Source organism: Scleropages formosus, chromosome 24, assembly GCF_900964775.1.
Source record: "Scleropages formosus chromosome 24, fSclFor1.1, whole genome shotgun sequence".
In the NCBI taxonomy this organism is placed as follows: domain Eukaryota; kingdom Metazoa; phylum Chordata; class Actinopteri; order Osteoglossiformes; family Osteoglossidae; genus Scleropages; species Scleropages formosus.
In genome coordinates this window covers 17,151,675-17,295,853 of record NC_041829.1, presented here as the reverse complement: position 1 = coordinate 17,295,853, position 144,179 = coordinate 17,151,675, and the positions used below count along the sequence as shown (strand labels likewise).

The 144,179-nt window shown below is 45.9% G+C and overlaps 3 protein-coding genes across 10 annotated transcripts in view; 2 read left to right on the top strand and 1 right to left on the bottom strand.

The window, feature by feature from the left end:
• Positions 1-15,989: 15,989 nt before the first annotated feature.
• tmem26b (transmembrane protein 26b) lies at positions 15,990-21,476 on the bottom strand. 3 transcript variants are annotated; one of them, XM_018760888.2, is made up of 7 exons: positions 21,188-21,476; positions 20,097-20,193; positions 19,806-19,865; positions 18,962-19,170; positions 17,965-18,044; positions 16,866-16,987; positions 15,990-16,748 (listed from the first exon to the last, which is right to left on the bottom strand). In XM_018760888.2, exons 1-7 carry the CDS (start codon positions 21,379-21,381, stop codon positions 16,719-16,721), a joined length of 792 nt encoding a protein of 263 aa, XP_018616404.1. In that variant the 5' UTR covers positions 21,382-21,476; the 3' UTR covers positions 15,990-16,718. The 3 variants fall into 3 exon arrangements, with proteins under 3 accessions (XP_018616404.1, XP_018616402.1, XP_018616403.1); XM_018760886.2 differs by having other exon boundaries at positions 15,990-16,987; XM_018760887.2 differs by lacking the exon at positions 19,806-19,865 and having other exon boundaries at positions 15,990-16,987.
• Positions 21,477-45,911: 24,435 nt separating this feature from the next.
• Positions 45,912-113,247, top strand: arid5b (AT-rich interaction domain 5B). Of its 4 annotated transcripts, XM_018761151.2 has the most exons (10): positions 45,912-45,988; positions 46,399-46,653; positions 54,334-54,568; positions 70,262-70,492; positions 92,776-92,894; positions 94,125-94,326; positions 96,024-96,076; positions 97,780-97,877; positions 107,632-107,833; positions 110,109-113,247. In XM_018761151.2, exons 1-10 carry the CDS (start codon positions 45,968-45,970, stop codon positions 112,194-112,196), a joined length of 3,504 nt encoding a protein of 1,167 aa, XP_018616667.2. In that variant the 5' UTR covers positions 45,912-45,967; the 3' UTR covers positions 112,197-113,247. The 4 variants fall into 4 exon arrangements, with proteins under 4 accessions (XP_018616667.2, XP_018616668.2, XP_018616669.2 ...); XM_018761152.2 differs by lacking the exon at positions 70,262-70,492; XM_018761153.2 differs by lacking the exons at positions 45,912-45,988; positions 46,399-46,653 and adding an exon at positions 47,160-47,238.
• Positions 113,248-125,397: 12,150 nt separating this feature from the next.
• znf365 (zinc finger protein 365) overlaps positions 125,398-144,179 on the top strand; it is a 19,258-nt gene continuing 476 nt past the window's right edge. Inside the window, exons 1-5 of one of the 3 annotated variants that reach the window (XM_018760882.2) lie at positions 125,398-125,440; positions 127,362-128,080; positions 128,617-128,788; positions 130,834-130,880; positions 131,254-133,250. In XM_018760882.2, the coding sequence (XP_018616398.2) occupies positions 127,374-128,080; positions 128,617-128,788; positions 130,834-130,880; positions 131,254-131,392 (1,065 nt within the window). In that variant the 5' untranslated portion in view covers positions 125,398-125,440; positions 127,362-127,373 and the 3' untranslated portion in view covers positions 131,393-133,250. Of the gene's footprint in view, positions 125,441-127,361; positions 128,081-128,616; positions 128,789-130,833; positions 130,881-131,124; positions 133,251-144,179 lie in introns of those variants that run through there. The other 2 variants (XM_029248629.1, XM_029248628.1) reach the window with 2 other exon arrangements.

Genomic DNA, 144,179 nt, shown 5'->3' with positions numbered 1-144,179 from the left:
GATTCTTGCCTGCTGGTGTGTATCAGCACAAGTAATGCAGGATTATCTGTGGCCTCGGTTTAATGCATGGCTGCGCACATATAATCAAACAGCAGCCCTGTTACTGCGGCGTAAACCCTGGTCAGCGGTTACTAAAGCTATATGGCGAAAGAGGGCGTATCGTATCAGGAGCGAAATCCCGGCCGAAGGTCTCCGTGAAGCGTACAAACAATCAATATTCAACTAACTTAGTTTATTAAAGCGGACGTAATTTGATATGGAACAGTAAGAAGGAATATGAATATATTAGAAAAACACGTAATGCCGTTTTAGCCAATCTGCATTCAGAAAATTTGGATCTAAAGTTTCACGCTTTCTTATATTTTTGAAAATAAACGTGCAGATTATTTAAGATTACGTACAAGAACACGCATTATTACTGGACGGGACGAGAGCACATAGGGTAGTTCTAGCTGCGGATCTGGACATGGATTAGAATCTGGTTCAGTCTGCGTGGGGTTTGCGTGTTTGTGTTTTCTCGGGTTTCTTCCAGGTGCTCTGGTTTCCTCCCACAGTCCAAAGATGACACATGTTCCAGGTCAACTGGTGACTCCACGTAGCCCATATTGTGTGTGTGGGAGAGAGAGGGAGAGAGGGAGAGATTGCCCAACAATGAACAGGGGTCTTGTCCAGTGTGTACCCTACCTCACCCCTTTTGCTTCTAGGATGGACTCCTGGGCCACGACAACCTTGCACTGGCCAAGCGGTTATTGATCAAAGATGGACAATAATTGCTTAACTATTTTGTTAAGCAATTATAATTATCTCTCCAAAATTAGAGGGCACAACAAGCATGACCGATTACAGTCCAAGCAAAGTCATCAGATGTGCACAGACGTTTCTGAACAAGATACCACGGTAAACGGATCCAACCACCCTCTGCAAGCCTAGCGGGACGAGTCACACGCAGACATCGATAAAGCACAGATTGCCTCGCCATCGCAGGACTTTCGACAAAGTTTCGTTATTCGCGTCCTCTCCGTCCTCCTCCTGCACAGTCAGCAAATTAGATGCGTCACCACTTGGTATCTGAGGAACTTCCAATTCCCCTTGTAACAAAATTTATGTTTCCTTTTAATGAAACAAGATAGGTTATTATGGGAAAAGCACTTCGGGGTCGTTCGAACGCTGGACAATAATGGTGTCTAACCGCGTTCATTAACTGCAGCAATGAGTCACCGCAGTCGCTCTTGAGGAAGACCGGACTTGTTCTACAAAGTGCGGCACCAGGCTAATTGAACAGGTACATCTCTGGTCACATAACTATAGATCTTCCCAGCACCACAAAATGAGGAAGACAGACACAGTCCAGGGGGAATAATTAAGCTTTTTCTAGCATCCTTTTCAATAGTGTTATCACATCAGACAGTTCCTTCCTTGAATTTCGGTGACGATGGGCCTCGAAAGATGGTCCCTGGGGTATGAAAACATTTCTCACGTGATGTACAATTTCCACACCTTCATCTTATGTGCCCCCCTAAAATTTATCCGTGAAACTTAAAGGCACCGGTTCTTAACCTTTTCTAGGCAACGGACTCCTTTACGAGTCTGTAAAAAGGTAAGGACCCCCGACCTGGAAAAATATGCATCAAGAAATTCGATTCACACACACACACTGTCTGAAACTGCTTGTCCCAAGCAGGGTCACGGTGAACCGGAGCCTAACCCAGCAACACAGGGCACAAGGCTGGAGGGGGAGGGGGGACACCCAGGACGGGACCCCGGTCCGTCGCAAGACACCCCAAGCAAGACTCGAACCCCAGACCCACCAGAGAGCAGGACCCCGTCCAACCCACTGCATCACCACACCCCCATCAATTCAATCTTATGGAGCGCTCTTCTCACGCAGTGACACGGAGCACTTGAACACAGGCATAAGGCAAAGAAACTATTCAACAAAAACATTGCACTCACTTCATTGCGCTGAAAATTCTTTTACTTTCACATGCAATTATGTAACAGATCCTAACAGTATGGTAACATTTTTCATTTTATTTTCAACCTCACTTTAGTTAGCCTCTCTTTATTTTCAAGGCAGACCTGCAATTCGGAAACCACCCGAAGCCCATCTATGGACCAGCAAGGGGTTCGCGTACCCCAGGTTGGGAAGCCCTGCGCTACGGCGACATCCGACAATGATCCTCCTTTCCAAGGATGTTGAAGAGTTTACTTTTCGTATCGTTGGACCCCACGGATAACATGTTGCGTAACACCAGCAGAATACATTTAGGATTTTGTCAGAACGAGCCTATCAAACTATAAGAGAAACTACTTCTTATTGGACAAGTCAGCATTTATCAGCAAAGAGATAAACCTGCAGACATTCGCGCCCAGGCCTGATCGCTATTGATTTGTGGAATCGGTTGCCTTTTTCTGCATCTCAGCACTCAGCTGATTCATTGCGAAAGCACATGGTGTCATTTCCCATCCAAATGCACCCCAACCAGACCCCTTCGCTCGCCTGGTTCTGCTCTGTCAGTGGTCCCGCGCATGAAAAGTAAAATGCGGAGGTTCTCGGTTCTGGCTGCATTGCGCTGGAACGAACTCCCTCTCTCACTCAGAACTGCTGAAACTCTGTCCGCATTCAAGAACGGTCTGAAAACTCACCTTTTCCGGACTCGCTTTGCTCAAGATCTCTCCAGCTCATGTATGGTGTAAATGTTCATGCACTATAACTTTATGATTATCCCCAGATAAGCCTTTACACAGCCGCTACTCCTGCATTGTATGGGAATGTTTGTGTACTTTATATAAAAAAAAAAAAAAAATGTAGGAAGGTTATCAGGATTAGTTTATCCTGAGTTTTATGCATCTACTCAAGCGATGAGCATCAGTGCATCAGTTTGAAAGATTTACGTAAGAATCACGTCTGCAAATATGTCTTTCTCCTAATGCAATGCACACGTTGTATTTTCTCTGAGACGTACATCACTTTGGAGAAAAGCGTCTGCTAAATGAATAAACGTGACGTAAATGTAAATAACGTCTCGAATGAATCGACTGTGAGCCGAGGCACGAAGAAAAGTCGGAGATCTTTGGATCTGCAGCTTCATGACTCAGTTGCTGCAGGTATGAACCGACGGTTTTCCTCTCAGGTACCTGGTGGCCCACGCTCAGCTTTTCTGGAGAGTCTGATGTGGAGAGCGCAGGGACCATCCGTAAAGAGTAGCCTCCCAAAAACTGTATGAACAAACACTGTACTAAAATACACTCTGGAAACCATGTGCGCGTTAACCTTTCCGGATCTTTTATAGCGCCATCTCGTGTCTGCTGTGATCAGCGACATCCAGCAACGCCTGCGCGCGACCATTCTGACGTACTTTACATTATTTAATGTGTTGTTCATTGATTTAGTTATTTATCAGTTGATCTGACACTTTTCTCCAAAGCAGTTTGCAGTGTTTGTATGATTTGCGTATTTGTACAGCTGTGTGATTTTTACTGCGAATTCACCGTAAGTACCTTGCTCAAGGGTTCTGCAGTAGGAGGTGGGATTCTAACCCATTTCCTCCGAGTGCAAAGCAGCAGTTCCGACTGCCATGCTACCTCTGGGCACTATATATTTTAGAATACAGGATATTATCATCCTGCCATTCAGAGGACGGTAAATGTTCGTCAATACACAGCTTTCAGTGGCTCCTGTCGCCTGGGTATTGGATCTAAGACTGCACAACGCCACTCGATTTAACTGATCACCTTCGCTGACCTCTTAATCCAAGATGGCAAGCGGTAGGTGAGGTAAGGCAGTTCTGCACACGGTTGGGACAAACATCCTCTGGAGACGCGCCCAAGATTATCATGACTGGAAGAGCAGCAGAGCGGAGCTTAACCGGAAAACGAACGACATCGGTGGTTTCTGCAGATGGGCAAACCCTTCCCCTCCCTCCAGAAACCTGGAGAATTTTACACGTCGATGCATTCGGCATGTTGAGACGCCTTAAAGAAAGACCTATCAAGTCAACGTTTTTGGTTGGATGTGTCATTATGACGTGATTGACATGTATTTCAAAACAATCTATGTACAGGTATTAAATTACGCATCATATTTAGGACAGTCAAGCCAGAATGTCCATAAATAAAATAAGAAAATATCAGTAGCATCAATACCAGCCTCAACGGAATTTGTTCTTGAGTTGCAACAATATTCCAGCAAAACACCACCTAGATGTTATGTCATAAGCAGTGAGTGCACCCACCTTTTGGCTTTTTCTGCTGCTTAAGTATTTAATGTCTGCGGCGGAAAGAAGAGCGCTGCAGGACACATGAATGGGACGCTGTCGACATTCAGCTCCTGTCCAGGGAGACCTTCAAATGGCAGTTGCTTTGGGATCAGTTGCTCTGTGAGTTTGGCGTTAGGTCTTCGGGTCCGTGCCAAGGTCCTTCCCCCGTGGAGCTCCTCCCGGTGAGAGGCTGGGAAAGGGGAGGTTGGACTGTCCAGCCCCATCACAAGAAATGGACAGGATGATCAATGGCAGGAAGATGAGCCACAGGATCACACTGCACCGCTTCGCCGAGTTAAAAGGTGTCGCTGACGCGACGTCTGAGCCGACGCGAAATATCATACCCTGTCAAATGCAATTTTTTAACATCCAATCTCAATTTCCTGACATGCCCCCCCCCCCAACTTCAGCAATGGGTAAAATTATCCGCATCGATCCATGCGGAGTATGAAAAATTGTGTGCCGCACACCTACAGTTTTTATGGACTCTAAAAGGGAAATGTGCCCAAAATCCTCTCATTTCCCTGACCCTTTTTTAAGGAAAATTCCAGAATCTTTTCTCCCTCCCCCGCACACCTCCTGTGTCTATGCCGCAGTGTTCCTGAGATAAATACCACGATCACCGGCATGAAGTAAGGCTTAGTGCCACCGCCAGCTCTGTCTGAACAGGCTGCCTGTAATAAGGGGCGACGCTATAAGCAGCGGTTCGTCCTCAGAGGGTCTTTGGGAAGCGACGGACCCCCCGCGGGGTTCTCGGCTTTGCTTCTGCTGCCGTCACCAGGAGAGCCGGAGCAGCGCCACCGTGAATAACATCTCCGAAAATGACAGGGGCCGCTGCGTTATTCTTCAGGCCGTGACGCCTTCCCTCTCAGTGATCTGCAGCGCAGACAAGTATTTCGAGTCCCTGTAACGTCGCCCTCCTGGAAGAGGATAATCTCATTAGGTGTCCACCTTCCTTCAGCCTTAATACAGCTGAGACACGTCCCTTTCCCCAGCGCCAATCTAAGCTCCTACCGCCTCCGAGTGTGTGACATCTGCGCGTCAGCCTCGCGCGGGTCTCTGAAATCGCAGCCTTGCGTCGTGTGCCTGAGATCCTCGCGTCCATCGCTTGTGTTCATTACTGTCGTATTAATGGGTAATATAAACGAATATAAATTATCGTCTGCCGAGGTTTTACCTGGGCAGAAACTTCGAATGGTGCGGCGAGGAGTGCCGGTGCCGCTGTGCTCCTCGGCCGTAGGTTCACGTATGGGATCCAATCCCTCCGTGTGGATTTTGGGGATGTTCCCGTGGGTTTCCTTCATCTAAAGACATGTTTCGGGTGAACAGGTGATTCTAAATTACCTACATTGTGTGTGTGTGATTATTTTGTGATGCACTGGTGTCCCACATTATTACTACATTATATTTATTCAGTTATTAACATTTTCCTCCTAATAGACTTACAATGTTAAGCCACTTACAGTTATTTATCTGTTTATACAGCTGGGTAATTTTACCGGAGTAATTCAGGGTAAGTACCTTGCTCAATGGTACTACAGTCGGAGGTGGGAATCAAACCTGGGACCTTTGAATCCAAAAGCAACAGCTCAAACCACTACGATCTCAGCTACCCCATGCAATGCATTATGCCCCATGGCTTCAGGATAGGACTCAGACCACCACGACCCTGCATTGGACAAGAATTTATTGGCAAAGGATTTATCATTAAATATTTTCTACGCAGCTTTTTTAATCTTAGTCACTGTTTATTTGAAATACTTTAAAATCGATTTTTTTAAAAATGGGTCTTTTATTGTTATTCTTAGGATGCTGAGAGAACGACGTCTGTGTTTTTCACGTGACTTTGGCCTCATTCGTCCTTCGCGGTGACTCCAGCGCTGTGCGACTCTGTCTCCGTGCTCACGGCTCAAGAGTCGCTTGGACTCGGCCTTTTCCGCAAATCGACCGCGTGCGGGACGTCACTTCCAACGCGTTCCACGCGGTCGTAATCCACATCTGTGTGTAAGTGGACATGTCTGTACATTTATTTTTCAAAGAGCCACTGACTCCCTACCCCATAAGTGCGCAATTTTGTACAGAAGTTTATGATCAATATTATTTAGTTAGGACTTGCATGCAAAATGTTTTTCTTACACTTATTTATTGTGTTAAAGGGTACCGGAGTGCTGACAGCTAGTAGCACGGCGATTGGACTCAAAGGTTGCAGGTTTGAATCCCACCTCCAGCTGTAGTACCCTTGAGCAAGGTATGTAGCCTAAATTGCTCCAGTAAAAATGACCCAGCTGTATAAATGGATAAACAGTTGTAGAGAGTTGTAAACCGCTTTGAAAAAGCATCAGCTCAATAGATAAATGTAATGTAAATGATAGGAAAGGGATGTGAACCAACACCCTGTGGTTACAAAGTAACACCTTCAGTCGCTACACTAGCTGCAGGTGAACAAGCCACATTTACAGAGTAATGGTTCAGAGTAAACGACAGCAAAATGAGCTGCTCATGCCGTACAAAAGAAGACTGAAACTTTTCAGCTGCCTTCTTTTGTGAAAATAAGCAGTGTTGCAGAGTAGGGAAGTGGGCTGTCAGTTTTCTACCGGCAGTTTGTCAGTTCGCGCGTCGCTCGGCTCAGATCTCCGCAGTGGGGGGGGGCTGCACTTTGGCACCGGTCGAGTTCACGCTGGGAGGAAGGGGTTGGTGCGGAGACGTGGGTGGGGGGGGGGGGGTTCTATATTCAGCTCCTGTCAGTGATGGATAAAGATGTTTATTGACACCCACCATACATCGGAATCTCACAATGTTCTGGTTTTACCCTTCTGTGAGAAAAACGGGGCGAGGTGAAGAGACGGAAGAAAGGCCGATGTAAAATTTTTCGGTAGGAATATGATGTGCGGGTTTTGAACATGTTGCGAAATGAGTAAATGTTTGGAGCAGAACAGGTGTGGGAGGAACATCACGCTGCATTAATTCATTTACCTGATGCATTTCTCCAAAGTGATTTACAATGTTGGTCTGCCTACAATTACTTATGCAGCAGGGTAATTTTACTCATGCAATTTCAGGGTAAGTACCTTGCTCAAGGGTTCAGCTGGAGGGGAAACTCAAACCTGCAACCTATAGGTGCATCGGCAGCAGCTCTGACCACCACACCACCAGCCGTCTTTTACATGACATGTGAACATATCAGGTTGTACATGCCACGAAAAGGATCCAAAAATTGTACGAAGCACGATGAAGTGGGGTAGGAAGTGTAGCGGTTGGAGCCATTGTGTCGGAGTTGAAGGACTCGGGTTTGAATCCCTGCTCCTGCTGTTGTACCCTTGATCCAGGCACTTAGCCTGAATTACTCCAATGAACGTAGCTGTTGTGGAAATGGTTAAATTACAGTCGGTTGCATAACACTGCAAATCACCTTGGAGAAAAGTGCTGGCTAGATAAATAATACAAATGCGACCAAGGTTTCAATAAGAGGTTTATAATTTTTTTTGTTTATTTGAACCAGTTTCCATATGCTGTATCTGCAGATTGTTTTATTTGTCATAGTTATTGTCTGCAGCTGTTTTTTTTCCTTCTGAAATGTAATTGCCCTGGCAGTCAAGGAGGAAAATCCGGAGGTGTTAGGAAGAAATCTGACTTCTCTTATTATGCATTTCAGGGCACGCTGGACCCAACCACTTGGAGCCTCTACCTGGTTCTCAGATAATGGAAAACATAATGGATCCATAACTCCATTTATCACAATTCCGCATTGTTAAACTTCCCGTTACGCGGAACCGTGACCCCAGCGCGGCACTCGAAGCTGCTGTGAAAATGTCTCCGTTAGAAACAGTTTTGTTCTTCCCATCACAAGCACTAAATTCCCTATAATAATGCTGTAAAATGAAGTCATCATCATTTCTCTCAGGGAATCACTGTCGCGCTCTTTCTCATTCTCGAGCTTCCCTGTCAATGGGCAAACGCTGGAAATCTTTCAGGCCCGGCGTACCTGCCACCAAGCGCAAACATCTCTTCCACACACACACACAACAAGTTGACGTGTGTACATTCCATCCAGGTGAGTCCCGGATGCCCAACCTGCGCATGACGTCTAAATTGTGTAAAATATAGATGAAAATTCCTGTCTTATCATAATTATCTGTTGTTTGATTTTTTTACCCAGAGAGTGTATTGACCATCAGTTTATACATGCCGGAATGCGAAAGAAGAGTCAAAATCTTATCAGGAACATTCCGGATCTCGCTGTGGGTCACCCTTACAGAGGAAGGTCCGAATTTCAGCCGCTGCAACGGTAATCCGTACCAGTGTAACCCGCGTTTTTTTTTTGCTTTGCCTCCGTGATCTTTTCCACCCAGCTTTTTCATCTCCATGAGGATATTACAGCGTGTAATTGTGTTTTGGAAATGAAGTGTGAGATGACGTGGCCGATCGCTGCGTCCTCCCAACCTCGCTTTTCATTTAACCGGCAGCAGAAAAGTGTTATGAAACTTGAAATAATTGCAAATGACCGGAGGTTGTTCAGCTTAACTGCTGCTGCTTCCTCTCCCTGTGTTTTGGATATTGTCTCTATTTTACCATAAACTTGTTATGGGACTTAATCCTTCACAATGTACCTGAATTGAGAATGTCGCTAGAGTGGCCCTAAATGGTTTCCATGACAACATTGCATAAGTATGGATTATTTTTCGCTTATGTAACTCACCAATCCTAGACTTACATGCGAAAATCCGGTATTTTCGCATGACAAACTTGAGATCAGAAGTCATCCGTTATTAATGATGCACATTTTTTACTTGATGGCCACGTATCCTTTGAGCTGGCCGCCCTTGCGAAAATGATTCATTTCGTTTCAGCGTGAATTTGTGCTTTTTTTGAACAAGAGCGCCGAGCGATGGGAAGTGGCTTTGAAGTGAGGTTCATGAATGACATAGTGTGCCTTAATATTCTTTCATTTTAAGCACCATGTGATGATTTGTGCACATGAAGGACTTCATGAATGGCTCGGGAATACGCTCTCTCGCTGGCCTGAAAGAGGGATTGGAGGGATCATTTCATCTACGGTGATCACTTCCACAAAGATGTTATTTATAAATCGCTCCTTTTATTTATAACTTGTGCCTGCTCTATAAACGCACCCTAACCCCACGCATATGCACACTAGTTATCTTACACTGTTTTCACACAGGGGGGTGCGGCAGCGCAGCGGGTTTGGCCAGGTCCTGCTCTCTAGTGGGTCCGGGGTTCAAGTCCTGCTTGGGGTGCCTTGTGATGGACTGGCGTCCTGTCCTGGGTGTGTCCCCTCCCCCTCCGGCCTTACGCTCTGTGTTGCCGGGTTAGGCTCCGGCTCGCCGTGACCCTGCTCAGCACGAGCACCTTCCGAGGGTGTGTGTGTGTGTGTGTGTGTGTGCGCGCGTATGTACATACACAGAACGACATGTGATGCAATTGACGGAACATCCAACAATCGGTAATTACAGAGGCTTGTGGAAAAATCTTTCCTCTCGCAGGCTACTTTCCCTGCACATGTCTGTTTCCATCCCATAATGTTGGCGTGTACACTGTATTTACTGTAACATTACAGTGTACGGTCGGTTCAGCCTCCAGATGTGGTCGAGCGCCGCCTAGTGGACGGACACCATCATTGCGGCTTGAGATTCAGAGGCTCGGAAAACTGCACTCAAAGTACATGACTGGACTATTAATGCTTCTCTGGGGCACAGCTATAATTCCCTGGAAAATTTCTTATGCAACTTCAAAGATAAACGATGGCACGGGAGCTGACTCCTCTCCCAAACCCGTTGGTTGCGCAGGGGTTCGAGCTGCTGCCTTTGAACCCAAAGGCTGCAGGTTTGACTCCCAATTGCACTGCCCTTGAGCAAGGCATTTGCCCTAAAGTGCTCCAGCAAAATTACCCAGCTGTAAAAACGGGTGGATAATCGCAGGTAGCTTGAGAGCATAAGTCCCTTTGGAGAAAAGCGTCAGCGAAATGAATGAAAGTGAAGTACATGTGAGTGAAGACAATGGCGCGTGAGTGTGCATCAGTAGTGCTGCGAGCGCTGATCTGCTCATGTGATGCAGGCTGAGGATGAGACATAAGATAAAGGCTGTATGGAGACGCTCTCAAAAGAGTAAAAGGGGACCGTAGTTGAGGCTTAGTGCTCCGCAGGGGGGCCCACCGGTAAGAAGTGTCTCCAGCATTGACGTCAGTCCCCTGTGCACAGCCAGGCCTCGGAAAGAGGGAGGGAACGCAATAGAAATGCGATTTTTTTTTTTAAAAAGCATACTAAAAAAAACACCAGGTGTTGCTTCTCTTCAAAATCTCTCATTTTCACTTTAACTTTAAGCCGCATTGTTGTCTCGGCGCGCTTAAATTCGTCATTATCGGCTTAGAAAATCAGTTCCTCTGATTCACAGTCTTGTCGTTCTCCCATTGAATAAAAGGGATATGAGGCTCGCAAGCAGCAGGAAACAGGAAAGACTGTTTTCAGCAGCGTACCCTAGTGGAAATAGCACTCCGATAAGAATTAAAACATGAAAAGCATCTTATGCAGCTAATTAACATGAAATGTTTGCCCTTGAGGCTCCGTGGGAAACGTGCACATGCACTCAAATAAACTGTGGGCCAAATTCAGTTGTTCTTCGCTGAAGGAATAACCACTAATTTGTAAAATTCGCCTGCGCTTGGGAAAGAGCAGTTAAAGGATCGGACGAATTATAACGGAATTACAGCTAAATCCTGTGACACCCGCTTTGGAAAACTTTGAGTTCCTTTCCTTTTTTCGCCCCGGAAGTGCTGAGGAAAACCTATATTAAGAGAGACAGTACTGTGCATAAGGCTGGTGGAGGATGGGACACACCCAGGGCGACATGCCAGTCCATCACAAGGCACCCCAAGCAGGACTCGAACCGCCCTGGGTGTGTAACCCTTCTAACATGTTGAACCCCCCGTGCCAAGTGCTTGTTGACAATGGATGGTTACTGAGCTTCGTAGGAAGTTTATTAATTAAGAGCATTATTTTTTAGAGTCACTCTCACTTTACAGCTTTTTTCCCCAAGTGCCTATAACTTCTGCACGGTACAGTATTGTGATCATTTTACTCTTATCTTCATATTTTGGCACATAATATAACTTCAGAGATAATTCAGAGTTAATCAGATTTTTTTTATTGTTTGTTGTAGGCTGAACGCAAGGAAAATCTTTTTCTTTTTATCCTCATAGTGTTTGATTAAAGCAGTGTTGTATTATTTTGTTGGTGTAGTTATCATTCTATGATCCCAAAATTTTGGTAAACCAGCAATCGCTCATTTCGAATATACATTTGCATTTCTGAGAGATTAAAACTGCCTCTGTTTCTTTGCGCTTAATCTGAGAAACGGAATGAAAAGCGAGGAGATAAATTGTGCAGACAATTTAAGGAGAGCCTCTGCAGAATAGGACACGGGGGCTTTAAAATGCCAAATTACCAACACAGTGAGCAGCAGTTCAAGCGTTTCCGAAATAAATAGAAGTTCAAATCTGAGATTTGAGCATAGCGTTAATCTGTCAAAACAGAAATCATTCCCTCTAAGTATTTTACAGTTTAATGATCCCACTTCACTAGCTTTGCACTTTGGGTTTAAACTTTGGCTTCACTGGAAAAAAAAACGAAATCAATAGACCATCATTACTGGTGCGCTGTAATACAGAGTCGAGTGTTTTCAAATGAACAGGCAATACGTTTGACCTTCAGACTGGAGAGATCAATTTATGACAAATCCGGCTTCTACCGCACTCCAGGGCTCTGGAAACATTTCTCTGGACAAATAGCTTCTGGAGGAAAGGTGTGAACATAAACACTCAAAGGTCAGCAGGAAGCCAGCTGATGTTTACATTTATTTGTCCACCTGACACTTTTCTCCAAAGCAACTTACAGTGTTCATCTACTTACAATTATTTATCTGTTTATACAGCTGGGTAATTTTACTGGAGCAATTTAGGGGGTGGGGTATCAGGGATGGGGGGGCACAGTGGTGCAGTGGGTTGGACCAGGTCCTGCTCTCTGGTGGGTATGGGGTTAGAGTCCTGCTTGGGGTGCCCTGCAATGGACTGGCATCCTGTCCAGGGGTTGTCCCCTCCCCCTCCAGTCTTTTGCCCTGTGTTGCCAGGTTAGGCTCTGGCTCCCTGCGACCCTGCATGGGACAAGCAGTTTCAGACATTGTGAATTTAGGATTTGGACCTTGCTCAAGGGTCCTACTGCTGGAGGTGGGAATCAAACTTGCAACCTTTGGGTCCAAAGGCAGCAGCTCTCCACCTGAAAGAGGGAACTTGGATTTATTCGGTGAGCTGATGCTTTCCTCCAAAGTGACTTGGAATGTGAAACTATTTATCCATTTTTACAACTGGCCAGAGCAACACATGGTAAGTACCTCACTCAAGGTAGGAGTCAAACTGGGTCAAAAGGTAGCTGTAACCTCTGTGCAACCAGCTGCCACTGAGGATCTATAGGGATGCTCTCAGTAAAGATCTCCTCCCTCCTGATCTGCCCTGTCCATGTTCGTCTCCTTGTTAAAATACACGAGAAAGGACACGAAGATGTAAAATATAGGGTCTGGATCCTTATGTTTTTAGCTTTAGGCTCCAGACCGTGGCGACCCTGCGGTGGAGCAGCATTCATCAAGCAATTGATATTGATTGATGGATGAAAATGCATAATATTGCTTTTCGTGGGCACATTTCTACATTGTCATATTTCATTTAGAAGTCGGAAGGAGCACAGTTAATTAGAGCGCGACGCAGATGCACGGACCATCTGATTTTGAGCAAACAATGAATGCATGTAATCGTGTTTCTTACACGGAACGGCCAAAGACGTTCCGTCAGACAAAGCACATTCCCAGACACTAATGGGGATGGACAACGCACCCTAAGGGGCTCAATGTTTTATTTATCACTGTAAATGTCTCTCGAAGGAATGCAGTGTGACAGAGATATTAACTGTTTATTTGATGGCGTCTGTATAATTGCTTTTCTGCAATGACTCATCCATATACAATGTAACCAAACGACAAACACGTTCCACATGGACCCATATGAAATGTTATCTTACCAAGGTCGTATGTGGAATTTCCACTGATATGCATTACAGGGTGAATTTCTACATATGGCACACACTAGCGGGTGGCACGGTGGTCCAGGGAGTAGCACTGCTGTCCTGCAGCACCTGGGTGGTGCGAGAGAATGTGGGTTTGATCCCTGCTCAGTCTGTGTGGAGTTCGCATGTTCTCCCTGTGTCTGTGTGGGTTTCCTCTGGGTGCTCTGGTTTCCTCCCACAGTCCAAAGACATGCTGTTCAGTTTCACCCATAGTGTGTGTGTTCCACTAATACATGGATGAGTGACCTAGTGTATCTAGCAGTGTAAGTCACCATGGTGAATAAGGTGTGTGAGCTGATAACCCTACATAGAGTTCAGTGGAAGTCGCTTTGGAGAAAAGTGTCTGCTTACTAAGTAAATGTACTAAAAATAGCCATTTTATCACATTGTTCCAGAGTAAATTTTGTTGTAATAAGTGAATAAATTGAACGGCAGTGAAGCTGGACAGTGCTGTGCGTGGAATGCCGTCGCAGCAGCTGATGTGCCTAGAAAAAGTTAACAGGCAGCGATATTTGAAAGACAAAACAAATCATCGGCGAAATCGGTTAAGTTCTCCGCAAAACCTAAATAAGAACCCGCTCTTTTGTTTGGAAGAGTTTTGTTCTCTGGAGCCTCCGAATCGAGATCACTTCCACATGTGTTTACAGTAAGAAAGGCAAGGAGATTAAATTTAGGGCTGTTTTCCTTTATGATTCATTTTTGTCATCGTGGCACCTTCCATCAGCACATCCAAAGAAAGCACTAGATACGGACTAGATCATTTTATGTTGTTTTTTTTTTTCCCCTTTATTTTTTAACCAAAGTTTGTCTCAGAAATTGTTACTTCAATAGGCCTCAAGGTATTAAAGACATTTTCAGTTGTAAAAATTAAACAGCCTGCAGACAGTAGGTGGTGTAGCAGTTAGAGCTGCTGCCTTTAGACCCAAAGGTTGTAGGTTTGAATCCTGCCCCCAGCTGTAGTACCCTTAAGCAATGTACTTATCGTGAGTTACTCCAGTAAAATTACCCAGTTGTATAAATAATTGTATGTAGATTAACACTGTAGATCGCTTTGAAGAAAAGCGTCAGATAAATGTGAACTCATTGTGCTCAGTCTTAACCTTCTGAGACCCGGTCATTGATTTTTGTCCACTCTAGAGGACACATATTGTCTTTGGTAGTTCAGTCTACCAAACTGTACGTTCAAGGGCGAGTTCCGATGCTCCTTACAGAGGAAATCCTTGGCTTTTCAATAACACAAATGTTTGGGGTTTGACCTTGAAGAACTTTCTAGAAATCCCAGACAAACATCTCAAACCCCTTTTCCTGTTGGGTCACAGGAGGTTAAGGCATCACCGCTGTCGTCTTCTTGACACACGCACTGCCTGGAAAAAAAAGCCCTTTGAATGATAACCCTTCTGACATGTTGAACCGCAGAGCCCTGCTTGCTAAGACAACGACACACGACTGAAGTGTCTGCGATGTCTCCCTGCAGCGTGAGCCAATGACTCGAAACAATGACATGCATTCCAAGCTTTTTAACGTCGGGAACCGCGATTCCGGTCCCCTTTCTGGAACCGCATCGCATGATGAGGGCATCATCCATCAACGCATCTCACGGCTGCTCAACACAAAGTATTTCTATGTCTCGCGACGATTTTTCATTTCATTTCGACACGAAGAGACGTTATAATGAGCTGCTGCAATGCAGATGAAAGCTGACTTGACAAGACGTTATATTTAGTTAATCGCACGTGCAAAGGTCACCTTGAACATCTGCCACGGTACGACTAAAACCCCCGACAGAAGCAAATTTTTCGCAGTAAAAGCTAGGTGTCGTTTTACCGAAGCGTGAGAATGCGTTCTTCGGTGCTGAAGGTATTAAAGCCGCAAACTCGAATCTCAGAACTCAAAGGTAATAAGAGAAGAGCTGCGTGTCGAGTCTCCGTGAGACATGCAGGTGTGTAACAGATGCTCTCGTCTGCTTTTCTGTTGTTTCTATTGTAGAGGTCGAACCGTCAAAGTTGTCGTTCGGCGGTGTGTTTCTGGGTTGCGTGGAGCGAAGGCCTGGTGCCTCGCAGCTTCTGGGTCGAAGGCTTGGATGTGGGTTTCAATCTGGCTTAGTGCGTGTGGCGTTTGCGTGGATTTCCTCCCGCAGTCTGAAAGTGTGTTTCAGGTGAGCTGGTGACGCGTGAGCAAACGAGTGTGTGTGATCGCCATGTGGTGGACTGGCGTCCCGCCCAGGGTGTACCCTGCTGCCTCGCACCCTATGCTTACATTTATCTGATGCTTTTCTCCAAAGTGACTTACAGTGTTAACGTTACAATTATTTACCCATTTATACAGCGGGGAGTTGGGGGCACGGTGGTGCAGTGGGTTTGGCTGGGTCCTGCTCTCCGGTGGGTCTGGAGTTCAAGTCCCGCTTGGGGTGTCTTGTGGCAGACTGGCATCCCATCCTGGGTATGTCCCCTCCTCCTCAAGCCTTGCGCCCTGTGTTGCCGGGTAAGGCTCCGGCTTGCCGCGACCCCACTTGGGACAAGTGGCTTCAGCGAATGTGTGTGTGTGTAATTGCACTGGAGCAATTTAGTGTAAGTACCTTGCTCAAGGGTACTACAGCCAGAGATGGGGATCGGACCTGTCACCTTCGGATCCAAAGGCAGTAGATCTAGCCACTATGCTACTGACTGTCCCATGTGCCCCTGGATTGGACAAGGCATTACTGTTGATGGATGGATGCTGCAAAGAGCTGTCAGTGCAGCCATAGATGCTCTTTTACCACTGTGTGTCAACGCACCGCGCCAAGTCGAGTATCGAACCCCCGCCGGTTGTACCATGCATGCGGACAGAAAGAGACCCTTGTGAGCATCTCACTGTGCCGCCCTTGTGTGTCGACAGCTGTTGGCCAGTGGGAGCTCTTGAGCGCAGTCACGCGTCCTTCACAGGGAACCAGGCGCCGCAGCCAAGACGTCGAGACGCACGCTAATAGATGCGGGTGCAGAGGAGAAAGCCGTGTGTCTTCGAAGACACCTGCAAACGCTGCTACAGTCTGAACTCGCATAGAAAAATGTAAGAAAGGAAAAACGCAACTAACAAGAATGAGACGTGAAACTAAAATAAACCAACGATTGCGTTGAAATCTCTTTGACGATGTTTCCCGCAAATGTCGGGCGAACTAGACGAAAACGCCGCACTGTCAAGGTACGGAGTAAAACGAATGTTACATTGCACTCATTTTAACAGTAACTTGGCCCTGCTGATGTATTTCTCGATCTTAAGTTTCCACGCCGATGGATCTTCACGTGTCACTGTAACCATGTTTTCCGTGGTTCGGCGCGCCGTTGTCGCGGTCGGAATCTCATTCGCCCGCTCTGCTTGATGTGTAGTCCTGGATTATGACAAACAAGCGGTAGACATTGAGTACGACCACCAGGAAGTTCTTGATGGTGAAAAAGACCAGCATCTGGTGGACGACCCTGAAGTGGCCCATGACTGTGAGGCGCACCAGCAGGAAGGGGCCGTCCTGGATGAAGAGACTCTCCACGATGTTCCACAGGTCCGTCCGGTGACTCCTGAGGAACGAGCTGCCTGCCGTCTCCTGGGAATTTTCGGGCTTTGAGCTCAACACTGGACAGCGCACACACCACACACAAACACGTACACGTGACATCTTGTAACTCCAGACAGTTTGGAGCATAACTTCACAAGATCATAACACAACATTGCTTATACACCCATACATGGCAGCATTTCCAGTCTTACCATAATTAATCAACGATATGGATAGCTCTAATCCAACCCTAACCCAACCCTAACCCTGACCCTACACTAACCAGTCACTTCTTCGGTCACCGCAACCCGCAGCAGGACAAGTGGAAGGAAACTTGACCGACATCCTTCGGTATTTAATTCCACTTCGGTGAAATTACTATAAATTACCAAATGCTTTCTCTTGGCCGAAACATGGAAATATTCTAAACTAAAGCAAGACGAAACCTTTCATAATTTCTGCTAAAGGCTGAAGAGCGAGCTGCACGTCAGCGCTAGTATACTTGTGTACCACACAGTACAAGAGAAGGGTACACATTACTTAGGGTTAGGGGATGCTGAGGCCTGGCTGCCCGCCTTGTTACCTAACCAGACACCACACACTGCGACTGAGTCACACTCTATCTGTTCTTCTGCTTGGCAGATGGTCAAGCTCACCGTATTGGATTTAGCCCCATATGCTTCAAGCTTCTTGTTAGCGATACAAATAACTGAGCCAATATCACAACGGGACGCGAATGCGGATAAGTATGGAGCGTCTATGCTCCTAACATTAAAGATCTGAATTTCTGGTTTATTAAAACTCTGGCAGAGGGGAAATGTACTCCACTCTAGCATCAGCAATCATCCCAGCGTGGGGGAAACGTTAATATATAGATGAGAACAAACACAGAGACTGGGGCCTATGAAAACGAAAAGCTTTTTTTTTCAAAGAATGTAAGGCTTTATTAATAAGGGGGTTTATTCCGCATACTGTGTGGCATGTAAATTTTATGCTGTTGCTTCCAGCCTGTAATCAGATTCATGTTTCGCAATCAAACGAGATGGAGTTTTACCTGAGAGGTGGAGAGGGAACTGCAGCATGCTCCACGTCCACACGGCCAGAATGATATACACCAGCTGGGGATTGTTCTCCCTGCCAGAACATAAGAGTAGTGTTAAAGGAAGTGTTAATGATGGCTGTGGACCAGAGGAGAACAAATGGAAGATGTATGAGATACAAGGTAACAATGCCTTTGTGGAAATGCCAAGGGTGGCCTGAGCAAACATTTCTTTTTTCATACATCCCACAGAAATGATTCATGATTTGGAAATATGGACAGCTGGTACCCTAGTGGTTAAAGCTACTGCCTTTAGACACAAAGGTTGCAGGTCTGATTCCCACTTCCAGCCGTAGTACCCTTGAGCAAGATAATTACCTTAATTTCCTCCAGTAAAAATTACCCAGTGGTATAAATGGGTAAATTGTATGTATCTTAACATTGTAGAGGACATGGAAAAAAATGTCAGCTAAACGAATAAATGCAAATAAGGAGCATCTGGGCACATTAGACGAGTGGAAAGTGTACCATGGTTGCGTTGGTGTTAGAGGGAACACCATAGTCATGTGTTTTATTGTCATGTTCTAGGTTATGTCATTATCTCTTGCAGAACCAAAATTACGGTATTTTTCTTGTTTTGTTACAATCCAGTGTGTCGGTTAAGAATATACCGCATCGCTCAGTTTAATCTCCGTGTCCCCAAACAGGCCGGGTTGGGTCAAAACCCCGCGCGCTCTCTGCCCTATTCTGTCCAAACATTGGTTGCTTTTAACCAAACATCCTCCCTTTTTTAGGTTTTCAAGGGTTACTAATTACAGGCTTGCTGATTTCGTGGATGAAAAAAAATCGTAAGTGCAGGAATGTCGGGAGGTTGCTTGTTCCGGAAAAGCTGTTCCAGTTCCAGCGCTGCTTTGCTAATAACGGCTAATTGTTGCAGGGTTACCCCAAATAAAAAATGTGAGGTTTGTGGATTTTCGGACATTCTGAAAAGCGTACTCGGTCGGAGCCTCACTTGACGTCAGAGAGCGTCTCGCTGGTGAACTCGAGAATGTCGGCAGCCGTGCCAACGAAGATGAGCAGGAGCTGGGAGAGCTCGTCCCGGGTGACACCGACCCCGATGGGCAGCAGCCACTTGCCCACAATGAGGAGGATGAGCAGGATTTGATGCAGCGCCAGTATCCAGTCATTGGCGCACACAGCGGACAGGGTGCTGAGCGAGTCCTGCGGTTGAACATGGGAACGGCGCTCAGCTTCTCTCGAGCCGTGACCTCAACGCGCGTGAACGCGCAAATAAATCGACTCTCTCGAAGACGCGCGGTACCAGCGAAAAGTCTGAGCTCGCTTGGCGGAAACTAGTTCGCATTCAACGGTCATTCCATTTACGTCGGAAGAGCAGCCCAGGACACCTGCGTTTCCCTTTGCTTTTGCTCTTCCCTCCGGCGTGTCCCATCCAGGTGCCGCTCAGGTGTACTCGCACATTGTACTGGTACTCTACTCAAAATTACGGCTTCCACTCTGAGGCCCAATCAGCTGCATATTTCGGACCCTCGGCATATAGAAAGTACGGTTGGAAGAACGCAGTGTGCTGCTAAAACCGAAAAGTTACATTTACAAGCCTTTCTTAGCTCATATCGCCTGCATTCGAGGCAAATGACAATATAATGTAATCATTTTTAAATGTATTTACCAGTTTATGTAACTTGACACACCTTACTTGCAATTCTCTTCTACGTCACCCGTAAGATTCTTACAAGAAATATTTCACTAAAAAAAAAAATACACCGATACACAACTGTCTGGCAAAACAGTCATAAATGAAACAATTTTTCATCCTAAAACAGCAATAGATGACTTACCCTTAACTTGCCAGTGGTGTCATTTGCCAAGGTGTGAAGCAAAACATCCAGTTTTTGACACTAAAATCATACAGTACATTTATTAACAAAGGATAATGAATGTAACCGTAGTCCTTTGTGGCAAAGGAACGACACGTAAATTGAAGTCGGCACCATTTTCTGAGACAGATGTCCGAAAGTACCGCAGTTTGAAAACACGTTCAAAACATGGATTCTCTGCCTTCCTGACTAAGGTGTTAGAAATGTGGCAAAAAAGAAAAAAGTTCACAGAAAATACTTTAATGGGCGTACCTCAGGAGTCGCTGACCTGTTGCTCTGATGGTGCAGCTCCAGAATCCATATGGATGGAACAATGCTTACCAGGAACAACAGGATAGCTGGAGAAAACCTAATAATAATAATAATAATAATAATAACAGATGTGTCTGAAACCGCTTCTCCTGAGCAGAGTCATGGTGAACCGGAGCTCAACACGGCAACACAGGGCGCAAGGCCGGAGGGGGAGGGGACACACCCAGGACGGGACGCCAGTCCATCTCAAGGCACCCCGAGCGGGACTCGAACCCCAGACCCACCATGCCACCATGCCCCTCGGAAGGTCACCAAGAAAGTGCAATTATTTTGCAACAAGATCGGAGCCGATTTGATAACAATAAGGCAGGGGAAAGGCGGTCCGGCTCTACTGCGTTTACATGACTAAGAGGCAGTTTACTCATAGTTTACCATGTGCCCTGTGTACGACATGCTGCTGAATTATATTCCAATGAGTGCTGCAGCTCTGCGCCCCTTCCTAATAATAATAATAATAATAATTAAGACAGTATGATTCATAAATACAGATAGCAATATTGATAAAGGCTACGGTGATAAGTAAAAAAGTAAAACCATAAGTAAAGTAAAATAAGTAAAAACACAGACAGCAGTACTACTAAGGTTAATAATAATAATAATAATAAATGTAAGGAAAGCTGAGTAAGTTAATAGTAATATCACTGATCAGTTATAAGATATTAATAAGGAAGAAAAGGCCATTGAGGCAGAGCCACAAATACTGAGCAACACGGGAGGTGTATAATTAACAACAAACACACACACACACTTTCTGAACCGCTTGTCCTATGCCGGGTCGCGGAGCCTACCCGGCAACACAGGGCATAAGGCCGGAGGGGGAGGGGACACACCCAGGACAGTACGCCAGGCCGTCGCAAGGCACCCCACGCGGGACTCGAACCCAAGACACACAGGAAAGAAGGACCCGGTCCAACCCACTGCGCTACCGCACCCCCGACACACTAAGTAATGAAACTTAACTGTCATCATGTTCCAGACTCTAAAAGGGGAAGGAAAGAGGAGTTTCCTCCTCTCTCGTCTTTCTTTCTTACCACTTGTAGTCGCTGCCCTTCCTCCTCTTCATCGTGAGGATCATCTCGAGCACGAGCGGCACGTACAGGACGGTCAGGAACCAGTAGAGCGCGTCGCGCTTCACCGAGGTCACTCTCCACACCGCGATCAGCGACACGAGTATGAAGAGGCACCTGGTGACGAGCGCGCACGCGAAGTTCACCAGCACCTTCATGCTGAAGCGCGTGAGTCGCGCGCGGCCCTTAGCTTAGTTAGTTTCCTCGGCTCGAGGAGCGCCTCTCGAGCGCGCGTACTCGCAGTGCCCGACCGTCCGGCGTCTCTCGTCTCGCTCGGTGCTTTTCAAGGGTCCAGCTGTCACGCGCCCCGCCCCCCCCTCCACCGTTTATCTCTGGCAGAGTGTAAAACGTGCGGTGCGAACTGTGTGTGCGCGCGCTTCTTTGTGACCGATGGATGCAGCGGTTCAGGCTCGGACCCGGGACAGCGAGCGCATCGCCGTTACCTGGGCAACGGTGAGGTCATCAGCGCCCCACGTGCGCGCGAGAGTCATAACCCCTCGCTAAAAATGTTTACAGCTCAACACTTTGAACTCTGAAAGTCTGGGTCATTTTTTCTTCATTTTTTCTTAACCCCTCAATAATGATCAGCGCTCCTGCGTTTGGGCCAGAAGATCACGGGTCCGATCCCACCTCCAGCTGTAACATCCTTGTGCAAGATACTTACCCTGAAACTGCTCCAGTAAAAATCACCCACCTGTATAAACAGGTAAATAACTGTCAATTGCTTTGGATGAATATAGGGGGTGCGGTGGCGCAGTGGGTTGGACCACATTCCTGCTCTCCGGTGGGTCTGGGGTTTGAGTCCCGCTTGGGGTGCCTTGCGATGGACTGGCGTCCTGTCCTGGGTGTGTCCCCTACGCCCTGTGTTACCGGGTAGGCTCTGGTTCCCCGCAACCCCCTGTGGGACAAGTGGTTCTGGAAATGTGTGTCTTTGGATGAAAGTGTCCAATAAATGAGTCAGTATGACCCATAAGGAAATATAGTGCTGTATAAATTCTTAGTAATAATAATGAGTGCAACTCTTAATACTAAGCCAACAAGGGCAAAGGTGTCTTCTGAAAAGTTTAAGAACTCACTTTTCCTATTTCACAAGAAGTCAGTGAAACACGGTACACACATTCTGGGATACGGGCTATAAATTCTCCTGTGCCAAACCATTAGTCCAGTTTAACACCTTTATCATTATTACCCTCTAAGTAAATACAAATGTTTGCTAGTTGGTTTAGAAGGTGTAATTTTAAAGAAAGTGCATTGTGGCAATTTGCTGAGTTATTTAGTTATTTAGTCAACATCTGTTCTGCCTGATAAGGGTGACAGTCCTACGGATGAGCTTTTCCGCAAAGGTGGAAAGAGTGCGATAAGAGTTACAAAGAAAATGTTGAAGAAAAGTGCAGTTAAGAGGGAAATAAGCACGTCTACAAGTATTTGTATGTCGTTTAAAGTGCAGGACTGTTTCCTCCTTAATGCTCCTCTCGGGAAACCAGTAACAAATTAAAGAAACTTCTCTCTTCTCCATCTGAGAACATTAAATATTAGAACAAAAAACTACATTTTTAATTAATTTAGTAAAATGCCGATGTCTTTTTTTTATTCCAATTTGACACCGTGGACACCGTGTGTTCATGCCCAGTTCAATACAACATGGTTCCATGATGTAACACAATAAAAAGTGGTGAATACTTTCTAGAGACACATATATTTCTGAAAACATCTTCTTCAAAAGCCTTAGAAGATCTATGGTTATACTGTGCCTGCAGGTGTTAAAATAAATGCTTGGGTTTTATACATAATCACAGCAGCTTTTTATAAATCATAATTTAAACTTTGTGAAAACATGCAGAAGTCAGAGAATAACACCTTAACCTGTTCAAACGATATGTACTCATATTTTTATTAATTTTACGCTTATTAGAGTTTCAGGTATATTTTTATAGGGCCATTTCTATATCATTATTATATATTAATATGATTATTCTATAATCATCATCTGTATAATTCATGAGTTGAGAAAATTACTGTGATCATTACATTAATTCCTGTTGAAACAATACTTTTGAGACTCATTAAATGGGTGCGAGAACAGACACAGTCGCTGTTTGTAGACACCTAAATTAATGAAGGCAAATATACAGGAGGAGAATATTCAGAATCCCAATTTGTCTCCACGCAGCCAACAAAAAACACTCAAAGTGTTGCTGCAGAATCATCTGTTCTTCCCAAGAAATAATCACTGCAGTTACATGAAAGGCTGTTTCTCCCTGGAAGACGCCTTTGTGGGAGAACAAATAGATCTAGAGTCAAAATATGATTTTCTTCTCACGTCTTTATGAAATCAGAGTTAAAGTCAGATGAACATGATTAAGAAGAATCAAACCGCCAATAGACTTCTGAAGTTTCAGTGAGATCTGCGCTGGAGAATGAAAATTTGGGATCTGAATTTCCTTCCAGGGGAACCAAACTGTCAGTAAACTTTAGTAGTTTAATGAAGTCTTGAGAATGCAACTTATGGATTTGAGGTCAGACAGAATAATTTTACTAGGTTTCCGAAAGCATCCCATCTAATTGCCTCCAGTCAGAGTACACTGATACTCCCCACAGGCAGAAAATATCATTTTTAACATCTTCACATCTTTCATTTAAGCCCAATGTGTTATTGATCTTACTCTGTTTCACAATTAAAGGCGGTACGATGGTACGGCGGGTAGTACAGCTTCTGGGCTCTGTGTACTTTGCATGTTCTTCTCATGTTCGCATCGGCTTACTCTGGGTGCTCTGGTTTCCTCCCACGATCCAAAAGTGTCTATCAGTTAGTTACTCTACATTGCCTCATAGTGCGTATATGGATGTGTGTGTTTGATTGTCCAGCAATAGACTGGCATCCTTTCTGGTGTCTACCCTGCCTCACGCCCTAAGACTCCAGGATAGGCTCTGGACCACCACGACCCTGCGCTGGACAAGCGGTTACCGATAAAGGACGGACATTTCCGAATTAGAAGCCGGAAGAGCGTCTCTTCTCTCAGGCAGCGAGGAGCTTCTGCGTCTGCACTCAAATAAGAGTTCCGACCAAAGAACACGAAGTGACAGCACACATCCTTCTTGCTCATGATTCCCACGTGGAGCTGAGCGCTTGACGCCACCTGTCCCGCTTCTCTGCACACGTGACGACGTGAGAGTCGCCGTCCCGTGTCGCACAAGAGCGGTCAGGCAGCTCGCTGTGTGACAGGACACCTGAAGGGCCCCGGTGGTCAGGTGCTCCTCGCTGGATGTGCCTGCCAGTTTCCTGCTTTGTTTGTAACCGCATGTTGGGGGAGGGGTTATTTCAGCGAACTTTGGCATGGGATTCCAAGCGCCGAATATTCCAGTACCTTCTAGGATCTGATGCTTTCTAGAATCTCCTGATGACTGGAAAGTACTAAGCTAAAACATAGGATAAGTACTTAACTCAAGGGTACTACAGCTGAAGGTGGGATTTGAACCTATAACCTCAAGATCCAAAGGCCGCAGCTCCAACTACTTACGTGACCAGCTGCCCCTTTTGCACCCTCTTTCGAGTTTGTGAAATTGCAAAACACATTTTGCTGAGGAAACTGGAAGCATGGACACCCATGTGAAAACAGACATCGGTAAGACTGGTAAAATAGATGTCAATAAATACTGACGCTATAATCTCGTCATAGTTTTTCTCATCACCCTCTGCGCTGTACAACTCCAGATGAGGCAAAGGCCTCACTTAATAATGTGTTCAATAATTTGCTCGAAATTGCTCATTTTGCTGTAAGAAAGCGATGCATGGAAACCCGTTGTTTTCCAGACATTTGGTCCGCTGGGCTTTTACGTCGTCTTTTATCGCACCGTAATCTGGTATTTAATTGGTGCTGATTATGGGAAGTCTCCCCTTACAGAGGAAACCAGATATGCTTCATGGGCAGGGCAGTGACCTTTGAAGACACACAGCCTCTTCCTGTCTTTGTTCCAAACCGTGCGTCTCTCTGCCACACACTAGACGCACTTCCACACGGCATCCTTGAATTAAAAGGAAACGGTGCTACTGAAAAAAAGCTGTGCAAATGTCCTATTTTAACCGGCGAGATCCATTCATTCTAGCGTGTTCTGTCCGTCCGCCAAGGTCCGAGCCGATTTTAGACAAATAAACCCACGCTCGCATCAATGTTTCATAAACCACACGCACACACACAGAATCTGAAACCGCTTGTCCCAAGCAGGGTCGTAGCAAGGCGGAGCCTAACCCAGCAACACAGGACATAAGGCTGGAGGGGGGAGGGTACACACCCAGGACAGGACGCCGGTCCATCGCAAGGCACCCCAAGCGGGACTCGAACCCCAGACCCACCAGAAGGCAGGACCACGTGGTCAAACCCACTACACCACCGCACCCCCCCCCCCATTTCATAAACCCTGTAAAGTGATTATTTTCAGGCTTTTTATGCTGCCAGGCTTAGAGGACATTCTTTCCGAATATGATACTCACAGCAGCACAAAATAAATAAATGTAAAATGAACATAATAAACGAAGGATGGCCATTAATTGAAAATGCATCAGATTGACGTGGATTTACGGATCCGTGAATGAGGTGCCGATTTCCATAAATCCTCCAGGAGCGGGTCCGAACCCAACATCTCGGGCACAGCCAACGGCTCTGCTTGTATATCGATATACAAGGGAGCGAATTTCTCCTTTCGGTGACACTAAGCCTTGCGGTGAATTATTTCTGGCCCATTTTAAATTTCCTAGCCCCATTAAAAAATATAAATAAATAAAATAAAACACAAGCAGAACGCAGAAAGTGGACTGCGAGACGCTTTTGCTGAGCCAGTCTGATTCATCATTTAGACGCCAGCATGTGCTGAGAGGTGCTCCGCAAACGGGAGAGGAATAATGATTATTGGTATTTTTAATCTGAGGGGCTATTAATATTTCAGGCTCCGCCCGTTCGGCGTTCTTTTGTGCGCTTTAAAATAACCAATCACGCCTTGGCATTTAATAGCACACATAGAGCTCATCTTTAGCCATTTTGCAGTAAACTGGAAAAGCGGCCGTGGACCGATAATGATATTTTGCAGGGAGAGCGCCGCTGTATGTCATGGATCAGAGGCAGTATCTAGGTCAAGCGCTGCGGCAACGCTTATAATGGGCCCCAAATGTCAGGTTGCATAAAAATAACTGTTTTATATTTGTTTCAATGAGAGCCTACATCAGCACTTATTCTTCTAAAATAACCGAAACAATTTCAGAGCCCTTTCATTTTTTTTTTTTTTTTTGGAATATAAATGTGTGAATGTAATACAAACGATGCAGAGCTGAGCAAAAATGCACTTTTTTTGTTTGTTTTTTTTTTTTTTTTCCCCCCCGAGAACATAAACCCATAAATAAAATGCAAATTAGCCCGAAAGAAAAAAGCTGCGGTTAATCTCCCGGAAATGATTTTTTTTCCAACGGGATTCGCTTCGCATCGCGCAGCACAGTGAGGATATCGAACGATGGTGATGATGACAAGGTTGGAATTACATCACCGGTCAACACACCTGAGCAGATCCCATCTCAAGGAGCGACACTAAGAAGGAAAAAAACGATGCTTTTGTGCAAAAATGCGCCACCTTAGCAATATTTACATTTGCGATAGCAGGTAGTTCCGTGTCACGTTCGTTGGCCCTAATGGCGTGGAACCAGTGGAGAGCAGGTGGAACGGCAAGGATGTGATTTACATTTATTTATTCAGCAGATGCTTTTCTCCAAATCTACTTCCAATGAACTCTATGTAGTGTTATGAGCCCACACACCTTATTCACCGCGGTGACTTACACTGCTAGATACACTACTTACAATGGGTCACTCATCCAGTGTAAGATTTACGGCACGCCTTCGCATCATCAGCTCTCGAACCCGTTGTCTCGGCCCTCGAGCGGTCCGGCTTCGCTCCGCAACTGAGCTAAGGCGGTCGACCCTGGAGATCAAGCACGTACACACACACACACACACACACACACACACACACACACACACACACACACACACACACACACACACACGCGTGCGCACACATCCCTCGTCCAGCTGCTGGCGTTGTGCGTAAGGGCCCGTTGACGTGGAAGGAAGGGGAACGCGGACCACGGTAATCACGGCGCTATCACAGAGGCAATCAGTAAACCCCACCAGGCGTTTGTGAGTCAGTTGAAGCGCAGACACACAAACAGCAATCAAAGTGCGTTTTTATTTATACGACACCACATCAGGAGTAACTACGTTTTCTGCGTTTCAGGAACCGCGATGGGAGAGAATAATTCGCGGTGCGTTTTCTGACACGATGTCTAGTTAGCTGTCATTATGCTAATCCTGGTTCACCCGACTTGCTTTTTCTTTCTTTAAAAGTATAAACAAGGTATATTTACAAAAGCTCCCTCCAAATTAACTGTGGCAGGAATTAAGCGCCATTACGTGTAGTGACACTAAAAGAGTCTAGAACCTGTTGCAACCCTCTACAGTGGGACATCAGCAATATCATCTAAAGATGTCTAATTAGTTTTTCACGCAAGGAAAAGTGGTTTATGGGGGCACGGTGGCGCAGCGGGTTTGGCCGGGTCCTGCTCTCCGGTGGGTCTGGGGTTCGGATCCCGCTTGGGGTGCCTTGCGACGGACTGGCGTCTCGTCCCGGGTTGTGTCCCCTCCCCCCTCCGGCCTTACGCCCTGTGTTGCCGGGTTAGGCTCCGGTTCGACGAGCGGTTTCAGATTGTGTGTGTGTGGCGGTGCAAATATGCGGTGAAATTTGTTGCCTCTGGGGCATCAGATAAAGAGGGGAACCTGGGTCATCGACGTCAACGTGATCACAGCCCAGTACTGTGAACTCCGTGTGTGGTGCCCATCCCCTCGCTGCGGGCCACACGCTCCTGCTGCAGTTCTGCATCCACCCACAAGTGTGCGCTGCCTCATTTCTCAACCCTAACCCCAGCGTTGGCTCCGTCTCCGAGGTGCCAAGACAAGAGTCATTTTTCAATGCCATTCAAACTGCATTTTTACTGCAGTGTAGGTGCCAGTAATACACTGAGCTGTTCCCATAACTTCTTTCACACTGGAGCTGGAGCTCCATAAACCGAGAGCTGCAGCACTGATTGGAATATAATTCAGCAGCATGTCGTACACAGGGCACATGGTAAACTATGAGTAAACTGCCTCTTAGTCATGTAAACGCAGTAGAGCCGGACCGCCTTTCCCCTGCCTTATTGTTATCAAATCGGCTCCGATCTTGTTGCAAAATAATTGCACTTTCTCGGTGACCTTCCGAGGGGCATGGTGGCATGGTGGGTCTGGGGTTCGAGTCCCGCTCGGGGTGCCTTGAGATGGACTGGCGTTCCGTCCTGGGTGTGTCCCCTCCCCCTCCGGCCTTGCGCCCTGTGTTGCCAGATTAGGCTCTGGTTTGCCGTGACTCCGCTTGGGACAAGTGGCTTCAGACAGTGTGTGTGGTGGCCTTCCAGGAGCACACCCCCGAGCCCCCCTGTATTTCCACTCACCTTGACCTCCGGTCCCTGCTTTATTGCCCTGAGTTATAACACTGCAGGGTTAAGGGGAGCTGATGGCAAAATCCACCTTTTAATCAAAAACCAAAACTGGGAAAATATCACACACACACACACACACACACACACACACACACATTTTCAGAACCGCTTATCCCTTACGGGGTCACGGGGAACCGGAGCCCACCCGGCAACACGGGGCGTAAGGCCGGAGGGGGAAGGGGACACACCCAGGACGGGATGCCAGTCCGCCACAAGGCACCCCAAGTGGAACTTGAACCCTAGACCCACCGGAGAGCAGGACCGCGGCCCAATCCACTGCGCCACCGCACCCCCCCGGGAAAATATCAGAGGTGCATTTTTGTTGCGACTGCATTTATCTGGATTTCCCACGTGAATGAAAAATGAAGAGCATTTGCCCGAATGAGGGATTGTTTCATAGGTCGAACGCCCAGCGAGCGAACGCACAGCAGCTGAAGCTCCCAGACTCTGCACAGCGCCGCTTATATAAGCACAGATGTAGAATTTACCTAGCGAGCAAACTGATGATGCGCAATATCACGGCGCGCGGCGAAAATCTCGTGGCGTCAGCAAAAACGCAGCGCGTTCATTCAACGTTCGCAGGCGACGCTCACGAAGGCCTGTCCAAGGCATCGACGGCCGAACAGAAATGGAGGGAAAAGCGAGAGGCTCGTGCAAAGTGACATCGACGCCCCGTGCGTGAACAACACGGCTGAAAGAGCGCGGCGAGAGATCCGGAGAAACATAAATGAGCAGATGGGGACCTTACATTTGTATCGTCCTGCCTGACATGTTTCAGAAACTCCTCTATATTCTCCCAATTAAAAAAAAAAAAAGAAAAAAAAAATATGTTCAGCGCTCAGACACATTTTTCAAATTTTCATATTCACTGTCGAAGGCATTATATACAGCGGTGTGTAATCTGTGTTTATGGCTACATGCAAGGGAACTTGTAGAGGAATTTGTCCTCTGCGCCAGGCATCCTGTTAGTGTCATTAACCTTTTACAACTAACATCTGCGGTTTAATCCTCAGGCAGTACAGCGGCGCAGCGGGCGGGTTGGTATTTCACATCTCTTGGGCTGTGATCTTGGCCGTAGGTTCAGATCTGTTTTAGTCTGTATGGAGTTCGCATGTTCTTCTTGAGTTTCCTTCAGGTGCTCTGGTTTCCTCCCACCATCCAGAGACATGTATTTGAGGTGAGCTGGTGACACTAAATTAGCTGTGGTGTGTGTAATTGCCCTGTGACAGATCGGTGTCCTAACCAGGGCGTACCCTCTCTCACGCCCTGCGCTACTGGGATAGGCTCAGAACCACCAGGACCCAGCACTGGACAAGCAGTCATTTGATAACAGGTGGATATTTAAGTTTATTGAATTCCGTTCAGTTTGCTGATAATGCTGAACATTGAGTGAAACTTTTTCCATGGGTTGTAAAATACCCTTTTTTTGTTTCTTAATTTGAAAAAAGAAACTTGAGATTTAGACTCAGCTGAGTCAGGGTGCGCTCGCAGGTTGGAGAACGTACCTGAAGTTGCTGGAGCTAATTATAATTGGGCTGAACATCTCCAAATGTGTTTTCAGCTCAACAAAGAGCAGAGCAGCTGCACAGTCAGGTCTTTTTAATTTCATTAGATGTGTACTGCGCAATCTGATCCTGGGCAAGTGCAGAATGTGCCACATCCTCTTGCTTTTGCATTGCCCAGTGTCACACCAATGTTGTTTTCCATAACTTACATTTATTTATCTATCAGACACTTTCCTGCAAAGCAACATCCAATGAACTCTGTGTAGTGTTATCAGCTCACACACCTTATTTACCACAGCCACTTACACTGCTAGATACACTGCATCACTCATCCATACATCAGTGGAACACACACACTCTCTCCCTGTCATTCACACACTATGGGGGAACCTGCACAGCATTTCTTTGGACTGTGGGAGGAAACCAGAGCACCCTGAGGAAACCCACACAGACACAGGGAGACTATGCAAACCCCACACAGACTGAGTGGGGATCAAACCCACATCCTCTCGCACCACCCAGGAGCACTGAGACAGCAGCGCTACTTGCTGTGCCACCATGCCGTCCTGGAAGCTTAACAGGAATCGTGCTTTATCCATGTCGACGGAACTGCAACTGTTTTTTCTAGCTATAAAATATATATATAAAATGTGACCTCCTCGCAACAAGACGCCTAAAGCACTAAGAGTGCCACGTACACCTTAAGCAGAGCAGAAACAAAATGCCCAGTTAAAGAAAATAAAGGCCTTGTTTGTAACCGAAGGCCACAAACCAACACACTGTGTTGGGTATAATAGTTTGCGTTCGTTAAGTGTGAGCACGGCGGCACGGTGGTGCAGCGGGTAGTGCTGCTTCCTCTGAGTGTGTGGGAAGTGCGCAAGAATGTGGATTTGATCCTTGGTTTGTGTGGAGTGTGTACATTCTCCCTTTGTCCGCATGGGTTTCTTCTGGGCGCTCTGGTTTCCTCCCACAGCCCAAAGAGGTGCGGTTCAGGTGGATTGGTGATTTGAAATGACCTGTAGCGTGTGAGTAGCTACCCTGGGATGGGATGGCGTCTCATCCAGGGTGTACCCACCCCCTGGGATAGGCTCCAACTCACCACAATCCTGCACAGGATAAGTGTTTATTGAAATTGGATGGACGAGCAAAAGACCTTTTGACCTCTGGCTTTTCATTAACATTCACACTAAATGCGAAGATGCTGTGACGCGGTCCTGCCGCTGCCGACCGCTGTTCTCCTGCAAGAAAAGTTCCCAAATAAGATCCGAGCTCGTGAACGTTCCCAGGATCTCATCAGCTGAGGCCCCGTACGGCGAACTCCGAAATGAACTCATCTCGTGGAATTCTCTGTATACCACCCGGTACGGTTCACGTTCCATGAGTGGATTGCAAATCAAAGGTTTTCCAAGAATTCCGACATTTTGGAAAGAAGCGGCTTGTGCGACCGGAGCTTTTGTTTGAACGCAAACTCTTGAGGAGCATCTTCTCCCTCACACGCAGCCTTTGGTTTGCAGACCTTCGTACGAGAAATAAATCAGTGCACAAAGACAAATAAAACGCATTTGCTTATAGCCTCCTTGTCAGATCTTAGAGGCCAGATAAACACCCTCCCCCCCAACTTTGAGCTTCCGCATTCAGGGGTGACGTCTGAACCGCGAACCACACGTGTTACACATTATCAGTGAAAAATTGGAGTCAGATACAAAACACATTGTATATAGAGCGGTGGCATGTATTCAACATTTTTACACTATTATACATGTAATATCATCATGACAATGTTTACATGGTTGTATTTAATTGAATAATTTTGTTCTCTCTCCTTTTTTTCTGCACTGAAGTACTGAACCTACTCTGGTTCGTTTGTATGCGAGACACTGTTACAGTGTGGAATTAATTGATCTATATCTTTAAAATGATGTTGACTACACGATTACACAACTGGTCATTTTCGTAATTGCAGAATTTATCTATGCGGAGGCCTCATGGGGAGGATTTCAACGGGCGGCACGCTCGCTCTCGTTCGCTTTTTAAGCCTAACTAATTGGCCGTGCTTCCCGGTGACATCGGTGACACTGGTGTTAGGTGGTGAAAAGCAATGCCGTTAGGAATATTTCCGGCGTCTCACGTTTAAGAATAGCCACCTGCATTTTTTGGTTGTGCTGCTGGTGTCATCGGTGATCAGGTATAACCTGCGATGACAAGGCGCTCTTTTCCGCCCCGGCTCTCTGTAAGCGACATCATCAGGGTAACGTAGTGGAAGCGAAACTGGAGACACATGGCCTCGTTTTACAGCCCCGTCTTATACGAGAGCATCGTGCGTCCGGGCGCCGCAGCACCGCTGCATCGTGATCGCGACCGCTCTTTTCCCACTAGGCCGACTTTCTCGAGACGCAGTTTTAGGTTATGAAAAGCAAATAAGCAAACAGATAAAAAAAAATGAATAAACAAACAAATATAGCTGAACCAAACAAACTAGCCGGATTGCTCGTGAATGTGATTTATCAACATCCGTTGCGTTTTGGCCTGGGACAAAATCTCTGCATAAATCAATATAAAAATACATGCAGTGTCACTATAAATGTTTTGTATGTTTCTCAGTTCATGTGTGTGGAGTTGTGAAGCGAAGCAGGACTTTTAACTAGTCGGTAAGCACATCGCGTAGTGAATGAAGATGTTTTCATAATGTTTACAGTGAGCATTTCTCATGTCGTTAACTGTCTTAAAATACTCCAGCGCTATGGCAACGCAGCGCGAGCGGCGAGGCTAAACAGCTGAGTTGCCATATAAAGCGATGTATTATTAAAGCTGGACGATTTGCCGCGGCTCAGACTTTGAACAGCCCTGCAAGCGCGGCGAACGTAATCTGGCGCGGACAACAACAGCAACAACGAGAAAAAAAAAAAAAAAAAAAAAAAGAAAAAAAAATCCTGGGAACTGTTGGCCTCCTTTGTGCAGTCTTTGCCCGATTTTCCCAGTACGGTAGATGTGTGGAACCCCGAGCAAATAAAGAGGAGGAAACGCACAAGCGCTGCACACACTTATCTCTACACTTCCATCGTGGGATGGAATAGGCCCCGTCCGTCCCCTTTCTTTGACTCTTCGCTTTTCCCGTCACACATGCACTGGAGCTCTCAACTCTCTCATTTCTCCCCATCCCTTCCTTTCCCTCATTACTTCTTGCCTTCCTTTTTGTTATATTTTTATACCTAATCCATTCGGAGATATTTTACAACAGGGACGTACTGTACGCTGAAGGACTAATTTGAGGAGCTTCTGAAAAATTTGCCAGCCATATTTACCCATGATTTATATTGAGCGGTACCCCCCCCCCCCCCCCATCCAAAAAAAAGAAAAAAAACAGAAAAAAAAATGATAGTTTTATTCCGCGCAGCGCAGGCTGACCTGGATTATCACGTGGGGCCCCGGAGGGACACGGAGCGCCCTCTGCTGGAAGAGCTGCGTCATCTCAGCCGCCCGCCCCTCAATTTACAGTAGGGTTGTAAAGGCACCAATGAAATGATACAATTTAGCCTGGGAGGCTATTAAGTAGCACTTTCACTGGCTGGAATCGCAATAAAGTCTTTGTACATTTCTCTACTGGCTCGTAGTACCTTTAAATAAAATTTCTGATTTTAATAAGTAACTCATTTTAAGCAAGCTTGCCAATAGCCCTTCTGTCAGGCACATCATATTTTTTTACATTTATTTAGCAGGCACTTTTTTCCAAAGCAACTTCCAATGAACTCTGTCTAGTGTTATGAGCCCACATACCTTATTCACCACGGTGACTTACACTGCTAGATGCACTACTTACACTGGGTCACTCATCCATAAATCAGTGGAACACACTCTCTGTCGCTCACACACTACGGGTGAAGCTCAACAGCATGTCTTTGGAGTGTGGGAGGAAACCAGAGCACCCAGAGGAAACCCACACAGGTATAAGGAGAACATGCAAATGTCACACAGACTGAGCAGGGATCAAACCCACATCCTCCTACACCACCCACACCCTGTGAGATAGCAACGCTACTCACTGTACCACCACGCCACCTACCTTTTCAGTAACGACTACAAGCTGTGTGTTGCTCTTACACCATCCTTTCAAAGTGAGAAGAAAAAAACAATAAAAAAGAACTAAATGTAAAACTGGAATACTGTATATTCTGTTTCATAATAATTCGGGGTACCTTATCATTTCAGTCATGCAAAAAAAAGTAATGTAAATGTAATTAAAAACTAAATATTAAAAGCATCCCAGGACCCCCAGTGCTTGAAATAATCCAATAAACTGCATCTAAAAGTAAATTTTGTCAAAAACTGGGAGTTTCAACATAGTTTTTGGAAACATCTGGAATCTCCAATCTTTGGAGATTAACTAGGAATAGGAATGTGCGACTGTTCAGAAGATACAGTATTTCAGGCTGCTGTACCTGTAAACACTGCCTTAAGCTCTGATTACGTGGAAAAGTAGCCGTGAGGTCAATTTGTGTCGCGCTGAGTAACTGTTTAGTTAATTGATTTAATGTGCGGCTTTTGAAACCGGGTGGGGGGGAGGGGGGGAGGTTGGCCCCTTGGTGTGATTTTCAGCCGAAATCAAGAGTGGCCCCTGGTCATTTCCATTGCACATCTTTGCAGGTTAATTGTATTTTCCGAAATACTGTAAACCTCAGAGGAAACCTGGGGCAAGTCGTAGAGCGCCGAACGTTGGAATTTGACAGTATTCACACCGAAAATACCTGCCGCCTACAATGAGGCTTTTACTACCCTGCGACACTGGCGATTTTGAACACAATTGTCGAGTGGTGTATATATATAGCAGGAAGAGAATTTGAGAGCAGTACACGTCGCGGTCTGAACACGTGTAGCGGTGATTTATTATTAGCCTTTGCTGCGAGGCCTTGTTCGCGTTCCTGTTTTTCTTATTTTTTTTTTTTTAATTTTTATTTTTTCCAGCACCGCTTCAGCCACAGAGGACTTGTAACATTCTTTAAGATCGCCTCATAATTAAGGCCGCCGAAGTGCATATCAGTGAAACATACCGGCGCAGAACTAACTGTAAACATATGGCCCTTTCAAACAAATATGTTCCTGGGCGCCTCAGTGGCCATTTGTGATTTTCTTTTCTTTTATTACAGACGGAGAAATTCAGACGGAGGCCAGGGTACGGAACAAAGCCTGAGAGGCTTCAAACATGCAAAATGAATCAGATGCTGGAGGCACCTGGCTTTCATTAGTCATGTGCGTACTATGGTGAATCAATATACAAGCTGCACATGACTGCACATTAAATATTAAACAATGTTATCGCAGTTTGGATGGAAGATAAGCTCAGCTTTCAGCTATAAAAAAAAGGGAGGGGAAAAAAAATGTATGTCATCCAAAGAATATTTTAATTTATGTTTGAAATTATTTAAGGATATAAACACTTGGTCTGACCTAGTCCAGATGTTAGATCTTTATTTTATTTATTTATTTATTTTTTATTTTTTTTTTCTTGTGAGTGGGAAAAGTTATAGGGGTTATCCAAAACTCCTGACTGGTAAAACAGTCTCTTGGCTTTCCGCACATTCCTAAATTACCATGTAATTTAAAACCTTGTTTTCGTTGCAAAACACTGGAATGCCCCGTTCGATTCACTGTGGTTAAAGTCATGTTATAGAACACAAAAATAATGTTTGCATTGTTGAATAACAGAGTATCTTTAGTAAAAGAAGGGCCGGCTAAGGAGCTAAAAGGAGCAGAAACGGCCTCTTTGTTGCAGACCTTTCACGTTTTATGCCGGGTATCACTTAAACAGGACACATTTTTTTTCTTTAGTTCTTTTCTTTTTTCTTTTTTTTTTTAACTCAAACAGACGCAAATAACAAAGATCACTCTGCTGTGTTTACAACGGGCCCGTGGAATTTCAGCGGCTGTCACCGAAGCCAGGCCGATATTAATATGACTTGTGCTAAGAAACCGGACACATTACGATGAACCACTTCATTTAAAAAGACAACAACAACAAAAAAAAAATACAGAAAACACACAGAGCCCACAGTTGAACCCATTATCACCCGTGATTGTTCATAATAATTTCCACCCCTTGTAGGCACCCTTAATGCTGCTTTCATAATGAAATTCGCAAAGACGTCGGGGGTTCGCGGCATAAATCATTAATTCCCGCAGAAGCCGCAGTAAATCAACTTTACAACGCGCCTTCCTTTACCCATTTGTTGAAATCATTTTGCTCGGCATAAATGTTTTAAAGCTAATCTTATCAGCCGAGATACGCCGGTGCATTTACTCGTGTTGTGCTTTCGAACTGAAAGGAGTGTCAAAGTTCACTCTTTATTGACAGAGCAGCGCTTTGCTGCAGATAGAGCAACAATTCCGGCTTTGTGCGCCACGTGACACAATATACGCGGGAATGTTCTGCACTTCACACGTGTAGTCGTCCTTCCGCGGCTCCTGCTTTCCTTTTGTTAATGTGCCGTACTTACGCGCCTTTGTTCTCGCGAGTCGCCGCGTTCAATAATGCCTGTCTTTTCAGGTCGGGGTGCCCAAGGTCACCCTTCACTCCCGGCCGGGTTGTGAGGTGTCATTCATTGTGTCGTAATAAGATAATCTTTCACGACGTCTGACCAATGGTAAAGACGTGTGGTATTAATAGATTCCTGGAGCAGACAGTGGCCCTCCTCGGTGCATCTTAAAGGTACATTATCTGGTTGGCTTTGGGAGAGGGAAGAGATGAGACGAGATGGAAGGGATGAGGATGATAAGGATGATGGTGATGAGGGTGATGATGATCATCATCATCAGCTCCCTGAAACGAGATCACGGGCATTTGGATTTTGTGCCGTTGCATGTAAGATGTAGAGGGGAACTTGGAAATAGAATCCAGCGGCTGAGACGTTTGAATGCGAGCTGTGTTACGCAAGACTCGATTATGGAATCGCTACGCCGCGGACCCGTGCGGTAGGGGCCGGGCCTCGCGGGAGGCGGGGACGGGGGCGGGGGCGGGAGGAGAGGCAGGTTGCCGGTCGCCAGCTATGAGAGACGTGGCGCTCCTCCAGTCACGGGCAGCTAGCTGTCCCGCACGGCACGGCGTGACCCAACGCCGAGTAGGGGGGATAATCCGAGGGCGCTGCGGACAGCTGCATGTGATCCAGAGTGAGGAATTAGGAAATTGCTCCGTCTCGAGGGGAAGCCAGGCCCTATGCGGGGTACGAGAAATGTGACATTTGGACTATGTGTGCACGTTCCCAAAGAACTGAGATCAGTTCTCCAAGTGGCCCAAAAGCTAAAAAAGTGACGCGGTGCAGGAATTTGTTTCGATTAGTTTGCATGTTCTCCCCGAGTCTGCGTGGGTTTCCTCCGAGTGCTCTGGTTTCCTCCCACACTCCAAAGACATGCTGTTCAGGTTCACCCATAGTGTGTGAGAAAGAGTGGGAGAGTGTGTTCCACTGATGTATGTATGAGTGACCCAGTATAAGTAGTGTATCTAGCAGTGTAAATCACCACGGTGAAAAAGGTGTGTGGGCTGAAAAAATTACATAGAGTTCGTTGGAAGTCGCTTTGGATAAAAGCGTCTGCTAAATATGTAAATGTAAATGAACAGCACACCGACTATGGCACTGTTCAAGTATTATTAGTTCTTCATTTAACTGACACAGCTCTTCGAAGCACCACGCAATGTCAGGTGTGCACGCCGAGCCGCCTACGAGTGCCTCTGCACCGATACACTGATTTACTGTATCGATTCAGTTAGTACCTTGCTCAAGGGTACTACAGCAGGAGATGGGGTACACGCCCCTTGGACTGCATGGTAGCAGCCCTAACCTCTACGCCACCTGTAATATTGTACCAGGAACCAGGTCAAAAAACACCAATGGAAACATTTCACTGAATAATTTCAATTAGAAAAGTTACCGGCGAATCATAATACCTCCTAAATATTTCAGAGTAGAAAGTACCTGACTATTATTATCTTTGTCATCTGTGATTTCAATGTACGTTCATAACACTAAATAGACGAGCTGCGTATTCTCTCATCGCTCATCACTGCTAATAAATATAATAAAGAAGAACATCACAGTGAAGCGAAATGTGCAAGAAAATTAAGCTGAAATGTGAAGCGTCAACCGTGTCAGCAGCACACAAGCTATTAAAGTCAAATATGATTTTCTTTTTGTGCATCACGAAAAAAGAAAAAAATGACTGGAAATGAATTTTTAATAATCTGAGATTATGCGTTTATCTGGCAGCCAGTACAGCTGGTTCAATGAGGATCATTTAGATGTTTGGGGAGATGAGTCACCCATTTCTTTAATTTTCTCCATTAGTTTAAAACGTCACCCTGTTGCTATGGGCGCTTACTTTTTATTTTAGTTAAGGGTGGACACAGCAGTGTATTAATGCTGCAATAAAACATTTTATTATTGGAATAAGCGGGATGTTTGTGTGTGCTTTTATTAAAGTTACAGAGCCTCCTCTGTCACAAGAAATATTTGCTCTCGATGCGGCACAGCAATGGCAATATCTCAGATGGGAAGGACTTGAAATGGAATAGCTGGAAATATGATAGGGGTGTGTAATATAATTGAACCCGAAATTTAAACCACCTTGAGTAACGAGTTCTGACGCCGACGGTTGGCGACTCTCTTTTCGGCCCGTTTTCTCCAGCTCGACGTGGCGCTTAACCCCTTACTTTGCGTAATAATGTTGATGTTTAAATAATTCACAAGCTGTTGCTGCGTGTGCCCGGCTGACAGCTCGAACATAGATTGTGTAACAACCCGAAGGATGTATTTTTAATAACGATGCTTAAAGCGGGCCTGAATTGAATTTTCTGAAAGCGGGATTTTAAATAATGAATCGCTATAGCGGCGGACGCATTGCGATGGCTTTTTCGCCTAATAGGCCTGCTGTTAATACACAGCCATTATTTTTTTTGCCCGCCTTTGGTTTAGATGTAGAGTGACTCTCCGCGCCGCTCTGTCGAGAAACGTTTCCAGCTGGCTGCTCGTCTTTAAATAAAATAACATATGCGCCCATCGGCGCGCACAATCAAGCAAAATGAGCCGGCCGACATTTTTCGGAGTCGTCGCCGTCCCCCTTCGACGCGGGCGGCCTACGCAAAAAAAAAACGTATAGAAAAGTCATTGTCTCGATATTTGTTTGAAGAATCGCTTGCGGAGCGGCGCGTTACGTATTGTTCTGAACAATAAACAAGGCAGGCATTCACAATGTCCAATTTCCAAAAGGAGCTTGCAAGGGATGCAAACACCATATTATTACAGTAAACTGCCTCCTATAGTTTGCGGTAATTTGCGAGCGTACTGGCCTGGGGCTCGTGTGAGTATAAGAGAGAATACGCTGTAATGTGGACCGAATGAGTACTGACAGGGAAAACGGACCGTTTGGCAGGAACAGCCAGACGAGAGCGAGAGTTTGTTTCATCCAGGCTGGAGTTTCAGACGGAACTTGGATCGCTCGCCACAGCGGCATGTCTGCATGGACTTTTTTTTTTTTTTTTTTTACAGTGTTTATACTCTGTTTCTAATCCAGCAATATTATCAGATTAAGATCGTGGAGGGGGGGACTCTTCCCTTTGAGAAGGACTTAATTTGGTCTGTTGAGCTTCTCATTAAGTAAAGCCTTTCGATTAGCTTTTCTACAAGCCTTCTTAATCCCCTTCTTCAGTATTTCTTAAAAAAAAAAAGACATCTCCTACCTCATAACCAGTGTTTGTGATGTAATTATATGTTTATAGTGGCTGAGAGCATCTGGGCTGTGATCCACCGGGGTTGGGGGTGGGAGGGGGGGTCCGTTTGACCGGTGCTGATTCTGAGACCATCCCGAAAGCACTCCTTAATCAACGCTGATGAACTTTGCAGGGAGCATCGTTTGAAAAGGCGCGCACGAAGGGGGCTTGGGGGGGTCCTTTGTCGCAGACCCTCATGAGCCGTGGAAGCCTGTAGAGCCGAGTTGAATGCTTCCCGAGTCTGTTGCGGTCGGCTATTTATGGACCCCTTTTGAGAAGAGCCGAGAGTTTCTCAAGAGCGATACTGATTCTGTCGGCCTCATGGCATTCCCACAGGAAGCCTTTTGAAAGAACTGAATAAAATATGGTGACTAAATGCATGTTTGCAGCTATGAAGGGTCACTGTCAGCGAGAAAGTTTACTGTCTTGAGAAAGGCCCTGTGTTTGCGACCCGAAACCCAGACGAGCTGCAATATTCATACGCAACATAAAATTTCCCTGGGATAACAGCTCTGCAAAAGCTTATTTAGTCATATTTTTACATAAACACATATTAAAGCGTAAAATGAATATTTCTCTTAACTGGGTCTTTTGTATTTCGTATTCTGGCATTAGTTCTGTACGGCAGCTCTCGGCGAACACGAATAAATTATATTTATTTTACCCCCAACCTATGTTTAAAAATGTTTACCCGTGGTAAAATATGTAGGCCGTGTACACAGGAGCACATGACCAACCGGTGTATTTTCTGGATCTTGCCCAGAAACATTAAACGAAAAAAGATGAGTGAATCACTGCCGCCTGTAATTCACTAAAAATGTCACGTTAGATAATCTCTCAAATGTACAGTGTGCCGTGCATGTATGACCAACACGTGTGCGCTCATGTTCAGTGAACAGTCTGCAGTGGAACAAACCACTCATCTATCTTGCGGGAGGGAGACAGCCGCTCTTATCCCCAGTCCCGTATCAACATGCACACCGAGTGTAATCCTATGCTGAAAATCAGCTTTTATTTTTAAATTGATTTTGAATACCTTTCTGCCAAATGTTCGTTTATGCCCAACTGCATGCATATAACTTTAAATGTGTTTAACGGCATCGCCCAACTCTTTCGGAAAAAGCCACGTGGGGGTGTCATAATAATGGGCCCCGTTCTTGCGGTTGGACCGAGACATTCATGGCTGGAGCCTTGGAAAGTAAAAAACAAAATCTTAAAATCCATTTTTCTTGCCCCACTCGTAAGTAAAAAAAAAAAAAAGAAGACGAAATGCAAAAGACAATAAAACGGGCATGTGCAATAAGGATCCTGTTTGTTTGAAAGTAACTTCATACTCTAATTCCCCTCAAATGCTTCATTTTATATGACACCCCATTACCATATTTTAATATGTGCTGCAGTGAAAGGCAATCCACTCTCAGCAGATCAGAAAAACACACTGAGGAAACCAGAGTTAGGAATAACTAATAACTGATGCCATTTTCTGGGCTGCATCACAGCTGCATGTAATGACAAATATGTATTTTAATCACAGAAGAGAAAATCTCAGTCTCTTGCTCAATAAATCTGCAGCAAAATCCTTCTAATAAGGATTAATAGGAATAATGCATTGATTTGGATGACAGGGCACACAGAAAATACATTTGTACAATATTCCAACTCAGCACTAAACATTAACTGACGCTTATGTCCTTGCCATCCACCTGGGAATCGCTGTGGACTGAAATGTTTTATTTCTTGGTATCGGACCGCACTTTCTAAGAACGCATTTAGCATTACTTCTGTTAATTTTTGACTATCCAAGTGCAAAAACATGTCATACTCAATGTGCTCCACGGGCAGCACTGTAGAGCTCCCTAATGACTTGTCATTAATTTATATATTATCAGCAAAGAGAGAAGAATGCTGACACTGTATTTGTGCTCCTGCTCTGCGAATTACTTACGGTGGAGTGAAGATGGTCAGTAGGCCCAGGAGCAGGACGGCATGATTAAAGCAGCATCGCTCAGAATTCAGAACAGGTTCTTAAAGATTCAAAACATGTATAAATAAAATGTCTGTTCTGTGCGGAATGGAAATCAGAACTGGCTGCGAGAATAATCATTACAAAATGTATCATTCATAGTCAAATCTCTTTCATGCTAATTATAAAGATGACACTTTAATGAGCAGCATTATTTGGATAGGAGGCATTAATATGAGGAATCAATTTGCTGTTAATTGTGAAATCACAGCAAAAGAAAAATATTTAACTATTCAGCCATTGCACAGAGCTGTTTACGCACTCATGGGTTTCACACACACACACACACACACACACATACACATGCCACACGCAAGCACAGGCAGTCTCTCTCTCTCTCTCACACACACACACGCGCAGAGAGAATTCAATTTTTTCCTAAGCTTTCAAACTGCAAATGCTTCCAGCAGCTGAGGACGGGCGAAAGATTAGGCTATCAATCTGCTATACTCACATTGTCACCAACAACAAGAAATCCATGCTGCACAGCAGATGCTGAAACACACAATCTGTAAACCAAATTATTCTCAGTGCCATTATCATCATTTATTATTACTCTGACGTTTTAAGCAAACAGGACTAAAGGCAATATTTGCGTGCTGATTGAATAGCTGCACTGAAACACCCTTTGATTGGAATATGCTGCTGGTTATAAGCATATGAAAAAAAGCAGTGGCAGGAAAAATGCCACTGATTAATGCTACTGATATGTAAATATGTGCTATACTCTCATTGGACACGTGATACATAAAGTGTGTGCTTTACATATGCGCACATTTCACATGCATTATGTATTTATATGTTTTTAGATATATAATATAACATTACGTATTATATTTATTTATACAGTATACTGTACATATACATATGTATATACATATAAGGACAATATGTGTATGTATATATAGATATAGCCCTTTCTCTTTTACACATATATAGAACAATAGTTGCAGGTACAGTATTCACTTGCATATACTATTAGATAGATAGATAGATAGATAGATAGATAGATAGATAGATAGATAGATAGATAGATGACTGGGTGGAGTGATGGATGGATGCGTGGATGGATGGATATTAGCAGGGTCAGTCTTTTCATCCCGTGGTGTCAGTGTGTCACTGTGTGATGTTTTACATCTCTGCACAGTGATTGATGGCCCTTTGAATAAACTCCTCTCGCTGCATCAAACACAACATGGCTTTCAAAAAAAAAAAAAAGAAACTATGATTAAGCAGGATGTATTTACTACCAGACAGCTACACGAAGAAAACACTTAATGGCGTGGTGGTAAAAAATCTGAACTGAAATAAATGAATAGTGTAAAATAATTTCGCCCTGTGCAATAAGTGCGAGACTGAGGCGGTTGCATTTGATTTGGGGGAAAAAAAAAACGTGTTTCATTTTGATTGCACGAAACTGAAGGAAACAAACGCTCATTATTGTCATGCAAAACGGAATTCAATTGAATGTGGAGCAGGGAACATTTTTATTGTTTTTTTTTTTTTAAATTCCTGTTCTCGACCTGCTGCCTCGCGCTATGAGACCAGAAACACTGAGGTACCATTCAACTGCCGCTCTCGAAAAAACCAACATCCTCCCAACCCCACTGCGTGACATTATGCAAATAATAATAAAAAAACATCAACCTAGAACTGTAAAACGTCAAAGTACTTCCGCGCGACCCGCGCTGCGGGAACCAGGGGCGCGCGCGCGCACTCGCGCGCGAGCGGGAGGACTACTAAGCGCGAGACCGGCGGGGAGAGGAGCAAATCGATGCGCGAACAAACAAGCAAATAAATAAATATACTTAATGCGCAGCGCAAACGACCACGTTATCTGGTTTCCGGTCTCCGTGTAATTAAAACGTTCTAATTAAAATGTGCTCGCGCCGCACCTATGCCGATGCACGAGCGCCGATCAGTGCAGCGGTCTGCTGTTCTTCTGTTGTGTTTTTGTGTTTTTTTTTTTTTTTTTTTTTCTTCCTCTTTTGTTTAGAGCGGATTGCTGCGGATTCGCATTTCGGTCGCGGATACGGCTCCACTTTTATTTCTTTTGTCCTCGCGCTTTCATTTCCTTGTTAACGCCCCGTCAACTCAATTGCAACATATTAGTCACATTCTCCGGCGAGCACGCTCCGTCTTGTCGGGCCCCCGCCCCCTCCCGTCCCCTCCCCACCCCACCCCACCCAAAATCCCCCTCCATCTATATATAGTTTAATGACATTCTTCTCTTTTGAAGGCAGCTCGCCTTTTTCTCCGATCAGACGGCGCTGTCATCGATTTTACGGCGAGCACAGAAAACACGATTGTGCAATATTTCCCCCCCTTCCAGAATATATATCATCAATTTTTCTGCGAAGCGCGTTTAGCGGAGCCCTCGTGATCGCAATATTATATGAGGGGAACGACGATGCGTAAAAAGATATTAAAATCACTCGGACACTAAATGCCGCACTTGTCATGTATAAAGCCGCTCCAACTTTCGCGTTTCCACCAGTCCAGGTTGCAGGTGACCTTTTTTTTCCGTTAGAGTTGGAAAAAGGAACAGCTCAGGACTTGGGCTAAAGTTACACCGTTATGAAACACAATGGAGTCCCTTAATTCAACGCACAGTCCTTTCATTTATTTCCACGGCTTTTGTTGCGCGCTTCCCTTTTCTATAGTCTATTGTGCCAATATGTTTTAATATGTTTTCTTGCCTACCTGCAAAATGCTCAAGCGCCGGTATGTAGAAAAACACACACACACACACACACACACGTCATACATACACCCAAGCAACATTGCTTTACTATTCCGGGTATTTTAATAAACTTTTATCTGCAAGTTGCCTAAAAATTGCCCAGCTGCTGCCAAGAATAAACAGACATAAATAATGAATGAAATGAAACTGATCAACTGATGCGTGTTCGAGAACCGATTACACAAAAAAGTAATCTTCAAAAAACAGAATTTAATCAGTATCAAAACACAATTAAAATGTTTGTACATACACGGATCTATATATGTGCCCAGGGATCGTATGTGATGCAATATCACATTACGCATTTTCCTCACTGTCTATTGTTTCCACACCTCATGATAGCCGTTTATATATTTACTGCGGCGCCTCTCCAACGCTCAACTGCTGAATCTATTTATATAATAAAGCCTGTCACCAGTATTTACCTAGAAGGCTTTATTAAACTGTTCTTCATCAGTGAAGCAGTGCACCAAAAAAAAAAAAAAAAATCAAAACATTTCTTTTTTCAGGCCCCATTAGTGCATTCTTGGAGGAAACGTTTAAGAGATAAAATACTGTTGAAAAGTCAGACAGTAATGAAATACAGAGCATGCATTCGAGAAATAGGAAGAAGAGCGCCCCTGAATGTTTGCAGGTCTGCAGGAAATGTTCTTTATATTACACATAGAGACTGCCTCGGCGCAGGTCCTGGCAGATGTGTATCTCGCATGACGCGCACATTAAAGGAATTCGCGTAGAAATTTGGCTGATTAAATAAGCAAATACGCGTGATGGTGTTTAAAAGTTTGTGTTTTTATGCTGACACCCAAACGCGGGGGATTAACAACTCGCTTGAATTTTCAAAGAGGTTCATAACGGGGTAGGCACGACCGTGAAACGCCCGTCCGATCGAAGTTTCGAAATAAATATGAGCGTTTTGCGTTTAAAGCCGCACAAAAATGGTGCGAGGTAAAATCTCACGCCCGGAGAAAATATTGGGTTGCAGTGACGGTGCGGATTTTGGCGTCGCTTTGACGCTGCGGCGGTTTCATATTGGCGGTCCGCGGGGGGTTGCGAGGAGGGATGAGTCGCCCTTCCAGGACCGCGAGCAGTCCATTGAAGCCAACAAGTTTGGAGAGAATGTTGAGTTGAATCAATTCAGAGCGTCGAGATGGAGCCCAACTCACCCCAGGTACCGACCATCACCCCGTCCTGCGCTGCCGCTCCTCATCCCCCCGCTCCCGCAACCCTCTCCTCCTCACCCCAAACTCTGCCTGGCATGCCTCTTCCTTTACCATCCCTCAATTGTTCCAATCAATCTCCTAAACTTTTCATAGAAAACTTTATACGCTTAAATATTTCATATATCCATATCTCATTTTGTCTTAATCTTTGGTGTTGCACCTCTGCGTTTGTGATCACACACTTTCATGGGGTTGATTTATTTATTATTTAATCATGTCATTCCGTGTACGCGTGGCTGATGTGTGTGTGTGTGTGTGTGTGTGTGTGTTTTCTTATTTATTTATTTTTTTATTCAAGTTATTGAATGGGAAGTGTGCTTTTGAGTTATTGATTATTACTTTTGTGCTCTTCCCGCAGTGGGTCGGCTCACCTTGCGGGTTGCACGGACCGTACGTTTTCTACAAGGCTTTCAGGTTTCACCTTGAAGGCAAGCCGAGGATCTTGTCCCTGGGAGACTTTTTCTTTGTACGATGCAAGCCGGAGGATCCCATTTGCATCGCGGAGCTCCAGCTGTTGTGGGAAGAAAGGACGACCAAGCAACTTTTATCCAGCTCCAAACTTTATTTCCTCCCAGAAGACACTCCCCAGGGAAGAACTGTCAATCACGGAGAGGTGATTACGAACATTAACATTGTTTCTTTTCTCTGTGTAACGTTGTAGCGGCTGTGGTCGCGCGGCGCTCTGCGCGTTTCCAGCGATGTGTCAGTGAAACGTGATCTTATGTTATGTATTCGCTCTGTGTTTTATTGGCACTCGTGACAAGTCCAGCCAGTGTTACTGCGCACGGGACTGCATATTCATCTTCGTATTTACTTATCATGGCACGCTAGCATGTGTCGCCCCTGCTCGCTCGCTCGCTCACTGTGTGTGGAGCTGCCGGTGGAAATGTTACGAGGAGCGCCTTAATTTGAGTGTAAAAAACGTACTTTCGTTTCATTTTAATAATAATAGCGCTGGTGGAGCGGCACAATATTGAATAATCGTCGCTGCCGGGGGTGCCGGTCATGTGTTTAATGGGAAATGTTCGCGGAAACAGCCGCATTGTCGTCATTATAAACTACTTGCTGTATTTTTTCTTCTTCATATTTCATATGTGCGCTTAGCGAAAATAGGGCGGAAATTACGAAATGGAGGTAAAGAGAGATGAAAAGAAGAGTGGCGGCGGGGCTGTCGTGTTGAATAGGTGATAAGTGACAGGTAGTAGTGCAATAATGAATTATTATTATTATTATTATTATTATTATTATTGTGATGAATTGTAACACCGGGGTGTGTTTTCACGGAGGCGAGCAGCCGAGCGCAGACGCGCTACTACTACTAACGGAGAGGACAAAAACACACTCCGACTCGTCGTTTAACGCACGGAACGCGGCGCGTTGTGCTCGATATCGCGGAAATTAAGCAATCCGCGGAGCGCGAGACAATGCGCGTGCCGCGAGCGGACATTTTCTCCGCGCGCGGCGATTGATTAATAACGAGGAGAGACGATAAGGCCTTAAAGGGAACGAGTGACATTTATGAAGGTTATTATGTCTCGCCGGCGCACTCGCTCGCGCGGTTTTATTTCATTCGCGCTCTCTGCCCGCACCGTGCAGGTTCGTCTGAATTCGATCCGTGCCGGAGGAGAGAGGTTTTTCTGGCGGCTCGTGAGAGTTTTGTCTCGTGACGACGTGTCGTATGTCCGTCTCGATAAGTTTATTTCTGTTCCGCCTTTTCTTCTATAACCCCACACTTGATGGGTTATTTTCATGCTGGACCGCCGGCCGGGATGTTTGCGCACAGATCAGATGCCAGTGTGACGTTACGTGCCGTATGAGTGCGGTACGGGGAGGGGGGGGGGGGTAAACCTGTCATATCTTGTACTCTGTTATAACATAATTGTAAGGAAAACAATCTCTCCCGTGTTGAACTTTTTTATTGTAGACTACTAAGCCCCCCCCCCAACCCCAGTGGTGCAGAGTATCAAATTTCCTCTTCATAATAAGCAACAGGTTTTGTGTGCGGCTTTCGGTGAAATGTCAAGGTTTTGCTGCGGATCGACTGTGAATATTGAGTACACGGACTGCGTGTTATCGCTCTCTCTTTCTCTCTCTCTCTCTCTCTCTCTCTCTCTCTCTCTCTCTTTTACCCCTGTTTACACCGTGTAACGAGCCAGAAATATCTAACTTAACCCCTTATTTACTCATATTCACTACATATTTACTCAGTTGATCCCTCACCCCCCGCCCCGTTTATTTTCTCTATTCTCTTTCACACTCTGTCCTTCTTTCATTTCTCTCTCTCTCTCTCTCTCTCTCTCTCTCTCTCCCTTTCATTCCCTTTCATTCTATCTCTAACTTGTTATCTCCAAGCCCCTCCCGTCTTCCGCACACCAGCAATGCGAATAATTGCTTACTGAAAATTAATGTGTGTGTAATCATGGAGCTGGAATAGAGATACAATAATGTGCCCTAGGACAACAAATGTCTTTATTCTCTATATTTATCTAGCATAATAAGGGATGAAGGCTGTCAACTGATTTTTTTTTTTATGGATGACTTTTTCAATGAAATTCAGATCAGTTTTTTTTTTCTTTGCTCTTATTATGTTCTGTTGCATTTTCTATAGAACATAAATGGTGGAATTATTGGCAAAGATCATTTTCCATACGTTCTCACCTTTAGTGGCGCCCAGTAATATTGATACCGACTTAATGCGTGTGGATGTGTGCAGTGCTCATCAGAGCTTAAACCTGCCCATTGAAAATGAGGGACATATGGTAAATCTGAATAACAATGAGAGTGAGTGTCAACCTGCCGCCAGTGGTAATGTGAAACTCAGCATGGCACTGCCACTCAAGTGAAGATGCACTCAGCAAATTGTACAGTTAAATTACATTTGCATTTCTCCTGAATAATCCACATTCCCCTCACATGCAGTAATAATCCTTCAAGTTCATAAACAGCTTACATAATAATTCTTTGGAATGCGTCCTCCTTGTTATGTTGCAAGTATTATTTACTGTTCGCATTATCATGGCCTTCATAGAGTGTGGAAGCTGCACACCACTCTTTCTTTGAGCGTTCACCCCCCGCCCCCTTTATCTCGAGCGTGTTTCCAATAAACAGCCATGATGGCTGTGATAAATGAAAGTAAGTATGCGTTAAGATCCTCTTTGTCTGTACAACCAGGTGATGTAATTTCCCCTCTGGCTGGAGGTGGTCATTCATTTGCAGAATAGCAGTGGTGTAGAAACAGCAGCCCGCTCGCGCTCATCTCGGCCTGGCAGCCGGCCTACAGAATTTAACACTTAGTGCTTGAACCTAGAGAGGGCAACATTACACTCCGCTTTCGACATGTGCTGTTTTTACTTTGTTGAACTGGCTGTACGGTGTGTAATTCTCATGGGTTCATGGCTGCCAAAACAATCTCAGGCATTTAGCTATTTACTCACTGACACAGGAAAGCGGCACTCCTTCCCTTTTATTTCTTTATGCTGATCTCCAGTGGCATTCTGTTTTATTCCAGCAGTACGAACCAAGTTTTCACGTTACTATTCAAATAAGAACACTCCCCTGAGACCGAGCTATTCGTTTTTGTCCGCACTAGAGGACACATATTTTTAACTGCACATGCAACAATGCTGACTCCTAGAGCACCTTAAAGAGGACATTCTGTGCTTTTAAATAGTCACATGTTTCAGGGTGGGGCTTCAAGAAATCCTAGGAAAAAGTATATATATATATTATATATAAATACATATAAGGGGCAGCTGGTAGTGCGGTGGTTAGAACTGCTGCCCTTAGATCCAAAATTTGCAGGTTGATCCCTACCTCTGGCTGCAATACCCTTGAGCAAGTTACTTATCCTAAATTACTCCAGTAAAATTACCCAGCTGTCCAAATGGGTACGTAATTGTAAGTTGCATTGGAGAAAAGTGTCAGCTGAATATGAGATGTATATACCTTTATTTAAGTGTGTGTATATATATATTATATACGTAGCATTAGCTCTCAGGATGATATTTATTCAAAAGTGCAACTGACTGAAGTTCAGGTAGTGTCCTGAAATTCACAACCTGTGATTATTTTTAAAAAAAAAGTATTTGACAGTGGAGGGGGGTGCGGTGGCGCAGTGGGTTGGACCGCAGTTCTGCTCTCCGGTGGGTCTGGGGTTCAAGTCCCGCTTGGGGTGCCTTGCGGCGGACTGGCGTCCCGTCCTGGGTGTGTCCCCTTCCCCCTCTGGCCTTACGCCCTGTGTTGCCGGGTAGGCTCCGGTTCCCCGTGACCCCGTATGGGACAAGCGGTTCTGAAAATGTGTGTGTGTGTGTGTGTGTATTTGACAGTATTTAGTAGAAGGTATTCAAAAGTGCAGCATTAAAAGAAAGTGAGAATTCTGGGAATACAAGGTGTTCACTGAACAGCTTAAAATAAGGGAAAAAATATATGGGGAAGGGAGGAGGGGGGTGATTCACAAACAGAACTGTCTGTGTATTTCTGTCTTTTGCAGACTACACTGCTAAACATATACTGCTCCAGTGTGTATTTTATGTTTGGCATGTGGTTTTTCTAAAGACCAGTGGCTTTTGTTGTAGCACATTTGGCCACAAGATGAGTGTTTGAACACATTTTCCTTTTAAAAACCTCTGTAAAGTGAGGCAAACAGCTCATCTTGAACCGACTTACTTCACCCTTTTCGCTGTTAACTCGGCCCATTTGTTAAACCACTTTTCTTTTGGCAAACAGGCTTCAGCAAAGCTCTGGGACTTCAGGATTTGGTTTGAATATTGTGTCGAACTAAAACAGGTTGCTGTATTATAAATAGATCCCATATCAGATGCCCTCAAGCTCAGTGCAGTTCCTTTATTTGTATTAGTTAGTGTAGCTACATGTAAGTATTATACATTAACAAAAGCCACTGAAGGATATGGATGGAGGCACATGGGTTTTTTTTTTCTGTTCTTCTTTTTTTTGTATTCCAAAAAAAAAACCGGGTGGGTTAAAAACAACAAGTGGGTCCTTATATCAGGTTGGTTGTTGCTCTCTGCAATTGTTCCGAATTACAAAGCAGTATGACTTGGGACTTGTGACTCTTGAAGAGGAAAAGCATGGCAGACATCCAGAAACATCTCTGGTGCCTGGCAAATGTCCATGTTTGTGTTTGAATGCCTGGGATATATTTATAGTTTAAATTAGATCATCTTTTCCTTTTTTCTTTCAAAGACACAACATTCTTTAAAGCAGCATCATAACCCACATTGAAACGTGGCTATTCAGTGGTGCAGTTATGGAAATTAGCACTCGAGTGAAATATATATATCTTTATCTTTCTCTATAAGTGTCACACATGAACTGCATGACTCCAGCTATGCGAGAATTCTAGGGAGGGGGGATTTAACTGCTCCCCAAATAAACAAATGAGTGTGAAAATTGCCCTGAGCAGCTGTCGGTATTGTTGGAATGGATATAAATTATTTACAGATTTTTGTCTGTTACTCACATTGAAACAATTTCATACCTTTTTGTACTTGTCAAATGCCCTTAATATCAGAACAAATAAATAGATAACAAAAAGAATACGTCGAGCTGACTTAATATTTAAACCACGATGTGTTTTTTCCTGTTAAATTAAATTAGATTTGCAGTAGCGAAAGTATTGCTCAATAAATGTGTTGTGTGCATATATATATATATATATTGTATATATGTACTGTACATAGACACACATAAGAACATATGTAAATATGTATGTGGTATATACGTATCTGTAGAGTGTGTGTACCCATAGAAAATGACAATGCAAATGTGTTTTAGATTTATAAGGGTGATTATGTTCCTCCAGTTCCCCTGTATAGATTAATTTTCTTCTCATTCATTTTTCGTGCCTAATGTGGCCCAGTCATTAACTCGCTCTATGATGTGGGACTATTATTGGAAGGAAAATTACTTGTACAACTTTAAGTTTGGCAAACGACTTCCTCTGGATCCTCTGGGCACATTTTTCATGTTGCCAGGTCAATAGCTCAATCGACATGCAAGCAGGTGTACAAATGTGCCGCGACCTAGGGAATTCTTGCCCCGACCCTCAGAAGCGGTGGAGTGAAGCATTCACAGCGTGACACTGTTAAGAAGGAGCTGCTTTCTTTGCTCGATGCCATGGCTTTGCTGCATGGTACCTTCCGGTGTGTGTTCCATAGCCGCTCAAACAGCAGTAATTTCACCAGCTGAATTGTCCAGTAGAAACATAGTTTGTGAGATGTTTCAGTCCAACGCATAAACAGTAGATCTGAGCATATAATCATCAGGATTAACAATGTTCCACCTACTTACTGGTATAGGACCATAAAAGCCAATGTTTCTGTGGGGACTGTTTATTCATTTAGTTGACACTTTTCTCCAAAGCAACTTACAATTATTTGCCCATTTATAGAGCTGAGCAATTTTACTAGAGGATTTTTTAAGGTATGTACCTTGCTCAAGGGAAGTACAACAGGAGGTAGGATTCGAACCTGCATTTTAAGTCCACAGGGTACACCGCTAACCACAACATTACCAGCTGTCCACTGTACCACAATGACCTGTAGATAAACACAGTAGCAGGCAGAGTATTTGTTAGCACTTCCTCCTTGTTCTTGAAGGACTCGGGTTTGAATCTCCACTCCTACCATAGTACCCTTGATCAAGGGCCTTACCGTGAGTTTCTCCCGAAGAAACTGCTGTATAAATAGGTATGTGGCTTAACTCTGTAAGTCACTTTGGAGAAGTCAGCTACAAAAATACTTGTGTGATGAACATTGGTTCATATGATATGGTGGAAAGAAACAAACTGCACTTAAGAATCGCGCGTCTGCAACTATGTGTCTCTTTCTGCTAATGTAATGAACACGTATTTTCTATGAGATTTACGTAACTTTGGTGAAAAGCGTCTGCTGAATGAATGAAGATGAATGTAAATGTAAATTAATGATGATAATAATAAGCTGCTGAGCTTTGGGGTAATGGCTTTTCTGGGAGTCGTGGATGTTCGACTTCACTGCCATTGTCCTCACAAAAGTTGTTATACTTCAAAATCAATAGTGCACTTGTTTTCATAATGCACAATCATATATTTTCCAGCTGTTTAGAGTGCTTATATTTAGAGATAGCTTTCTTTGATGCCAGTACAGCCCTTCAAGACTGACTCCAGGGTCTTTTTTATATGATACATCTGTGTGTTTGTAAATAGAGGCCTGTCACTTATTGATTCTTTAATTGTAGAGGTAGAGTTTAGATATCATACCAGCGTCTTCGTTGCAGACAGAAATGACATATGTTATATCTTTGAAGTTTGAGCTGTATTCTATTCCAATGGGGCAATAAATTAGTACATTTAGAGCTCTCTTTCAGTGCTAAACCAAATAGGCAGTGTAATAACATGCTGATCATTACCAAACTACAAAAATGCGGTACTTGAAAGCAAAGCAGGAAAGAATGTACATTTACAGTTAACTGCAAATTTATAGGACTCCTTTTACCCTGGAGCTGTCAGAAAAATGAAAGATTTATATGACGTGCTATGAAACTCAGGCAGTTTTAGTTTCTGCCAGCAGTTCACAGAAACCTACCTATGAAAATTTGCAGTGAAGTCTTATATACAAGAAGTACAAGAGCTTTTCAGACCATCAGACGTTTTGTTTATATTAGTTTGTGCTGGGTTACTGTAACCAAACATGGTAATAAGGAAGTGACAGCATCCGCTAGAATTTCAGTGTTACTAAACGAGGAACATGGGAGGCAGTTGAAAACTGCAATGATTCCTCTCAAAATACCAACACATCTGTTTTCCAGATTTCCCGACTAACTCAACAAAGTTTGGCCGCACTATGCCAAATAACAAAGCTGAGCTTTTTGATTAGTCTAGAAAATGGATTTGGAAATATAGTTTAGTGTTGTCACTCAGATTCCAACCGCGGTTGTGTTTTGTGCTGTAGTCCGAGCCAGCAGTCGCATAACCAAAATCAAAGAGTGGGACTTTATTCCGTGTTCATTATTTCTCCTGAATTTTAGCCGGCCGGAATGGATGAGATTCATTACGCATTGTTGTGAAGAGTGGCGGATGGGTGCTGTGGTGTGGCGTGATCTCGTCTCCACGCGGTCGCAATTACGCACCATGAATCGGGAAACCTTTCAGAGTTTGGAATCCAGATCACTTTGACGTTGCTGGTAAAATCCGTAGCAGTTCCGCCACCCCACGGTACCCTCATCCGCTCACCGGGAGAATTCACAGAGTCACGCATCTGCCGTTGGCCTGATAGCACGTTGTGTCCCCCCGCAGGACGAAATCGTCGCCGTCTCCGAGAAAGTCATCGTCAAGTTGGAGAACCTGATCAAATGGATGGTGTCAGACTCCTCCACATGGACACGTGGCCTCAAGGCCGTGCCGCTGAAGCCGGCGGTGCTACGGGAGCTGGGCAAGAATGGCCAGAGGGAGGCACTACACAAGTACCGCGAGTCAACGCTCAACAGCGGCCTCAACTTCAAGGATGTGTTAAAGGAGAAGGCCGAACTCGGTAAACTCGTTTTGGATTCATATCTGTCATCCTCTGTGTTTGCTCCTGGAGTGTGCGAGTATGTTTCAGGATGTCTGCTGATTTCTGCATGACCTTTTTTGGTTTGATTGCGATAAGAAAAAGGGGAAAAAAGACGAAGAAAAAAATTTCTCATGCAACTCGTGTGAGTGATTCCATGTCGTGCATGGACTTTCTGCATTGAGAAAGGGCTTGAGAGAAATGATTTGGTGACGATGATGATGATGATGATGATGAACAAAGAACCAAAACCTTTCATAATGCACAAAGGCATCACTCATTTGCTTATTTTCATATGTTCACTTTTACTTTCATTATGTTAATGGAGCACTGCGCATACATTTAAGGAGGAAGTAGAACTGGCACACCGCAAGAGTGAAGATCCTTGCATAACTTGTCCATGTAAAAAAGGGGAAACTCGTGTTTATGGTTATGTTCTTCTTACAGTGCTTGACGTGCAGTTCAGAACCGAGCAGAACGTATGTCTGCGCTGCCGACGTGCCTCAGCTCTTTGCAAAGACCTTCGCAGTTTGGTTTAAAAGCTGCGCTGTACATTTACGAGGTCTTAAATGTGTCATGTACCGCTGCATTGCCGTGCAACAGATACACACTGAAACCCGGGGAAAATGAATATGATGTTTTATGTAGTTTTTGAGGGAACATGAATGCAATATGGGGGAAATGGAGCATTCCATTACATGCAAAATATTTAATTTCGTGGCTTATTTATCGTAGAGCTGCAGACAACCTTCTCCTGACCTGATAGTTCTGTAATACGTGGGGTTGTTTTTATTAACTTTACTCATGAAGTTGCCAGAGTGTGTGTGTGTGTGTGTGTGTGTCTGCGCGCGCTTTGTTTTAGCCACTGCAGCCAAATGTTAAATTGCCCTTGAATCGGCTGTTGTATTAGATTCTTATACTGAGATTAGATGGAAGAATCAATAAAGGACTCTTTGTCACCGAAGCCAACAGCTGCATCTGTGAATCAATAGTGGCCAGAGAAGTGTGTTAATGGAATTATTTACTGTCACACTTGTACCTTATTATTTGTGGCCATTGTGTATAGGTTTTGTAATGTTAATAAGTTGCTCTTAAATGACTATATGTTCGCCTATTTGTGTTCGGGAGATGCAGTCAGAATGCAGTTACTCAAAACGACTGCGAATTTGCTCTACGAGCTACATGTTCTGGCAGAGCACCAGCGGCCGTTTTTAAACTTAAATTTGCTCTTCTTTGTTGCTTAGTGGAAAGAAAAGGATCGTTCAGTCGGGCGGTTTGCTTTCAGTAGCAGAAAGCATACTTTAAAAAATCAGCATTGCCGACAGAAATGAATCATTAATTGCACCGCTAGATAAAATAGACGCGGTAACTTTGTTCTGACATTGGCTCACTGGTATTTGTACAAAATTCTATTTATTATTAAGAGATTGATGAAATAATAATACGTTCAAGTTCCGCAGACTAATTTGCCATATAATTTAAGATGTAAAACCACAAAATTAATTATAGAAAATATAATAGGAAATTAAAAGAATGGCAGCTTTTTTTCCAGATGTCTTGACAAACTTTTTTTTTTGTTGTTGTTAAAGTAGCTGTTTAAAACCGATGGGAAAATTGGTTTCCCGAATGAAACATGAGACTTCTTATTGCTGATGTAATTGGAATTTGGTGTAACTGAGGCAGTGAAATGAGGAGTGATTGTTCACCTGAAAGGGAGGGGTGTGTTTTGCTAATGTATCGGGAGGCGGCGGGTATGCGCACACACACACATGGACCGCAGCCGGAGAGGAGCAGGGTCACGGCGGCGCCTCTGATGGTCACCAGAAATGGTTTCTTCAGACTCACGGAGCATCGTAGTGTTCGGAGGGCTCCGTTGTTCGTAGGTCAAAGAAAGTTTGTGTAAGTTATAAGTAACAGTAGCACCTAAGTTAAGTTATAGTAGCGCATAATAATGCGGGGAAATTGCTGTGGGAAACCATCGAACCCAGGACCTTTGTCACGTTAAAGGTTAAGGCAAATCCAGAGATGCTGTTTTACATTAGCCTCCATTTTCAGGTCTTATGAACTGGAAATCCGAACAGTCTCATTGTTATTTATTACATTAATATTTTTCTCCAAAGGTGTTTGCAGCAGTAGGCTACTTAGTTATATTTACCCATTTATACAGTTTTTACTGGGGCAATTCAGGATGATTACCTCAATCAAGGGTACTGCAGCACGAGGTGGGATTCAAACCTTCGTCCCTTCAGCGAATGGGACGAGCTATGATGTGCTATGAAAACTAACCGCTACGCCACCTGCTGGTCTTCGTTGAGTATCTGACCCTGTACCTCTGTATAGTAACAAGTCCAGGGATGGCCTCTCTGGCCCTGGGCCACCGCAACCTTTTTTAACAGAGAAGCACTGAAATTGCGTTATAATTTAAATCTTTTCTCAGCAGAGACAGCCCCACTATAAAGACTCTGCCACAGTTGAGTCAGGTCACCACGGGGAGGCAGGCAGGATAGCAATATTACACATGTCTAGGCTATTATTTAAAGATATGCCAATTGAGCAAGTATTTTCAGAGGGCATACAGCCATTACTGTAGCTCTTCGAATTCCCTCCAAAGAAGCACTGTTATAGTGTTTCAAACATATTAAGTAACTCTTTTAAAGAGTTTTAAACATTTGACTTTAGTGACACTGGTTGCAATTTTATTACACTTATGTAATGTTTGAAGTAAAATGCGCTTTGACTTGTGTAACTTGTTATACCGAATTCTTTGGCTAAGTTCAGTTTCGGTCTCCATAACAACACGAGCATTTACATTTGAGTGTTTCTCTCCTTTGTTTGCCAAGTTAATCAGTACCACTAGCTGGAGTGAATGATACTAGTGTTCCTTTGTAAACTTGATATACAAAAGTAGACCGCATTTGTTTTGATAAAACTCAACTTTATTTTCTCTAATTTAGCTGCGTAAAGCTGAAGAATGCTGTTGATGTGCCTTTAATTAAAGGAGGAAAGACCTAAACACACTTTTTCCTTTGACACCTTCTCATTCCGAGGTCTGAGCGAATGACAGATTGAAATATATTCGTAAGACTGAGGCTGGAATATTTGCGTCCGTCCAAGTTTGGTTTGGTTCAAGTTACAGTAATAGCAGTGGAAACGTTACTGTAATAATAGATGGAAATTATTATTATTATTTTTATTATTACATTATTTACCTACATTGTGGAAGATTTTATCCGAAGGAACTTGCATTGTTTATGCTTTCACATTTCACCCATTTATGTTTTCAGATATTTCCTAAAGCAATTCATTCGACAACGGCAGGACTCACTGCGGTGGAAAAAAACAACCCTTGGGCCACAAGTGTAGCTCCTTAATCCTTATTCCAGCTGAATGTATAATGTTTTGGGCTCGAATGTGAAGACCGTGTACACGCGCAAATCCAGTATGAAGTGAACTGATATTTTTGGACCTTTCAAAGGTATTGTGATTAGTTTGGAGAACTTCAAGTACTCTTAGGGTATTCATTTGTCCTACAACAGTGTACAGCATTACATTTACTCATTTCGCTGAGACCTTTCTCTAAAGCAAGTTACAAGGTTAATCTGCCTACAATAATTTACCCATTTATACCCCTGGGTAATCTTACTGGAACAATGTTAGGGTAAGTACCTTGCTCAAGGGTACTACAGCTGGAAGTGAGACCGGAACCTGCGACCTTTGGGTCCAAAGGCAGTACCTCTAGCCACTTCCATCTGTCCCTGTAGGTTATGTCGGGAGGCAGAGAAGAAGTAATGGAATTAACACAAGAATGACACGGCTCACTTACAGTATCTGATGACTCTTACTAACAGGGAGCAATTACTTTAATTTCTCAAGCAACTATTCCCTGTCATGGTCAATACTTCAGAACCTCCTTTGGAATCAAGCAATTGCACGCTTTAATCCTCCAAGTCTGCCAGAGCCTCCAAGAATGGAGTCTCACTGAATGCCAGCTCTTCCCACACTGTCACTCAGCGACTCATTGCTGTTGCTTAGCGGCGTGTTTTCGGTGATTTTTGTCTTAATAGGGACCCTTTAAGCTAACAGATGCAGCTGCAAAAGGCTGCGGTCTCGTTGAAGGTCCCAGGAGGGGGATGCTGACGTCTCGTTTCAGGTATCCGAGGTAAGCAGCGCTTGGCGAACGAAGCTCTGCTTGGATTACGATGCAGGCCAAGTTTTAAACAAATGTATATAACTAGATTGGCTGCTTAGGGCTTCAGCTCGAATCACTAAGAGACGTGTCTCGAGGATATGTTTTTTCCCGGCGCTTTTCGTTTATAGGAAGCCTAATTTTGCCGAGGTGTTTTCGCCAACTTCGCATTTTTTTATTCACCACAGAAATGCAGTTTATAGTTTTGCCGCTCCTCGTGCTCTTTCCCTTTGTAGTTCATCGCAGCGATGATCTTCCTCCCAACGTGAGCTGAGCGTTGCGGCTGTGAAGTACAGCTGGCTGTCAGCGCTTGAGCAAGTCTTTAAAAAAGACACACTGTGGCTGAAACCGGCACTACGGTCGCTTCACTGAATTGCAGCGTCGTCTCATTTATGGAATGGAATGGAATGGAATGGAATGGAGGTCAAGTGCTCAGGTGGGGAGTTGATGCCGTCCCCAAGTTATTGAAAAGCTCCCTGTTTTTGAGCAGTTAAACGATGACAATGTAATCGCAGCTGACTGCTTGATCAGAGACAATATTCTGTCCATCCACCATTACAGCACTGGCATATGCATAATGGGTTCATAAATGAAACATGCGACAGATTTTAACCGCAACTGTACCACTGTACTTCTTCCGAATGTTGATAAAACATCCTGGAAGAACCCATGACGTGTAGTATAGTTATTAACTCAGAGCTGAATGAAAGTCTAAGGAGAAAGCCTGGAAGGAATGACTGTAAAACATATTTAGTGATACCACTTGACCATCTGTCACACAGATATGTATAAATATATATAATATATATATATACACATCGCTCCTTCCTAGGGTGCAAAAAAGATCTTTCAATAGCCTCCCTTTGTTCTTGCAGGAAGGTTTCAACCATATCCTCCAAAGACAGCGGTATCAGTGATACAGACATGAACTTAGTAATAGTGATCTACAGGCGTCCAGTTACACTGAATGCAGTTTTCCTCTTTGAGTGTATATGTTGTGGGTTTGTACGTGTTGAATGATTGTGTATGTATAAAGATGTATAAAGATTATAGCTGACTCAATATACGCACTCACTAAGTTTAACTGTACAGTCAATGAGTGAGGGGGTGCTGTGGCACAGTGGGTTTGACCAAGTCCTGCTCTCTGGTGGGTCTGGGGTTCAAGTCCCACTTGGGGTGTCTTGTGGTGGACTGGCGTCCCATCCTGGGTGTGTCCCCTCCCTCTCCAGCCTTGTGCCCTGTGTTGCTGGGTTAGGCTTCGGCTCGCTGTGACCCCGCTCGGGGCGAGCGGTTTCCGATTGTGTGAGAATGAGTGATTTTCCTTCTCAGCCCACACTGAGACAGACCTGCCCCATCACACCACCTCTTAACATTGTGAGAGCTGGAAAAAAGTTTTTCATATAATCTTTTGTAATACGTATCTGTGAAGGTGGATGAAAATTCTTTAAAATTGAAAAGAAAAACTCAAGATATATGTACATCTTCAGTTTATTTTTTTATTAAGCACCCTTCTCACACGGGTTACCCTAAAACAACATCACGTAATGACCCAATACGAGTTACATTTACATTTATTCATTTAGGAGACGCTTTTCTCCGAAGCGACGTTCATCTCATAGGAAATACAGTGTGTGCGTTACATCAACAGAAAGAGAGACATAGATGCAGAATAAAAGACTTAGATGCAGTTAATAGCAGCATTGTGATTTTTGTGCTATGCTGATGTGGTAGATTTTTTTTTAAATTCAGAATAAAAACCGAAGCTCTATATCTATTAAATTAATTTAGTCGCTATCGATAACCACTTATCGCAATTCAGGGTCGCGGTGGTTCAGAACCTTTGGGTGCGGGGCTGAGCAGAGTAATCCCTGGACGGGACACCAGTTCATCACAGCTATTCAGTTCAGTTTAATTTAAATATTTCATTTATAGCACCATTCTCAAGATGGTAACCCTACAGTGACATTGCGTAATGATGTAGCGATAATAAAATCTCAACACTGTACCTCCTGTTATAATATCGTGCATTGTAGAAATTTGAAAAATATTTTTGCGAATGCTTATTAGGAAGGAGAAAGGGACAGAGGAAGCGGTTTGCCGAGAGGCAGCGTAATTGTTCTAATCAGCGGGTGTGAGTTGTGACCTCAGGGCAGCGCTGAGCAGCTCACCCAGCTGGGGGTTCGCATTCCTAACTGTATTGAGCCCACCTTGGCTTGAAAGGGGCTTTCTGGGAAGGCGCTAAGTCGTGACACGGCGCTGGAGTCCACGCAACACGCGCTCCGTTAAAGCGCGCGGAGGCCGGTGCGATTTGTGGCGGGCGAACCGTTTCCTTGCAGCGGCCTTGCACGAGGGCCGGCTCGTCCGCTGCCGCCACGTTCGGCCCAGGGCCGCCGCGGGGTTTTCGGGGGTTTGGAAGCGGACAGCGTTTGGGTCGCACGGGTCAATCGAGCTTTGGGTCACGCGCCCGCCCCCTCGCCGACCTTTCCGCGCGCGTCACGTAACGGCATAAAAATGGCGCTGGCCTCGCCGTTCCAGGGCGAAAGCGCGGTGCAATTTCACCGCCGTACTTTGTTTTTTCCCGGTGACCTGAATTGTGGCTTCCAGCAAATGGTTGTGCTGACAGAGGCAAGTCGAGTAATGGGAAAGCTAAAACAGACGACATGTTAGCACTCAGGGCCCAGGCAATTTATTCCGGGCCCGTTACAAATGTTCCGTGTTGCAGCATGTGATAGTGTTTAAAAAAAAAAATCATGTCTCCTACTCCAGGCAAATCTGACAAAGCGTGTTTGCAGGCCAGACGACCCCGTAAATGCATTTATTTATACTGCCTTTAATAAAAAAAAAAAAAGTTAACCACGGCTTTAGCTCAGGCACGTGGTCACCCCGGTCGACGCGGCTAACGGGACAGCGGGAGTGACCTTCGCCGGGAGCATCGCCGCTCTGGCCGTGGCGGGACTGCAAGGGAAGCCACGTACATGTGTAGGAATGCACTTCCTGTAAAGTAACTCAGAAGTCAAAACATTTTGAAATAATTAAACAAATGTTTAATTTAACGTTGCGCTCTACCAGGCTCGGCTTCCGGCATCCAACGGTTTCGCGTGCGCTTGAAGCAATTTTGGACGGGGCCTTTTTTTTTGTTTCTTTTTTTTTTTTTAATAGTCGTCACGTCTTGATTATTTGCAGACCTGCTGGAAATTTACATGAGCCCTTTTGTCTATTATAACATGCTGATCTGCTCATATCATCGGTTCCCTTATGACTGAAGCCTGGCCAAGTGCCAAGAATTCTGCCTCTCCGACCAGCGCGTTGTTAGCAGGAGTGGAAGAGGCTTTTTTAGGTGCAAAGAATGTGGCCGTTTCCAACATGCGGGGGAAGCGAGGGGACGTTCGAGTTGTAGTAAAGCTCCGCTCACGGAAAACGACTGGCTCTTCCCCGTGTTTTTCTCTGCCTTTTTCTTTTCCATGCGCCCTGGTATAATAGCCGCCCTGGTAGATGGTTGAACAATGTGCGTGTTTCCAAATAGTGACCTTTGAGGAAATGAAAAGTTTTATTGTCTCTCCATTATTGGGCCTGAAACAACAGAAGACTTATTAATGTGACTTTGTGCTACGGTTAAAAAAAAAAACCCAACCGCCAGCAGCCTGGTAAAGAAAAGGTCTCTCAAGAGTTAAACTCAAATATTTCCATTAATCTGCTTCATTACAGTTTCCTAGTTTTTCTTCTCTTTTTTGAGAAAACAGAACCCTTTTTTTAAGGGAAATTCAATTAAATGTTAATGTCATGTTGTGTCCTTCTTAAAGTAACCCCGCCTCCTCTTGGCAACCGTGGTAGCATTGTTAATTTTAACCTCGGGGCACTCAGTGTGTTTGCGAAAATACAATGTGGCCTTTTTATGGTTCCTGGTGCCAAGCCTCATCTCGTCAGGATGACTAATGTGTTATCATTGCCAGCCAATCGCCTTGCATTCAAGACCGGCGATCGTTGCACAACTCAGAAGCCTCCCTTAAATATTAAACATCTTTGGAACTTACATACATCTCTGAGACTAATTAATCTGTCATTTGGCACCGGCTATTTAATGACATTCTGCTTGCTAATCTATTTTATTTAAGTCATAGGAAACTGCATGCTGGAAGAATGTTGTGTGTGCGGGTATTTAATTATTCACTAATCAAATTCATCTCAGCCACAGCCCTATCTCAATATCCAGAAGAGGTGGTGTTTCATTATTCAGTTCGCTGCTTGGGGAAGGAGAGGTGGTATTTGTTTATATATTTATTTCTCAAATTGCTTGATATTATTTCAAATGTTCGAAGACGGCGGGATTTTGCGGACGCGTTTTTTGTTTTTTACGTGACGTCAGATGGGCAAAAACGCCACGGGGGCCGGGAGGTGGCGTGGAGTTTCCCGTTGGTTGTCGACTGAGCTGGGAGCTGCGGAGATCTTCCAAGTCAAGATGTTTGCCGTGTCCACCGACCGGTTGCTCCTGTGACCAACGAGCTGGGGTGAACCTCCCGTGCTTGTCTTTTCACAGTGGCTTCCACAAACCGTAGCGAACATTAATAAACCACACCGGGTTCCGCACATATCCTGCCCATCTATCACAGGCTCGATATACTCTGTGTAACTCATGAATATTAGAGTAAGCAGCATTAGAGGACTTGTTTTAAATTTTCCCAGCACTTTGATATTCTCTCAATAAAAAGGTAAAATATGCATATGTGTGGATTAGTATTTCCTGACAATAAGCACAGGGAGAACCAGTGTGCCTCGAAAATGATAAAAATTCTGTAATATGCATTTGTGCTCTTTGTGACAAGCCCTGGAATTATGAATGATTTATTCTTTGGACAGTAATTGAAAAGGCCTGTCTAAGAGTGACTGCAAATAAAGAAATGGGCACAATAGTGCATTGATAATATACTATCTTGTTATCCTGGCTGTCATCTAATCCCCCTTTGTGTCAGAGTCTAAATGCTCTTTAATTGGTTTCATTGAATAATGCCATTATTCTCTGCCATTCTTCCTGTCCTCTGGAAATTCTAATCATTTCACCCACTCAGATGCTAAAAAAAAAAGGGGGGGGGGGGGGGGGGCTTCCATTGTTTAAAGGAGCTTTGCAAGAATTTCATTTTAATTTTTACTCAGCGCTCGAAAGTTACTCGCCGTTGACGCAAATGCGCCCTCGGCCCCAGCCCTTGCATGACATCAGCATCGTTGCCAACGCGCGTTTGGTGTGTTTCCTGCAGCGGTGGAAAACACACACTCGTGCGCCGAGCTTCTTGACGTTTCTGTGACAAAGGCGGCAGGTGTGTGTGTGCGCGTGTGCGTGTGTGTGTGTCGTGTTTAGTGTTCACATGCTACTCCCGTTCACTGTTTTATTTTCATATGGAGCAAAGGTTGGGAACAGCTGGGCTTCTGTCATGTTCCCTTGTACTTTTTGGTGTGGATGATGAAGAAACTTTTTTTTTTTTAAACTCTGACCCTGTGGGTATGGGTTCTGTACCCTGGTGTGCTGCGCATAAAAGGCACTATTAGCCTATTGTTTATTCTAAGCCTTCCTGAAGATGTCGTGATTGAGATGCTTGTGTAATGACAGGCATGGCCAGTGGAATCCATAGAATGATAACTCCTTATCGTAGAACAAAGAGTTCTGACTCCTTCAGGGAAAAGAATTTCTCAAATAGCTTTTCCTCTCCCTCTATCTGGGAAGTGGCACAGTTGGGGAGGGGGTGGGGCGTTGCAGATATTAAATTATGTTTTGCATTATAATGCTTTCAACAGTGTATTTCTTTCTGCAAGGTTAAACAAAAATACATATAATTCTCCTGACCCACTTTCATATCCTTTCAGCTGCTTTGGTCTCATCCTGTACTACACTCACCCTGAATGTTCATTCTGCATCTCATCAAAAATGCATTTTTAAAAAAAATAACCTATTCATTTTTTTCTCGTTATAAGGGATGCAGCCGGCACGTTGCCTTAATTCAGTGGTGTTGAATAAGGTTTTTGTGTGTGAGGTTTTTTTTTTTTTTTTTTTGTAACATGGGCTTGGCTTTAAAATGCCAAACCTGAAGCTTCAGATGTGCTGAACTGTAAATAAAGGTCAGAGAATTGCTCCTCCAGGTACTTAAACTGGTCTTCATCCAGGGAAGAAAGAGCTTTACTCGTATTATTCGTTTCTCGGCGCATGCCGTTAACGGATTACCCAGCGGTACTTTGTTTTCCCGCCGTTACCGTCAAACAAGGCAATGGATTTCAATTCGGAGGAATCCGCACAGGAATAGCACGAATCTCGTATTCGGCCCGGAGAGCACATTTCAGCTGTTCTGTGTCAACTCTTTATAAACTAATTTAGCTTCTAATTTTACCCCGCTACTCCATTAGTTTAAAACAATAATGGTTTTCTGTTACAGATATTTACTGCCTCATTTGGTGGACAAGACTGTATGTATACATCACTCCAAATATGCTCGGACCAGCAGAGTCCAATATACCGGCAGAGTTTTTTAACAACAATCACTTCAGGCCAAGGAACAGGCTGGCATGACAAATTTTGTATAATTCTGTCATGTATTACAGAGGCTATTAAATGCAGACTCTGCAATCTAGCAATCAATAACGCAGACAGTTAACACTGGGACGGTGCCAGCAATATAAAAATCTCTGCTTTTCGCTGGTTGCTAGGGAGCTGCTTTGAAGGGCTTAGAGAAATGAAGTAGCGCTAGGTAACATAAATCATCAAAGAAGTGTTTTAAATTGACATCGGGGTGTATTTTGGAGAATGCGTCTTAATGCGTTTCGGTTACATAGATGCCGTGAAAGGAATAGCAATGCTAATGCCGTAAATGGGCGATGGCAAGCTGCCTGTTCCAGTATCGAGTAAATCCTTTAATGTTGTTTATTTGTTTATTTATTTATTTCTCAGCGTCCCTGAAACACAATTGCAGAAACGTAACCGGCAGGCAAAGAGTTGCGCGGCGAGCTGTTTTAGCAATTAGGTTCAGGAACGTAGTTTTGGAGCATTTTTCCAGACATTAGCTGTAGTTTGCATAAAAAAGTTTCCTGTGGGTTTTTTTTTTTTTTTCAACCTTTGTAAAAAGAAATAAATAAATAAGAAATATGCATATGCGCATATACAAACAGATATATTATGCGTATATGTACATGTATATTGGGGGGGGCGGTGGCGCGGTGGTTTGGACTGGGTCCTGCTCTCTGGTAGGTCTGGGTTCGAGTCCCGCTTGGGGTGCCTTGCGACGGACTGGCGTCCCGTCCTGGGTGTGTCCCCTCCCCCTCCAGCCTTATGCCCTGTGTTGCTGGGTTATAGGCTCCTGTTCACCGCGACCCCACTCAGGGCAAGTGGTTTCGGTGGGTGGGTGGAGTTTTCAGACATGCTGTAAATGAAATACTTGTCACGTTTTAATGGCTTCAAATGAACTGGCCTGAACTGGAGAGGAATTTCCTTGGGCCCTTAATACTAGACACGGGCCTCCTCCAGACAGCTCAAAGCAACGGAAATAAGCAGCACTGAGAAGGTATCAAGTACATCTTAATGAAAAAGGATTTATGCCGTAATATGAAATAGCTGCTTAATATGGGCCGCCCTTACTACGTCTCCCCATATTTTATTGACGGCCCATGTTTCTTTAATAAGAACAAATATGCCTACCTGCTAAATGACACTTTCTTTTGTCGACAGTGGCGCGTGTTATGGATTTTCATCATTAGTACCGGTACTTGTATGAAAAAAACTTGTCAGCGCAGCTTAAACAGGGAATATCTCTTACACTCATAATGAATAGACTTTGAGTTCATTTTGTTTACCTTCAGATGTTTCGCCCTTGTTTTTGATCGTCCATTAGCTAAAGCTGCTCATTGTCTCGCACGGATCACACTGGCCATTTCTGCCTGGAAGGTTCTGGAAGCGAGCGCTAATGAGCTCCTTAGCACGACGGATAATCCGGCCGCGCTCTGTGCAACTGCGAAAGTAAATCTGCTGCCCGGCGAGTAATTCCAGTCAACGATAAATTGCATCAGAATATTTACTCTTTTTTATCCGGCCTCAAAGAGAGAACGCCTTCAAATACCCGTGAGCGGAGGTTACACGTGTTGACAAAAATGCGAGGCTTGTTTCAACATAATCTGCTCAGATCTTGCAAAACGCAGAGCGCAAATGTCGTTTTTGCGCCGCGTGCCTTGAACGCTTCCCGCGAAAAATCGCTAATTCAAAGCGAGCCGATGGGCGGACGAGACGATCCGAATTCTCAGCGAACGGCGTTAGCGGGATCCGACGTTTCGCGAAACAAACGGCCGAGGCCTCGCTTTGAGGTATTTCGCAATATATTGTCATAATTATGTAATTCGTTGCTGTAAGTGATAACGTCTCATCTTCAATTTCTGTTTCGAAACAAGAAGGCAGGGGAGAGAGGTGTTGCTAGCTTCTATTTTTCATATTTCAGGGAGCTAAATTTAATTGTGACCCAGGAGCTATAAAAGGCAAGTGCTTATAAAGAACGAGAGAGGAGGTGGCTATTAAATATGTCGAGGCAGGGTCAACGAGGGCAAAAGGTGCTCTGTTGGGATGGCCTTGTTTTACCGGGCAGGGCAGCGTGGGAGTGTATTTCCTTGGCATGCGATCGTCTTTCTTGGAGCGCACGGATGATTTTGGTAGCCCTCATGCGTGCGGCGTGTGCATTTGTGGCGTCGCACCACCAGCTGTACAGTCTGAGATACGTCTGGTCTTTGATGACCGGTCGAGCCTCCGGGGGAGATCCCTCGGTGCGATCGGGTGAGACGGTGCTTTATGGTGCACCTTTGTTTACGGGCTGCATCTCTTATCGGTGCGTAGCGTGACGTTTGCATTGTTTTGTCTCGAACGCTTCTCAGGTATGCGCATGTAACCGCCGTCAGCCTGCGAAACGCCGAACTGCGAATTCGGCGTCCTGTTATAGCTGGGAGAAGGCGTCGATGGCCAGCGATTTGGGAGGACCTGAAGCAAAGGCGAGGAGACTGTAGGGACGCGCTTTGCGACCGGTCGACGCGTACCTGTGTTCTTCACAAAGGCCGGTCTCATGGGGAAAACTGCATAATGCGACTTTCCCGGGGCTCTAATGACAGTGCAGCCCCATCCAATTAAACTGCATACATTAGAATCCCTTTACTTACAAATGGAAGATTTTATTAGGGAAATGACTGGTCAACGCTATTCTAGTCTTTGCCCGAAAGCACCACTAATCCAGGACAAAGGTGGAGGATTCTGCTGGGTTCGGTTGTTCGTAGTTAGATGTGTGCAGTTTACGTTTGCTCGTTTAGTTTTTCGTTTTTCTCCGAAGCGACTCGCGTGGGCCGGCTGTTTTCCGAGGTGACCTGCAACGCTAGATACAGGACACTTCCTACAGTTGTTCACCCCTTCATACAGCAGAGCAAAATGCTACACACAGAGCCACGCACTACGTGCAATTTCGAGCCACCAATTTACCTGAAACTCATCTCTTTGAACTGTGGGAGGAAACCAGAGCACCTAGAGGAAACCCATGTGAGCACGGGGAGACCGCGCAAGCCTGAACAGCAGACTGAACATGCAAACTCCTCATTCTAAGCTACGCACGAACACACAGCCGAGGAGCGACGAGGCACCAATGTTTGCCACAGTTTTTTTATATTCAAACACACACACATATAGACCCTGAGTCTGTGCCTATTATATATGTACTGTATTTAGATGCATTACATTTTGTACCTAATGAGGTGTGTCGTGTGACTACCGTGAATAGAGATGATATTTTTACTTAGTATAACAAGTTATATGAGTGTCAGCTAAAATAAACATTGAACTGTGCGACATATTTATATACAGTCTCTATATGTATATATACTGTGTTAATCATATGATAAATCAGTGTCTGTGAGTGTGTAGAAATACAGTTCACACATAGAAATACAGTGTGACTGAAACATTCTGAGGAATTGTTGTAAACATATTACGTGTAAACATATTCTGCATCAGGGAACATTATACTTAGCTCCAGGATTTCATTAATAAGGGCAAATCACTCGTATGATTTTTATTCTACAGTTGGAAGGCACAGGAGCTGCATATTCCCTGATCATTAACTGATTGTTTTTCTGGTCATGTACAGTTGACTGTGCAAAAGTTTTAGGCACTTGGTTGGGGAAAAAAGGCTGTAAAGTGAGAATGCTTCCAAAAAATAATGCTCTTAATTAATCAACTTACTACGAAGCTCAGTAAAACAGTGAAACATCTAAGTGCCTAAGACTTTTGCACAGCACCATATGTCAAGACATGGGGTGGGGGACCCTGCGTTGTCCGTAACACTCATCGACTGTCAGAGGAGGACCTTGAGCTTCTCTGCTTTCCCTCTTATCTTCAAGGCTCTCTGTATATCTGTGTGAATGAGTACGAATGCAAGAGTTGGGGAGTGTGAGAGCGAGAGGAAGACGGGAGACATGGACGGAATTTAGAGGAGGGTATTACACATGCAAACGCCCAATTAAAGGATGAGCAAAATCAATGGGACATTTTCAGCATCGCTGTTTTCATCTAGAGTTGTTAAAAAAAGGAGAGATGGGTTATTGAAGTTCATTTCAAATCCCGTTCTTGGTTCAGTCATGGGGCTGAAATACATAATTATCCGCATTATGTAACATGATTTTTATATCTTCTTCTCAGAAGAGGTAATGAAGATAATTCGATGGTGTATAAAAAGATATTGAAATCCAATTTCAGGGAAGAAGAAGTGTTTTCCATAGGGCTACGATGGTGAATAACCGGTGAAAAATGTTCTTGTGTAATCACAACCTGAACGGAAAACAGCTGTTCAAATTAACAAGGGGTTAGTGTACTTTAGCGCAACCTGTTTCAATACATTTTTAAATGTCTTTATATTTACATTTTTACATTTGCATTTATTTAGCAGGCGCTTTTCACCAAAGCGACTTCCAATGAACTCTATGTAGTGTTACCAGCCCATACACCTTATTCACCGCGGTGACTTACACTGCTAGATACACTATTTTCGATGGGTCACTCATCCATACATCATTATATATATACAGTATGTATATATATATATATACATATATAATTTAGCGTATTTATTTCAGATAATCCGGGTCCTCTTTCTGCTGGGTACAGTCGTATTGTGCGAGCAGAGGCTACTTCAGTGATTCAGTGTAAGACAGAGAAAGCCATATTTTATGCCCTCATCTATGTGTGCTAAATTACATGGCCTGCTTCCCAGATATTTTTGCTTTGCCAAACCTAGCAGAGAGCTGTCATGTGACAGCAGCTGTTTAGTCTCAAGTAATAGATCCACAATGAAAATTAAAAGTGGCCCATTAGATTTTCATTCCATCATCTGTTACGCAACCCTGATAAAAATGGGTGCGAATTTACACTGCAGCGGAATTTTTTTTCTTTTTTTTTTTTTTCCTAACTCCAAAACTGCTGCTTTCTCCCTGGCCAGGCGAGGACAGCGAGGAGCGGAGAGTCCTGGTCCTGAGCTACCCGCAGTACTGCCGCTACCGCTCAGTGATTGCCCGGCTGCGCGAGCGGCCCTCCTCCCTCCTGACGGACCATGTGGTGCTGGCGCTGGGGGGCGTGGCCTCCCTGGGCAGCGACACCCGCATCCTGTACTGCCGCGACACCTTCGAGCACCCCACGCTCATTGAGAACGAGAGCATCTGCGACGAGTTCGGTAGGCCTCTTCCACGGAAACGAGGGTGACTCACCCTCCGCGAGTTCGCTTTCTGCCTCTCTTTTCCTTTGCCAGCGTTCGTCGGATTCCTAACGCGCTCCGCGGCCCAGGAAGGGTTAAGAACGTCTTGTTTAAACGCAGAAGAACCTGGGAAAATTTCTTTTTTGCAGCTGCCCGTTATAATAATGTTTCAGTGACACTGTGGCTTTCCATCCGTTCATCGCCGCTTTACTGCAGCGCTCTGGAATGCTGCGGAGTGCCTTGTGCTACTAGGGTAAAACAACAGTTATGTGGGTATCGTATAAAAGAACGAGGGCTTCTCGGGGGAAATGAGAGTGTTTTGGCTGCCTCTCCGACCCTCTGCATCTCCACAGGCTTGCGATATGGACTCGTTCCGGCCAGACCGAACGAGTCACCGCTGACCTAACCTCATTTAGGCTTTTTTATGGGAACCGCCATATTACCGATGTAATTGCTTCGTATAATCAATGGGTTTTGACCCTAATGAACATTTGGAGCACCACCGGCACACGGCGCTTACAGCTCAGGCACGTTTAAGTAAAGAGTCGTCGTTAATGCGCAGTTAGCGTTTACGTCGCCGATGATTTTAGAGTTTTAGTCCGACGCTAAACAGCCAGCGCTGCAGAAGTGCATCGTGGGAGGGGGCCGGACGCATCTACGTGCGGCCAGGATGGATGCAGGGAATGAGTATTAGTGAGTGCAGCAGAGAAATCCGGTCTGTTCGACCAGGAGACGTTATTCTAAATCACGATTACGTGAAAGTGGCCTACAAAACTGAAGGTTGCACGGCACTGGCCCTCCCTGTATTGCGCTTACGAAACATTTCCCCGTTTTCTGTGTTTTTCTCATACATTTAGCACAGAACGACCTTCCGCAATATCGGTGGTACAGTTATTAGGCTACGTGTTTCTTAATGGCCGGGGCTGAGCTACGAACTCAAGATTCTGTATAAGCGTTACCATATGTCGTATTTATTACGCGGATATTTTATTTTGGACGTAAATCAAAGCTGATACGAAAATGTTCACGCTCGGAATGGAGGCTACTTAGCAGGAAATACATTTTCAACCCCACAATTTTTCTAACCGTACAACAGCGGTTTGAGGCCTCGAGCAGTTGTGAAGGAGCGAGGCCGCGTTGAACGGTAGCCGATAAATAAAGTCCCCCCCCCCAACAGGGGAAACGCTTCCTTATACTTTACAGGGTATTTACCGTAAAGCAAATTACGAACTTTTCTGATTGCAAATGTTTTAATTAATCCCAAACCCCTTAATATCGCACCGATTTTTTCATATTAAATCGAGGTGCCGCAGGATGAATTTAATTGTTTCTTTTCTGCACTTATTTTGTGTAAGGAATAGGGACTCGTGAATTTATGTCCAATCCGCACGTTATTGGGCTGTGTGCCAGGTCGGCGAGGACTGATAAACACTCGCCATAAATGGCAGGAGCGAACACTGTTTACCATGATTGGAGTAGGAGAGTGTGACCTTTGTACATTGCGGTCCTCTTTAAAGGAGCCCCAGCCTTTGCCGAACACCCCCGCCCCCGCCCCCCCGCCGCACTTTTCACGTTGAAACAGAGCGGCGCGTAAACGCTGATGGATTATCGGAACACATCGGAGCGTGAAGCACGCAGTCACGCGCACACAAACACGCGCATACACACATACCTCTCACGAATCAGAACTTGGGTACGAAGTGATGTATTATAAGTGTAATCAAAGCGCTGGTTAATTATTGAACCAAATAAGTGAGTTGATTGTTAGCTGATTGCTGTGCCATTTTCTCACTTTGAATCGCTCCCCCGTTCCTTCTCCACACAAGCTCCGAATCCTAAACGGCCCTATTTTAAGCCGTTGCATTTTTCATATCGATATCAACGCAACGGTATTAGAATAAAATATTTACCTCTCGCCGCTTTGAACGGAAGCAGGGCCTTTGTGTACGGCCCCGTCCGAGGTCCCCGAGTCCTTCGGGTGGCTAATTTGGAAGTTTTTACGCTCCTCGTGCATATTTTTCCCTCTGCCTTTGTGTGCCTTTATCTATTTATTCTGTGGCCTTGAGAAATCCATGCGCGAAACTCCAGTGCAGACGGGGATATGCAAAAATAATTACGAACAACCCACTTCAATTAGCATGTCTAGGTTTTTAATGTTTTACAAACTAAACACTTTATATTCCATCCAGAGCCGCTCTCTGTGACAGGAATGCCTTTTGTATTATTATATTATGTTTTGTGCATAACAAGGAAGGGTGCATTAATGATATTCTCTCGGTTAATGGAAAAGATGTGCGAGACAAAAGGAGACATTGTTATCTTTCATCAAGAGGCCGTCTGCTCGAGCCTTTATTCTCGAGTGTTAATAATGTAAACCTTTATACGTCACGTTATACCGCCATTGCGTTTAGCTGGGTTTGCCTCTGGGGCTCGAATCGCCCGGGTTTGCGGCGAAGTCCCCGCAAATTTCACTTCCAGGCTCATCACCGGAATGTGCGCGCATGAGGAACGTCGCAGTGAAAATGGGTCATTTATTTTTCCGTGCAAAGACGCGCTCGGCGCGCCTGCTGCAGATCTCGGCAATGCCACCAGCGTGCGCGTCCGCGTAATTGCTGAGGATGTGTTTTAAGAAGCAGGAAAAAAGGGGCCTTGTATGCTTAATCGAGTATTTCGGGCGCGGAGACTCGGGACGAGGGGAAACGTTCGGCACAATATCGGTATTTCCGGGCGGTTCCGAAAATATGCGGTGCCGTTTAGAGGAGGACGCCGCGATGCCGTTACGGCACTTGGAAGCTATAAGGAAGTGGGCGACTCGGTCTGCTGAGAACATGTGGTTCGTGGAACATTTGAATAATTAAATACAGCGAAAAGGCCCATCACTCAGCACCCGATCGTGCGCTCCCGGAATGCTGTGAAATAGCGGGCCCTCTGACATTAGCCCCTCTTGAAGGACTCGAAGAGAAAAAGAATAAACTTTTTACCCAGTTCCCGAGGAATCTGGAGCACCGAAGGACGGGCCGGCGCTTTGACGAAGACGCTATTTCGGAAACGGATTTCGGTATTTCGGATTTCTGCACATTCGCTGCAGATTCCTTCGGTGCTATTTATAGCGCACATTTTCTGTTGACCACATGGGATACAAACTTGTCCTAGTTCCCACTTTGAAAAAAGGAAATTGAATACTAGCGGTTTGTTTGTTTGAGACGGAACTGCTTGCGTTACACTAAACACAAGCGTTTAGTGAAGTGGGAACATTTCCGAGATTCTTCGGAGACCTTTCTTGCGTTTGGCTCGGCCAGATTGAACGCAGGTTATTAACGATGTCCAGATGTCCCGGGCAGATCTGGTTCCGCGGCCTCGCGGACGTCGCCGAACGGAGCGGCGTAGGTAAACGGCGTAACGTGATTAGTTCCTCCTGGGCGCAGAGGGAAGGCGGCAACCGGAGCGGTTCAGGAATCGTATTCGGCGACCAGTCGCTGTGCCGTCGGAGCGGAGCGGACCGAACCGGCAGATCTCGGCCCTCCTGCAATCTGTGTCAAAGCTTGTCCAAAACCGAGACCGCACTCCCTCTTTTTTACATAGCGTTTCGGGCATTTCGTGGGCTCATTTGCGACGTTTGCATGTTCGCAATCTGGATCGTATTACTTAAGGTCATACATTTTTAATTACCATATGCCTCGTCCATGCAAATCTACGATAAAGGATTCAAGGGGAAAAAAAAATGAAAGGCTGACATTAGTTGTTATTTATTTATTTCTGCTAGCGGTCTTTCAACGGAACTTCTCCCATAAATTCACGTCGCGGCATGAGTACTTTTTAAAATCTGAACAGTATTTTATCCCTGAGTCATATTTGCATAATTGTCTGGTGAGATATTATTCCCATAATTCGTAATGAATAACATGCGAGTTGCCCAAATGCGCACTACAGTGGCCTCGGCCAGTAAACAGCCTTGGGAAATATACTTCACCGAGCTAAGTGTGGCGGATATTCTAATAAAACTGCGCGCACATGTAATTTGCGGTTAGTCAAGTGGGCCTGCGAGCTCCGTGTTTTTATCAGTCGCACTTAATTCTTTCCCGCTTTGCTGAAATTTCTTAAATTGCCGATTATTTCAAGGTATTTGTTTTCACGTGTAAATGATTCCCAGTTGCCCGGAGTCCCCTTCCGAAATCAATCAGTGTGACATTTAAGACCCTGCTGCCCTTAGCACGTGTGATGGACAGTAATACGTGATGCGGGAACCCTCGTAAAGACAAAAGTTTGACTCAGGGATCCGGTTCGGCGTCGCCGTCTCCATTTCAATTGGATTTTCTCGTGTGCCTTGAGAAATTATAGACCCCCGTTGACCTTCCCTTGAATGCTTGTCTTTTCCCTCCTCCGTTTAATCCTTAAGTACCGAGCGCTTACATTCCTCTAATCCCCCAGGTTCCCTTTTTATTTGTTTTAAATATAAATTTGCTGCATATTTATTCGGCGTGCGTGAAACTCAGGCCGACGTGGCCCAGGATTCGAGAGCTGCTTCCCAGAGCGGGCGTCCGTGTAATAGTTTCCAGTGACCGTTTGTAGTGCATGACGGCAAATTAAAACCAAATTGCCATTATTCCCATATTGGCGCGCGGAGGCCGTGCCGTTCCGCGCTCCGGCAGCGGTGTGTTACGTGAAACGCTTTACCCGAGTGCAAAGAACCTGCTGGGTGGACGGCTCTGTGTGGTTAAGTTCATATGAGAGGGATGATGTAATCGCTGTTACCCAACAACACTGTGCGAAACGACCAGGAGTGAAAGGAATCTTCCCTGGATTGTGCGGCGTAATAGAATCGAACGCCACAATACGGACACCGGCATTTTTTAAATTAATAAATAAATAAATAAATAAATAAATAAATCAAACTTCCAGCTGATCCTCTTTGACTCCGAAAGCTGTCACGTGCACCGTGTACCGTGCGCTTACTATGTTTCCGGAACCTATACGTTGGTGCTTTTTTTTGATCTTTATTTTTTTGTTTGGTTTTTTCAAATCGTTCTCACTGTAGCTTATATAAAATAATTAGAACACAAATGTCTTTGTTGGAACAGATTATCTGTTATGGTTTGACGTTCGAGGTTGCACTGTTATTTTTAGCAGTCTCCTCTGTGATTTGGACTAATTACATTCCTGGCTCTCTTTAGTCAAAGAGCTCATTCTTGGCAATAAATCCTCAGGAGATGGAAAGTCGGCGCCTCTTGTTCAAAAGTATTGCTTTGCTTTCGAGCGGGAATGCTGCGTGTCAACTCTTGCATGGTCCCCACCCCCCTACCCCCCGCCCCCTTGTTATTGAGTAACTTTAGACAAGAACCTATGATGCACACTGATTTGGAATGCCGTGCTGAGAAAGGAAATATTAAGCTTGATTTCCAGCCCCTTGTATCCCCAGCAGACTACTTACTGGGGAACATAAATAATTCATAGGGAAAAAAATGGAACCTTCCTTTCTGGGCCCCAGAATAATTGTTATACTGGGTGAGCTAGAATTTCTGCTGCCCAGGTCCGGGTCTGAAATAAAATGTCACTTTAAAGGCTGATATAATATTTGATTATCGGTTCCAAATCTCGTCCCGGTCTCGGCTGGGTTCGCGCACCGGCCGACTTCCCCGACTCGCCCCGGGCCGCGCGAGCGGAGTCGTCCTGCTGGGGGTTCATCGGAGCCTCGGACGTCCGCGCGCCTCCCACCGCAAACGCTTAATGAGTCAGCGTATGCGGATGAGACGGAACGCGCAGAAAATTGTGACAATTGCGTTAAAGCAAACATGTTTTCCAGAGTTTCCGCATGCAGCTTCGGGATAACATCGCTTCCCTCCATTAGAGGCCGGAGTCCTCATATTTTCATTATTTATTCGTTTGCTTCATTTTTGTGTGATTACCCATGCGAGTGAGGCCCTTTGGAATGCGAGACGTTGGGTCGAGCCTGGTTACTCATTCCAGCTCCCTGAAGATGCTTTATGACCAGAGATTTGTGGTATTTCAACATATCACGACAACACTTTGCTATGGGCGATATGAGAGCATTATAAAGATCATAATTCAATTTAGATAGCAGTAATTTAAGGAACCGATCACTCCTGCTGACTCACGAAATTAGACATTTGACAAAATGCTAAGAGAGCGGTGATGGTATTTAACGTTTTACCGCGTTACACTGAGTTAACGTGCGTGTGTGTGTGAGCGAGCGAGAGAGAGAGGTGGAAGAGAAATTGCGGAAGTCGAATTCAACAGCACGAATCATGCAAAGTATTTTAATAGTCACAAAAACCGTAAAATAGGATCATAAAGATAAGCGATGATACAGGCCGAGTAGTTTAAATGCAGAAATTTAATGTAATCAATGGCATAAAGGCAGATATTGTTAGTTCCACCCATTGTTTTACTTTGATGCTGCTGGCTTTGTCAAGGTCACTGTGTGTCTGCGTCTCCGCGTGTGTGTGTGTATTTCTGTTTTCACGGGTTATATAATTTCCTTGACACTTTACTGGCACAGTGATGACACTTTTCAAACGACATAATAGACAAAGACCTGTTTTAGCTCAGCGATTTTAACAGATGAGTCATTAAAGCCACACGCTTTTTTGCAAGCCTTCCTTGAGCGGCAGCTCAGCAGTACTCTATGTGAATGTTTTCGTTATTATTATTATCATTATTATTATTACTACTACTACTACTAGTGTTGGAGCACGGTGATGATTCATTTGTTCTTGTCCCTTTGGGAGCTCTGCTGTCGAGTGTTTTCGAAAGGGAATGGGGCATGAAGGCCAAATTTAGGAGTTCAGAGGTCAAAGCTCTGTTTGCCGGGCGTTTCATTCTGTCCCGGGTTCAAAGCCGCCGGCGCCAAGTCTGCGATTGTGATGTGCATTAATGAGTAGCTGTGACACTTAACAGAGATCACAAGTGTGTCACATGGTCCGCTGTGCTTCTGAAGAACCAACCCGAAGGCACCGCCGCTGCCGAACATACAGTACAGCACCGAGGGATTTTTATAGCTTTTACATTTATAGGGGCACTGCATATTTTTTATTGCGATCATTAACTTAAATCAAACGGTTTATGCGTCTCGAGATTTGTTTTGTTTTCTTTTTAGTGGTGACCCGCTTCTGCGGAAATAGGCTTTAAGGCTCAAGAGAAATCCTCGCTTCCAGCCAGTGCTGCAAAATATCCTCGCAACTTTGCGCAACGCTGCAATAAGGCTGCGTTTAAATAATGGGAAATCAAAGGTTGCCGAAACTTTATCAGATTGTTGTGGGTAACCAGCTCCGAATTTGAAAAGAAAAAAAAAAGAAACCAAGTGCAACTCTTCCAGTACTTTGAGTTAAGGTTGTAACAATGCTTTGAATCGTGGTATTTTCCTGCTATTTTGTTTAAAACCCCATTAAAACAACGAAGGAGGAACTTTTCTGTTTAAAAAAAAGCTTGCGTAGCTGGGATAACGTGGACCGTGTCCTGTATTCTGTCGCCGTTGTCATCGTCCTTCGAGTTACTTCACCTGAATCATGTTTCCTATTATACGGATTGCTGTGATTAAAAAGTTCTGCCCTCCCCAGCGGGGCAGGATCTCAGTGACACCGAACACTACGGTGCAACTCGATATACGACCCAGCCTTGTCGTGAAACCATTAGTGCTGCTCAGTGTGTGTGAGAAAAATAACAGCGCTTTTTACTGCGGGTGCGTCGCAAATAGCTGGTGTGCAGCTCATTATAATATCATGATGTTTATTATAAGGAATAATGCAGTCAGATCGTAGTGTAAGGAATAATAAAAAAGCTCACGGAATATGAATGCACTTCCCGTCTCACATTTATAATCGTTGCTGTCTACACTACATTAGTGTGTGTGTGTGTGTGTGTGTGTGTGTGTGTGTGTCCCCACCTTTTTTTTTCCCCCCGATATGTCACTTGTGTTCTTATTTCATTTCTGGGCCGTTTCAGGTGCAGCTCAACGTGGGAATCCCAAGTGGGCTGGAATTTCTGCAGGTAGCCGCTCACATTACGCGAGGTGCAAATTTATTGCAAGGGAATTGGCCTCTCGTCCCGAAAGAAAGTCCAGTGATTAAAACTCCGGGACGCTGCGTTGATTCGGAGGCGCAAAGTGACCAAGATCTCGCTGTTACTGTATACCGCATACGAAGCTACGTGTTTTTCGGCTTTTTTTTTCTTCCCCCTCCCAGAGCTGTCACCAGCAAGTTTACTCTGACTTCATGGAAGTGCGTGGTCCTCTATCAGCTAAGAGCGCATTTTCCCGCCAGCTACTCCATAAAGCAATATGAGTTATTGTAAACACATACTTTGAAACAGGGACTTCATTTTGGTAGTTCCTCTCAGTTTATGGGATAGGCTGACAGTGCCAGTAAATGCCGTTTTACAAGCATGCTCGACAAACTTTATGTGGCGGACCATCCGAAGAGAGGAAAAACAGTCTGGGAACTGGAGAATTTCTCATCATCCCGCCTCTTTTTCTCGAGGCGGCTCATTTGCTGCGGGTGGTGGGGGGGGGTTGCCGCCGGAGGAGGAGGCCCGCTGCACGTTCGACGCCGGATCGGCGACGGTTCTCCGCCGGAGCCCGGGAACGCGCCCTCGCCCGCCTCCTCTGTCATTCTGGCCTTGCGTTTTTATTTCCCGCGAGCGGCACCGTCCGTGTCCGTCTTGTCAGGTTGATGGATGACGGGGCGCCAACGGGAACCCGAGGCCCTTAAGTCCGTTTCCCGCTGTTAGGCGTGGACCGCGGACGTCCTCCCGCATTGTCCGCACGACGGAACTGGCGACGCGCGAGTCCCGCCCGGACCGTGACGCGTTCGCCGCCCCCGCCCGTCCGAGTGGCCCCCGTCCGGCCGACCCCCCACCCGGCGTTATCGCAGACCGCGCTCCATCCTCTCCCACCAAAATGTTTACCCTTCCCTTGAGATGTACACTTTCCTACGCACTTATCTCGCTGCGTACCTAAACACGCTGGCTGTACACATGTACAAATCTGGAACTGTATTGTAAGATAAATGTACATAAATACAGTCTATCTCTGTAAATATTTTATAAAGTGCTCTAAGGCCAGCACTCGCAGTGGTAATAATGGCGCAGCGGTACACGTGTTGCGTTGTTGTTACTTTCCGTTCTCGTTAAATTAAAAAAAAAAAGCGTAAGTACGGTTACCACTGCGAGCGTTTGGCCTTATAACCCTTTATTTGATTTTTTTTCTGGAGCCTTCCGCACAGGTTGTAGCAGTTCCTCTCACATTTCTGGTGAGCGCATATTTAACTTTCCGTTGTAAATATTTTATGTAATTTTAATATAATTGATTTGATGTTTCTATTAATATTTGGGGGAAAATTGCCTTTTCAGGGGATGTGGGGAAAAAAGGTACCGGAAAAGACTTCGTGAGCTCCTCTCATTGAACGCGAGAATTCGTGACACTTCTCTCCGGGGGGGGTATGCCATAAAGCATGCCTTTGTTATCATACATGACATTAGTGTTATGTTAGTTGAATGTTAAGATCTAGCTGTCAGAGCCATTGTTTGTTTTCTACAGGGGTTTTGCGGTCCCTTTGCGCTTTTTTAGCAGACCATACTGACATAGCAAGAATCCCGGGAATGAATTTGCTTTGTTTTATGTTTTGCTGTAATTAAATGTCATTACACTGAGTGGTTTGGGCTGCTTTGAAATTAAAAAGCCTCTGCTCTAAATTGCATGATAATGACTCTACATTTTGGTGTATAAACACGATATGTTATTTCATATTACGCACGTTCCGTGCAACAGGATGAGAGACGTAAAGGCCGCCGTTAGACTCTAGACGCTCGTGTCTATTGTGCCGTTTATGTAGAAATAATAGAATCCTGTCGCGACGAGCTGCACGCTTGCAGTATTAATGGCCCTCCGGTTTGGTTAAACAATTCGTTAGTGCGTTGTGCCTCCCCCTGTCGTCGTCCGTGGAGGAATACCGAGGCCGGCGAAATATCATTTTTGGGGATGTGAATGTACATTGTAAGTAAACAAAGTGTGCTGTATCAGCAAGGTCACCGAGGAAGAGTCGCAGCGCCATCGGAGCCTTTGGAAAGCTGCTGTTCCAAATTACAGCGGCAGCTTGGCTCACTGGTGCCGTTTCTTCTATTCCGAACCCATTTTTGGTGTCCGTTTGTAGTCGTTTTTTTATTATTTTTTTTTTTTCTCCTTCTGGGTCCTGGCTGTGCTTTTTGCTATTTCCACCGAGAGAAACCTGCAGTAATCTTGTAAGAGAAGCAGTGAGACAAAAAGCCCGCGGGCGACACGCTGTAGGTTTGCCGGAAAACCTCGGGTCCTACAGAGTGACATCATTGTTTGATTGTCTGTCTGCTGCAGAGAAATGAAAACAGAAGCGGTAAATATGTATTCGTGCGCAGGTACTCGTTGACAAAGTATAGCCTCGGTACGCAGCGCTTCACAAGGAGTCGCTAGTTAGTTCTCAGCATTTCGCCGGCATTTGCCTGTTTGCTCAAGCAATGAGTTTGCGCACCGAGAAAGTCACCTTGTTACGTCTTTGTCGCAATCTGTTGTGTTACAGCTCAGCGTTTTTCGCTCATTTTAAAGGGCGGCGGCGAGACCTCGTGACATTTTCGCTCGGTAGTCGAGGTGCTTTCAAGAATACGTGTTACGGGAAGAGATGAAGGCCTCTTTCTGCAAGGTGGCTAGTGCAAAAAATCCCCGTAGTGTTAAAATCTAAAAAAAAAAAATTAAAAATTCACTGGGTTCCTTTAATTGAAATAGGAATGCATCCCTCAGTTCGGGAGCTGTGGGCTTGTGGTTGGGTTATTATAGAGCAAAGAGGGTTTTGATTGCCATTGCAATAAATTGTTTCATTGCTCGTGGTTCTGGTTTGTGAAACTGCATGAAACAGAAGTAAAAAAAATTGGATTAAATTTACTAGAAATGATAAAAAGAGCTCACCGTTGCATTTTTACTGCTTGCAGAACTTAGTAGCGGTCAGTAGCGGTGAAAGCCGCTGCTTTTGGACCCAAAGGTTGCGGGTTCGAATCCCACCTCCGGCTGTAGCAGTAAGGTTCTTACCCCGAATTGCTCCGGCAAAATTACCCAGTTGTATAAATGAGTGAATAATTGTAAGTCGCTTTGGACAAAGATGCCAGCTAAATGATTACATCTAACATTTTATTCATAATTACATGCAATAATTGTGTAAATTACCGCAGCATTTTGCTTCACGACTATTTACAGGCGTATTTTGTGTCTTTACAATTCACACTGGTGTACTTTGCTTTAGAAATACGTAGAAACATTCGGGAATGTATTCGTCTCACAGTGACGCTCTTCTGACCTTCTCCGAGAGTAGAGTTTCTTCCCTCCTAAAATATCAGAATAAAGGGGTGTGGATGAAGGATGATGAAGGATGATGAAGGAGGCGGCGCTGAATTATTTCACCTGCTTCAGTTGCTTGTTGCTGACTTGCTGATTTATGAAACATACATACAATGGGAAATATGCTTCTTATTCGCCGTATATATACTTTCAAAGCTCAAAGAAAGGGACGCTCTCGGTACGGAGGCGGCTTCACCAGGGAGCTATTTCAAGGTTTTATTCAAACATATGCAAACGCACAAATGGCTACCCCAGTCCCCCCCCACCCCCCACCCGGCAAAGGCTATGAATTTCAGTTGAGGCACTTTGCGTAAAAAAACAAATGGAGGCCGTCTCCAGTGATGCTTTCATCTCCGGAGGCCATTCCTGGCAGCGGGGTCTTGAGCGGTTCACTTCATTGACCCAGGCTAGAACTTGCTGATTCAGATTTTGCCAGTGATATGCAAATGAGCTTATTGTGAGAAGTGGAGGTAGCTGTGAGTTTGGAGAGGGGCTCGTCGGGGAGGGAGGAGTGGAGGGGGTCTGGAATTGGAAGGCTTGGAGGGCTCGGGGGCTTGGGGGGGGGGGGGGGGTAAGGTTGCTCGGCTGTTATCAGGACTCCCAGGGGTGGAAACGGGTGTGTAATCTGTGGCCATCTGATTGTATGCGGTGCTGTGGTATCGGGCTGAACCAGGGTAGGAAGCTCCCACTCTACCTGTAGACTACAGTTTCCGGGCCTGAGCATCGCAGGCAGCAAAGCGCGCAGTTAAAGGTGGGCTGTGTTTGGGGGGCGGGGGGTGTAGGGAACGCGTTCGAGGCGCGCTTCAGACGCCGCCGCCTCACGAGAACGGCAACGATTTCGGATTTCCGTTTGAGGGCGCGTTAAAAAACAGAATGGGTAATAACCCTAACCCCTCCAGAATCATTGATAACAAAATATTTCGGTTTATCTTAACAAGACAAGGCACAGCTGAAAGTTATAAATGCCTCCTTCTCCTCCTCCTCCTCCTCCTGAGAGACTTGTCAAATGGCACACAAAAGAAATGTTAAAAAAGGGAAGCACAGGAGCTCTTTGGAAATGTTCTCCATGCGGCGAGAAAGACATATCAGCGCAGTCAGGCAGTGCGGTGATGTCATCATTTCTGAGGCTCCAGCAAATTGCATATTTTCGCTCACGATGGCGGTCTCTGGTTTTGTCTGTGGATTTAGCCCAAGAAATAATGGGCCACGTCACTCTGTGTTCCCGTAGTAGATACAATACATTTACGTTTACATTTATTTACGTAGCAGATGAAATCTGTAATCCCGGTGCTGTGTGGGGGGGGTGCAGGACGCGTAGGGGTTACAGCTGAAATCACTGCTCTCACTGTACTTTTCTTGACCAGGGTGTTTACTGTGAATTAGCGCTGTAAAAAAAAACCCATCTGTATAAACTGTAAGTAGTTTAATATGAAAACCTCACATTGCATGTTGCCTTGGTGATAAGCATCTGCTAAATAAATTAATAATAATAATAATAATAATTAATAATAATAATAAATGGGAAAATCTCAAGGATTTGGGGAGGATTTTGGGAGCGCCCAAGTTAAATGAAGTTTCCTGCGTTAGCGCACATGCAGCACGAGCTGCCCGTTGTCATGGGGACGTTGTGTTACGGGGTCTGCTGTTCTCTGCGCGGTGGTGATTAGCGGCTGGCCCTAGGCCACGGTTCCGAAATCGCACATGCAGATAGCGGCACGGCGCCCTCGCCTCGTCGCGGAGGCCCTCCGCAATCCGACTCGCAAATTTTCTTTGAAGTCCTAATGGGTTTTTTTGAAAAAGTTTCCAGTTCGTTGTCTGTGGGCCATATACTTCTCCGCCTGCCGGAATCCGAACCCCTCTCCCTCCGGTTTGCGTTCACGGCGCTCAGTCTTTGGGTCTCATTCAATGGACAGTGATCAGTGGTGAAACGTGTCCTGCGACCGGTGCTGTCAGAACGCCTCTGGGTCCGTTCTGGTAAACAAACACATTGAACCGCGTCACCTTTTGTTGTCCTGAGTTCTCAGTGTCGTACTTTTTTGTTTCTCATATCCCTTAGTTTTACCGTGAAATGGTTATTTAATGAGAATCAGTGTTTCCCATGTGACATAATAGGTGCGTAAAGGCCAATTCCGTATGTTACTTTAGAGGAAATCGTGTGTGTAGTAGAAACACGCAAGTAGTGCAGGTGTGAAAATAAGTGAAACCCAAGTTGAACCGGTTACACCGAGTAGGTAAGTGGAGACGGGGGTGTAAATCACAGTCATTTATTCATTTGTTTAGTTTTTATATGTTCAGTGTTTTACGTAAGAATAATGAGGATCCCTATAGGCTTGACACACTTTGCAGCACTAGTGTGTTACAGTGAAGGGACACTTGGTGGAAGCATGACGATGAAATGAGTCCCCTGTCATCCCAGCTCTTTGGCCGCAGGTCCCAGACATGTGTGTCACTTTGCTTTCCATCTCCTGTCCAGCTTGTCCGCTTGCACTCACACCTTTCGCTGGTTGACATTTACATTTATTTGTCAGACACTTTCCTCCAAAGTGACTTCCAGTGAACTCTATGTAGTGTTACCAGCCCACACACCTTATTCACCGCGGTGACATACACTGCTAGATACACTGCTTACAATGAGTCACTCATCCACACATCAGTGGAACACACACACACACACACTCTCTGTCACTCACACACTATTTGGGAACCTGAACAGCATGTCTTGGGAGTGTGGGAGGAAACCAGAGCACCCAGAGGAAACCCATGCAGACATGGGGAGAACATGCAAACTCCACACAGACTGAGCGGGGGTCGAATCCACATCCTCTCACACCACCGAGGCGCTGTGAGACAGCAGCACTGCTCGCCGTGCCGCCCCCCTGGTTCTCTGTGTAACAAAGTTGTGTTCTGAAAGAATATTTCCCAGCTACGCTCCTTATTTACTTAAATAACCTCTAGCCTGTTAATCAAGAACAATAATGTAATTACTATTCAATTACTATGATAACTTGTATTAATAAGGCATTTATTTTTAGCCTCCCCAGCCCATCTCCCCCTCCCCTTCGCTGTAGCCATCTTGTCGCGGGTCAGTTATGTGGAACATTCCAGAGTGTTGGGAGGGACTTCTTCATAATGCAGATTACATATGTGTAATATTATATTGTTATTGTACACATAAGGATTATGCAATTTTTGTGTGCACTGAGCAACGGCGATTACTCAACAAGCACATGAAACAACATGCAGACGTAAACTGCGAGGACGTTTTTTTACCGTTCACTTTAATCCATCTGTCTGGAAAATGGGAATAGTTGAAAGAGAACCCCCCCCACACACACACACACACACACACACACCCACCCCCACCTGACTACACCTGAATAAACAGGCGAGCGTTTTAGGGAAAGGTGATGTTGCGGAGTTGAGGGCCTCGACGTCCCCCGTGACACGCGAGGGGGGGGGTCGGGTCCTCGGTCCAAGGTGGGACCCGCTGCTCGCTGGGTGGACCGCGCTCCTCCCCATCAGATGGCAGCGCTCAGCCTAATTGTGCTCGCACACCGGTAGCACAGTTGCGTCAGCTTTTCTCATGCTAATTTCCGCTGTCAGTATCTTCGCCCAGTGGACGCCGCACAATTTATATGGAAAAATATACCGACTCCGTGATTATTCTTTTGTAGATTATTGCTGTCATTTTAATATTGGGCACCACCGGTCTTTCGTTTTTCTCGGTATCAAATATTCATCGCGGCGAAATGTAATATTACCGTTATTCCTCCGTATTATGAATTAGGCGTTTGCTCATGCGGTGTGTACATAATTCCGTGAGCACAATAACCTTTTTTTTTTATTCATGATTAAATGTATAATTGAAGGCAAATATTTCATTACACAAGAGAGCTGCGCATTCCATACCAGCTCAAACCTACAGCCCACAGGAAGGTGCAGTAGCACATTGACATTGTCGTGGAGGTGTTAATTGTGCCGTTTGGTAAATGTCAACACACGTGGTGAGATCTCTTGTCGTACGGGAATGTGTGCTCGAATCTTTATTGACGGTGGTGGTGGTGGTGAGGCGGGGGGGGGGGGGGGTAAGTGAATGGTTGGGGGGAAAACGGCAATAAAACAGGATTCGGGCAGAAAATGGGATTTATGCAGGACGTGGCACATGCCGGAGACTTACAACCGGGGCCCCCTCCGCCCCCCCCATCCCAGTGACATGTCCAAATGAGGATGAAATGCGGCGTATGGAAGATATACGCTAAGTAAACATCTAAGGCCGGGATTGTGTTACACCACATCTGTTGTCTGGCTGGGAGTCCCTCGTTTGTATGTCTATAAATCCCGTCCGCAGCGTCCCATTCCAGAGCCGCCGGACCTCCTTGCGACCGAAGACGTGACCCTTGGGGGCCGAGTCCTTCGTCCAAATATTCGGCCAGCGCTTACGGTAATCCCCGCGCTGGAAGACGGTACAGATTATCTAATTACTTAAATACCTTTAAGAAGGCTCGTTCTCGCGCTGTTATTGTCGCAGCTTCCTTTGTTAGAATCTGCCGTTAAGAGAAATCGCTCGTGGGGGGTGAGCGCTGAGCACGACGCGCCGCTGCGATTCGCCGCCCGACTGCCCCCCTCGTGCGTTTCGCCAAACAAACACGCACGAGTCCAAAGATAATAGGAGATAATAGAAGTGGAGAAGAAATTATTTTTATGCTAATCCATTTCTGTGGTCATTAAACTGGGGAAGCAATAAGAGAGGGGCCACTTCGGTGCGCTTTGTCTTGCGCTCGCGGTTATTGTACTCATTTAGAAGGTGGATTCATTACCACTATTATTATTGCCGTTACTGTTACGGATGCTCTTTTATTGGCTCTGCGAGGCATTCCCAGTGCTAAACGTTTGCGCGCACGTGTGCGCGTCAGGCCGAGGGAGCCTCGGAGGACTCGGCCCGTACTGACGCACGACTCGCCGAGATCCGAGCTGTTCTACATAAATGCTTCATATTAATGTTCCTCGCTTTCCTCTGGATGGAAAAAGCCGGACGCCGTTTATACGTCGGCGACTTCTTCGGATCGCGCCTGCGCTCAGTTTCGGGGGATGCATGAGGTCATCGTTTCTCGAAACCGGGGTTATTCCTCGCAGCGGCACTAGGGGGCAACTCGTTGTCAGAGTGCGTCGCGTTGAGGAAACGCTGAAATTGTCCCCTTTTTTTCGTATCCCTTCCAAATATTTATCGTCGTACCTGTGAAACGAGAATCAACGAATGTTTTGCGTTTCTCGCGGGGTACCAGGTGGTGCTGTGGTCAAGACTATCACCTTGTAAGCTGATGGTCCCTGGTTCAAACACCCCCCCAGCTGTAATTCCCCTGAGTAAGGCACTTAGAAATTAAACACCTCGGTAAGAACCCCCAGGCACACGCATGGATACATAATTAATAGTTTCTTTATCGTTGTACAGTCCCGACGTTCACTTATGTTGGGCGAAGGCATCATTTCTGTAAACACTCGCCCACTTTCCCTGTGAGGATCACAGTGGTCTGGAGCCTATCCTGGAATCACTGGGTGCACTGGGCTTGGGGGGCGGGGGGACACCCTGGATGGGAAGCCAGTCCATTGCACATCATCATTCCAATAAGAGTTAATAATGATAATAACCCTTACGGGTTTGGTCCTGTTGCGGATACAGTCGTCATTAGGTTCCGAAGCAGTGTGAGCGTGAGTCATCCCTTTGTGTTATAGGGATATACATTCATCGATCCATCCATTGTCAACAACCGCTTGTCCCGAGCGGGGTCGCGGCGAGCCGGAGCCTACAAGGCAACGCGTGGTACGAGGCCGAGGGGGGAGGGGACACACCCGGGACGGGACGCCAGTCCGTCGCAAGGCACCCCGAGAGGCGCTTGAATTCCGGTCCCGTCGCACAGCAGGCACCGGCTGAACCTGCCGCACCACCACGCCCCCCCAGTGATATACAGTAAATTTAAATCTGGGTATGAGTGAAGTACTCTGGAAACCTCAGCATAGAGCTAACTTTATGTTAAAATAACAAATGAATGCTTAGGACTCGTGTTTGTGTCAGTTTCCCATTGCACCCATTCCTTTAGAGGCGATCGGAAGCCCATCGGTGGTTCTGTTCCTTCCAGTACATACCGCACTGCAATTAGCGCACAAAACAATCCATCTTCAAACTGATTATTATATTTATCGTAGTAAAGCTTTTTTTTTTTTTTTTTCCCCCACTCCATTTCCGTTTGGCTTGTGCATCCAACAGAGTATTCTGATAGGGCATCCAAGAGTCTGGCAATTAAATAAAGCGGTATCCTGTATGCGTGGAATATCAAGTTATGAGCCATGGATGAATAATTGAAGGAAATCCATAAATGAAACATTTAGAGTGTGAGTTACAGCTGATGCAGCGGGCGCTGAAACGATGAGGCAAGGAGCACGCGCCTGAAACCAGGGGCATCAGCAGAAGGTGATGCATGGGACTCGCCGAAGCCACGCAGATGAGTCCGCGGGGCAGTGTGTGTGTGTGTGGGGGGGGGGGGGGGTGTTGGTTGGTTGCGCAATCAGCCTGATGGGTTTGCAGGGCAGCGGCTGGGCCTTCCATTTCCAGATCCTTCTTTAATAACATCCAGCCCTTTATCACCACGAGCGTGTGTACGGATGGGCCGCGGGCAGCGGACCTGCCGGGCCAAGCCTATGAGGCTGGCACAGCGGCAAAGGGCACCGCCCCAAGCCCAAGGGTCGAGGGACTCCGGACGAGCTCGGCTGCCGGAGGAGGAAATGGATCCGTCATAAGCGCAGAGGGAAATTGAGGAGCACACGCCATTATTTAGTGAGGAAGGTATCATTTATTCATCATGTATGTTTTCCTCCTTCTGTGCCTTGTAGTGCCATCTGCCGTATAGAGCGGCGCTAAATCAGAGAGCGCCGGGACGGCACATACAAAGGGGATTGATTTCCTCTTGTTCTTCTTACAGATGGTATGCTGTAGTTTCTGTTGACAGATCTGAAGAGACGGAATGTTTTTCTTTAAAATGTTGAATTCCAACCGGAGTACAGTGTTACAAATTTATCTCCGTTCGGGCTAATGAAATGAAACACCATCGCGATAATGATCAAGAATGAGGCGGTTTGTGGTGCGGCGTGGGGGGAGTTGACATAGGGTTGCGGGGGCGGGGTTGGGGGACGGGGGGGGGGGGGGGCAGCGGTTGCACTGGGGTCTCTCTTTAAAGTGGCTGTGGGTAACATAACACTCGAATATGGGAACATGTGGGCCCCGTAGGACAGCCAGGCTGAGAAGTCGCCCTAAGATCGTTATTTGTGAAACGCAGCCGTGTTCGGATTTCCGAGCGATCGGCGCGTTAACGTACGTTAATCTGCTCTCGCGATGGCTTTTATGGCACTATTTATAGGAGCTATCTGAATTCATAAAAAAAATAAATAAATAAATAATAATAATAGCAATAATAAACCAATCCATCAGAAGTATTTAGAGTGTAGCGTTGTTAGGAAACACTAGGAATTCTGGGCGATCAGCGGGCCGTTAATTAATTTGTCTGCTGAACAATGTGGACAGATTGCTTATAATGGAACGGGGGAATGAACTAGAGTCGTGTCAGACATTAGAGGAATGTTATGGTGCATTATAAATGAAGTCGTCAGAAGAGGTCTGCATTGATCGCGGCCTTCATGAATTAGAATCCCAGTTAATGCACCGCCCAGAGGGTGAGGGTGGGGGGGGGGTTCAGACGTACACCCCGGAGGGAACGGCTGCAAATGAAACGCAGCGGATGTGCCACCTGTCAGGTGCGGCTGGGGCCCGACGCGACGGCGTACTGTCGAGCTGCTCTCCCTTCTAAGACAGACAAAACGCGGATCTGCGGCCCACGTAGAACGGAGCGGAAGGAAGTGAGGGAAGCAGCGGAGATGGTCGCGACGCCGTCCTTGACAGACGGTGGTGGTGGCAGTCATAACGCCGTTGCTGGCATACGTAGCCTGATCCGTGGATGTTGTCATTCAAGTCTTCGATTTCGTTCGATTCCTGTTACCGCGGCTTGCTCTCGTTCCAAGACAACGGGGTGAGAAGCTGTGGTGGTGGGATCAAATTTTAAACCTGAATTTATTCCTATAGAAATAAATTCCTATAATTCCCATAATATTTATACCGAAGAGTCAAATAATGGATATTTTACATACCGGGAGAGCCAGAGATAAACGTTGTTGGACCTTGATGAGTAAAAAGGAACATCAGAACCTTGAACCTAAGGCTCGAAAAAACAAATTTATTCATTTATCAGAGACTTTTCTCCAAAGCGACGTACATCTCATAGAAAATATACTGTGGTCATTACATTAGGAGAAAGAGAGATATAAATGGAGACGCGTGATTCTAAAGTACGGTTAGTTTATTTCTTTCCACCATATGAATCAGTGTTCATCACACGAGTAGCTGCATAAAACTTTATCCGAATATCGACGATTCCTGATCACCTTCCTGTTTTTATTGATTAAACATTTACATTACAGCTGTGTGAAAGTTTATCCGTTATTCAACAGTTACGATCTCAAAGTTATAGAGCATGAACATTTTCACATTGCATGAATTTAAGAGGTCAGGGGAAAAGGGAGTCCGGAAGAGCTGAGTTTTAAGAGCCTTCTTAAATGTAGACAGAGATTCAGCAGTTCTGAGTGAGAGGGGGAGGTCGTTCCACTACATCAAAAGTAGAACCGAAAACCTCTGCGCTTCACGCTAAATACCACCAAAAAATAAAAAATAAGAGCGCATTAAAGGGTCATTTTTTTGGAGGCATTTAGGCAAGAGGAAGAATTGCTATACAGTATCTGTGGCTACAGCACATGGTAATTAAGCAACCACACACACACACACACACACACACACACAAAAGAGGAGGTCACATTCCTGGAGCAATTGTACTGTCGAATTCCCCTCTCAAAGAGAGCACCAGGTCGCCTTTGTTCGCTGCGCTTCCTGTGTGGTACAGTGGCACAGTTTTACACTGCCAGCTCCCCCCCCCCCCCAATGGCCTTATCAAGAAGGAGAGAAGGGACCCCGAGCCAAGTAAGCATGTTTCACGTCCCCCTCCACCCACTTCCCTTGGACTGGTATCAGGCTCATTTGAGGCCCGCAGGACCTGGAAGGCGAAGCCCGGCTGTCCGGCTGCTGGACGTGGATCACATGTGGCGGAGCTCTTGTTGAAGAGCACAGCTGGCCTCCTCATCTAAAGAGGCAAAGTTTCCAGCTGTTCCTTTCATAGGTGTTTTTCTTTTTTTTTTTCCCCTCTTGTTTTCCCACCATTCTGTCAAAATTTAATTTGACATGCGGAACAAAACATTTGAATGAGAACCGAATTGGATTTTTTTTTTTTTTTTTTTTTTGCTCCTTTAAATTATAGAGCCGTGTTTTGTACTGCTGACTTTTACTGTAAACAGGAAATGAATTTAGTCACATGTTTCATCATGCTGAAATATGCTTTCGGAACGATGGCACCGCAGGAAAATCAGCGGCGTAGAATCAGCTCTAATGCGCTTTGGTAATCATGAGTAACTCCTTGCTCATATGCCTGGAATGCAAACTTTTGTAAGACTTGCGGTGCGGGGGTGGGGTGGAGGAGGGTGACCTGAAAACATACATTAATCTTGCGGACAAAGGCAACTGATATTTGAGAACGCTTTCTATTCCCAAGAATTTCTGCTGAAATACACACATTGTGGGCTCTGTGTGCCCGAACGCTGTTTATCCAAGGGCAGAGCGAGTGTGTTAGTCGGTGAGGCCTGTCCCTTTAAGAAAAAACCCATTGGCTTTTTGGCAAAAGTACCTGAGACTCTTCCTTTATTTATTTTTTATTTATTTTTTTTTTTTTATTTGGTGGCTGCGGGAGATAAAAAAAAAAAAAAAAAAAAACAAGGACAAATCTCACACCGCCTCAATAGTTTTGGCCTCCTGCAGGGAGTTCATCTCTTATTGTGAGATTCTGTAATGTGTTACTCTGCTTTAAAGCAGAATGAAATTTTGATTTGGCAAAAAAAAAAAAAAAATAAAGAAAGAGATATAAATTTAAAAAAGGTGGCAGCCGTGGATTCCGTCCGACCTTGGCAATGATTTCATTATCGTCGCACGCACAATCTCGCTTTTGAAACGTCGATGAAGGCGACGCGAACGGGCCCCCCGCGCCGCGCTTCCGGATGCGGCGCCGGCGTGCTCTTATCGGCGTCTTTGAGAACGGAGCTTCCCGTGAATGGGCAGCCCGGCTCTTGCGGGTGGCGAACTACGTCACGGTGTCACCTGCTGCTGTGTGGAAGGTGATAGGGCGCACGGCGCAAACACCCCACCCTCTCCTGTTTACACACACACACACACACACACACACACTCCGCTTGGCAGCCAAGCCTTTATTCCTTCTAATAAAGCGAGCTTAAGGTCTTATCAGCGGAGGACAAGGAAACATTCACCAGCAGTGCGGAAACGCTTTGTTTTAAAGTTTATGCACCGCAAATGTTCCGTCATCTCAGCAACAAAGTTTCCTCTTGTGCACTTTACTTCTTGCACCGACTTCTTGCACGTTTTTAGAGCCCTGGCCTACGTAGACATTTCAACCGTACCGCTTCGAAAGTCTCGTTCTGTAGCCGCCGCGCCTCCCGATGCCCGGAAACTTTGAGATCATCGTCCGAGTTCCTCTGCTACTGCGCCCCCTGCTGGCCGGACGCAATCGAGCAATTCCGCAGTCACTCCACCCCTCTTGCTTGTTCACCTTGACGTCACGGGCCCTTTTTTCAGCCGCTTTTTGCCTGTTTACCCCCAGGTCAGGAGGTCACTCCCATGGCCTGTTATCGCTGCTGATCCCCTGCTTGCTGTCGCTGCCTTTTATTTCCGCAGCGCCGAACCTAAAGGGCCGACCGCGGAAGAAGAAGCTCTCCATCTCCCAGCGCCGCGACTCCCAGAGCCAGAGCACCGGCAAGGAGGCCGGCAGCCCCGAGGCCAAGCCCTCTGCCAAGGTATGTGACTCACTGGCACTCTATTTCCCAGCATGCCTTTTTCCCGAAACCATTCGTCATCGTGTACCCCTTCGCATTTCTGGCTCTTCGACGTCATTTTCTTTGGAAAGAAACAGGCAACGTGAACTTTAATGAACTTCAGCCTCAAGTGTTTTTAAAAGTCATAACTGGTTTTCCGCTTGTTATTTTAAAAGGTCTTCAGTCTTCAGTGTGTTTTAATGGCTACCGGCCTAGGCACAGTATATAGCTTATTATACTGTAGATATATAGTTATTACAGGTCATATAACATTTACTGTCTGACATACAGACATGGTTTGGAACTTTCTGTCTTGCATTACATGTGTTTTGGTGTTTCTCTGGCACGGTGTTGAGATGTCAGTAAGAATGCACGTCAGAACATGGAATATGTAAAATTAAAGTACCTTGGTTGGCGCATTATTTACAGTTATTTATTTAGCAGATGCTTTTCTCCCTGTTATCAGCCCACACACCGTATTCACCGTGGTGATTTACACTGCTAGATACACTACTTAGAATGGGTCACTCATCCATACATCAGTGGAACACACTCTCTCTGTCACTCACACACTATGGGGAATCTGAACAGGATGTCTGTGGACTGTGGGTGGAAACCAGAGCGCCCGGAGGAAACCCACGCAGACACAGGGAGAACACGCAAACTCCACACAAACTGAGGGGGGATCAAACCCACGCCCTCTCGCACCGCCCGGGCACTGTGCCACCCTGCTGCTCTATTTGATCTTTAGATCAGTATGCGTTTCAATAAATTCCCGGTACTTTACATAACGGCGCCGAGGCTCAACTACAACGCATGCTGCAAAATGTGGCGTTTTGTTCTAAAATTGACTTGTGGAGCGCGCGGGTTCTGCATGCAGAAAAAAAAACAATGTATTTCGGTCGACCTAAGAAATCTGAGCCGGGCCTCTGATTTCATTCATTCGGTTGATTTTCTTTAATTTTTGCTCATCCTACTGGTCGTTTATAGAGCATTTTGGGGAAATATGGCGCTGGCTGTCTCCAACAGATGGATAAACAGACGTGCGGGGCCAGCGCTGAGCATTACGTGATATTGTTGCCTTTTTCTCTGTCTGCCCGTGTTGCGCGGGTCCCGCCCGTCACCCACGTGGCGTCAGGGTCTAGCCGCCGCGTACGCGCTCTGCTGAACCACGCCGGTCTTCACGCTTCCTTGTCGAACCTTCGTTTCCAGGTTAAAAGCGACTCTAAGGCAGCGCCGGCCAGGCCCAAGGGCAACGGCAGCTGCAAAAAGGCATCGGCCGAGGAGAAGGCCTCGGCCGGGGCAGGTGAGGAGTGCCGGGAGGACGAGCAGGCCTTCCTAGTAGCTCTGTACAAATACATGAAAGAGAGGAAAACGCCCATTGAGAGGATCCCCTACCTCGGCTTCAAGCAGAGTGAGTAAGACCACCTCCCTCCTCCGCCAGAGCCGCCACACACACCAGCCGCAGCGAGAATGTCTGTCGAGGCCCCTCGTAACGAAGGGCCGACGAACGAATGAAATCAAGGTCAAGGTGGGGTTCGGGTGAGCGGGACAAGGGTGGGAATTTGCCGTTGAAGGAGATCGGTAGGAGCTGGGAAAGACTTGGAGTGAGGCGTCGGGCTTCGGTCGTATCGGACTTGTTGTGCTGATGGCGGGGCGATACGCGGGGCCACTTCTCACGCTGCGCGTTCGCAGTCCGGCGCTGCGCACGCCGCCTCCTCGTCCCCGCTCGCAGCTCACGCCGAGTGTTCTTTAAAAAGATGTAATCTCGAAACGCGGGGCTGCTAAGTAGGTCATCGTAACTCAAGAAAATGAAAGAGACAATTATAGCCAGTCGTCTCTCCAGCGCTAATTTACTGTACCCAACTGCTCCATATACAGTAGATGTGTTGAATTTCAAAGTGGGCAACGTGGTAACGCTGGCTCCGCGGGGAGCCTCAAACAAAGCTGCTCAAACCAGCCGGTGCCAGCGAAGCGTAGAAGAACGCACTACATGAAGGGCCTCGTCCTAAAGTCATCGTTCATCACGTCTCATTTTGTTTTTCTGCATACCCACAAATATTATTTAAAAAGCGCTCCCTCTTCTGGGTATGGATTTTAAAAAGTTCAGCTCGAGCCAACAGACGGAATGTGAAATTAATTGCGCTCCGGGCCTTCTGTACGTAATTCAGAAATCTTCTGCTTTGCACGGCTGGGGCGCCGAGTTCGAATAACGGTCCGCTTTGCCGCAAGGCCGGTCCATCCGGCAGACGGTCGCGGTCACCAGTGGGGAAACGCTGGGCGCCAGGGTCTCGGGTGCTGAGATCTGGGGACTGACACCGTGATGGGTGGAGAAGAGAGTCACACGCCGCCGAAGTGTATCGTGCCGGTCTCACGCCCCGCTGATCCCCACGGCGGGCGTCCCGTCTCCACCCTCGCCCTCGGGAACGGGCTTCGGAACTACGGCGACCGCCCCCCACCCCCCCACATCTTGAAGGTGCACGCACAAAAGATGCCTTTCAATCAGGCTGTGGACGCTCGCACACATTTCCTCGCTTATGCTCCCGCCGGGTCGAAATAAAAGCGGAAGCGGGGTGGGTCCCTCAGATGCACGCTTAATCACCGATAATGCACGGCGACATTATGGATGGGAGCGCGAGGCTTTAAGCTGAAAAGCCGACGTCATTCGCCGGCATAGAAAAGAAGAAGGGCTCCCTTTGTTAAGCGTGTCGCGCATTTGTAACCGTGGAGCAGGAGGGGGGGATCAATACTGCCAGATCAGGAAAAAGGAGAACAACGTCCTGACAAATTCGAGCCATTGTGCGCCGTGATTGAATAGTGATTGATTTCGCCCCTTGCAGCCTGTCATTAATTTATGATTGCCGCTCGAAAATGTACGAGAGTTATGCTTCATTAAATAGATGCTCATTTATTGGGCTAATTGTTTCGAAGTGGCCTCTTTAGCATTCGTGCGGCAACGTCGGGCGAGGAGTGAACCCGGTGACATTTGCTCGCGTGGGACGGGTCTTGAAATCGGGAGGAAGGATTGGGGGATTCGGTGCTCGTGTGTGTATGTGTGTGCAGTTGCTCTGCTCTGTACTATTGATTAATGCTTTATTGTCCCTCTAACAGTAAACCTTTGGACTATGTTTCAAGCTGCTCAAAAACTAGGAGGATACGAGCAGGTAAGTGCTCGGGTCGCCCGTCTCGAAGTTGGGCCTGCTCGTTCGATATGTCACACACGCACATACGGCGCCGTCGCCGCCGCCGCCCCGCCGGTGTAGCTCTCAGAAAACAAGCTTAGTCATTTTCCCATTTTAGGTCCGCTTGTCAGAAGTGTGTTGTTTACGGGACCGATCTCGGACACGGTCAGATGCACGTTCGGCGAAATGATGCAGCCGCCGTAAAACCCTCTAGTGGAAAACACATGTAGCCGCGCTCGGCGGCGGACATCGCGATGGCATGCGCTACACCCATGCCGACCGGTGTTGTGCAACGAACCACGAGCACAATAAAGAGATTTCGCTTGGCAGCCTATCCGACATGTGCTCGGCTCTAATACGAGGGAAAAAGCGTTCGGGTCTGTTCGCTTTAATCAGTTTAGGCCGCTTCGAGTACTGTAAATGACTCGGCGTTTGTTTATCAGCGGCGCGAAGAAAAAAAGAAAGGAAGAAGAGAAAGGCGAAGTGAGCTGTTTGTATTCTGCACAAACAGGAAGCTGTTTCTGCGATATCAAAGGAGTCTTTCAACCTTTCCATCGACGGGCCCTTCTGAGCAATAGCCTACTTTCTCCATGCACAGGAAGCGCGGTGGTTTCAAGCGAAATTATTCACTCTACGCATACAGGCTGCATTTTACTATTTAAGTCATTCCCGGCCCCCTCCAGCTCCCGCGGAACCGGTCCGAGGCAGCTGACACGTGTAATAAAAATCAGCTCGCCGAGGAAGATGGCGTCACTGGAAATATTTACATTGCGCACAATGATCAGATTAAGCCGTGCGGTTCGCCTGGTACCCCGGACCGAGCGCATTTTGTTTCCTCTCCAAAAGTCAGCTCAAATCCTGTCTCCGGTAATCACGACGTGAATTCAAAGAGCAGTCAGAATTTTTCGAGCTTAAGTGCGTTCTGATTTAGAGCTGAATCCGAATGCGACGTGACACACTGAACGCGGTAAAAATGTGCCGGGAAAACGTGCCCGGTTATTTTACCGCGCTCTTGAAACATTATTACATTCATATTCTTTACAGCAGTGCTGTACCAATTTTGCTGAATTATGCATGTCTTTATAATTAATGCATATCACTTTTTTAAGAATTCGCGGAAGGCCAAAATATCATGCCGCTTGCGTAGAATACCATGTGTTGCATGATGAATAAATTATGCTGCAAATGTACAGTAAATTTAGGTTCGCGGAAGGAATGGTATTTTGTAGCTTGCGGAAGCTTAAAATTATCAAAGGGAGCAATAAGTGATTTATTAAGGCTCAGGGAAAAAAGGGATGGATTTAACCCTTAAGGGGCTCAGTGCTTTCACAATGTTCACGTGTCGCCTACAGTAAATGTCATTCGTGTTTAAGTAATGATGTAATGCTGGTTGCTTTTTGGTTCCATAATCCTGGATGATGCTGCAAGCCTGATACTCTTGCGGCTGAAGCCAGTGCATGTTCTCAGTAAAAAGTGAAGGGATGCAGTGCAGAATGAAGGATGAGCGCTGTAAATATTAACGTCGTGCCGCGGCGGACCGTGTGAGCGGCTGATCCCCGTCCGAGGACCTTCGGCCTTTCAGGAACCAAAAAGGAACCAAGGCTTTAGCGCTGCGGGGTAGTGTTGAACTTCGGCTCTGTCTCCCTGGCCTCCCTGTGACCGTTTCCCGCCCCGTCTCTCCCCAGATCACAGCCCGCCGCCAGTGGAAGAATGTGTACGATGAGCTGGGCGGCAACCCGGGCAGCACCAGCGCCGCCACCTGCACGCGAAGGCATTACGAGAGGTACGACCCCACGTTCCTCCCCAGCTCATCGCTGTCCGGATTTATACCACAGTGGCTTTTTACTAGAGCAGCGGTGCTCTGAACGTACCAGGCACCAGGCCAGCTTCTACTAAAATGCTTTTCAGAGAAATAAAAACCATTTGGATTCACAATAAATATCTTACACGCTGTCAACGTGTTGTATATACGTACATATAGTGTGTAGTTAGGTGATAAAGAATAAATTGTACGTCGCTTTGGAGAAAAATGTCTGCTAAATGAGTAAATGTAAATGTAAATTACTCTTAGCCCATAAATTGTCTGTCACTGTGGTATTTTTCTTTGTGATGGGCAAGAACCGTAGGAAATAGAGACAAGGTATGATGCAATTTATACGCGAAGGCTCTGAGCGCAGAAGCTGCTAGTGTGTCATGAGAAATAGCGTTGAGCGTGGTGTCAGAATGGATACGTGAAGGGAAGACATCATCATTTAAGAGCGATCCGAGGTGGACGCAACCGCCGTCCTGCAGGACAGTGATGCATTAGGGCATTATTCTAGGCTGCAAAATGTAAGAGAGGACCGGCGGTGGCCAGTGCCAGGGGGTGCAGTTTCTAGGAATACCAGGGACTCACTAATTGCTATATAATTATAAAAGCATTGCAGCGAGTGCTGCAGTTTTACCACTGAGCACATTCTCTACTTAACATTTATTCATGTAGCTGATGCTGTTTTCCAAAGTGATTTATAATGTTAAGCTGCTTATTAGTTACCCATTTATACAGCTGGGTAATATTACCAGAGCGATGTAGGGTAAGTACCTTGCTCAAGGGTACAACAGCCAAAGGTGGGGATCGAACCTATAAGCCGTGGGTCTAAAGGCTGGAGCTCTAACCACTGCACTACCAGCCCACCCTCCTGAGTGGCTGGAGCACGTTGTATCGCCGCCAACTGCCTACTGGGCCACTTTTGTTTGCTTCCGACTATTTTTGTCCCTAACCTGTGTTTTACTGCACACCGTCCCCTCGTGGTGTCCATAATTCCATATGTTCACCTTCATAAGCTGAGATGAAAGGTTGTTTTGAAAGCAGAAACGCTCAGCAGAAAAAAACGGTCCAGTATGACCTTTATGAATAGTAAAGAGATGCCGTTCCCAGGCAGCGAGAGGCTGTCCGCAGAGGAGAGCGAGGACAGACGCGGGGGTGGGGGGGAGTCTGGGCAGGTGAGTGTGCTGGGCTCATGTGGACACACCCCATCAATAACAGCATGCCTGCACTTTGTGCTGAGTCAAAAAATGCCTATAATATTGTTTTGTCCCAGTAAATAATTCTTTCTGTCGGGTGGGCGGCCGAAAGACAGATGGGTTCGAACGTGCGCCCCGCCGTTACGTCCCCACTCGCGCCCTCAGCTCCGCATTGTCCTTAGGTGTCTCGCTCTCCAAGTTTGGACTGTAACGCCCTTCTCTTTGACCATGCGGGCCATAACAGCTCCATCGCCTATGAGCCCGAGAGGCTCGGGCCTCGGAAACAAGATGCCCACCTTTAATCTGGACTGTTTATTTCTCTTCTTTTGCATCTTGGATCTGGATCTAACCTTTAAAAGTGTGTTTGACTAAAGTACAAATAGACGTATTGAGGGCATCCTTTTAAATAACCCATTTCCTTTCTGGATCACTTGTACGGAGGCTGTCCTGTCTGGTGTTCGCCTTCTATAAACGTCTCAGCTGGGGACGTTCGTATTTCGATTTAATTATCAGCATTGTAGGGGTGGATTTAGAAAGTGGGCAGCGAGAACGCTGCCTTAGTTCTCATTTCCTGTCGGTAGTTTCTGGCCTCTTTGAAACATGTGTGTGCGAAGATAGCTGTAAGAATGAACTATTTCAGCAGTTGTTTTTAATTTAAGATGCTTAGAGCAGCGATGTGACCGTTCCCCCCCACGAAGGATAAAAATCAATATTCGACATCCACAAAGGTCCCAGCGTCTCACCATAAATGCTTTTAAAGATATTTATTTAACTGGTTCCTAAGATTAGCTATCAGCTCTGCAACACTTGGATTTCAAATTAGGTCATAAAAAATTACATTAATAACCCTGAAAGGGACTGCATCATTCTTTCCTTTCCACATCCTGCTGCTTTTTTAATTATATAGGTCAGTGCTATTGATCAGACAGGAGCCAGTTATTTATTTGATCTCCCGGTTTACAGTGGGAACCCTTTGTTTCCGGAATGTTCTCTCGCAAATGGTGACTGCCGATAGCAGGCAGCGTCCAGACCTCATTCAGCGCTCGCAATCAGTCACCGAAATGTTTGCATCTCGTAAAATGAAGAGATCCATGGCAACGGTGTAATTTATGGCAATTTACCCTATGAGTCTCGCGTGTCCTCAGATACTGCAGCGCCTGTTTTCACCATAGCTTGTCACGCTGACCAGTAAAATCACACACACTTCAGCCGAATGGGTCGGGGGACACACACACACACACACACACACACGCATCACACATGACCATTTGAAGAATAGTAACTATGAATATAGCATAATTCATAATTACAGTATTCATCTGTATATCCACATAACTGGGTGAAATGAATGTCAAGCTGGGAAAGTAGAACTGCAAGGGTAGCGTTTCTCTTGCCGGGGGGTGGGGGGGAGAAAAACATCAATTCCTTCCAGTGCTTTATGGATTTTTGTATTCCCCCTGGAATTAATGTTTGCTCTAAATTCAGACAAGCCATGCTTCAGAGCACACATCCTTGAACCTAGAGTGAATATGAAAGATTTTAATGCAGGGCTTTTAAGTGTGTTTTAATGATCTAGTTTCAGACCAGTGGTCCTCCGCTGAGCATTACATCAGCTGTTTTCTCCCCCTTGAGAGATTAGGCCTGTATTTCAGATTATTTTCCACAGCAAATACAAAGGGAGAAGCTGTTTGTTTAGCAGGCGTGATTAACCAGCAGGATTATCAGACGGCCTATTTTATATTGCTCCTCGGCCGAACGGATGCAATGCGACGGACTGCACTTCGGTGACATACGTCGTCGCCGCCGCAGCGGCGCCCTTCTCGAGCGGTGAAACTATTTGTTATCAATTAGCTCGTTGCCGTCACTTCGCGGACACTCGAAGCAGACGAAAAGCTAATTAAATCTCAGATTTGTCTAATTAGTTTATTATCCAAATTTGCATTTAAATGTGCGCGCTCCTCGGCCCCGTCGAGACACGGAGGCTGTCGTTCCTTTGACGTCCCTCGATAACCTAGTCGTGCATCTGATCAGTCGTCAAAAATGTTTCACTGATTACGAAAAGGCTCGTCCCCCCCGAGGTTAGTCCCCCGAGAGCTTTGCACCCACGCCCGCTGCTCCGAAAGGCGGTCCCCGGCTACATCAATATGTTAAATTGGTTCATTCCAGCATCCTAATAGATTTTTCATTGGTCGACCAATGATGTGTAACTGACCTGTATTAAACATTTACAAAGGTGACAGTTTGCTTTCTTGGGCCGGACTCCAATTCCCCATTACGCTCCTACACTCGAGCTTTTTCTAATTTGCAGATTAACAATTTTCAGGGTTTAGTTTTTGGAAAAAAACTGAGCTTTTTGCCTTCGGCGGCCTCACTATTGATGTAGTTTCATATGCACGGAGAGCTTATTTGTGCTATATCACAAGGTTTTTATTATTATTCCAAGCAGCATGGGGGAAGATAGAAGCCTGGTTGGTTTTATGTCTTTAAAGACCTTCCGAAACAAAAAAATAATGGAAACCTAACCGGCTAATTATTCCAATAAAAGAGAGAGCAGAAAACCATATTGGACATAATATACACAAGAACACGGCACTCATAGCATATTATTCAACACATTTAATAATTAAAGTTCACTGCTCAAAGTTAATGGATTTCAGATACTGGGAATGTATGAGGTAATTTTAGGCCTAACAGCTGGGCACGACGAAAAGTGCAGTTTAGTGTTTCCTGGCAGGTCTCTTCATCTGTGCGGATCAGGATTAGTTCAAAGGTTGACTTTCTTTAAATAAATCAGCAAAAGAATTTTTTATCTTTTTTAAATTCTCTTTAAATACTACACTAAACATTACACTGTTGTTGTTGTTGTTGTTATTATTATTATTATTGTTATTATCATCGTCAAACATTTTCTGTACTGGAGATGTTGGTCTAATTTCCAAGCGCTTTCAGTTGTTTCGATTTTAACCGTCTGAGTTAAATCACAACCCAAAAGTGCTCTTTAAACTCTTTTCTTGGTTTTTTCTCCCAAAGAAGGATGTTCCTGGGCTCCTCTCCAGCCTCCATTATGGCCAATAACGGGCATCTAGTGTGTGTTGAACATTGTGTTTAGCATGAGAAACCAGCTGAGCCTGTCCAGCAGCTGCCTTGTTGCTGCCACCCTGGCTGTGATTTATTTGGCGTGAAGCTGCAGTTTTCCCACCGACCACTAGGGGCACTAGGGGCACAAGGGGCAACTCCGCTTTGTCCACTTGGTCCATTGAATGTTGGTCCTGTTAAAGTTTCCAAAATGAAGATTCAATTCAATTCAATTTATTTTTATAGAGCGCTCTTCTCACGCAGTGACACTGAGCGCTTTAACACAGGCATAAGGCAAGAAAAACAAATACATCAGATAAAGAAACAAAGAAGACAGTTGACTACCGACTATCATAATATAATGCTTTTATAGAGCTATAAATATGCCTGCTGGTCATGGAGGAAGGGACAAAAACTCCTAACCGAAACTGAACCCCCTCTGGGGGTCCAAGGGCCAGTGGCTGCCCGGCCCTCCTGGGCATTCTAGATTAAATACTAAACACTAGAATAAATAATAAAAGTCTCAAAGACTAAAAATCCCCAACAGATGTCACAGCCGTCAAAAACAACCAATATATGTCAGTAACTGCATTTGTGATCACAGTAGGTGTTTCCTGTAGAGGAATGAGATTGACAACTGAAAATAACTGCACAGAGACTGCAATGATAATGTTTACCTTGGAATGGAGTACATTTGCATTCACTTCCTTCTCGCTCTTTATTTGTCCTTCTAGTGGGCAGTGTGCCATCTTGTGAGGAACAAATAGTACTACAGCCCTCCTTTGCCTTGTTCCTATAATAATAATAATAAGAATAATAATAATAATAATAAAACAACTCTTCTGTATAAGTCTCATTAAAATCAATTAGCAAGCCCATTTAAGTAGTGTATTGTACACCTGGCCTAAAGAAAATACCACAGCCAACATGTATTTTTTTGGTTAAAAGATATGGTGATGTAACCTGAAGGTTGCTGATTCAAGTCACCTTGAACGAGTTACTCACCCTGATTTGCTGCAGTGAAAATACCCTGGGCAAATGCTGTAATTTACTTTGGATAAAAGCATTAGCTAAGTAGCGAGATAATATTTTTTTCCTGTTAAAAATAATAAACAGTGGCGTGCCTCGTGTCCTTGTGGCGCTGCCCTCCAACACTTCCTTCTCCCCCCGTATCGCTTTGTGTGATCAGCCGCTGTCAACACACGTACTGTTTTTATCCTCGCACCTGTTGAACGACGAAGACTTGGAGCCCCACCAAAAAAACACACCTGAAAAAACACCGCATTGTGTAGTGTAATTATTATGTTCTCTGGGTGAGATTATATAATCCTGCGATCATAACTCTTATAATGGAAATGAATGTTATATAAGGTTCATATTGAAAGCTGGGATGAAGACACTGCAGCGGCATCTTATTACCTTCTCAGCAGCCCTCCCCATGGATGGGGGAGGTCTATAGACACAATGAAGTGCTTCACACACACACACACACACACACACACACACACACACTCTGTTAACCTTCATAAAGAACCGTCTCTGTGTTAACACCCAGAGCTGCTAAAAGCAGGTCATTATTGATAGCCTGGCTATACACAACAATTAAATCAGAATTAATGACAGAGCACGTTACATTTTTCAAAGACTTACACTTAACTGCATTTTTGAAAATATGAACTGCAGGCAAAGCTGTTTCGCTGTTTTAATCAGATGAAACCTGAGACTCGCACAAGAGAAATGTACTAGGAGGAGGTGCCAGGATCCGGAGAAAACCAGAACAATGGGATGCAAAGTGGATAAAATGTGGATTAATGGACATGTTCAGGATGTGCAATGTTTTTGCTGCATGGTCTGGTGAACAATGGTAATGTGCAAGTGAAAGACTCTGCTTTTTCATTTTTCGCATTTTCACCATCCTACATACATGATATTTCCAATTTTTCCCCGCTTTCTAATTTGCACTCATTAAGATACTTAAGGTGTTGACTTCCTTGCACATTTCCTTTATATCTAAAAGTTTTTTAAAAAAAAAAAGATGTTTTGGGATGTATTACAAGAGCATAATGAAAATATACAAGTATATTTTAATTATTGCTTCACCTACATTGGCCCAACATCTACTTATATTTGCCACTATTCCTGAGAGGTGTGTGTGTATGTGTGTGTGTCTTTGCGTATTGTCTTGGCTCATGTTACTGTCGTGCTCCAGTTCTGGCACCAGCAGCAAGAACCACGGCTACTGAAAAAAGTGCACGAACCCTGTAGCCCTGTGGTGGGGCATCCCAGTATTGGGGGGGGGGGGTCGCCCTGCTCCAAAGACATGTGATCTTGGGCAAAATTGCAGAACAGCGCACATATCCGGATTAAAAACGATCCCACGTTGTCTGGGAGTTTAAATGGATAAATTGGAATGATTTTGCAGGTTTTTGATCGCAGATGATTCCTCAGCTGGGCTCTGCCTGTTCCGAACCCAGGATGTTGTACGTCAAGGTCTCGGTTTACCCTCCGCGCTCCTTCTTCCTCCCTCTTTTGTTCGGTTTCTTAACAAACGTTATTCAAGTACGTCCTGGCGCTGCGAACAAATTTCCTATTTCTCAAGAAGTGAAACTCATTAGAAAAGATTGTTCATGTAAACGGTGAAATTACGGTGAAACGGCGAAAAATGGCAGTGTACCACGGTATAGTTGTTCTGTGACTAGTCTGAAGGTTACGGTTGGTGTAAACGTCGGGTTATATGTATTTATGTTCCGAGCTGTGATTAGTCATGTTTAAGATAGTAGTCTGAACTGCTGGCTCCAGGGGGTGTGGTGTGTGTGTGTCGGGGGGGGGGGGGGGTCACATCCTGTGGGAACTTTTGCCCCTGTTTGGGTGCGCACAATAAATAGCAGCAACCATAGTTATCTTTCATAGCCTGGAGTGTTTTTATATTGAGATAGGAATACGGTTCATTACCCAGCTGTGCACATTCAAACTTCTGTGTCAAAGGTGCACTTCCCTGGAAATTTAGAAATATGATTTATTTATCCATTTTATCAAAACAAAGGGGGAAGTGAATTACGTTCCTTTCTGGCTTTCTCTCCGCACCCTCCTCCCCTGCATGTTTTCTCATGTTTGTGTGTGTGTGTGTGTGTGTGTGTGTTTCTGACGCTCTCTCTCGCTCTTGTTTCCCCTCCTCTGCCTCATAAAGGAACATTTAATTGCAGTTTCCTGCTTCTGGCGCTGGGTCTTGACCAGCTGTATGAAATATAGTCACATCGCTGTCAATTGGCCAACTGCTGAGCTCAAGGAAAATAACGAGAATTAAAATCTCGCCGAGCCACTTGAACCCTTAAAAGCACATTTTTATCAAAAAGGAAATATGCCACTTACTAAATTTGTTAAGCAAATAGTTTAAGCAATTTTTTTCCTCCCCCCGCGACCCCACCCCACCCCCCAAAGTTCAGTACAAGAGAGCAGTGTCTCGTTTTGCCCATACAAGGGAATGTGGAGAGAATGATACACACATTTAGTCAGTTCCCTGACATCTCGCTGTGCTTCCGAGGGCTATTTCCAGTCTTATGGAAGCAATCAGTAAGAATAAAAGCATATCCACAACAGGCAAATTGAACTACATCTGATGTCAATCTCCGGCTAAAATGTCAAAATCCCAAGGTCGGAGATCTCCGTGCCCTTATTTTTGACTGTAAAAGAGCGACCGTAAAAGCTACGTTAATGTGGATCTGGGCTGGAACGTGCAGGACCGACACACACACACACACACACACACACACATTTTGTTCCAGACTTTCATATTTCAGATTGTTATTAAGGAACAAGATAAGTCACTGTGCCCATTATTATGCTTTCATTATATAAACATGAGTTGAAACATTGCTTTGGGAATCAGGTATTTGGCGGCTGTGTGCTGTTTTGATTTGACTGCTCAGAGTGAAGGTTTTCCAGTTTTAGCAGCTGTAACATGTTTAAACTCTTGGTAATGGGATCTGAAGATGAATGTTCCCCCTGGGCTCCTGCTTAGCTCCGCTGCTGGCCACCTGCCAGCCCCCCCCCCCCTCCGGCCATCCAATGGTCTCCCTTCACGCTCCCCCCCGCGATGGCCGTGCCCAGGCATGCTCAGTGCGGTCCACCCGTCTGGAGCGTTACATTTTGAGTGCGCGGTATGAGAAACATGGTAAACACAGGGAAACGGGGAAGGTGGGAACACACAGCGCGGGACTAAGATCCTTTCGACATGCTTCAGCCTTACTGGGGAAGGGAAATGACGCCGAATGATGCGTCGGGGGTGGAGGGCCTGAAAAATATGTGAAATAATTAGCCCCCCCCCCCCGTGGTATTGGCGTTTCTCTTGCGTTGTGAGCTGCGAAATGTGTTTTGACTGCATCTCTCACTGCAGAGGTAGTATTTATAATTCCGCATTCCTCTGATGCCTCCCACCGTGACTCATTAATCACACAAATCACATTATGAAAACTCCTGGCCGCTGGAGCAGAAAGTGTGATTACAGCGAAATGTATCCCTTCCAATTACTGTCTCCGTATCGGGGTCTCAATCAAGAATGTGGAACAAGGAAGATTAGAAGAGAAGTATCTCCATGTGTTCAATTAGGCCCAAACACAGGTTTTTTTTTTTTTCTTTTTTTCTATAAAATAATATTTGAAAATGGAGTGGGTGACGGTTAGAGGTTTCTTAAAAATATCGTACCTTGGTTCGCACAACCAAAGTTGGTAATATTCAACCTGTACCACAATCTTAATGAATTTTGAAAGAGTTGATCACCTTTTAGCAACATCTCCGATGGTGCCACATGAACATAACTGCTAAATGTTGTAATCTTTTCTCCTTGTGTTGTATCTACCTGTATCTCTATGTATTTCCATTTTCTCAGCTCACTGATTCTGTCTGTGTTGTTGTGACCCAGTTCTGATCTGTTGTCCATTAAAAAATAACAAATGGTGGTCATAATAAAAGAAGTATTAGATGCTTCGGGTCACAAAAAATGAAAAAAAAATTGAACTGCCATTATAACCTGGTTGAATAAGTTGTTTTAAATGAAACAAAGTAGTGCTGCGTGCCTTTTTGTCAGCCCAGCGGTGTGTAAAGATGAGCGCGTTTGTGTGTTTTTATAAATCACAGCAGCTTCTACTATGAAGTCCTGCCATGAGCAAAAGTATTGGGCACTTTATGGCACCAAATATTTTTTGGCCAAAACGTTGTTTCCATTATAAGGGTCTGAATAAATTTAAAACCCTTTTGTTTAAAACATTTCCTGAGAATTTCAGTTTTCCAAACAGGCGTGCGTACGTTTCTCTCGAGACACAGTGTGAAGGTTTGGGGTGTGTGTGTGTGTGTGTGTGTGTGTGTGTGTGTGTGTGTGTGTGTGTGTGTGTGTGTGTGTGAGAGAGAGAGAGAGAGATCCAGGGCCCCTGTGACACTGCCTGTCCCTTTCTGCGACCCTCCAGGCTCATCCTCCCGTACGAGAGGTACACCAAAGGAGAGGAGGACAAGCCCCTTCCCCCGGCCAAACCCCGAAAGGCGGAGGCCGGCGCCCAGGAGGGGGTCGCCAAGACAAAGGTGGTCATCGCCAAGCGTCCCAAAGACGAACAAAACCAGAAGCCCAAGACTGAAAAGGACGTCTCGGTGAAAAGCCCGGAACCTTCCCTGGTCAGTCGCTTGTGCTCTCCTTTAGCTCCACGCACCCAAGGAACACGCTGCGCCCTGAAAGAGAGTAAAAAAACACGACAGCCCACTTTAGGCAGGGAGCAGTTCTTTATTTAACAAATAAGCTGTCAAAGTCTCAGTGGAACACGGCTGTCGGGAGCTGCTGGTTTTAACATAATTATTTTAGCCTGAATAGAGCGTCTCGCCACTTCAGTGTAGAACGGAGGGTAAAACGGTATTTCCCTGCCACAGTAAGTGCTGGACTTTTCCCCTGTTTGCCTCTTTAGCTGCTGAATTTCTCCCTCTGAAAAGCAGAACTACATCCTGCTCCTCGGTCCTTGTCCTTGAGCTCTGGGTGTGCCTTCGATGCAGCTCTCCTCACATGCAGCGGGGCTGCCAGCTTCTCGACGATAAACAGTATTTATTCGCCGCCGAACGCGACAAGCCGGTGGTTACCGTGGAAATGCTTTATATCACATTTTATGGGCTATTATGCAGAGAACGAAGGGTTGCTGTATTCCGTTCTTACGTAAGACGTGCGTACTATTTTTATCCCCCCCCCCCAAAAAAAAAAAAAAAAAAAACAATAAATCCATAGTGATTTGGAGATGTCGCTCCGGTTAAGCTCAAATTGGAGAAAAAGAACGCTGCACAGGAAGGGAATGGAAATGGAGTTATTATTTTTCCATGAAGAACCAATGATTGTAAAAGAGATGAAAAGGTCCTTTGAATGTTCTCCTTAAGTGTCGAATTTAGACACTTTTTCGAAGAGCTACAAGGCATATATTAACTTCTGCTCGCATGAAATGAGTAATAGGGCTGCAGTTTGGAAAGAAAGGGTACTGCTATACGGCCTGACTGGTTTTCCTGTGACACGGCTGCCTCATCGGTTTGGTATGTTCTTCAATTCGAAGGCCTCATGAGATAGCTGATTGTACATGGCAAGCAGAAGATGTAAATGAAATTCAGCTTCAGCGAAAAGAAATGTTTCAAAAAAGAATGGAAATGGAAATTTTAGAACCCCAAAACAAACTATTATAATCCAACATTCTTTGAACGAGGCCAGAATTTTCTGATAATGTCATGTGGACAGTCATCTGCCAGCAATCTGTCTACATGCTTTTTTTTTTTTTTTTCTTTTTGCTTGGAGTTACAACATTGTAAGAGACGTTCATTCACTGCGGGGAGACTGTGAACAGCTGTGGCTCTGGAGTGATGTAAGCATTGCCAACAAGCAAGTCACACCCCATTAGGGCTGTGCAATGTTGACTGCTAGTCACCAGGCACTGAAAGCCTACAAGTTGCCGGGGAGCGTCAACAATCCCAAAAAGACCCGTCACTCCAGAGCGATGCAGGCCGAGCCCCGTTGCGACCCCGAAGGTCGAAGGTGGTCGGCAACACAAAGGAGCAGAATTGCAGGAAACACGAGGCGTAAACAGGCACCGTTGCCCCCCGTTGAGCATAACGCAACTTTCACAGTAAAGTGAAAGGGATTTTACAGTGTAATGTTACAAAAACAGGTACGTCTGCTGCTGAAAAGGGAAACTTAAAATGGGATCACCGCTCAAGCTTTTGAAAGTCTAGCACTGGTGGAAATGAATTTCTGAGCTCCTCTCTACAAGTGATAATGAACTGAAAGGAAGTAGCCGGAATAACAAAAGAGGGCTGCTTTGTCAGACACCTCTGCAAGTTCCTATTGTCAGCGATCATGAATGAACGGGCAGGGTGGCCGCCTGCCTTTCGATGCTTTCGGTGCCTTTCCGTGTTTTGTTTGTACTGATGGTATCTGAACGTTAAGTTTAGTATATTAAAGGCTGGAGCAAATGTCGAAATAGCTCACATTTTCAGGGTGAGTCTGAAAAACTTGACTGATAAGGATTAAACGCTGCAGCACCGTGCAGAACTAGTCCAGCAAAAACTGCACACTGTTTTCTATTTAACAGGACCAACTTCAGTCCACCGTGACAGGTAATATAGTTAAGTCCCCGACTTACCCTGTGTGTACTTGGCACTCAAGTCACCTGTCAACGGTCGATATTGACCATAACTTAGATCTGCTCCAATGATTGCTTTCATGTGGCAATTTGTAAATAGTCCCAGCTTCTCAGTGAAGGACCTGACTCTTTGGGGTCAGTTTCAGTTAAGTATATTTGACTTGAACGTTTTGCTTGATGGAACGTTTACTTTAACTTTGGCAGAGGGGTGACTGTATTTGCGTAAGGACCACGGCGGCGCTAAAGACTCCTCCAGTGGCTAACGGCTCTGTGTCTGGCTGCAGGTGCCTGATGATGAGACGAAAACCCAAGTGGAAGCCAGCGTACAGTTGGAGGCTCAGCAACTTCTCAAGGAAAAGTGCGACACCAGAAAGGAGGAAGAACAAGGCGAAGTGGAAGAGTTACGGATCACCTCGAAGGAGGATGCCATGACCGGAAAGGTGGAGGAGAAGCCGGCACTTCGGGCACCACCTTGGGAGAATGGCACGTCTGACCAGGTCACACAGGACAAACCAACCTCACCTCAGACTACAGCCAAGTGTGTTGAACTCCAGGAGAAACTCAGTCTTGAGCTGCCTCAGGAAGGGACCGCTCCGAAGCCGCTGCATCTACCCTACACTCCCTATCAAAACGACATGCCCGAAAGTGGTACTCCGGGCTCTGTAGGCGCGGGGGACTCATCTGTCGTTAAGGAGCCCCAAACTCATGTCGGCATGGTGCTACCCACTTTGAAGCAGAAGCCTTCGCAGACCTTCGCAGTTTCGGAGGTCATCCCAGAGAAAGAAGAACTTTCCAGCAAGGATGACTCATGCGCTGGATACACATCGATGGCATACCCTAGAGTCAATTCCGGTATTATGTCACCTCTGGCAAAGAAGAAGCTGTTGTCTCAGGTCAGTGGGACTGGATTGCCTAACAGTTATTCCTTTGGCCAACCTCCACCCTTAATCAACACAAAATGCACAAGCAGTGGTGCCAATGACCTAACTCCACTACAGAGTCAGCTGGGGTCCGTTGCAGAGACTGTGGTAGTAAACAGACCATCTGTCATCCAACATGCCCAAAGCTTCAGGGCCCGAAACACCGAGGAGAGGAAACCTTTGGGAGATGATCTGGCACGTGATTCTTCTGGGAAGTCGGAGACCCAGATGAGTTCAATAGGGGAGCCATACTTGTTAAGGACTGACTTGTTGAAGTCCCAGGACAACATGGAGAAAACAGCAGAGAAGCAGGTGTTACATCCAACCCAGGTGCCGAGCTATATGGGCGACTTCTACCCCTCTGCACACTTTCACAGCCTCTACAGACAGACAGAGCACCACAGGAGGAAGGAGCAGATGACCAAATATTTGGGCAGAGAGCAACTTTTTGCAGAGTATGAAAACATGCAGGGTCTCCCTCCCAGCAGCCCGCCTGAGAATGTTGGCTTGTCTTACTGCGCTCACTTAGGCCAAAAGGAAAGGCTTTCTCCGGGAGACCGACTCTCGGAAGACCAACCAACAGACTTGAGTCTTCCCAAGTCTTCTCCTAATGACCTTTCCTCCTCCAAGGGCTCTCTCTGTGGCCTCCCTCATTCCATTATCACCCCTATATTTCAGGGGGCCAACAACCAGACCTCAAATGTGGACTATCACCCCAGGGCCTGCCGCGTCTCACCCATGGCGATGATCCCACCTAAAAAAAGTGTAGACCGCCCTCCGAGGGGCGGCGGGACTTCTCAGAATGATCGCGGTGAGGACGTCATTGGGTACAAGGCGGAGGAAATGGTGCGGCCCATTCTGAGCACCAAAAGCAGCCCTCAGAACATTGGTGCTGCCAGGCCTCTGAAGAGGAACCTGGAGGAGCTGGAGAACGGGCTCCCCGAGAAGAAAATCCGGGCTGTAACACCCATGCACTCCGCCAAGGACGCTGCAGGGAGAGTTGCAACGCCAGATCTCGAGTGTGAGGTCACAAAGCCAGCAGAGCCTGTCCACGCCATGCACGTCAACAGCTACGCGGAGAGCCACAAGTTCCCGCTCCCCTCTCCCATCTTCCCGGGACTGTACCACGGGGCATTCGTATCTCAGGTGCAGGACATGTGCGACGGACTCAGCTCCTGCCTCCCAGCCGGGTACTCGCACCCTCTGCAGTACTTGAAGAACCAGGCTGTCGTCTCACCTCTGGTGCCGCCCTTCGCCATCCATTCTCTCATGATGCAGAGACAGCTGCTGGCGTCCACAGCCAGCCCGCCCCACCTGTACCGACATCCCATCGGGGCTTCTTACGGGGACCTCCTCCATCACGGCCTGTACCCTGTGTCCGCGCTGAACGCGCAGCCGGCTTTCAGCCCACCTCAGCTGCCCTCCGTGCACCCGAGCACCAAACTCTCCTGAGCGAGCCAGAACCGGCAATCCCACCGGCATGGCAGCGGTGCATTTGTCTTACCCTCCGTCAGACTGTCGTCCTTCCCAGCCATCACGGCAGCGTGGTGACCGATGGCGGGCAGTGAACTGCTAAAGACACTTGAAACTAAGAACAATCGTTTTTTTTTTTGCACCTGATTATTTTTTGCCACTGATGTTCTATGATTTGCACATTTATTCAGACTTGGGCCAGTTTGGGCCGATCATTTGTCGTCCTGGTGACACCGGTTGCAGGTTCCGGTCACTGTGCGGTTTAAAAATACTGTGGAGGTGACACGGCGCGGAGGCTCTGAGGACTCTGGGGGAGCGGCGTGGCCCTCGAGTCACAAGGCCGGCCATCCAAAGGACAGAAAGGCGCCGTGCGACGAATCCACGCGGCGTTTCCCTACGTTCGCGTTCTCCTCGTTTCGAACACTATGGAACATTACAGAACACTGTTAATGCAACTATAATCAAGGTTTACGGTCAGAAAAGTTCAGCGGTCATTTTAATGTTATTCTTCGTTGTACATTTATTATTTTTTTAATTTAACTGTAGCTCCCTAGTGGTAGCTTCATTTCAAAGTCCCGCCGGTTACCACGAGCAACTCCGTACTGTTGGATGCAACACTTTGGGACTGCGGTTTGCAGCAAATAATTCTGTTGCGTGTAAATAAGAGCAGAGCTGTTTCCTGTCAGGATCCCTCCGCTGCGGCGGCGGGAAAACGTGAAGCGGGCTCCACAGAATGTTTCGGTCGCTTTGCGAAGGATCCCCTGGAGCTTCCCTCATCACGTAGCTGCCAGGCGTTTGCCAGAATGATCCTAAATAAGTTTCTCGAGTCTAGGACTAAGGTGTTTGTACATACAGAAGCGAAATTATTAAAACGTTTTCTATCCTGTTTCATTAGCTACTGTAACCTCTGACAGCTCTGAACGAGAAGTGACAAACACGGGTGGGTGTTTTTGCGAGGAAAAAAATGACGTGCAATGTCCAGAACTACTTGGAGTCAGAAGTTGGCTTTTTCCCTGCTGGTGTTTTTTTTTTTTTTCCCCCGGACCCTCCTCTACTTTAGCCAGAAGACAATTCAGGAGCTACGCCAGCATTAAAAGACTTCGCAGAAAAATTGTTTTAAAAAACAATGGTTCGTCCTAGGAGCACTTAACTAAGCACACAAAGCCAAATCCCCTGCAGACCCTCTCATGGAGAATGCTGAAGTTCTGAATATGTTCATAATGGTGACAGCAATCAGTGAAAATTGTTTTTTAATGTAATGACACAAACCGTAATTTGGAAAATGCTTGTCAGCACCAAAAAATACATAGTAGTAGCTTATGTAATTCTGTTTTTGCACAAAGGATTTGTTGGGGGGGGGGGGGGGGGAGCAAAATTGTTTAAGGCAACATGATTGAAAGTCTCCTGTTGTCAGGAGTAACCTCTTTTAATGTGTTAGTAGGGGGTGGGCGGCTGCTGGGGGGGAGGGGGGGTGTGCGCTGGGTGGGCTAAATAATAGTTTAAGAAATGTATTTTCTCCAAAAGTTATTTTGGAGTAACACTCAAGGTTGTTATGTAATATTTTTAAAATGAATAATAAACTGTTTTATAAGCATAACGAGGCTGCAGTCTGTCCGATTTGCACTTGCACATGACCCAAAAACAGAGCATTGTTGTACTGGGAGATCATGTGGACAGGGTCTGCTCATATTTAACTAGAAACAATAGACGCTGCAGTACGAAACTGGGTCTGGGCTGTTCGTGCCTTCTTGCGTTTGCGGTTTGGGCTTTGGAATAAAAGACAGATTGGACTCTGAATGACGGCACGTTTGAGCGGAAACGCTCGGACGTCGCGATTCGCACTCGTTCTGTACTGTCACCGAACTGCGCTACACTGGGACTTGTGGCCGGAGAGGGGGACGTGTTGGAAACGCACGGCCGCACGGAGGAATTCAACACCGCTCGAGTGTCGATCAAGGCCGCGTGGCTCCTGCGGCTGGAGCTCGTCCGGCCCGGTTTACGGCGTTCGTCTTTATAAGAGTAATGCGGAAATCCTGAGTGTTTCTGATCCCTTTAATTATAATCTCCATCGGGGGGCTTCTGAAGGACTTCTTTCGGTGTCACGCTGACGCCTCCGGCCGCGACGCGGGGGTTAAAGTTCCTGCTGTGTCAAACACCCACAAAAGAAGAAAACCCGTTCGCTGGTATACGGCCTCGTTCTTCTGTCTCGGCTTTGTAAACGATGTATACTTCTGTTCCCAATATTTAGCCTTTGTTACTATAATTTTGTGAGTACTTGTAAATAATGAAATTAGAATTGGTAACACTATTCAGTTTTGTTTTAAGGATATCGAGTGACCTTATTGTTAGGTTTAAACACTAGAGTTACTAGAGAACGCTGAGCCGATTATACGCACTCAGTTTGTTCCTTTTGTTTCTTTTTTTTTTTTTTTTTGAATTTTTTTCTGTTTCTGAATTGTACTTCTTGAGCTGTTTTTTGATACTTTGTGCCATTAGCTTCCCAATCACATAGCTGCGCAAAAAAAAAAATATTTTGTACTTTATGATTCACTGTATATTTAATTAAAATATTTTACTACCGACTCCAATGTGTTTTCACTCAGAGGTGGAAGACTGGCCCCCGCTGCTCTTTATTCATACGGACCCTGACTTTCTTCGCTCCGAGTCAAAGAAATGTTTCGAGCTCGTGCAGATGGCTTAACCGCAGCAAATACCGTAGCTTAACGTGAACCGCTGCAAAACCACAGTACCGCACTTTGTCATAAATAGCACACTTTTATTTAGTTGTAGCCACCTATGCGAGAGAACCGCACGGCATTAAATTTAAACTGATGTGTCTGATGGCTCCCCTCTAATGTGTTATTCAGCTTTGGCATTAGCAGGAGGGGAAAGTAGTTCATCAATCACAGGCGCTTGTCAGACCTGGACTGCAGGAATGTGCCGGAACAAAACCAGGAAGGAGCGCTGCCGTTTGTAAAGAATCCAAGGAGCTGTTCTTCTTTTCCTCCATCATTCATTTGCATTTCAATTTGAATTGCCGCTAAACGGGCTCTTTTTTCAAGTAACCCGCGGTACCGTCAGCATCCGTGTTAATCTTTCCCTGCGAATCTGTGATTTTAAATTGACGTTTTGCACTTTCGGGCCGTGCCGTAGCCTGCGCACGTGCAACAAATTACGCTTCCGTCGGCACTAAAGCGTTTTAAACGTCCGCTTCTCAATCGCAACATATCTTTCCTGCTAGATTTTTCGAGATAATTTAGCACATTTTAACATGGTACTTACTTACTGACTGTTTAAATAGCTTGTAGGAAAATAAATCAAGCCGAAAATTAAATCTAATTAATTAAATTTGGCCTTAATAATAGTTTGAAAAATCCCTTCGCGGCCTGTGGTCATGCGATGCCTCTTTCACAAGCGCTTGAGTAATTGTTCCACTTATCGGCGCAGTCAGGTTTTCGGGTGCGTTACTGCGGTACATAATCTCTGAAGGACAAGAAAAGGTCTATTTTAACGCTGGGGCGCATAAGCGCTCCTTTTTTTCTGCCTTCTTGTTTGAAGACAACAAGGTTCAAACATATTAAACACCCCCCCCCCCCCCCCCCCCCCCCCACACACACACACACACACACACTCCCTTTAATATTTGGTTAAAAATAAAGCAGAAAGTGCTGCACCCAAGGCTGGGATGGAATGGCCTGTATTAATGTAATGTCAAACCTAAAGAACAGTGGGCCTGTATGGACAATGGGCACACGGGTGCTGCACTTTGAATGTGGCTCCCCCTGTTGGCCCAGCTGGGACACTGCAGCCACAGCAAAACCCCTGGCAATGTACAAATCCTCCCCTTGCCAGGGCTGGACAAATAAAGCACAGCATCCAAAACAGGGCAGGACGTAATGTATTTTTAGGCAGCGATGTCATTCATTAAAGGAGGCACGGATGATGGTATTTGCATGTGACAAGGAGAGGAGGGTCTGGTGGGTCAGGAGTGTGCGTGGGGGAGGAGGTGCTGGCACTGCAACCGCAGACTTTGCATTGTAGATTTTACTTCAAAACCACCCATGTACTGTACTGAGTGTCAGGGGAGTTTCAACCACTGGCCTTTCCCTGAATTTTTCTAATTAAAGTTCTGTAAAACCTATTTTTAAAAAGCTGCCAGAGAAGTGGTTAGAGCTGCAGCCTTTGGACCCAAAGGTTTCAGGTTCGAATTCCAGCACCGAGCAGGGTATTAACTCTAAAATTGCTCCAGTGGAAAAAAGAAAAAAAAAAAAAAAAAAAAAAAGCCCAGCTGTATAAATGGGTAAATAATTGTAAGTAGCTTAATACTGTAAATCGCTGTGGAGAAAAGCATCAGATAAATGTAAATGTAGCTATATCACTGGAATAGACCCTTGACTCTAGCAGTAGCCCCCTCACCCCCCCATAAAAAAATCACACCTCTTCATTGCAGCCCTTTTTTAATTTTGACAACCATCAGCGCAATCCATTCAATTAGTGCTCAAAAATACCGTAACTCCTGCTCCGCATTTGCTGATATTCCATTAGGTTCATCAGATTCATTACATATAAACTGAGATTCTCCCAAAAAAAAGAAACCTGGCTGCCCATACACACCTTACTTGCCCCAATGCCCACTGCAGCTTCCACATGGCACTGACATCATCAAATTGTCCATTAAATTGGGTCCTTCATAAATACAGTACGTAGTGCCAATTGCAGTATAAACAGGATTAAGTAGTTTTTTCATGTTATACAAATGGCAAAAAAACAGCACAATAAAAATTAATATGTTTAGAATAATGATTGTTTAAAAAAAAAGTCAAGAAAAAGACATTTTGTCGACCTTGGTAATCTGGAAGGAACTGGTTTTTATTTCGGGTGGCGTCATTAAGGAGTCGCAATAATGTTGTTCTGCCGGTTCAGAACCGGACTGATCTGCTGTAGGGAAGAATTACAGTCGAGTAATATAAGCTGTTGGATGTGTTTAGGCAAAAAATGTAAATATAAAGCTATTTATGTTTTTTTCTCTTTATATAAATGTAAGACATTCTACAAGAAAAGCAGAAACAGCATGAAAACCACTGATTGTTCAGGTCTGGGGTTGACAAACAGCTCCGTGCAGAAAAGCCGAATGGGGGAAGAAAAAAGAAAAAAATAAACCTCAGCAGAAGGACCAGATGTTCTGTGAATGCAAATAAGATTTTAACAAGCTGACTAATTCCACAAAAGAAAGACTGAAATTGTGGAGAAGCACATTGCACAGTTTCCTGACAGTGCAACTGTCACGCCGCAGCGGCGCTCAATGGCTGCGCGCCCGTTTCATAACAAGTGCGTTATCTCCTAAAAAATGTCCAGCAATTTTCCCTGAACCCAGAGTCTCATTTCATGGCAGTAAATAAAAGTAAAGTTTTTTAAAAAAAAAAAAAAAAAACACTCAAAGTGATGAGACCTGCTGCTATTTTACAGCAGCACAAATTCACCATTTGTCATGAGAGATACGGTGGCCTTATCTGTTCTGTTTCGAACTTAGACAAGCCTGGAGTCACGCAGACTTTTTGCACCGATTAGCCTGAATTTCCAAAAAATAAAAAGAGTAAACACAATATTAGCAGCGCGTTCATCTTTTCCCGGAAGGACGTTTCCATCCCTCGCTGAGACGCCAGATGGTGGTGGATTCACGACCTCCCCCCGGCCCACGAAAGGACACTGTGACCAAGGTGAGGGTGCCGCGCAAGCCGTACTTGGCCACCGTCACCGTGCCGTGATGCGGCTCTCTGCGGTGCTGCAGCTTTCCAGACAGGGCCCCCTGCTGATGAGGCTCCGCCCCCTTCACCTTGGCCAGTGAGGAAGTGGTTTTTGCCCGATTGAATTACAGACGATTTCATTCCAAACACTTGACCCAGCAAGAATTAGGATTTTTTGGGATTCATTGGGAAACAGGTGGTAGTGTAGTGGTTAGACCCACTGCCTTTGAACCCAGAGGTTGCATGTTTGAATCCCAGTTGTGGTACTCTTGTGTAAGGTACTTACCCTAAATTGTTCCAGTAAAAATACCAAGCTGTGGAGATGGGTAAATAACTGTAAGCTCTCTTGGAAAAAAGCATCTGCTAAATAAGTAAAGGTCTTTAGGAAGTGGTACCAAACATGTTGCATCATTGAAAAGCAAAGAATCCAACATAAGAAGGTTTATTAGATCTTGTCATTGCAGCATGTACAGTGTGGGAGATACATTAAAAATATATGTCCTCTGCAGGGGATGTACATGAATGGCTGGGTTTCAAGAGGATAAGAGAACAGGTGCAAAGTTATGGCGATGTTGAAATTGTGGAATTGTGGGTGGCATGGTGGCACAGTGAGTTGTGCTGCTGCCTCACAGTGCCTGGGTGGTGCGAGAGGACATGGGTTTGATTCCCCATTCAGTCTTTCTGGAGTTTGCATGTTCTTTGTGTGGGTTTCCTCTGGGTGCTCTGGTTTCCTCCCACACTCCAAAGACATATGTTGTTCTCACCCATTGTGTGTGTGTGTGTGTGTGTGTGTGTGTGTGTGTGACCCAGTGTAAGTAGTGTATCTAGCAGTGTAAGTCACCATGGTGAATAAGGTGTGTGGGCTCATAACACTACATAGAGTTCAGTGGAAGTTGCTTTAGAGAAAAGTGTCTGCTAAATAAATAAATGTAGTTTACACAGACAGCCACCAAAGTGTTTCCAGAGAAACTGCAGTGAAACATCATAGTAGAAATACACACACTGTCTGAACTGCTTGTCCCATACAGGGTTGTTGGGAGTCAGTGCCAGGCTAGTGCCAGGCCAACACAGGAGGGGGAGGGGACACACCCAGAACGGGACGCCAGTCCGTCGCAAGGCACCCCAAGCGGGACTCGAACCCCAGACCCACTGGAGAGCAGGATCCGGTCCAACCCACTGCGCCACCGCGCACCTGGTAGAAATACAGTAGAGGAAAAAAAAACAGACAGCATGAAAGAGCATCACTCCTGTGCTTTTAATTCTTTTTGAGGACCACAAGTGAAATACGTATACCTATCCAGCAGTGCCTTTATTGTGGGGTTCATTCAGGGTGGAGGCCCAGGCCACAGCTGCCCGAGGGAGTGTGAGCAGCACAGGGTGAGTGAGACACACGCCGACGTGGCCCGCTAAGGAATCACAGCGGGCCTCTCTCGGAACACAACTCCAGAGTTCCCAGAGCTTATTATAGCGAGAGCTCCGCTGATCCGGGCTAGAAGTCTGGGCGAAGTGAGAAATGTGAACCCTCGCACCCAGTTTGCAGAGCGACAGAGGCGCGTGTGAAAGAGCAGCGGTCAAACTGGGAGACGGGGGAGGAAGTCGCTCAGATGGAGCTCGCTGCAAACGGTTAAAAACGAAGCGGGAGCGCTAACGTGCTTCGCGCCGCGTGAGGGCGTAGCGCTAGCTGTGTGTCGGTCTCATATGAAGCAGGATCTCCGTCTCTGGTTATGTTCGTGAACTCAAAGTCACGCATTTCATCTCAGATCAATGTTTCGGAGGAAGCTGTGAAAATTCTCTGCCATTTTTTTTTTTTTTGGGGGGGGTGGATTTCATATTTACATTTATTTATTTAGCAGACACTTTTCTCCAAAACAACTTCCAATGAACTCTATGCAGTGTTATCAGCCCCACACACCTTATTCACCAAGATTATTTTACAGCTGAAAAACTCACTGACTCATGTCATGTTGCCGTTCGTTCTTATTTCCTGGTCCGCGGTCGTTGTAAGGGGTTCGGTATCACCATATCTCACCTCAAGTGAACCTCTGAGCTGCTGTATGAACACTAGTCCATCCGTAGGTTTATGCCAAGGTTCTGGCACGGCTGGCATGGTGGCACAGTGGGTAGCACTGGTGCCCCCGCTTCTCCTGGACTGCGGGTTCGGATTTGGGTTCAAATTGGGCTTGGTCACTGTGGGGTGTACGTATTCACTCTACGTTCTGATGGGGCTCCTCTGGGTGCTCCTGTTTCCTCCCAAACATCAATGACTAATTTTCCCTTTGGGTGTGGTAAACTTTTCTGCTGTATTTGCATTTATCGATTTAACAAGTGCTTTTTTTTCCCCAAAGTAAGACCCCCTGCTAATAAAAACAATTTTTTTTTGCCAGCTCATGCAGTATAAGTTTATGGCGCATGTAGGGGATCGGGAGAAAAATGAGTCGGAAAAACCTTTCTTCAACGTCGACAGGGATTCAGCAGCTCTGAGTGAGAGAGGGAGTTCATTCCGAAAACCAAGAATCTTCAGACCTCTTCTCTTGTGCGAGTACCTTAATGTTACATATCTTCCACTTTACGTCATCACATGATCTGAAGCCACTTGTTACAGGCAGGGTGGCAGGGAGCCGGGACCTAGCCTGGCAGCACGGGGCACAGGGATACACCCGGGACAGGATGCCAGTCTGCCGCAAGACACCTCAAGCGGGGCTTGAACCCCAGACCCACCAGAGAGCAGGACCCAGTCAAGCCCACTGAAACCCGCTGCGCCACCGTGCCCCCCACTTTGTGTCCTCTCGGATGAAGACACCAACTAGATAATAATGAAAATAAAAATAAAACCACTCCTCTGTCCTGCATGTAATTTCTTCACTTTTCCCAAAAATTGCAGTACTGATGGGATGCAAGTCCTCAGCGGAATGTCCCGTTTGACAATTACCGCGTGTGTAACGGCAGCGCTGACGTGGGCCGGGTTCATTTAGGCCTCCGCCGCAGCCCTGGTTCGAAGCAGGTTCGAGTGCAGTGCCAGCGGATGCTGCATAGGTACTGCAGCACTGACACAAACGAGACACTTAAGCAAGAAGCTGCCAGGAGGATGCGTCACCACGAACTACACAGCTTGCCCGTGTTATTTTTAGTGCCACCGAGCGATCATAAATTAACTTTCCCTCTGGCTCGCAGCAGCCCTACCGAAACGTCGCTGAGAGGTGAGGCGTCTCCGGACAGGCTGCGCTGCGGAACCGTGACGAAGCCCGCAAACGCAGCACACCTCCGACACGGCACCGCCGAGGTCCCGGGGAGCACTGGGGGGGGGGGGAGGGGGAGTCTGGCTCTCCGAAGAAAGGACACATTGTGACGAGACGTCCGTTTCAAACAGTGGGATGAGCCTGTCAATTTAAAAGAAAGCAGCCCTCTCGCCTTGACCGCACCCCCATCCACAAGTAAAGGAACAATGTAGCGTCCAGACAGGAGACATGAGTCTGGTTCCTTCCAGGTAACACTGCACGTTCCTGGAGTTGCCTGTTAATGTCCAGCTGTCAGGCTTCAGCACCAAAGGAAGGGGTTGGCAGGAACACTGTCAATGGAGACCCATCTTACAGGCTTTTGCAGGTGTTACATTTACATTTATTTATTCAGCAGGCGGTGCAGTGGGTTGGACCGGGTCCTCCTCTCTGGTGGGTCTGGGGTTCAGGTCCCGCTTGGGGTGCCTTGCGGTGGACTGTCGTCCCGTCCTGGGTGTGTCCCCTCCCCCTCCGGCCTTACGCCCTGTGTTGCTGGGTTGGGCTCCGGTTCCCCGCGACCCCATATGGGACAAGCAGGTCAGAAAGTGTGTGTGTGTGTGTGTGTGTGTGTGTGTGTATTCAGCAGACACTTTTCTCCAAAGCGACTTCCATTGAACTCTACGTAGTGTTATCAGCCCACACACCCTTATTCACCGCAGTGACTTACACTGCTAGATACACTACTTACACTGGGCACTCATCCATACGTCAGTGGAACAGACACACACTGGGGGGGAACACGGACAGCATGTCTTTGGAGTGTGGGAGGAAACCAGAGCACCCAGAGGAAACCCACAGAGACACAGGGAGAACATGCAAACCCCCCACATGCTGAGCAAGGATCAAACCCTTGTCCTCTCGCACCACCCAGGCGCTGTGAGACAGCAGCGCTACTCGCTGCGTCACTGTGCCATCGTGCCAACCACCCCTCAGGGTATCCTTGCCACATAGCAAAGACAGTGGTAGAACCACAAAAAACCATGAAACCCAGTGCCGTCGCCACCATTAGTCACGGGTGCGAAATTCCACACGGGCCTCCCTGTGCGTGGACACTCCAAATCGCGGAAGCAACGTGCTTCCATGGGGCTGAGGGACGTCACCTGTCCTTGGACACGGACCTTGCGGGTTTCAGCTCACCGTGCCAGCTTCAATTTACAACGTACCCTATATCCCAACCTTCGAATCGTTCAGGCATATCGAAGCAGCTGCGACTTACATAGCTGAGCTAAAGCATGCTTCGATTTATACACGTAAAAATAAAAAGAATAAAAAATGAGGTTGGTCATTTATCATTTTTCCAGACATATACGTGCAATTTTTCCAGTACTCTACACTGAACATACTGTGCAACACTTAATATCTCCAAACGTTTGTCTCTGATCCACAACCAGCATCTGTCTTAACTAAGTATTACCATGCTGCAGAAAATGATCATACGCTGGCGGCGAAAAGTCGGCGGGCGAAAGAGTCAGTCAGCCAGGCAACCAGTGCTGCGGAGTCGGAATCGGAAGCAATTACTGGGATCCTGGAATCGGAGTCAGAAAAAATGTACCGACTCCGACTAAATGTATTGTATACGCAGGCACATAAGTCAAGTCGGCGTATAAATCGACCCCCAAAAATTAGAGGTGTAATATAGGTTTAGGTCTATATTTGCCCGAAAAGATGACCCCCGAGATAGTGTGCAACTTTTGGGAAGTGCTGTGGAGTCGGAGTTGGAGTCGGAAGCAACTATTGGGTTACTAGAGTCGGAGTCGGTAAAAATGTCCCGTATATGCCGGCGTATAAATCGATCCGGTGTATAAATCGACCCCCAAAAATTAGAGGTGTAATATAGGTTTAGGTCTATATTTGCCCGAAAAGATGACCCCCGAGATAGTGTGCAACTTTTGGGAAGCGCTGTGGAGTCGGAGTTGGAGCCGGAAGCAACTATTGGGTCACTGGAGTCGGAGTCGAAGGTTTTGTGCACCGACTCCACTCCCCCGCAGGGAACTTACATCTCTTTCACTTTGTTACCCGGTCGACCTGCCGGATTGGACGTGTATTTTAGGACACAGCAACATGCTTGAGGGGACAACGCAAACGTCCAGGTGTGAGATTCCAGGCCCGGGATACGAAGGTTTCGGAGAGTTGGACGACTTCAGGTGTCTCCATGACGTCGTCCTCCCCGCACGCTGCCCCAGTCATCGCTTAGCGCCTCTCTCCGGACATCTCAGCAGAAACACCTTGACGGGAACGTGTAGGGTAGCGAGTTTAGCGTGCTTGTCGGCACGCCGGAGCGTGCGGAAGTGCTCCGCTACTCTAACCTCGCTCCGCACCTTCAGAAACAGCCCCGATGTGAAAACGTAAAGAGGGGGAAGTGGTTTTAAATGGAAAATTCGAAGACGACCTGAGATAAAGACTCCTTTTGACACGTTTGCCGGTAATCTTACATGACGCGTCCTTCCCCTTGCAGGCTGTACAAAGTCATTGAAACCACATCTGAGGGTGTGCGAACCAGCTGTGCGCGTCACACACGTACGAGCGGAGAAGGGAAACACGCGGCTCCGGTGAAGCCCGAGAAGGGTCACGTGGAGCAGGCACCTTACGGGAAGCGAGCGGCCCGCCGACTCGGGAAGCCGTCGCGCGTCACGTTTGCAGCTCTGCCTTGGGAAATGGGAAGGATTTGCACGTCCCTTGTTTTACCTCCTAATCACAGCGCTACCCACAAATCAAGGCCTAATTCACACTGAGCTGGAGAAACAGTCCATGAACTTTTATATATGTGCCAAGTCCACTTGGAGTGTTAGCTGTGTATTCTAAAGCAACATACAGCGAGTTACACATTTATCCAGCGTAGTATTTTTACCGGAGTAACGGAGGGTAAGGAGCTTGATCAAGGGCAGGAGTGGCTCTAGACTGAAATTAGTCTGAAGTGACCGAAAATAACTTACCCATCTAAAAATAAATATATAGCGCTGCTGCTCCCGGGTGGTGCGAGAGGACATGGGTTCGATCCCTGCCGAGCATGTGTGGAGTTTGCACGTTCTCCCTGTGTCTGCGTGGGTTTCCTCCGGGTGCTCTGGTTTCCTCCCACACTCCAAAGACATGCTGTTCAGGTTCACCCATAGTGTGTGAGTGACAGAGAGAGTGCGTGTGTTCCGCTGATGTACGGATGAGTGACCCATTGTAAGCAGCGTATCTAAGATACAGTATTCAATGTTTTCCATCATAAGATCACCGTTAAGAAGCTATAGACTATAAAAAGAGTGTTGAAATACATATATTTTAACATATTTGAAAGAGGACACCGATGACTACTTGAAATATAAAAAATATTTTTAAAAAACAATATTTTCAGTAACGTTACACAAAAAAAGGAACCGGAAATTCCATTTTTGAGCTCTTGTAATAATTAATGATGTTATTAGTTTGGACCCAGGCGTTCATGAACTGCTTGTGTGTGAGCAGACCTTCCTTCTGGAAAGTTCTCAGCGAGCAGCGTGTTACCATCAGCGGCAGTACCGCTCTTTCTGATAAATTAAAGTACTGTCATTTGGGTAAGTTAAGCTTAATCAAGAGTTTATTTAAAGTAAAGTGCAACATGTTCCAACGCTGACTCAGCAGTGAGACGTTTCCTGCAAAGTCAAACAAGGAGTGACCCTCAATTTCCATCCCCTCTCGCTCATGTTGACTTCATTACAGGCCGTACAGCAGCGCGGCCCTTTAGGATCAGTAACAGATACGCTTACAGGATGCGTCACTTGCGGACATGTTACGCTCCCCTCCCGTAAAGCTCCTCATCAGGTAGCCCTCTGTGCGGGAAAGGGTAAAACGGAGGACTGCACCACGTTTCGGCATGGCTCACCACGCACGCTTCCGGGGTAATCGTGATCCTGTTTTATTTTAATTCCCAGATACAGAGCCCAAGAAAGATTTCATGAGGATTCAGTGCATCTTAGACTAGGCTATTATTATTATTATTATTATTAGTGGTGGTGGTGGTGGTGGTAATAGTGACACTGCATTATTATTATTGTTATTATTACACTGATTTTTTTTTACTGTACCCCCCTACACAAACACACACACGCGCACATACACACACAAACACACAAACACACACACACACACACACACACCCCTGTCGACCACGCGGTGGTCCAGTCCATCCTCTGTCTGTCTCATTCAGCACCAGGAGGTCCATGATGAACGGCACCCCGAAGCGGTAAGGAGAAATCAGCCCCATTATTCCTACGAAGATCATCATCATCATCATCATCATGTCGCGACTTGTAACACTGTTAGTATTTATGACTCGTGCGCGCAGCTGATTTGCATCATTCCGTTTTTTGCTTTATGAAATCGCTCAGGTTGAAATATGATCATCATCATCATCATCATCATCATCATGTCGTGTCGGGGCGCGTTCCGGGACTCAAAAAGGCGGTGTGTGTTGAGCAGGTGCGTGTGTACCTGTGTTTCGATTATGCAGTTATTTCGTTTATGAGCTGGGTCTCGCGCACCACCCCCCAGCCCCCCAGCCCCCCCCCCCCTCACGTGCGTTCCACTGGCCGCGGCACGCGCGCCTTCCGACGCCGCAGATCGGCTCCGTGAACGGCGAAAAATGTCATTGACACTAAATTATGTGAAAGAATAAATGAAAATAAAAATGAAAACAAAACAGCTGCGCAGGCCAGGAGCCCAGGTGACGCTACGACCCCCAGCAGGCAGCGGGGGCTGGCGCACGTGCGGTAACGTCACGGTTAGTGTGTGTCGGTGCTTCGTAACGGGTGATGGTGGGGCCAGACCTGCGCTCCTGCGCTCCTTCATCATCATCATCATCCTCTCTCCGTCTCTGAGAGTGCAGAGCTCGTGCTCCTGATTGGTGTAAAGCCCCCCGCCCTTGCCCCGCGTGACGCCGGTGGGCGTGTCACTCGCACCTTTTACACCTGATGCAACCGGTGCGTCGCGGGTCTGTGACACGGAGCGAATCTCGGACACCGAAGTGGCGCCTCGGCCGCGTGTTCGGTGCGGTCGGGTTCACTTGCAGCTCCAGCTGAAGTGGCGCATTACCTCCTGTTATCATGAATAATAGAATATTTGACATTATTATTATTATTATTAACGTAGTTAACGACCCCCCAAGAGCTAATACTGACACTTAACTGAGCGAGTTGGCATTAGGGTGGAACTGTAGATCATTTAATTAATGATATGTCTCTTTCCGAAAAGACTGCTGGAGTGTAGTGAAACCCCGATGCACAGTTCTTCCAGTACGAGGCTTGCAAACAGCAAAAAAAAAAAAATACTGCATCTTACAGTGAATTTACTTAGCAGACGCTTTTCTCCAAAGTGACTTCCAAATGAACTCTATGTAGTGTTATCAGCCCACACACCTTATTCACCGCGGTGACTTACACTGCTAGATACACTACTTGCACTGGGTCACTCATCTACATGTCAGTGGAACACTCTCTGTCGCACACACACTATGGTGAACCTGAACAGCATGTCTTTGGAGTGTGGGAGGAAACCAGAGCACCCGGAGGAAACCCACGCAGACACGGGGAGAACATGCAAACTCCGCACACACTGAGCAGGGATCACTACTCGCTGTGCCACCCAGTACATGCGTGAATGGTGTTGGTGAAAAAGGAAAAAGTACCGTTTACTTACAGTATGTGTGTGCAGTTCTGTTTGCACAGAGGTGTGTGTCTCCTTGGAGGGAAGCACCCGAGAAATTAATAAATGTAAATGCAATTCTTTTATTGTCTGTGGTGTGTGTGGTGTGTGTGGTGTTAGTCCGGAGGCGCACTGTAACACCCCGCTGCTCGTTAACTGGGACCAGTTTGTTGGGCTTTTAAAAGCTTCAGGGTGCTGAAAAACTGATCGCACTGAGCGACTGAATCGTCGCACCGGGTCTAAATATGGTCCTGGATGTTGCGATTGTGATGGAAACAGCTGGTGGTGGAGTGCTTAGACTTGTTGCTTTTTCACCTGAAGGTGGCTGGTTCAGATCCCACCTCCAGCTGCATAAATGGGTAAAGTGTTGTAAGCTGCTTTGGGGAAAATTGTCAGCTGAGTGAATAAAAGTGATTTGGAGGTTTCTCGACAATTTTTCGTTTTTCCGCTTTGCTTCGTTTCAGGCTGCCAATGAGATGCAGCAGAAGTTAACTGAGAGAAGGGCGTTCCTATGCAAGGATGCGGGGTCGCCGTGTGGCGTGGCCCTCCTGCAGCTGCCTTTCCGCTGCCCCCGCTGCGGCGAGCGCCAAAGGCTCCGGGGCCTGTCTTCGCTGAGGGCGCACCTGGACTATGGCCACGCCTACCACACGGTGCACAGCCTCAGCCCGACATCCCGGTGGGACGCCGGTGACGAGCGGCGGGAGCGCGGGGAGCCCGAGGAGGCCAGCTGCACGGAGGAGTGCAGGAGCGCCGCGTCGGAGCCCACCGAGAGCGCTGGCAGGGAGAAGGAGAAGGCGGGCGCTGCGACGGAGGGCACTGCGGGGGAGCAGGAGGCGGAGCCTGTAGAGAGCGAGCGCCGGGGCAGCGCCGGGGGGTCTCTGAGCCTTCGGCTGACCCGGATTGACCCCGCAGAGGCCTGTGCACGACGCGGGCTGGATCAGGTGCTGAGGGTGACGGACAGCACCTTGGCCCGGCGCCTGCGCCGCGTGAGCACGGATCTGGCCCAGGTGGACATGGAGCTGCTGCACGCTCACGCCCGCTTCGAGCACCTGGCCCGAGAGAAGCAGCAGGTGCGGGAGCGCGAGAGGGCCCTCTGCAGGCAGGTGGAAACGGCCGTGATGGAGATCGGCCGACTGCGGGAGCAGCTGACGCTGTCGGAGCAGGAGCTGGAGAAGAAGCAGCTGTGAGTGTCCGTCCCGTCGGCTCCGGCGGTCGTAGGACCGGGGACGGCGGTCTTGGTCCCGGTGGGCGACTTCGGAGCGCTGCGAAGGATGGCTCGATTCGGAGGGGCGATTAGGGTGCTTAACTCAAACGAAACCCAAACGCACCGGGCCGTAAATATCATTTGTAGCCGCGGCGCGTCCCGTGGATCGGCCCACGCGCTCGTTCGGTCCGGGCCATTCGGCTTTTTAACGCTTGTAACATGGTGTCACATCCTTGGGTGCTTTCATTTGGGCGCTTGTCTTTGTACGGGAAAAATCTCGTCTATTTCAATGCAACAGAAATGGCATTGACTGTGCGTTTTGCCCGAATGTCACGACCGTGCGAGGGCAAGGGTAATTTTTACCACTGTGTCTCTTTCATGAAGCTCTGGCAGCACATCTGAGGAAGGCGGAAGAAGCGAAAGGGCTCTGTGGCTCGCCTGCCCTGGAAGCAGCGAGGCCCTTTCCCGCCGCCCTTTGCCTCTCCAGCGCTCTCTCGTTGTTCATTGTTTTGCAGGGAGGTCGTCTCGATTCACAATTTTCTGGAAGCGGCCGCCCAGCATGAGATGTGTGGGAAAGCGCGTCTCCAGCGCTTCATTGAGAACATCCTTCAGCGGATCGCCCTCGCCGAGAGGCTGCTCGAATACTATCAGAGTATCGCCAACATGCGCCACTGCAGAAACTATTTGGTAAGCTTTCTACGTACAAACGATATGTTTTTTTTTTTCTTTTTTTTTTCCCCAATAAACCTTTTATTTCATGGTATACCTAAATAAATGACATGTCAATCGGCTTCTCCCCCTTTATTCATCATTATTTCATTTATATGACGTTTTTCGCCAAAGCAACTTACAGTGTTAAGATGCCTACTGTTATTTACCCATTTATGTAGCTGGGTAATTTCTACTGGCGTGACTTTAAGGTTGGTACCTTGCTCAAGGGTGCAATAGCTGGAGGGGGGATTCAAACCCATGACCTTTGGGTCCAAAAGCAGCACCTTGAACCACTATGCTATCAGCTGTCCCCCTTGTCTTTTCTCAGTATCTGCTTGCCCAGCGCAGGGTCACCGTGGTCTGGAGCCTGTGCTGGAAACACAGGGTACGCACCCATTAGGGTACACACTAAGGACAGGTCAGAGTCACCAGTCCACATGAAACACACTTCTCTGCATGGTGGGAGGTAACAGGAGCACCTGGAGGAAAGCCACACCAACTAAAGGGTGAGGGAATCATGCAGACTGTGCCAGTTTTGAACCCATGTCCAAATCCACAGCAGAGTGACCAAGGCACCAGAGCTACATACACTCTGTGCCACTTTGTCACCCCCTCTCCCACTTTAGCTACAGCTGACTGTTAAGTGTCTGTCTGGAACAGCACCATCTGTGCAAAGTGGTGAGGGGCAAACAGCAGCACACCTCTGCAGTGTGTGCTCCGCCACATCCACGCTTTCCGAGCCACAGGCTCTGTCATTTAGTGTCGCATGACTAGAAGGGAGCACCAGCCTCCCAATTCCATCCTGCAGCCCAGGAGAGGCACGCACACACACACACACACACACACACACACACACACACACACACACACACACACTAGCTGAAGCCACTTATCTCAGGGAGGGTTGCAGTGAACCAGAGCCTAACCCAGCAGCACAGGGCACAAGGCTGGAGGGGATACACCCAGGACAGGACACCAGTCCATCACAAGATGCCCCAAGCGGGACTTGAACCCCAGACCCAAGTGACAATAGTTTTCACTCTGTGCCAAGATTCCATCCCGGGGGGGGGGGTGAGGCATTAGTGTTTGGGTGGCACAGGGAGTTGCGCTGCTGTCTCGCAGCACCTGGGTTGTGTGAGAGGACGTGGGTTTGATCCCTGCTCAGTCTGTGTGGAGTTTGCGTGTTCTCCCTGTGTCTGTGTGGGTTTCCTCCGGGTGCTCTGGTTTCCTCCCACACTCCAAAGACATGCTGTTCCCCAATAGTGTTTGTGTGTTCCACTGATGTATGGATGAGTGACCCAGTGCAAGTAGTGTATCTAGCAGTGTAAGTCACCACGGTGAGTAAGGTGTGTGGGCTCATAACACTACATAGTAGCCGTTGTAAGTCGCTTTGGAGAAAAGTATCTGATAAATAAATAAATGAAATATTTGCTGCTCCATGTTCTTGCCCCAGATGGAGAGTGTAACACAATAAGGCCTTGAACCCTGATCCCTGCCACTGGGTTCAGGGCGATTTACCTTGAGCAGAGGGAAAATATCTAATACCACAGTAGTAATGCTAAAAGTCCCAAATTCTCTCTGTACTGTGACTGTGAAGGTAACCGATCAAAATCCATACAGCTGTACAGTAAGTCAAACCACATGTCATTTTAGGCCCGAAGCAACAATCGGCCGTTTATCAATATTTTATCGTGTTTTTAATGTTTTCCCTGTTCCGCTATGCTGTTCTCCGTCCCACTTCTCTTCCAATTTTTTCCTGCTTTTTGTTCCAGCTCAGCTGTTTAATCGACTCGCCATAATTGCGAGAATGAATGAATAAATGACTGAATGAATAAGCAGCATGATTCAAATGACTCTGAGCCGATCGCGTCGGTTTGGGACTCTGCCGTCAGATGAGATTATTGCCGAGGAAGAGGCACCGAGAGACCGGCTGTGGCGTGCGAGCGTGTGTGTGCGCGCGCGCGCGTCTTGGACGGCGTGTTTCGTTTGGCCCAACGCTGACTGACACGTTGATTTTTCAGATGTTCCAGCCTGTTGAGAACGGACTGAACGGCCTGAGCGAGAACAGGTGAGTCTCACGCTTTGTTCTCATGGAGGAAGACATAAGATCAGTATCCTAACGCGGTCCTATCTCTGCATATTATCCCTCGAACGTTGTCCGAAGAGCAGCATATTCGCACATAACAGCCCTTGATGCCACGTGACATGTATCGCAACAGCGCCACACGCGATGCATCATTCATACCGTCATTATAGCGCATTACACTACTGCACGAGCCTATTGTGAGAGTCTCATTCTCTAATAATAACAGATGCCGCACGCCGCTCCCGAAGGGATGTTAACCCTCTTAATTGGATCGCGGCTGTTTTGTGAGGTTGCGCCGAAGGACGCTCGTCGCCTTCGTCTCTCACGCTGGGGCCGAATCGTTTTGTCGCGGCAGGTCGGCGGGCCGCGCCGAGACGTCGGCCGTTTCCCCGGAAGGCAAGGCGCTCTCCGCCCAGAACGGAAGGTCCGTTCCCAGCTCCTCGAGAGGGAGGCAGGGCTCCGGGCCGAGCTGCTGCCAGTCCGACCACACGTGAGGGGGCTCGGACCCGGGTTCGAAAGAGGGCGGGCCTATGAGGCTCGAGCCCTTAACCGGGGACCCGTTGTGTTCTGACTGAGCTGATGTGTTCTTGCTGCTGCTGCTGCTGCTGGACTGAAGGCTGCGTGCGCTTGGAGAGCGAAGGACTGAGCGGGACACAGCAGGAGCGTGTCAGCGTAAAAATACCGTATCGCGTGGGAATGTGAAGTACATTAGAGTACACTGTCCAGTAAAATAACAACGGTAGCTTTAGATCGCACATCCTCCTCTTCAGCCAAAGGCAATACGTAGCGGTTACCGCGTTTTAAAATATTTAACTCATGTCCTCTCGTGTGCGTACCCGTGGTGGTGGGATCATGACATGAAGTTGAGGTGCGTGGGATTTTTTTTTTTTTTTCCCCCATTAACCCTAAAGACGTACAGGAGGGGGGGGTCATATAGATTTTTTTTTAGAGCAAACATAGGCAAACACTTTCTTTTTATGCCAAAGGAATAAATGAGTGAGAAAATTTTAATTTCCTTCACGTTAAATTGCACTTCCGCTGCTTACGGTGTCACGGGTTCCGCGACAAATTTGTTTTCTGCGAATTAATTCTCGTGCCGCAGACCGTGCGACGAAACCTCCAGAAGAATTTCCATGTCCCGTACGGATAGTTTTAACTATATAAATTGTCGAACAGGTTGTGCGGGACAGCTGGTCCCTAATAACACGTTCAAGTTGTAGTTCATGTTTAATATCAATATTATAACTGTGAATGTTTATATTGCATTGTTTTAAAAAAAAAAAAAAAAAAATGGAGCGTAAATAACCTCGATCCTCACGTTAATTGCGTTTCCTCGACATTTGTACCTTCGCGCGAGTGGGATTCTCCATGAATCGAGGTGGGTGGCGGTATAAAGGGAGGGGGAGGAAAGGCGCGAAATCCGTGCTTCCGGAAGAATGCGGAAACTGCATCGCGTGCCGTCCGCAGGCCACTTGTGGACGTTGAGCAATAATCCACCATAGCTGGCGCCTTGTTTTATTAACAGCTTGAGAGCTTCGCTCGGCCGGACTCGAGCACTGTAGCGCTGAACTCATAACTCACCGATGTTTGCTGAATGTCCATTCGGTCCAGTGTGATACTGTGATTTACTAATTCGTGGAGATTCCTGCATCGTGAGCTTCTGTGCTGGTGTGCTGCAGTAAACTGAGATACATATACATACACACACACACACATATATATATATATATATATTTTTAGAAACCTAATGCTTATATGCCCCAGATGCATGACATATAGAATTATTGCTGGAGTACATGCTCTGCGATTTATACGCTCCGATCTGTGTCATGACAGAAAGTTGCACGAACCACTTTTTTAAAACCACAAGGTATATTTTCACGGCAATGAAATATTATGACAGCTGACAATCATCGTTTGTAGCCAAACTGACTGCAGGTGTGAGCTTATGTGTAGTACATGTAGACACTTGTATTGACTGTAGTTTGATATCCGAGGTGTCGAGGAGTCCAGTCCCTGTATATCGTGTCGAAGGTGGTTTATCGGTTGTGTGTGCCTTCACGTTCCAACACTGTAGCTCATGACACACTGTGTTTACTGCAACGCTGTGGTAATCTGTGGTACTCTGTGATATGAAGAATAAACTTTGAGACTGGCGAACCCAGCTGCCCATCTGCGTTGAGAGACTGTGGCATCGCATCTCTTTGACCCTCTTGATATTTGTTCCTTCTTCGCTTCGCTCAATACGCCATCCTTCCGCCATCAATTGCCGCTGGTCCAGCACAGGGTCCCGGTGATCCGGAGCCTGTCACGGACACATAGGGTGTGAGGCAGGGTGTACCGTGGCCTGGATGCCAGTCCATCGGGGGGGCAATCGCACATTGCTTCACTCACACATTCACACAATTCGGAGTCACCGGATCTCCTGAAGCGCATCTTTTTGGACTGTGGGTGGAAACCAGAGCACTCGGAAGAAACCCAACGTGGGGAGGGCATGCAAAGTCCACAGAGAGTGTGCCACATTCGAGGCCACGGCCAAACACGCAGGCGAGGATCCGTCAGGGCCCGGTATCACCCGCCGCTCCACCCTGCCACCCTCACTCGGGTATTAACAGCACGAGAAGGCAAACACTTCACCAACGTTATAATCCCCAGGTGCTCTTCTGGGCTCGGCGGCCGTCGGATGCTCGCTGGCATCACTGCCGCATTTTGACATGTCCGTGCCAGCCCGATGCCCTCGTCCCGAAGGACTCGATGTCTAATCATGAACCCATGACGGCACGTGAGACCCGTCCTTACCCAGCATCTCCATCCTCACATAAAAGGTTGCGCCGAAGCTCTCGCCCCTTCATCTGAAGGACTCGGGGTAATTAGGCCGTAAGGAGGCACTGCATTAAACCGTCTCGCCGACCAGCTCCCAGGGCCCAGCCGCCGCTCCGGGATCGCATTTGCGTCAGCCTTTGTCCGGCGCTCTCAATGCCACACACACACACACACACACACACACACACACTCACCTCCGCATCTATAACATGTCCTTAGTGCAACCGAGAGCAACCGTCTCAAATACTCATGCTCAGGTTTGTCGGTCCACGATGTGTTTGTGGCATAATTTTTTATGTGAATTGAATTCGTGTTTGTTGTGGAAGACAAGCCTTCGTCTTTCAAGGAGTTTATAAGTAGCGCTTGCAAAACGGGTGCAGAACTGAAAACGGAATTCAAAGGGCCGATTAGTGTGTATTTCGGAAGAAATTTGAAAATGAAACCCGTATGATAGAACATCCAGGCTGGCAGAGCTAGCCCTAATGAATGATGGATTGAAGCTCTGAGGTCAAATGTGCTGATTCATTTTCGTCTCAGTATTATTTTATGAGGGGGGTACGGTGGCGCAGTAGGTTGGACCGCAGTCCTACTCTCCGGTGGGTCTGGGGTTCAAGTCCCGCCTGGGGTGCCTTGTGACGGACTGGCGTCCCGTCCTGGGTGTGTCCCCTTCCCCCTCTGGCCTTACGCCCTGTGTTGCCGGGTAGGCTCCGGTTCCCCGTGACCCCGTATGGGACAAGCGGTTCTGACAGTGTGTGTGTGTGTGTGTGTGTGTATTATTTTATGGCGGAAATATGGATTTCAAAGAAACTGGATGACTATTATTAAGGTCTGGAACTGCACGTCCACAGTTTTCACAAAGCATCTAATGGAGGTAATTTGTTTCGGAGAATTTCCAAATAAAGGGGCTCGTTGGAGCTGTGCGGAGAAAAAATCTGAACACACAGGTTTACTTTATTTTACTTTATTAAAAGTCTTGGAATCAGTGAATGTTGTAGTTATGATCCCGTGTCATTGAATCTTTCATTTCCAGTATTTACCAGGGTAATTTTTTAATAATCTGTATGAACAATTTTTCTCAAAATAACACCACAAATTACATCTTTTAATTTGAAAAATAGCTTGACAGGATGGCAAAGACTGACAGATGGGTGTTTGTTTCTTACTATGTTCCCTTATGGAGCTGAAACCTGTAGTTCATCTAAATGGCCACAGGGTGTCGCTCATAACGCGTTTTAAATAAAACGCTACAGTGAAGGAGTTTAAATTACATGTACAAATAAAATCAACATAATTCATGAATCTTTCAGTGTCACAGTTTTAGGGCATTGTTACTAATTAAGAAAACACAATTTAAATGAGAAGCTCTGTTTAATCAGAATACTGCTTTTACACACTTCCGGACATCCCTGGAGTTTTCATTGAGAATCTGGGAAAACTGACTGTTCTTCCATCTGCAGCGGAGACAGAAGCTGAAAAACAGAAATTAGAGGTCTGTCACTGGGATATTTTCGTTACTCCAGGAAAGTGCAGCATATGTTTTCAGACAAGTAAATCTGTGTTTCTTTGGGGGGGTCATAGACTCAAGGCGCACGTATGAAATCAACACGAGTCGTGAAGAATGATAAAATAATAAAATAATAATAATAACAATAATAAAAAGTTGGTGAAAGGCTAGGGCCCGGTGTTGCCGTTTGAGTCGAAGCGGTCATGATGCGTGATTTAGGCACACGAAGGCCGCGGCGCTCACTCATTTCATCCTCACAAGGTAGGAAATAGCAGGGGCCTTTTCCATACGTTTCTGTTCTCCAGCGGCACCGTAATGCGTGATACTGGGGGGTGATTGTCCCTCTCATGTTTGGCACAGAAAAAGAGAATATCGCAAGTAAACAGGACGGGGTGGGTGCAGTTAATCCTTTGCACGACCAGCCTGGGAGTGTTTCTTATCCATAAACAATAGGGAGCATCCCAGGGAGTCATAAAAAATTCACTGGTCATAATTGCATCATGGCCAACTCTAAAAAAAAAAAAAAAATGCATCGGTCCACCTCTCTGGAATTATGGTAAAATCGTGGTTTTGGTCCTCACCAAACCTGTGTCTTGTGTTTAGAGCTTCTTAAACTAACAAACCATATATAAAAATGGAGGAGTAATGGCAGGACCTCATTGCCTGAATTGCAACATCTGTCCTGATGTATGACATCAATTTGTGTCTGATTTGACGAAACTTATTACAGCAAAACATTGAAATACGTCAAAAACAGGTAAGTGCAAAACATGAAAAATGAACAAAATAAACTTAACAAGCATCTCTCCTCCTATAGCTGGGTTCGTATTGAGTGGTGAATGGTGCCCTGTGATATAATATGAATTAGTCCTGTCCCAATAATAACTAAAAAATGTATTGTTGCATAAGGATAATAACACTCAGTGTGAAAGGGGAAAAATATCATCAAGAAAATTATTTATTCATTGGCCAAAATGGTTTCCTTTTAATGTGGATAACTTTAAAGGGCGAGGAAAATGAAACAATTTTGATGGAACATTATATAATGTTATCTATTATGTAATTGTATGTACATATATATATATATATATGTATATATATATCCATTGTAAGTTGCTTTGGAGAAAAGCATCTGCTAAGTGAATAAATGTAAAAGTAAATATATATATATATGGATTTATTTATTGTATATAATTGTATGTATCTATATATAAACTGTGTGTATATATATTTTATATATAGTATAGTAATGTATAGTATAATAGTATATATTATATAATATAATAGAAGTGATACTTTAGCTCCATACACTGGTACATCAAGCACCAGGAACCTATAGTTTAAATCCAGTTTAGCTGTTTTCTTACCTGGGGAACCACTGGATGAACGTAAACAAATGCAAATGAAATTGTCTGCTTGTACTGTGCTTGTACTGTGCTTGTACTGTGCTTTTACTGCTGCTTTATTGACGCTCTGTCTGCTTTATGCAGCTCAGCGTTTTTGTGTCTCAATGATGCCCATCTCTTTAATTAGCAAGAATAACCATGACGAACAGAAAAAAATATGTCAGTGGGAGAAATTTAATCTGCTCTGTGTTGGTTTGCCTGAATGCTGCATGTCTAAGAGAAGCATTGTGTTTAACTAGAGTATTACACTACCTGCACAGTATGTAGTCTAGTAAAGGCACAACCAAAGGTGGGGGTACGCAACACACACAACCTGAACTGTTGTAATAAAAATACCTGGCTGTAAATGCAGTGCAGCAAACAGGCACAGCGGGCAGTAGAACCACCTGGGTTGTGGGTTCGAATCCTGTTCAGTGCGTGTGGAGTTGCCCTATTCACCCTTTCGGTGGGTTTCTCCTGCGGTCCAGAGATGTGTTTAATGGGAATTGGTGACTCTAAACCGTTCTTTGTGTGTATGTGTGCACTGCCCATTCGGTGTGTCCCCTACCTTGCGCCCTATGTGTTTCGAAGAGGCTCCCGACCACTGCAACCCCGCGCTGGCTGTTTGGTTACTGATCATGAACGCATTTGTAAAACGCTTTGAATACACTGACAGTCCTGGAAAGAGTTAAAAGGCACTGGGAACATCTGCAGGTGAGGGCCTCCATGGTCCATGATTCATTTTGAGCAGACTTGTATAGAAACACGGAGAAAAGAGAGGCAAGTTGGAGTCCAGGACACACCTCCATGTCCCAGAGCGGCGGTCACACCAGGGGAAGAATCATCATGAGGAAACAAGCACCAGGTGCGGCCAACTGACCCCAATAAAGGACATTTAGAAGTTAGAGTTTCTGGGTGTGTGTGTGTGTGTGTGGAAGTTGGGAATTTGCTTTTGGAGACATTTTCCTTTCCTCTTTGCAGATACCAAGTAGCCTGAGACAAGGGACAGCAGATACGGTAGTGGTGAGAGGTGTTTGGTACTTACACTTACTCATTTAGCTCTCACTTTTCTCAAAAGCAGCCCTCTCTGTATAGCTGGGTAATTTTAGGGTAAGTACCTTGCTCAAGGGGAGATGCAAACCTGTGACTTTTGGGTCTAAGGGCAGCAGCTCTAACTACTGCACTAGCAGCTCTCCCCTCATTTGCTCCTGTAAAATTACCCAGCTGGTTAAACTGGTAAATAATTGTCAGTAGCTTAACACCGTAAGCTGTTTTGGTGGAAAAAATTCTGCTAAATGAATAAATGCAAGTGGCGCAAACCTCGCATTGTCAGTTCCTTTGGGGAAAAAAATAGCTCGCACTAGAGAAATCCTGTGACGGGTCCATCGCAGCTCCGTCCTGTAAAAGTAGCGATACGTTCCCGATTTTGCGAGTGACGCAAGGAAGCCCACGACAGCGATGCTGTCCCCCCCCAGCCTGCGTGTGCACCCACTGAGTAACCCCCACCCAAACTCAACCTGCCCCACCCCACCCCGTGCTTCCGATTCCCAGGAGAAGCCGAGCAGCTCAAAACCCAGGGGTGAGCGGTCCTGTTGGGGAGGAAAGGATCAGGCGAGACTCGGGTTCCGATGTGTGGCAGGCAGACGCTTCGCCCTGGGTGAAATGTGAACGTCGAAACACTGCAGCCAGCAAATGACACAACGCTCAGGACGGGAGACCCCCTGAGGGCTGCGAACGAGACGCTCCGGGACACAGCTGACTCGACGCAAGACACAACAGGGGTCCCGGAGCTCAGGGTGAGAGGATAAGAAGGACCTCTGGCAACTTCAGCCTTTAAAACCAGTCTGGTGGTACTCGAGGAGAACAATCTCCAAACCTTATCTTATGGATGGGTCTGATTTGCTTCGGTTTAAATGTCCTCCAAAATGAAGCACCTTTTGATTGGAACTCTGCGGAAAACGCAGGACGTCCAACCTGCCACGTGGGACCGGACGCCAGGGCTGGGGCGAGTAAACACAATAAAGTCATGCTCATTTTTGCCGCCATCCCTACAGGTTGGTGTCACAGATCCACTCCCGCAGTTTGCCTCGGACCTCCATCGTGTTCCTCAGGGACAAGTAAACGTTCTAGAGCTTTCTCCCACCGCCTCGAGAAGCTCTCCACTAACTGCTGCTGACGGGGCCGAGGGGACGGGGAGCGCAGGAAGGGGCGACGCGTGTTTGAGGACTTCTTTAAGTCGCTGCAGCCACATGCATTGGGGTGTGAGACTCATAATATCGATTCACGTGGAAAATGTAGGAATAAGTTGGAGCCAAGAAAGCAAGGCTTCTTCGGAGCAGCTGGTAGCGTACAAGTTAGCGTTTCCGCCTTTGGATCCCAAAGTTGCAGGTTCTAATCTTGCCTCCAGCTGTAGTACCTTTGAGCAAAATCCTTACCCTTAATGGCTCCAGTAAAATTACCCAACTGTATAAACAGGTAAGTACCTTAACGTTGTGCTTTTTTTTTGGAGAAAAGCGTCATTTAAATGAGTAAACGTGAGCGACAGACTCAAGACTTTATCAAGACTTTGTCTCCCCCCCAGTCTGTTGACTGCCAACACTTAGAGGTTGTTTCTTGATTTCAATAAGGACTCGTGTTTAATCAAAAGTACCTACTAGTGGATAAAGGAATCGTCCTAAAATGCACAAGCACGGCCAAAAAAAGCTGATAACGTCAATGTCCCTGAGCGGTGTTTTCATCCTTCGACTCCTCGTTGCTCTTGCCCTTTTTCATTCCCACGGGTTCCAGAGTGAGTTTGCACAGATTGCAAAGGCGCTGTCGTGTAAGAAACATTTCTTTAAAAGCCACAAGCATCCTTCCCAAAGAACAACAAGGACAAGGACCAAGTACTCGAGTATACAATGAACTATTTAAACAAATGTCATTTGTGTTTATTTCATAGTTTCCTGTAATAAAAATCACTGTCAAATATAAAGGTGCTGATGATCAGTTCACCAGGGACTCAGTATTAGTTAGAACTGGTATAAAGCAAGTGTTAAAATGGACATTGTGAGGAAATATATGGAATTTTTGTTTTTTTTTTTAGATGGGTTAGTCATTGCTTTTTCCATATCTAAATATCCCAGAAGTGTCTGGTCTAATAATCTTGCACCACAACTGAGAGGTGGCAATTAACCAAAACCCGAAGTTTAAATGTCATTATGGTGACTTATTGTACAACAGAGCCATAACCTTCACTGGGCAGGAGAGGGAGGATTCCCTTCTTCAGCACCTTGTAGGGATGCAAAATCTCACACACACACACACACACACACACACACACACACACACACACACACACCAGCGGCTGAAACCACTTGTCCTAAGCAGGGTCGCGGCGAACAGGAGCCTAACCCAGCAACACAGGGCGCAAGGCTGGAGGGGGAGGGGACACACCCAGGATGGAACGCCAGTCTATCGCAAGGCACTACAAGCAGGACTCAAACCTCAGACCCACCAGAGAGCAAGACCTAGCCAAACCTGGTGTGCCACCATGCCACCGCGCCACGGCACCACCGCACCCCCACTGAGCTGCAAAAAAGAATCTCAGAATAAGAATGGAAAAAGACAAGAAACAAAAGCGAGTCCTTTGCCTTCAACCCTTCCGCTCTCCGGGACGATGGATCTCGGCTGATGAACATGGAGAAGTCTTTGTTTACAGTTCTGTGATCAGAAGTACAAAAAAAATGTCTGAAATGTTCTCGTCGGTCTTCCCGATGGGTCTCGGAGGCCAGGTGACGACGTGGGGACGCAGCCGTGTTCAGCACAGAGCGCCGAGTTGAGGACACATCCCCGATTTCTAAGTCGCGGAACTCGGGACAGCGAAGGGAATTCGTACGCTGTCTACCTGGCACCTTAGAGCTCAGGTCTAAATTTCTCAGGTTAACCCCAGGATTATGTCATCCTCAGGACTAGATACATCACTACAGCATTTGTGCCTTCTCAGAGCTGGGAGAAATGAAATTATTCAATTCAATTTATTTTTATAGAGCTCTCCTCTCACACACTGACACAGAAAATATAATAGCTGCATAATAAACCCTTATTTTATAAGTTTTCATAATACTTGTGGGTATTTCTAACATTCCAAGTTGCTTTGGAGAGAAGTGTTAGCTAATGAATAAATGAATTAATAAATAATTAAAAATATATGTAAAAAATAATACCAAATCCCTTGCTGTTGACCTCATTGACAGTTATTACCCTGAATAATAGATCATGGAATAACCCTGCTGCATAAATGGGTTACTCAATGTAAAGTTGTTTATCCAACAGTGTAAACAACCTTAGACAAAGGCATCAGCTAAATAGTCATAATAATTAGTATCAGTTTATTATTATTATTATTACGTCTAAAGCGCCCTGATCATTTTTTTTTTTTTACTTCCCAGGAAAGATGTTCCCACTGTGATAGTTGTGAATGGTTTTGTTTGAAAAGGAGAGTTTACACAGTGGAAATAGGTAGCGAACGATCCTGAGCTCGGCCTCATCCACTGAACCTGTAAAGGTGGCAGCGACACTCGGGGAAAAAAGTCACGTGTCAATTCCCTTGACTTCCTCCAAAAAAAGTGAAATGGGTGAAAACATCAAACACATGCAGTGCTGCTTGAAAATATGTGAACGCTACAGAGATGGTCATTATTCTTGTATAAAACATCTAAATAATAAACTTATAAAATGAATAAATGACTGTGATTTACACCCCTGACTCTACTTACCAACTCAGCGGAACCAGTTCAACTTGGCTGGAGGGGAGGGGACGCACCCAGGGCGGGACGCCGGTCCATCACAAGGTACCCCAAGCGGGACTCGAACCCCAGACCCGCCAGAGAACAGGCCCCAGCCAAACACACCGCGCCCCCACACTAAAGAAACCGCCATACGTGCTTTTATCTGCTGTTTCCCCATGACCGTGCATTTGTTTTCTCTCGGGTTCGGACAAATGTTTTCACACATGCTTCCGCTCATTTTAACACGCCAAGCTCCCCCGACGAAAACGCGAGGCCTGCGCGCTCTGAAACTATCTCACGGCCAGAAGCGTCGAGGTTATTCGACGCCAATTCTTTTATTTGTTATGTTTAAGACATCTGCTCGGACGTACACATCCCGTCAAACTGTAACTCGTTCCCGAGCGCTCCGGCTTCCTTTATGATGAGAAAACTGTTCTTTGAGTGTCCGTTCGCAGCATCTTTTCTAAACTGTAGTAAATCTAACCTAAAGAGAAAAAGGCAGCGTGCCCTTCGCTTTTGACTTTTGCTATTTCCTGTTTGTCGGGGGTTACGGCCGACGCGCTTTTATATTCCACTATTTTACAGCTTATTGTTGCTGTTTTGGTTTTTCCCAACGTTCTTCTTATTATGGTGATTATAATAATGATCATTTTTTTCAAAAAAGACCTGCAGACTGTTTCCACAGCCGTTCTGTGTCAGACTGGGGAAACAGTGTGGGGTCGGGGAAGGTATTTACTGCGTTGTAATGATATGATCCCACAGAAATGCTGAGATCCTAAAATTGGTGTAAGTTGGTTACAGGCTGATGTTGATAACACTACGCACTTGGCTCCTCTCTCTGAATCACATCCAGAGGATTGTCTTCAAATATGCGTGGAAATACTTTTTAAGGAAGATATGATTCCCGTGTATCCATGCAATCGCATGCTTTCCGTTAAATGCACAGCGCTTAACCGGTACTAACTGCGATACGGCAACATACGGTGTCCTTTGTAACTTTGCTTTGTCTTCGGGGTCAGCATATATGAAAGTGCTTCGGTGATTCAAAGGAAGCGCATGGCTTATGATAAAATAAACCCAAGAGGGAACTGGTTATTAAATCAAAGCTGTTCACTCAGCAGTAACTGTTATTACTTCCAGGGCTGGATTTCTAATTTCTTAATCCAAAAGAGAAACAACCACTCACTGGATATTGACACTGCCGTCGAGGTATCGTGCTCTGACACCACATTTTACAGTCATACGCCACTGTATCTTTGCACTGCCGGCAGTTTCAGAAGTGTTCAGGGAAAACAGATGAACACAAATGAAGAATATGATACACACTTTTGCTTGTATGTTCACTGCACCAGTTTCACAGTTTCTATTTTCAGTCGATCACGTTTTGGTGCCAGGGCAGAAAGTGAACCGCAAGGTACACTTGATGCTCCGCTCATCCCTCGGGTGGCATCACCGCATGTTACAGTATGCGAAAAAAACCGCAGGAGCATTTTTCAGCTTCCAGCATCTGTGGCGAGCAGGGTAAACACGCGGTGGGGAATTAAAAACAGACTGAAACCGTGAGGGAAGCAGCCAAACAGATTGTTGAAGGAGAGTCCCGCCAGGGTAAATAAACCCCGCAGATCAGAAACACTACAGCGACGGAACCCAAGCTGTCCTTGTTGCTGATCGCAGGGCGCCGGTCCAGTACTGGAAAGTACATTTGTTCTTAATTCCCAGGAGCTGGAAGCCCGAGGATACCGCTTCGCTCTGCCTCTGAACAGGTGAACACAGAAAGACTATTTGTGGCAAGGATGCAGACTAAGTGGCAATAAGAATTTGAGAAATATAAATGAATAACAACGATTTGAGCAAATGGACTTGTGGCCAGAAGGTTGTTGGTTTGAATCCCTGGAGGCGCTGTGTTGTCGCACAACCAGATCAGTTCGCAGGTTAATGAACGAGACAAAGTTATTGTTTCTTTCACTCGCGGGTCCCGTTCCTCTGACTGTGTCGCCTGTAGGGGGCCGTCGCACCCGGACCTGTCCGGCCAGAGCGACAGGCCGCGGCGCGCTGCGTGGGCTCCGCTGGCCCGTGCGACCCAGCGACCCGCAATCCAGTGCGTTGGTGCACCGGCAGGCCGTTCGGTGAGCAAGACGGACAATGAAGCCTACTTGTTCTTTGCTTCCGTTAACAACGGACACACTGGTGATGGCGACAAAACATGGAGCTCAAAGAGACATTCTCTCATATATAACAGCAATATGTTTGGACTTTTACTGCAGTACCTGAGTACATACCATGTATGGAAGTATATCATAATGTTGCATTACTTACATGAAAGTGTTCAAGTCCACTAAAAATACATAGAAATACATGTACATGTTAGGTAATAGGAGTGGATGTAAATCTGTGTAAATGTACTGTACATGTCATATTCATATCCAGATTTAACATTTGACATTAACAGTTTAACATTTTTAATTACGATTTTACATAGCAAGAAAAAAACAAAAAACGTGTTGGACTGTTTGTTAAAAATATTTTTTTGTTAAGTAAGCCGATGAGTTGATAAACGAAACTCAAGAACGATCCATATGCTCTGGTTAGTCTCCTTTTCAAATAAAGAAGAGAAGATGTTTTTTCATGAGAGGAGTCATCACCTTGGGGACATGTTATCATGCATGCAGAGGAATAAAACTTTCCAGCTTCCTGGGTATACCCAAAGGACAGAATGTGCAAATTTGGTGAAAGATAGAGTCAGTGAAAAGGGTTACTTACTTTTCTTTGCTTGTTTTTTCTGTTTTTATTATTTGTACTA

Coding starts and splice junctions, on each gene's coding strand:
- tmem26b (XM_018760886.2), bottom strand. CDS start 21,381: ATGAAGGTGCTGGTGAACTTCGCGTGCGCGCTCGTCACCAGGTGCCTC. Junction 19,171..19,805: donor ACACCACTGGCAAGTTAAGG/GTAAGTCATCTA, acceptor GTTCAACCGCAG/GACTCGCTCAGCACCCTGTC. Junction 16,988..17,964: donor GTTCCCTCTCCACCTCTCAG/GTAAAACTCCAT, acceptor TGCGCTGTCCAG/TGTTGAGCTCAAAGCCCGAA.
- arid5b (XM_018761151.2), top strand. CDS start 45,968: ATGGAGCCCAACTCACCCCAG. Junction 70,493..92,775: donor GAGCATCTGCGACGAGTTCG/GTAGGCCTCTTC, acceptor TTATTTCCGCAG/CGCCGAACCTAAAGGGCCGA. Junction 107,834..110,108: donor AAAGCCCGGAACCTTCCCTG/GTCAGTCGCTTG, acceptor GTCTGGCTGCAG/GTGCCTGATGATGAGACGAA.